Raw genomic sequence first — 144,179 nt, forward strand, 5'->3', positions numbered from 1 at the left:
TAGTAATGCTACACATGTGCAATTGACGACAGAAAGGGCACAATGCAAACCAAAGTATGAACTGACAAAAGAAAGTGAGGCCCCAAAAAGACCTCATGGTAGACCCGCTGGAGGAAAGAACCACCAGAAAACAGATGTGACACTTATGAATGGGACTGTATAGAAAGGATTTCGGAATAAAGATCGTGCGGATGTATTAAGAACGTAAAAAAAGTGGTACAACGTCAAAATATCAAATACAAGTGGAAACCAGAGTGGAGTATCGTGCATCTTTGTATAAGAAACAACTACCTTAATAAATCAAGAAAGTTACAAAAGTTCAACAAGATGAATCATATTGATCTACGATGCCAGAACCTTATATAGTGAGAGGATAGTTCATAAAAAACTAAGAAGCTATATGGGATATACAACGAACACCACCAGTCATGTTACCGAGGAACGAAAGGAAGAGAAGATTAAATAGAGTAAAAAATAGTCTTGACGCCACTGATACTCAAACGGAAAGAATACTTATATTAAAGCGGAATCTTAATGACATCGGATTATGAAGTGGTATTTAAAGGGGAAGTAAAATACTTGATGAAACAGACAAATGAGCAGGACCCGGTTTCGAAAAACAGATGACGCCCCGACGAATGGAACAATGAATATGAAATGTAAATAAAATATTTAAAAAAATCTTGTTGTGTAATAAAACTATACTAAAGATAGACCTCCTTACAAAACAGGGTAGCTCAAAACCGATAACACCTATTACAACCGTTAGCAACAGCATAACAATCATATTTACTATCAGAGCCTCATAACACGGGTCAAAATTTGAGTGTAAGTAACCTGTTATTGCAATGAAAAGTTCAATCTGATATAAAAAAAAACATCATACAACACTTAAACAAAAAAGGGGGCGAAGAAAACAAACCACGAATGAAATTATGGAGAGAAAAATAAAATTCTGAAGTTCAATGGTTTACCCCCATAGCAGGTCAAATCTAGTACACGCGACATGTAAACATTGAAAGTATGAAAAGCAAATCGGTTTACCTGATAGAGCCTCATAACACGTTCTAAGCAAGTTTGGGTGTATGCGACATGCAAATATCGAAAATACTATAGCAGTAAAGAGTTCAATCTCCTTATAATGACAAAAGAAAAACATTAAACGAGCACACAAGTCTCAAACTTAAACAAAAAGGGCGTATGAAACAAACAACGAATGAATATATGGAGAGAAACAAAAATCAACGAAACCAATAGAACCCCATAACGGGTCAAATCCAGTACACGCGACATGTAAACATTTAAAAATATTTTGAAAAAAAATTGGTTTACCCGATAGAGCCATCTATTCAAATTACACAATCCATTGAACAAAAAGAAATTCAAATAAAAATTTAAAATCTGTTCAAAGTGCCCATTTAATGTGACATAATGACACAAAAACAATGAAATTACAAACAAATAATTTACCAAAAATAATTAAAAAAAACAATTAACGTTAATTAAAATGTAGAATGAAATTTGTTCCTATGGGAATGTTTGTTGAAAAACGCGTCCACCACACTGGACAAATATGTTGATTAAAAATTCCAGCATTTTGTAAACATCTTCTTTTGTATATTTGGAAAATGATTTGGAATTATTTCTTACAAAGTATGAGGAACCTCTACCAAGAACTATATATTTGTATCTAGGTATACCATCTTTGTTTGGAAAAATAACGATGTATGTTTTTTTAGTCGGAATTTTAACTTAGAATGTGGAATAGAAGTATACAGTGTTGAAAAATGATAGGTTGTAATGCTATTATATTCTGATAATAGTCTTGAACTGATTGTCTCCAAAAGATCTTTCGAATTTTTCAGGATCCACATTGAATTGATACCACTACGGGAGTAACAAGTGTTGTGGTAGGAATGCAACAAAATACATTGTACTAAATAAAAATATGTTTCAAAAACTTTTCTTATCACAGAGATCAGTAAGATATTTCTAAGTTTTAAACTGATTTCAGATGAACACAAATTTCAAATGCTTTTATCAATGATAACTGAAGCGAGCTTATTTTACTAAATAAATTACTGATATGGTATATAACAATATGACACTGTAAGACTGCGTCTTGATTCACGGTATTTAATTTTAACTTTATAATGTGTATTTTACTACCCCCTCCTTTCCTCTTTGTTTATTCTTGTAGCCACTTCTTTAATTATCTTGTAAATGTCGGTAACAAAAATACAGAAGCGTCAACGATGGGATAGTTTAAATACATCAAAATCTAAGTTCATGCCCTGAACGTGAAAAATACACATAATGTGGCAAACCGACCAATTGATTGATTGATTGATTGTAGGGGTTTTACGCCCGAGCAGCAATGTTTCAGCTATATTCAGGGAATGAACATGAAGTGGATGATAAAATGAACGTGACATGATTAAATGAAAAATGGGATGGAACATAAGGACAATTTGGTCGACAAATTTGTATTGCCACTAGAAATAGGGAGAGGTTGGTAGGATCGGGCAATTCAGCCTCCTGTGGCGAAGCCAAATGGTTCCTACATAGGCGGCTAAGTAACAGACCGACTGAAATAGAAATAAAAACTGAAGATACAATATAAGGAAGACTAGACGTAACACCAAAAAAATCAAAAGCACTTGTAATATGAACTCCCAATAAAAAAAAACCAGAGTTACATCAGATGCTCAAGAAGGGTAGGCATTTCCTGCTCCACCAGCGGCAACCGTCACATATTACAAGATAGTCAGAGAATTCTCTGACGTCTAACGGCTGAGTGGGACGTAAGAGCTTGTCTATATCAAACACATGAAATTTCACTTGATAGTCGAAATCCTGTAAATATAAAGAAAGACATTTTAATAAAGGACAACATTCTATCTACATAAAGCAATTGACTCCGTGATCTTAAACTTCAAAAAGTACAAAATCACAATATTTTGTTAATTTCTTTAAAACATTTGCAAAATATTGATCGTAGTTACATGCATAGTTTTCAAGGGGCCAATAAATTAATAAATTTTAGTCTCGAACCGGGCGCCAAAATATGTGCGCAAAATATCGCGTTCTCATAAGGGACAAGCTCTGACGTCCCACAGCCCAAGCGTATCTTGCAAATTAGCCGTTGGACGTTAGAGCAATCAATGATTAATTTCAAGATACGGCACGAGTCTGCACGTACTGAGGAGGCAATCACAAGCACTTCACACTTCAGCAAAATTTTGGAAATTTATTGGAAATAGACAAATCATTCAGATAAAGAAAAATCACCATCAAAAATGTATAAGTATTTGAATATTTGATTGTGAACTTGATATAACATAGCAAAGAATCATGCAGAGAAACTGACACTGTTTCAAGCATTTACAATGTACTTGAAGACTTTACAGAAAATTGAATATATATCTGTAATTTCAAATTGCTCGCATGATTGGTTAAAAACTGTTAATGAGAAAAAACAGTTGTGGTCCGTTGTGAATGAGAGGAAGACCAAATATGTGATCTACTGATTTTGTATGTCTAGTACATTGAGGGATCAACCATTTGATTCCTCTAGTGGGAGGCTTAATTGAAATTATCTATACTACCTCTTTCCGTTATGCAAAAATATGTCCTGCGAATATTTTTGTTTTGTTTTGTTTTGTTTTTCTGTCATTTTTTTTTCTTCAAATTTCATCCCCACACAAAAATCAAATATTAGTTTCTCTAACGTCTTTGTGTTTTAACACAAACGTATTTAATATTCCATATCAATAGAAGGATTGTGAAATGTTTTTGATAAAAGAACTAAGAATCAACGCTTCGAATGAGGATCGCCCCGTGCAGGTCCGGGTGTCAAAATAATGGGCCTGCAGCAGCGCTTAGCCAGTCGTAAAAGGCGACTAAATAGTGCTCAGAAACCTAGACGGGGGCTAGGCGCTTTGCCCACAGGGCAACTGGGATGTGTGCTCCGGGTGGTGGAATGGGGGTACTCCTGGCGTGTTACATGCTGGGGTTGTCAGGCTATAATACGGAAAACCTGACCGCAAACCATGATGGTGCACCGTTATGGGAATGATGCCACGTTCCTTGCACGTTAAAGAACCCTGCTGTGGTATTCAATAGGAGTAGGAACCTTTGCACTCCGCCACAGGAGGCCAAATTGCCCGACCTTACCCATCTTTCCCCTTTTTCTAGTGGCAATCAAAATTTGTCGACCCTATTATCCTTGTGACCCATCCCATTTTTCATCTCATCATCATTTCATGTTCATTTTATCATCCATTTCATGTTCATTGTCTGAATATAGCTGAAATATTGCTGTTCGGACGTTAAACCCCAAAAATCAATCAATCAATCGAAGGAGGATCCTGCACCTAGCGCGGGCTTTTCCGTTTTAGGGAAAATCGGTTAAATTGAAATTCAATCCCTGAAGCCTGTCGGTGCATCCATTTCTTTGGACAGCCACCCATTTTTCAAACCATATATCCTCTCCTGGACCTACATGTAGATTCAATCAAAAACAAATATAATTTAATCTTTGTTGTCCTCAGGAATTTAACAAAGCTTCTCTTTTACAAAATGTTCAGGATCGTTAACTTTGTAAATAACTCATCAAAGCATACGTGCATATGGAATGATTCGATTTTAAGATCTTAAAACCGGGCTGTTGGTGGTCTCGGTTTAGCGTCCTTGCCTTAAGTGCGATGGGTCGTGGGTTTGAGCCACGGCTGAATCAAAACCATAGACTTTAAACTTCTCCAAGCATGCATATTAAGGAAATAGTGTGACGACCGAGTTGGGCGGCATACTTACCTGTGGGAAATTTCTTCATAAAGATAAGAATTTGCGTGTCGGACGTATAAAAAATCCGTGTTAGTTCGATTGGTCAATCGTTTTTGTACTGAATGCACGAAATATCTACAATAGGACATTAATCATTTCCGGTACGAGAACGAAAAATTTAAGACTACTGTTTCATTTTATATCAGCAAGCTTCCACGATATTCTACTGTTTCGAAGTCGCCTCGGTAAATATCAACAGTAACTTCTGCCTATCTGAAGTCAGAGCTTTGATAAAAAACGTCTGTATTGACACACTGAGGCCATACGTGAACTGACAAAATTATAAAAGAAATAACACTTATCCATTCAAATTTCGTAAATTGTAATAGAGTGTTTAAATATAAAATATAACGAGAATGGATATGATGAATATGTCAAAGAGATCACAACCTCACCGGGATAACAAAAATGTCAACACAGAGTCACCAATGGGTCTTCAATGAAAGACGAGGAAACCATTACACCACAGTACAGGCTGTTGTTGGCCAAAATACAAAATACTACATGGGTAAAGCGAAATAGTCGCCACATAGCTGTAAATGATAAAAGTGAAATCAAAAGAAAAAAATACGAAACTAAAAAATTCGGAAAAAACAGTAACGCCCCTGAGTAACACATGAAATATTAAAGAATTGTACAAAACATTCAAAACAAAAGTGACAAAATAACTTTTCTTTCAAATGTCATGACTGACGTAACGTTAGTGGATGGGTATCGTCATCTTTATAATAAATATAACGCATTACTACACAGACAGTTGAAAATTTAATCTTCTTATTTAAAAAAAAAAATAATCATGAAGATTTAGAAATCAAATAAAGCTTTAAAAATATGTTAACATATTTATAACATGAAAGAAATGAAAAACTCACGGTGTTAAACCATTAAATCAGATTTAATATGACATGATGAATTACACAAGGTAAATTTGACATTTTAACCCCTCAAACGGCTACATCATTTTACACGTCAAGAAAAACGTTAAAAAGTGACTTCAGATTTTGTTATTGTAAACATAACGAGTGAATCATTCAGGAGATATCCACTGGTCAATATACATATATCCGAGAAATGTCCACAATATTCATCAGAGAGTGACTTTGTATGACCTTGGCAGTTTTATGTTGTAATAAACATTGAAAGAAGAATTACTACTTAAAATGTATAGATTTGTGTTAATTGGTTTGTTAAGTTTAACTTCTCTCCAGTGTGGTAAGTTCATTTATATTTTCTTCATCTTTAATAATTTGATTTAAATAAACTTAAGTCCTGGTTTAAAGTCATTAATAGTTAATTATACAAGAAAATAAAACAAAACAGGATATAAACGAAGAAACCAGTGGCGGATACCCCTCCTCAAATATTTGGCGAGAAAGCAAAGGACAGTACAGCCTGGACCCCTTTTTCAGGAACCATTATTGGACCCCCAACCCCACTTTTTTCAAAACCTCAGAATCTGCCCCTAGCATATCCTATCCCCGTCAACTCAAAAATACTTAAGTTTGAGGTTAGTGCATCCTCTGTACAATACATGATCTTTACTGTGAACCAGGGGGAGGGGGATGTCATGCAAGAAGCAGAAAAAATCTCCATCCTTCGGGAGCACCTAATATTCTACTGGTTAATGTTTTTGTTTTGTTTTGTTTCGTTTTGCTTTGTTTTGTTTTGTTTTTGTTTTGTTTTTGTTTTTGGTTTTGTTTTTTGTTTTTTGGGGTTTTCTTTGCTACTCGTACATTTGTCTATTTCAAATTTGTGTCTTGTTGTTGTTTTCAATCATTATATGTCTTTTCTAGCTTGTTTTTGCCATGAATTTACATTGTACCCTTTTTTCTGGCACTTCAGTATTTTCGCTTTTCGTTTTGTTACATGTATGTCATAAAATTCCCGAACTTTGATTGGTATTTCTACGGAAATTCAAACTATTATCTCACTCTAGGTATATTTTAAGCAAACGATATTTTTGATCCTTGTTTTTATTGCTTTTTAAAAGAAACATGATACAGTAGAACAATGTTATAAAAGATGCACAATTTGTCAAATCACATATAGTGTCCGAAAGTACATGTACAACATAAAGAGAATTAATACTGCCTCTAACCATATCATATTCTATAGAAATTATAAGTATGCCATTGTAAATAACCTACAATTGATGGTAGACTTATTTCTTTATCTAGATAGCCACTTTTTCAAACATCCAGTAAACCATGGTAGCATATTGGTAATATAAACGCTGTTTTGTACAAACAAATAAACAATATTATTATTTATTAAAAAGCTACTTTTCCGGTAAAAACATTGTTATTATGTAAAGCTATATATTAGACAATGCATTATCCTCTCTTTATCATCAGTGAACAGCGCAGCTTTGTGTACAGACGCCGGACTCTGGGTAGATGGCCACATCAGCTGTAAATATTTACTAGAGCCATCTGGATTCAACATACACAAGGACACTAAAGGGTTTTGTAAGAAGTTCTTTGATAAGTGCTGTGTCACCTGTACAAGACTAGAACAGGTAACTGATATTTATCAAATTACAAAATAAAGTTAATGTCACAAGAGAAAAATATTTTGTCAGCATAAAATGACTGTATGAAAATTCTCCTCTTAAAAATATTGCTCAGAGTCAATTAAAGTTGATATATTTGTTTCTTAGGTTGTCCCACACAAAATGACTGTTGGGATTTTTGTTTCGTTAAAAACACGACAGCCGTTACTAAAAATAGAATATAGGGGTCAAAGGTAGTTTTTTTGCAAAATTATGGCACAAAGGTAATATTTAGCATCATAGGACGGACCTATGCTGACATTTTCAAAAAGATTCGTCAACTGATGTAGAAGTTACGGCCCCTAAAACAGTTTTAGGAACATTTTTCGCATGTGCAACTATGAAAATCTGCACATAATTCAATGAAAGTTAGCATGTATGTTCATGAGGGTTTTTTGTTTTTGTTTTTGTTTTTGTTTTTTGTTTTGGTTTTTGTTTTTTTGTTTTTTTTGTTTGATTGTTTGTCCTTTGTTGTTGTTGTTGTTGTTGTTGTTGTTGTTTTCTTTTTTTTTTGTTGTTTTCGTTTGCTTTTTTTTATGACAGTCCAAATATTCATTTCACATGTAAATTCACGACATTTATTACACACTTTGTTACTTCACTGCTATTTATATGCTTTGAAATTATTCAGGAAGGCCACCCAACAACAACAACAAGGTTTGTTCCAAGTATAGTGACTGCTGTACACAAAGGTCAAAGTTCAGGTAATTTATGCAATGAATCAGTAGTTGAACCAAGTAGTAAATTATAAATCGAAATGTGCATGTATTACAATAATAAATGTTATTTTAAAGGCGTTTATTGATTTGTAAATGCGACCAAATAAATACAGTCCCAACGTAAGCAACGAAAACTACGGTTTTTCCTTCTAAGTCGTCAATTTTGATTGCACCATTTTGTCTCTAAAGGCATTGATACACCGCATATGCTTATACAAAAATAAGCGTTTTGATTGTCATGACACTGACCAATCAAATTAAACTTCACATAAACAAATGGAAATCGATACTTTTCAAGTTTATATCAATTATTTGACAAATGCAGAAAATTAAAGACCTGAAAATTCCATACTCTGATAGAAAAACAAAATTTGTTTAGTGCTACCTGATTTTTCGTAACATTAAAACGTGTACATATTTTCAGCCTTTTCAATAAGCTTATGATACACTGTTTTATGCAATGTTTTAATATTTCTTTAAATGTCAAGTTGATTCTTCTTTAGCAATGCATTAGACTACAATGTAAAAGAACACTTTGTTACAGGAGTCTTGTGACAAGTCTTTCTATAATATATGTGTGGTTTTGAATTCAAATTCTCATTCACTAACCAGCTGCAGTAAAGTAGACTTGTACAAGTCTCTCTGTATTAAGTATCACTCCACTACGTATTATGCAAAATGAGATACATGGATAAAAAGCCTGCACATTTTAATTTTTGATATTGTGTTTAAGGTAACGGAAAATATCATTTGGCTTTTCATAGAACCTTTGTTCATAAAAGATAAAAATCTTATAGAATACACAGTACAATTCAAAAATAATGGAGATAGCTATGTAAATGACACTTAAACAATACAAACTGTTGAATTTTCCATGTGAATTATCTCCCAAGAGCAGACTGATTGGAATAAATAATTATAATTTCATCATATAGACATATAAAGCAACTTAATAACTAAAAAAAAGTGTAGCCTTTTATTTTTTTTTTTTTTTTTGTTGGGGGGAGGGGGTTAACAGACTTTACAGATTTTTTATTATTCTTACAAAGATTGCTAACCAATATTTTATAAGTTGTATTTATCTACATTGTTAACTATCCACTACTATCATGTATCTATTTGCTGTACTGCAGATGGATAGTGAATGCATAGTTGGTACATTGTAGTAATGGAAAACATGACGCACGTTTAGTGCGTGACTGAAGTATTAAATACACTTAGGCATATTCGGTTTTTTATATTTGCTACGTCATAAATTTCGGAAACTAAAAAAATTAGTAAGATTAAAGAAAAGAAAAAAACAAATGTTGCTAGCATTTAGATTTATTTTCGTGTCTGACTGATAAGAATAATCGGAAATAGGACCAGCAATGTCAGAAATGGGCATTTTGTCATAGTCGACGATGCAATGACGGACCTTTACACAGTTACACGTATACCGTCATTCATTTTGTCTTACAAAAATCTTAACAAAGTCATATCCAAACAGTTTCAGTTATATTTCTTTCCCATAATTTTATATTGACACAAAAAGAGGAGGAGTACCGTATCTTAACTATATTTCATTTCAGCAGAACTTATGACACGGTCTCAACAGTAGTATGGTTTCAAACACAATTGATGATAGACTTTTCTTGTTTTAAATCTTAGAGACCTGTTACCATTTTTTTAAACATCCAGTAAACCTTAATATTTTGGTGATGTTAATCAGACTATTGTCCAAACACAAAAAACAATATCTTTCATACGTATTTGTCAATTAAAATTCAGGTATTAATATTGTAATTGCCTTAACTTACATATAAGTCAATGCATTTTCTCTCTCTCTCACTCTCTCTCATCAGTGACCAATGCTGCCTCGTGTACAGACGCCGGACTCTGGGTTGATGGCCACATCAGCTGTAAATACCTGTTAGAGCCATCCGGATTCAACATACACAAAGACACTGTAGGATTTTGTAAAAAGTACTTTAACAAGTGCTGTATCACCTGTACAAAACTAGAAAAGGTACAATGTTGCCGGTATTTATCACTTATTTAATATTTTCAGATGTTTTGATACATGTACCAGAATTAAATGATAAGGAATGACTGTTATATTTTTTTAAATAATCTCAAAACCAGTGAAAATACGTGGTTTACACTTGGAAACACCTGTTCGCAGGTTATATAACGAGATTGAGGTTATTTCTGTATAGATAGGGAAGTATAACAGTCATTCCTTTAATATATATAAACTCCAACTATTTGATTTCGAATTTAAAAATAACATTATCGTCACGGGAGAATAGTGACGTTTGTATTCACCGCGGCGGTTGATTAAATCTCTACGTGTGTCAACTATTGCTAGAGCTTTATCCTAAATAAAACTTCCTAAGCTGTTACATGGTATTCATGTATATACACTCTGGTTGTCGTCATTCTACTTGAAGTTATAATTACAATTGTAATATAGTCAGGCTGGTTACGTTCATCCTAGTCTTTTTTCAGTAACATTGTACACTGATTACATTAAAACTGGTAACGACGCCCTGGTCATACTCAGCCTAATAAGGTTCGTTATAGTTACCTTCGTTGTTCTAAAACCCTAGTTGGTTATAGGCTCCATTATTATCTAGGCTGATTAAGGCAAGCCTTGTAAAAACGAAGTTCACTAGGTTCTTCCAGGGACGGCTTCAGGCGGGGCGTGGCGGGCGTGCGCCCCCCTAACATTTGCAATGTAAGGGTTGTCAGGGATAGATTTAGGCGGTTTTAGGTTGAAACCTTAATTTCTCGCTAATTTTACCACAGAAGATATTTACATTGCACCCACTCTAGAAGAATATTTTAAAATTTTAACCTTATTTTTTTCTAACTGAGAGCCCCCTAATCTAAAATCCTGGACCCGCCCTGTCTTCTGCCAGGCTGGTAATAAACTTCATGGTTAAAGTCCATCTGGTTACAACCAGGCTGTTTTTTTTTACGTTACTAGTATAGTTCTGGTTCAGCTACTTTGATTAAAGTCAAGTTATAACAAACATCAGATTCATAGGCAACATGTCACATCCAAACTGATTGATTATAGCCCCTTTAATCATTCAAGAACGGTGGTAGTAAAATAATGTTTAGACACCTTCATTGTACAGAGCCATCCTGGTACATGTAATATAGTCAGGCTAGTTTAGACACCCTGATTAGAGCCAATCTCCCTGTTGATAGTCAAGCTATATTTAGACACCTTTGTTACAGCCAGTCTTCCTGGTAATAGTCAGGCTAATTTATGACAACCAGATTATAGCAATTCCCCCCTATTAGAAGTAAGACTAGGTTGGCCCTGTAACAGTCATCAAGGTTATTATCATTCTGGTTATAACCAAACGTAAAATAATCATGTGTTTTTGCTTACTTAGTATTCTTTCTTCTTTTCAAGATCAATTTTGGAAGACCGATGACAACAACGACAACAGTGCCGACGACTTCAACAACTGAAGTAACGACACCATCGACGTCAAGTAAACCAGCGAATTACAAGGGTTTTACTAGTCTGATTTTTGGAAGAATAAAAAATCTCCTTGTCAAGCTTGAAAAATCTGCCAAGAATGGAGGTGATAATTTGTAGCGAACTGTGTTGCAGTATTTCCATCAAATCATAGCGTCAATGTACGATTTGACATTGACGCTTGGTGTCTTACAATGTCATAAATTCATTATTAGAACATTATTAAACTTTAATTTTATTGTGCATATGTAATGTAGATAAAACAAAATCATGTTAAATATTTTGAAAAAAAAATATAAATGATGTTTTAATATTAATCCTGGATTTCCATAGTAACCATATTGAATGGGATATTGTTTCGTAGTAAAGGTCTCAAAGTCATTTTGATGTCATCCCTTATCTTATCAATATATAGAAACTATCAATAGCATGTTTGTATATGCCCTATCGTTTTAACTTATTTATTTTGAATTTTGCCTATGAGAAACTTTACATCATATCAATGGTTTCATGAATAATGGAAATTTGCGACTCTTCATGGAAAACCCGTTCTGCGACTGCATGAAAGCTTAAAACAAACTCTTCCAAATAATTGACGTTTAGTTTAAACATATTTATTTGTCGAATAACGAACAAACGGGCTTAGAAATAAGTACATCTTACTTATGAAGTCTTTTTCCGGTTATAGTAATATACAATAATCCAATGAGCATGCGCATACATACAGAAATATTAATTTTTAAAAATCAGCCATATAAAACAGAAGTTTAAGCAAGTGTCGGGTGGGAGATATGAACAATGTTCTCTACTTAGAGAATGTTATTTGATCGATGACCCCTACTTTTTAAAGAGTTTATTCCATCAGCTAATTGATTCCCTTTCATACTGCAAGTTTGGAAAAAAAACTAACGTGAGAAGCATTTCAGATTACTATGAATATGGTTCGAAAGTTAGAAACTAAGAAAATGACAACAACTCCTGTTTTCACGAATTTTTAACTGCTATATCTTCATCAAAAGCACGGTGACCTATATTTCTTAGAAGCTTATTTCAATAGATGAAAACATTTCTATGTCTTTATAGATGAAAACATTTCAATAAAATTTCACGAAATTCCTAACGTCAGAACTGGTTAGTGGGATTTATCTTTAAGCAACAAGGAGATTTTTTATGTATTCAAAAACAGACTTCAATAATAACACGTTTTGTTCGTTGATTAGATCCTCGTGTCCATATAAAAATAGTTCTAGATAAGATTAGTTTCTCTCGGTAACCTGGCAAGATCATTCTTTAATGTATGCCTTAATGTATAAATTATGCCTTATAATGTATAAACGACATTTAAAAAATAGTAGTATTGAGAATCCACAGCTACAAGTTGAATTACCTACAAAGTTTACTTTATGAAAGACATATAAATTAAGAAATGATGCTCCGCCTATTATTTTGTTAGAACAATAATAAGTCATCTGGATCCAAAAGGTTAGTGTTTGGGGATATTGGTTTTTACTGTACGTTTTAGTTCGCTTTTAAAATTTGATAACAAATCCAAATCTTTTGTGGATTGATCTAGTTTATTCTAAAGTCTTATTGTAGAGGGAACAAATGATTATGTCGATATGGAAGGTCTACAGAAGCGTAATATCATATCTGAACCACTTCTAAGGGGATAGTTAGTAGTACATTGAATTGTTTGTGAGGAGGTAAATTACACAAAAATGGAGGTGCAATTATACATCATTTGGAGTTTTCTTCTCTTGCATCTAGATTTTAATGCTTCCTATCCAGTGTCGCGATAGATCAGATTTATCTTTGTAACAATAGGTAATTTTATTACAATTCTAGTAGCTTCAAGTTGTACATTTTCTAACTTATCCGAATGAACTACACTACAGTTGTCCCACACTTCACATGCATATTCTAAAATAAGTTGTACGTAAACTAGATTATGTTTTTCTAAAATATTCTACACATTTAATATTAAGCTTTCGCATCACGTTGATATGTTTCATAGGACGTTTTATGATGTTGTCAATGTGTGTATTTCCATTTGCTATTTTGACTAATTGTTACGCCTAAGTATAAGTGTCTATGAGAGTCGACAAATGGAATTTCTTGATATTTGAAGTAAATGATTTTAAGTACACTCATGTCCCAAGTAACAAACAACGAAACAGCTTGTTTGCTTCTTTCTAATTCATCAAGAACAGAGTTATATAGCTCTAAAAATTAGTGTACTGTTAAATATCTAAGGAGAAACTCACTTTGGTATTCGTAAGTTTTTTTTTTTTTTGTTTTTTTTAAATAAGTAGTTGTACACATGTTTATGAATAATTCTTTCCATCACTTTGACCACACAGCTAGCCAAAGAAATATGTCTGTAGTTCGACATTTAAGTGGTGTTTTAAATCTGGATTACGTTTGCGGTCTTCCAGCCGGAGTGAAATTAGCAATATTTTAAGTATCTTTTGGTTTCTCATATCAGGACTGGATGCCTAATTTTGGTTTAGAATTGTGATGAAATCTATAATTTCGGAACGTTCTTTATTTACAGAAAATATTTCATTATTTGATTTTCTCTCCATGTTTGGTAAAGGATTATTTTTTTTCAGATTTTAAAAACATCTTTATAATTTTCAAATAAACTTTTGGATTAGACGTATTTTCTAGAAAAAAATTATCTAAATTTTCTTCAATTTTTCCTTTTCTGTTCTTTTCATGTTATTATACTTATTTCTTTGTTTCTTATATTTTTCTTTATCAGCGGGTCGCTTATATTTTTTGAACTTTTAGTATTCCTTATTTCACTACTTAACCAAGGTTTATCTTTACCTATTATGTTTACTAGTTTTTATGGAACAAATTCCTTAACTATTGAATGAAAAGTGTCTGTGAAAATGTTACATATTTCATCAATCTTCAGATCGTTTAACAATAAGTGCCAACCCACAGAGTACATTTGGTCATTAAACTTGTCTTCATCTAAATAGTTATATAACCATATTTTTCTATGGGTTCAGAACGATCCATACTTGGCGTCGGTATATCAATGATATTTTGCAGATTAAAACGGTAAATAATATCAGGTAATTTAATGTTTTGTTTTGCGAATAAGTCGGAGTTTAAATCAGCCGTAATTAGGATATTATCATTCATCTTAAAAGAGTTTCGATCGCATGAGAAAGTCGTGTCCATTATCCGCCGTCAGACCAGCCAGACCTACATGTACAACGAAGAAGAAAACAAGTACCATCAGTACTTCAACACGAATTGTTACATCTAAGTTTGTTTCAAGCTCAAGTTTTAGATTAACTTGTACAATGTGTTTAAGCAACCTCCAGAATTATTTCTATCTTTACGTATTATATGTCGGAATGTATCGAGGGACATATCCTCTACATCAACACTGTGATCAAGATGTGTTTCAGTGATCGTTACAGTACTTGTATGGGAACAACTTTCCATTCTGTGGTATACGAGGGATGGGGAATGGGAATGGAAATGGTGGATGGGGTTTTGAATGGGAAGGATGGAGGCATTTGTTTTTAAGAGTATTAATGTACATTAAAAATACACTAAATTAAATTCAAAATATTAGTTTAAATGTTGAAGAATTCATTAATATAAACTTTAATTTGATAATATAAATATTTTATAAGAAAAATGCATTGGGGATTCAATGGGGTTGGGATTTCTCGATGGGGAATGGCCTGGAAGTTCTCAATGAGGAATGCGACAATGGGGAATGTGGGGTGGTATATGATGTAAGTTGAAAGTTTATACTATCAAAGAGCTGTACCGTATTAAATTCGTTACGCTGTATCCATCTGCGCCATGAAAATTGATTTGTTCAACGTGCCATAGTTTTCCTTTCCTCTTTCGTATGCACCGGAAAAAGTTAGCATCCTCTGCTTTTCTAAAAATACCCACCGAGTTGCTTATAAAAAGTCAAGTCCGGGGTAGACTAATGAGGAAAGGATGACTATGACACATTGGTGCAGATTTTTACAACGTAACGATCGACAAGTTCGTGATGATGATGACCATAAAACTTCTATAGTGATGGCTTCAATCTTGAAGCAACATATGCCTGTTCAAGAAGCCTGTTTGTAATAAGTCTAGTGGCATATACAAACAGTCTGAGTAGTTACGGCTCTGGCATAGCGTATGAGTTGTGATATGAAAACCCCATACGCAGGTGCTGAAGGGATGTTGCCACAGATGAAGAGAAAGTTGACAATTCTGACTGAAAAGTCATCACGTTCGTCGTAGAGTTTGGTCAATAGCTTTTCTTTATCATCGATCTTTAAGTGTAGGTCAAGATATGAGGCCGACTTCACAGTGTCTGTAGTATCCTTTATGTAAAGTTCTATCAACGATGTTTTTTTTCTTTTGGACCAGATCAGCTAAACAGTGAGCCTCATAAGAGTGAAGGAATAGGTCAGCAAGTGGAGCAGCACACTTTGTTTGCATTGGAATGTAGACCGTTTGTTGAAAAACGCTCCATCACCCTGAACAAATACGTTACACGTTGTTTGTATGACTACAGTTTAGTTTGCTTTCCTAAATTTAAATGGTTCAAATTTATTGACATAGTTGATTTTAATATTACATTCTGCATAACAATGATATTATGTTATTTTGACCACATTCTAAACTTATGCAAAATAGTGGAGGAGATTCAAGGTGCAGAAATACCTACCGCAGAATGATAATATTTTGCGTTACTGTGGTCCGCATACAAATTTTCATTTAAAAAGCATACGTTTATTTACCTGTAACATTGTTAAAAACGAACAATTACGCTTGCAAACTTTTCATCGTAATTATATTAATATACATATACTTAGACTATTGATGCGTATAATTTCAAATTCAACAATGCCACACGTTCCCCCTTAAAAGAGTATCAATATCAAGCAATTTACCATTTAAGTTCATTATTTTTAACTCAACCTAAATGTAAAAGTACCTTTAAGCGTTAAGTTATCGTTAATTCTACAGTTGAAATATAACTAATATAAATATATATGTAGATTTTGACATTTTTTTTAAATTATGGTAATCATAACGTAGTCAAAGTACAGTGAAACTAATTTAAAGTGTAAGTAAGAATCAGTTATCCCCACTTGAAAGGTTAATTTTCACTGCATTTCAATGAAATTGAACTCAATTTACCAATGTGATATGGAAAATTTGTGTTTTTTCTTGCAAATAGTCATATCAATTTTTCAAAATGGTTGTTTTTTTTCTACCCACTACCTGATTCTTACGGAGACTGAAACTTAAAACGAGTCTTACAGGACAATGATATGATGTTTTTGTGTTTACATTTCAAATGATTCGTTACTTCTCTTCATCCCCATCGAAAGAAACAGCAATGTTCTATTGCAAATGTAAAACTTTTAAGTAGGAAGACCAAGGAAGGGGGCATAACTCTAACAAATCAATTGTACATTTGTATAAACCATTTCACATAAATATTATTTAAGCATTTTAGTAACTTGAAATGATTTCAATCTGTTTCAATTGAACGTTTATCTACCAGTCTAGATAAGAATCATGCAAAATTTGATTCATGGTTAGAAAGCCTTTTTTATATTAGATGTCTTATTAAAAATGGTTAAGTAAGCAGAAAATATTAAGTGGAGAATTCAAAATTAAAGGGGATAACTCTGTATATGAAACTAAAATGCAATAGAAACTGTTTTTCAATGTGGGTTATTTCCTAAGAGTCGAAAGATTGGAATAAATGGTTTTACATTACATCATATTGACGTATAAAGCAACTTAGTTGCAAAAATACAAATGTGTAGCCTTTTCTGGGGTATATCACCTATTACAGAATTTGAATGATTCTTACAAAAACTGATACTTATGATGTTGCGAAAAATTAATTAGTACTGCTGTGATTCATTTACACAACGTGTAAATGTGACAGATGTGGTCCACTGGAAATTATTACGTCAGAAATTTAAAACAGGTTAATTGATACCATGAAATACTGACCAAACTTCGGTGTCATTATTAAATAATAGAAAAGACTATGCCACATTACGGGTAGAAAGACTGTTGGATGAACAGGTGAATAGATTTATATTAAGTAGTTTGTTGTCGACATAAAATCGTTTGGTTTTAGAAATTTTTATAACATAGGTTTGTATGCATTCAGTTGACTCCAATAATTGTGTCAAACAAGACGTTTATGTGCAACTACAAAATGCCACTGAACTGTGTCAATCAATACAAATGTATTTACGGAATTTACTTTTAAACTTCTGCTAGTCAAGCGATTGCGCAACGAAGTATACCCATTAATGCGTTTAACACTATTGTCTGAAATATTATCTCCCTTGATAAAGAATACCAATATCATACGGTAATATTGTCAACATAATTGAAGGGTAAATAAGGACGTCTAATTGACGCAAAGTATATTGTAAGTAGATGTTTATTAATTTAAAGATCTTCTTTATTAATTACTGATAATCATAACAAACTACGTGTAATTGATGTTAATTCCAAATGTTGATATTGATTTTTACTGTTAACTTTCTGTTTACTGACTTAAACTAAATCTACATGTAGCAGGTTATAAGGAAACAAATATTTGATTTACTGCAGGGGATTATGAATTCGTTCTGGGCGTTAAACAATGTTATGTTTTACTGTAAGCCTTTAATAGCTTAACCATTTTTATGAAGATAAAAAGATTTCCCCGAAACAAAAAAAAACAGACCCCCCCCCCCACGAAATGCAAGTGGTTGCTGCCTAATTTGTGTATGCAGTCTTTAATTTTTAGACTAGACATTGTACCAGTACATATAGTATGTATAATAAGTTTTAATTTACACAAAATCAAAAAGGGGTTGCAATCATGCTTGAAGGGGGGAGGGGCTTCATTCATTTCCAACTTTTTTATGTCTTATAAACAAAACTTTTAGAGTTAAAGGGAGCATGCCCGTGGCCTGCCTTCTCCACCTATGAATTATAGACGATAGGTCCAGAAAAGGTGAGGTGTATGTCACTCAGAATTTATACTGCAAATGTTTTAGCTGTTTGTGTGATATCTTCTAGTCAACATTAATATATATTCATCTTTCGTTCCGTAATAAAGCTTCAATATATACATAGATCCTTTTTTCACATTTTTGTAATGTATTTTGATTTCGATTTCACTGCTATGTCTTTTTATTTTTTCCGAGTTACGGGACAAAAGGCGGAAACTGAACCACAAAAATAAAGGAAATACATTATGAACAACAACATCGCTATAAAACTCTGCATCTTTCGTGTACCCCGGACTTGACTTTTTATGAGCAACTCGGCGGGTGTTCTTGAAAAGCAGAGGACGCTTACCCTACCATATCATCTGTTCCATGCTCCCAGTTTTTAGCGGAGTCCGAGTTGCTCATTTACTATCATTACTTTGTATTAATCATTTTGGTTATTCTATTTTCTGTTTTCTTGTGTGTGTCTGTTTTCCATGTCTAGTCTTTTCCCTGAATTACATTCTTTTTTATTTCCGCGACAATCTTGATAACAGTACCTGAACCGATCCGTGCAACAAAAATTGCGATTGGTCATCGATCATCGATCAGTTTCCTGTCAGTCATCGATCCATCAAACCGATCCATTATATCGGTGATCGCACCAGGTGACCACAGAGCGGTCATTGTATTTTACGGTTTGTGTTGCTTTCTCTGTCAATTGTGCACATATTTACATAATGTAATACATTTAAACATTAATTTATACTTTCATTTTATAATTCGTCTATTTCAAATAGATCTTACGTCATTTTACATAACAAAACTGCGATCAGATCGGTCATCGGTCATCGACCCGTCAGCGATCAATTAGTCAACGGTTATCGATTCGTCAAATCGTTTTGCGGATCGGTTCAAGGACTGTACTCTTTGAGTATGGATTTAATATACTGGTAAGGTAAGCGTCCTCTGTTGTTCTAGAAACACTCACATACCTTTTTTCTAGTGATTGATTGATTGATTGTTGGGGTTTAACGCCCAAACAGCAATATTTATGCTATAATCAGGCGATGAATATGAAATGGGTGATAAAATGAACATAAAGTAATGATGAAAAAAGGGATGGGACACAATGATATCAGTGTGGACAAATTTTGATTGTCACTGGAAAAGGGGAGGAATGGGTAAAGTTGGGGAATTTAGCCTCCTGCTCCTATCCAATACCACAGCTGGGTTCTTTAACGTGCTAGAAACGTGACATCTTTCCCAACACGGTGCACCACTATGGTTTGCGGTCAGGTTTTCTGTATTATAGCCTGACACCCCATCATGTTACACGCCAGGGGTACCCCATTCCTCCGCCTCGGGCACACGTCCCATTTGCTGTGTGGACAAAGCGCCCTAGTAACCGGTTAGAGTTCGGAGCACTATTTAGTCGCCTTTTTCGACAAACTTTGCGCTGACACCCGGACCTGCTAGGGGCCTCTTCCACTGTGATAACTGGTTAAATAAGGGTCGATTATTATGGCAAACTAAATAAAACAGATATGAATGATATTTATAAACAGACGTAAAATATTTACTTCAGAAGTCATACTTTACAAGAAATAACGTGTCCTATCAGCCATCAAAAAAGCAAAACAACTTAAATTTGCTACATCGTTTAAAAAGTAAGTACATCGATAAAGTGTTCGCGACTAAGACATTGTTATATTCAGGGACTACTCGCTGTCGTTACACTGTGAGTAATCTCATAAAAATAAATCTTTACATCTTATAAATGAAGTGTAGCTATCTAAATTTATTGCTGTCTTGTTATCTGATTGATCTTTTATCAGGTCCAAAATGTATATTTCAGAATTATGACATCTACAAATTTTTGTTCAGTTTGTGAAAGGCTTAAAAATTCAATCCTGTCCGTCGTTCACTGCGATAAATGTAACGAACAATATTGCAAGGAGTGTGCCGATCGACACGAAGTTATGAATGCGACCAAGAACCATATAACAACATCAATCATTACAGATGCAGGTAATATTTACAATGTGAACAATGTCTGTCTTGGTCATCGTTTCAATCTGGACTATTTTTGTAAAGATCATGACGAAATTGTATGTGTAGAGTGTGTGCGACGGAATCATCAGCAGTGTGGTTCATTATGTAATTTAGATGTCGCTACAGGAAAATTTTACTTGCTAGTTTTGCATAGTTTTGAGAATGCATTGGACGCGATGAGTGAAGCAACAAAGGTTCTCGAAGTTGAATGCTTTAACAACGAACAAAGTTTAGAGATAAACTACCAAAAGCAAAAGAAAATAATTCTTGAGGAACTTAAGGAAATTGAAAAGGTGTCGTTGCAGAATTTGGAAACAAAACTCATTGAAGCTAAGTCAAAAATAAAGAAGAATCGACAATTATTACAACAAAAGAACCAGGAGGTAGTGAAACTTAAAGAAAATATCAACATAATTAAATCTCAGCATCGTTGTAGTTCTACGTTCAGAGTGATAGAGGGCTTACGGCGGCAATTTGAAAGCAGTATCCATAAAATAATATTAGAGACAAATTTTACGTATAATCTGGAATTTATACTTAATTCTAATTTCGTATCCATGATGGAAACAGAGTATTCTCTTGGAGAAAGTAAAATTGACAATACTCCAAGTGAGAACGTTATCAAAATCTTAAGTCAAATCAAACAAATAAAAGTTTCCGACATTACCCTTACTCATCGGGAGACGGTGAATATAAAAACAGAAAGCACTGTGCCTTCCGAAATTGAAAATTGCAAAGTTCTTGATGAAAGGGGAATTTTGATTATGGATAGTGGCACAAATCCACGAGTGTACATTGACACACGTATTCCCAATGAAAGTCCTAAAGAGTTCGATATATCTAAGGGTAACAGTCATCCGTGTGATATCGAAATAATTGGTGATGATCGATTCATTGTATCATATTTTGGTGTGAAATCTTGTCATTTTTTTCCATTGAAAATGGCAATCACATTAATGACAAAACAATGCCCGATTGCTGTTACGGTCTGTCATTCTACAACGGTGAACTGTTCGTCATGTGTGAAGATAAATATATTCACGTTCTATCTACAAAATCATTTGCAATCGTACGAAAAATCCCTTTAGGTCTTGGAGACCATAACGTCTACCGATTTGTAGTTACAAAGCGAAATATTATTTGCCGCCTTGCGTCAGAAAAATCAGTCTATTGCTCTAATAGCAAAAATGATCGTATTTGGACATTCACAGACCCATCCTCTGAAAGCATCAAAGGACTAGCAGTTGATAAACGAAACTTTGTATATGTTGCAGATGCCTCGAAAGGGTTATACGTAATTGAACCCAGTGGCAAGAACTCGAAGTTGCTTCTTAGCGAAAAAGATAGGGCTACCAAACCAGTGGCTGTGTACTATAATAGAAACACGAATCAACTTCTTGTTTGTTTAGATGGGAAGAAAACATTAGCCTTGTACGACATTAAAATCGATTAAAAAATGGAAACGAACACCGTTAAATAATATCTTAAATGTAGTGGTTACATGTAACAACATTACAGGAAAACCCATCTATGGGTGAAACATAAATAGCATTTTTATTCAGCTTGGGCTTTTGTGAAAATCATTCTCACAGCAATACAATTCTATGTATATATTGAACAAAGCAAAATACATTACAAATTAAAGCATGTTTCTCATAAAAGTTTTAATCGTGTTTTGCAGTGTGCTCCAAATTTCATTTCTCGGGCGGTAACTGTTATTTCGGTTTTGCCGAAGTTGAAGGTCACAATGACAATTCGTTTCTCCTCGGACGGATTCGGAATATCTACAACAACTTCTCCAAATTTAGTGCACCCTTCGTCATCTATATACATAGGATTTTCCTTGCTACTGACATACAGAGTTATTGGCATGGCCGTTTGAAATGGGTATAGGGTGAAATATGACCTTTGAACTTCAGATCCGATGACAGCATGTGTATTTTGCTGGATAATAAAATCAAAAACTTCACATTTATTTTCGCCTTGTAGAACTTCTTTTCTGGCGTCGTCATGAATTTGTGGATCAAAGTCAACGTAAATATTTGTTCCGTAAGTGTACTTAAGAACACGACTTGCGACAAATCCTGGGTTATGGCCATACAGAACAGCTCCTTTTAAAACAGAAATTCCGGCTTCTTCTGGGACTATAACTCGTTTTGTGGGAAATGCGTCTTTTAATGCTGCTTGGATAATCTTACATTCAGAAAATCCTCCAACCATTAAGATTACGGTAATTTCTACTGATCCTAGTTTTTCAATAACGTCTTTCATCAATGAAACTATTCTATCACACGTCTTGGTAAATAAAGATTTTATTAATTCTGCATCTAGCCTGATTTTGTCTCCTCTCAAAGTTACTTGTTTCTTAAGAGAGGAAATTTGGACTACTGATTCGAGCAACTTTCCTTTTTGTTTTTTGCAAATATTATTCATTGTTGAGTATGGAATACATAAATTTACTTTTTCGGCACTTGAAATGTCGATTTTCCGTTTCAATGCTTCGAATTCCCTTAGCAAATCTAAATAGGATGACGGATCTTCTTTTTTGAGTTTATTAATGAGCGGAAATCCAAATATTTTATCTATTAAATTGATGAATTCATTATCAACAGATGTTCCTCCGCAGCTGTCACCATGGACACGACACAGTTCATTTATTCGCTCATCATCTCCCTTTTCATGCACTGCAAGGTCTGCAGTTCCACCTACATTTGTATAAAAAAAACACAATGTCAATCATTTATATATAGGTATTTAGTGTCCTTTTTTAAAATGTTTACATTGACGTGGAGGAGATTTATCAGGGCACCTGACTATGAAGTGTAATTCTATTTGAAAGAACTTTGTGCGAGTTTTATGTCATCTTTTAAAAGAAAATCAAGTATTTAGATTAAACTATATAATTAATTGTTATGTCATTATTATATACTGAAACTTTGTAAGTTCTTAAAAAAAGATATTGAGAAACACACTCATCAGCTACTACATTTTTAAGGGAAGTCAATAAAACCAGGAATCAAAGAGATCAAACGGTAATAAAGAACAAGTTAAAATGACTAGACATAGCAATAGACACACACAACAAGTAATGACGATTAGACATACAATAGATACACACAACAAGTAATGACGATTAGACATAGCAATAGACACACACAACAAGTAATGACGATTAGACATAGCAATAGACACACGCAACAAGTAATAACGACAATACATAGAAATAGACACACAACAAAGAAAATGAAATAAGTAATATAAAACGAACACAGAAACAAAAGTTAATGCGCCACCTTGAATCCACTAAAAACTGGGAGTATGGACCAAGGTAAGCGGTCTAATTGTTCTCACTGTTCAGTCCAGTCTAAGCTATTCAACTGTCAAGTATAATTAATAACTAATCGTGACCTTATTGATTTTTGGCGGGGGGTATTTATATTTTGTATCATTCCCTGTTTCTCGGCGTTGTTTTGTGCTTTGTTTTGTTTTTATGCTAAATGCTCTGAAGAGCCTGAATCGCTTACCTGGTTTCGTAAGCAAATTCTTTTTTTTTAAAGCGGCCATGTCTTTCTTGCATAAAAATTCCTTATGCTCATACTTAAGGAACAATCATATCAAATTTCATTGAATTATGTCAAGTAGTTGCTGAAGATAACATTAAAAGGGGGACAAACACGATGTAAAATGACAATAACTCCAACACGGCTAATGCCAATTCACACATGATTGTAACCACTCAAATATCTAATCATGCTGACCCCTTCTACCTGTTTCAGAATTTGGCTAAACCTTTCGGTTTAAGAAATATATAAGAAAAAAATGCGATCTTTTTTTTTCACAGTTCAAATATACCAACAGTTCCCCGTTCAGAATATATGAGAAAAACAGCGATCATTGGTTTTTTTTCACAGTTCAAATATACCAATAGCCCCCACCCCCAAGTCAGAATATGGCTAAATCTAACAGTTTTTTATGAAATATGCTAAAAGAGTAATCAAGGGAACCAAGGTTATAGCGGTAATCAAAAGAATGTAATCCAGGGACAAAGACCAGACATAGAAAACAGACATACACAACAAAGATCAAAAAGTAACTAAAATCATACATACAAAGTAACAAAAGTAAATGAGCAACTCGGACTCCACTAAAAACTGGGAGCATGGACCAGGTGCACCGGTAGGGTAAGCGTCCTCTGCTTTTCTAGAAACACCCGCCGAGTTGCTCATAAAAAGTCAAGTCCGAGGTAGACAAACGAGGGAAGGAAAACTATGACCCGTTGAATAAATCAGTTTTCATGGTGCTGATGGATACACCATAACGATCCACCAGTTCATGATAACGACCATAAACCTTCTGTAGTGATGACTTCAATCTTGTAGCAACATAACCCTGTTCCAGAAGCCTATTTGTTAGAGTTCTAGCGTGATACAAAAAGTCTGCGTAGTTTCGGTAAGCTCTGGCATAACGTATGAGTTGTGATATGAACACTCCATACGCAGGAGCCGAAGGGATGTTGCCACAGATGAAAGGAAAGTTGACAATTCTGAATGAAAAGTCATCACGTTTGTCGTAAAGTTTGGTCAACAGTTTTCCTTTACCATCGATTTCTAAGTGTAGGTCGAGATATGAGGCCGACTTTACAGTGTCTGTAGTATCCTTTATCTCAAGTTCTTTTAGGTAGATGCGATGTATCAAATCCCCAAAATTAGGATTGTTTAAAGATAATACGTCATCTATATAGCGGAAACTGAGATTGCAGGATCTAGCCAAACGATATTCTTTCTTTCTGATCAGATCAGCTATAAAGTCAGCCTAAAACAAAACTACTTGCTAACCCCTAATTTCTATTTCTAACAACGGCGGCTATGTTTTTTGACGGATCAAAAATCCCCACATCAGTTCTGGGCAGAATACCCGAAGGAACGGTCATATTCATATGGTTCGATATCAGAGCAGAAGAGTTTTCAAACTGTTAAGGACGACGATGGACGCCAAGTGATGGCAATGGAGTTCAAGGCAAAAATTTGCTCATTTTATTTTGCAACAAAAAGAGTATTCCAACCCAAGAAACACTCTCCTAGATCCGCCAATGTGTGGTGTATTATCAATAAAAGTACCTCCAAGGTCCACGACTATGTATTTAACTCCAGGTATTGTAATATCTGTCGATGCATCGGAGCCCAGTAGTCTGTCAGTTGGGAGATATTGACAGTAGATTGAGGCCGCTTCCGGTTCTAAGGCAATCACTAGGTTTTTGGGTGGTATGTCTGCCTAGGTGGTGCGAAAGAGAATACATATATGTAGTATTTGGAGTGTGTTGCGTTTTTTTTTTTTTTTTTTTTTTTTTTGTTTTGTTTTTTTTTTTTTTTTCAGGAAGATACTTGATCATAAATTTTTGACTTACGCTCCTGGGTAGAGCTATAATTGTTTGCTGAATTTCCTTAAAACTTTTAAATACTGAAATATTGCTAACTATAAAAACCTGATTAAGTTTGTTTATATCAATTGAAGATGTCATTTTCTGTCATTTTCGATGGCTCAGTTACCAACAGAAGAGCTCTTTGGCTATAGTAAACAGAAATTAATATTCGGTTTTTCATATAAATCATGCTCTTGGGAGATAAAAATTATATAGAATGCAATGTAGATTTCAAAATTAAGGGAGATAACTCTGTAAAAGACACTCAAATACAATGGAATCAATCAGATTTTCTATGTTGATTATCTCCTAAGAGCAGGCAGACTTACATGAATAATTACACATTTCATAATATAGACCCATAAATCAACTTCATATCGAAAATAAAAATATGTAGCCTTTTTTAACAAAGACTACTCCTTAAATAAACCTTTTCAGCACAAGTCCTCATAAACTGCTTAGCTTTATCATCCCATATGGCAGGAACAGTCAAAACCCATCGTATGTCCGTCCACTTCACGTCCGTACCGTCCGCTTTAAGCAGATCCATAAAATGTCCAGTTAGTGCTTTGATGGACATACCAAAAACTTCTGTTGCTGGCAAAACTTTACCAACAATGTCGGAAAGTTTAAGATCCTCTGTTAAGTCCTACAAAAATACCATGAAGTGATGTGTTTTCTGATTGAAAAAAAAAATCATCTCATAGACCCTACAGTTTATGTGACAGTATCTTGGTCATTTGGAAAATAACTCTATATTATAAAAATTGGCAGTGATATTTTTTCTCGATCAGACAGTCAAATAACCTACGAGGATAGGTTGCTAAGGTTTGTATTAAAACATCAAATAACACATAATTACATGATACTTTACACGTTCTTCAGTTAACATAAAAAAACGGGGGGATTTGCAAGTTAACATAGGAAGACAAAAACACATGAGCTTTTCAAAGAATTGAAACTACCATAACATATCCCTTTTTAACGTTTGATGTTTATTTCAGAAGTGTATAAGTGTTATTCCTGGTGTGTTTGGAATGTATGTCTGTAATAAACAAGGTGTTGCACTCTTCGTAGTGTTCAGAATATATCAACTCATCCATTTATGATAAAAAGGAAGTAGATAATCAAGGAACTTTTAAAGAGAGACATGGTACAAGTCGTCATGCAAAAAACAACAGATACCAAATATCTAACATTTCCTCAAATAGAAGCTGAGAAATTTGTACAGATGAGTATAACGAACGGGCTTGCGGGTGGACAAGGTGATCGTAATGTAAGCTCAACTCGAGTCGTGGTGTGAAATTCGGATTCGTGTATGGTTTTGTACTTTAAAACTAAATCTTATCCAGTTTAATCCAGTTTAAAATACCTTACTGTCATACAGCTTCATCTTGAACCTTTCAAAGTAATAATAATTCTTATTTTTATTATCAAGTACGAGTTCTGCATAAGCGTCCTCTGCCTCGTAACCAAAGGCAACCAGTTCTTTTGATTTGTTCAGTAACAGACAGGTCGGCGTCTTTAACGAAAGCAATTGTTTCTTCCCAGAATTCCATGCTTGGTTTGCGTGTATTTTTAGTGGTTCTCGGAGATACTCTGCTCTTGTAGAAAAACCATAACCAGCGTATGTCGTTCCGAAGTCAATTGCAACCACCATTAAATAGTCGGTCATATTTTGTTCCGATGCATGTGAATAACCTGAAACACATGCGTTAGAAATATTTACATTAATAATGAAATACTAAACAGCATAAAAACAAAAGAAAACACTTCTATTTTGTTATCATCGTGTTTAAACACAGTTACATGGAACCATTTATAAATGGAAAGCTCTTTGGTGAATTGTAAGGATGGTAAATGTGCATTGTATGCAGGCGCGGATCCAAGGACTGGCGTACCGTTTTTTACCACAAGTTTCACCCTAAAATATGTTTTGCCTTACTTTGCATTACATTTAATTCAATTAACGCCCCCACCCCTAAACTCAAATCCTGGATCCGCCCCTGGTATGTGTTCATGGTCCTGTTATTAAAATATCTGCGATTATATCATATTTCTTTACAACTTTTTTTAAAAACTTGAGAATGCATTTTTTTAATGAACTCTTTGTCTATGTTCCAGTTTTTATCAAGTTAATTGTGATTTGCTCATGTTTAATTGGTTTTGGTATTATCATTTGATTGATCGCTACATTAATTCCACACGTTGTTAGTACGTATCATACGTGTCTCAACTTAGTTACGTATTGTAACAATAATAAGTATTTGCATTCTTTTGCATGAAAAACAACTTTCTTTTAATTATCTTGTTCATGTATTAATCAACTTAGATGTTTATATAAAACCAAAAAAAAGTGTACAATAATAAGTATATAAAATTGCATTCTTACCGTACTAACATGCTCGTTATAATAATCATGCGATATATGCTTAGTAACTTGTGTGTCTTTGAAACAAAGGTATACCTATCGAATTCCCCTTTTAAATGGAAAAAAATTAGACAGAAATGGTTTTCAAAAGATTTAAATTTTACTGTCTTTTGTAGTTTATATAGATTAAATATTGTTTAAGGAGCGACAACTACAGGTGTGACGGCTGGAATGGTAGGTACGACTAGAGCCGTACCTATCATTTTCCATGGCACGGAATGCCGTATCTGAAATTCTTGTAAAGAAGATACTAAAAAAAGATGATATTTTACGACTACCCCCTGGCAAGGCGTCATTTTCTCGCCGTGTCAATCAATATTCTAAACTATACTTGACGATCCAATGATATTTATGTGTGTGTATGTGTGTGTGTGTGTTCGTCACGAAGTGCTTTAAATCTATTTATGTTTCTCACTATAAAATTATGAAACACTTTGTCCTGATCAAGCGTGTATTTTCGATGTTCGCTTCTGTACGCAACATGCACAGGAAACATAATCCCAAACCATATGAAAAACAAAAGGTATACCTAGATAAAAATGTCATCAATCCAAAAAAAATTATAGCTTCAGATTATTATGAGCAGTTAGATAAATATCTGAAAAATTTAAAATCCGAGGTAGGCTTTCTCGGAGAACATGAAAATTCTTAAAACTGGTCTTATGCGGTAACAATTACTCATGCAGTTACTTTATATTTTTACTTTGAATTTATATAGTTTCCAGGTTTAGTTCATTTGTTCGGTTGGTTTTGTTTTCCTCTTACCAGTATTGTGTATTGTTTTGTTTGTTTATTATTTCATTTATTTCTTCATTCGGTTTTCTTTCTTTCTTATGTTTTTTGTCACAGTCATTTTGTTTTAGTCTTGTTTTGAATTTTGTCTGAATATCTGTTTTTGCTTCTAGTTCCAAATTAAGACTTATTTTTCAAACTTTGAAATGAAAAAAAAAGAAAAGAAACACCAGCCTCGCTCCCAAAAACATTAAAACAACTTATTGTTTCACATAAGTATAAGTTACACGACGTGAACATGTCCAGCGGCGAAATAAAATTGCTGTCATATCAAAATGATTGATAGACTTTGTCAACAGTCAGGCATTAGTTATCTCCCTTACAGATAGATGGCGTGTTATATCTACTTCCGTTAAGTGGAAAGCAGCTGTCAAAAAATGGTTGGAAGAATTTGCTTGTTGTTATTTTGTGTTTATGCCGCTACCGCTGCAAATTTAAAGCCCAGATTTGAGTACAAGTACAGTTTCAAAGGACCACACTTGGTGCAGAGTGATAACAGCATTCCTTTTTGGGAATACGGCGGTGGTAGGTTTGATAAACCCGGCGTGTTTTGGTTGGCAGATAAGTACACGTGTAACAAGCCGGTAAACATATGGTCGATGTTTACATTTTATACTTCATTCTTTAGACAGCAATTTTGAAACCTATATTTAATTAATACCATTTTAAGTACTGCTATCGTCAAATATAAATATTTTGCAATATCTGCACCTTTTTTCTACTTCAAAGTACTTGTTGACAAACATTTATTTTATTGTCCAAAATGACATATAGTTGGCTCTCACCTGGTCTTTGAAGTTTACTAATAGCGTTAACCTCTCTGATAATACATTCATCTTCACATTGTGCATACATGTAGTTTTGGATGACTTTCATGGTTTTGAACTTTTACATAGTTCCTGTAAATGAGGAAGTTTTATGAAGGTGTCTGTGATATGTATCACATTTTAGTTCTTTTCTTTAAATTTTAGATGATTTTCTTACAGCATGTTTAGAAAAATGTAGAGAGCCTGTAATGAAGGAGAAGTTAATGTAGTAGGGCAGTGATATTTTTTATGTCAGATTAAATGATTTAATCATTCTAGTCATGTCAATAACTTCTTTCTCAGAAGTACATGTACATATAGATAGAATGATCATTTTCACAAGCTTCTTTTAAGTTTTACAATTACATGTTTAGCCTCAGGAGCAACTTCTTCATTTTGGTTTAATCAATGATTTAGATTCTTATTGTAATTTTTTATACATTGTGTAGATCATTTTTAAAGATTTCTTATTATTCTTTAAGTAAATGTGCTTGCAGCTGTGATATCACAGATGTTCATGTTTACAAATAAAACTCTAATTTTATGACAGGATGCATGATTGGGCTACATTTTTTACACAAGTTCACACCTTACACTAGTAATATAATATTTTGTCCCAAATTGACCAAAAACTTCAGGTTTTAGGGGTTCAAGTTTTTGTCGACTTTTGCATTGTATTTATGATTTATTCATGATGAGACATAAAATCATGGAATAAGCCTTGTTCAGTGTAAATTGATACTTTTTTCTGAAGCCTTCTTATGTACAACATGTATTTTCAGGGTATGTTTTTTTTTCCATTTCCAAATTCATCCCTTATCAAATGATTTCAACATACATGTACACTTAATTATTTTAATGTTTAAGTTCTGACATCGTATTCCAAACATTATACCATGATTTATACAACTATATGATGGATAATATTAAATTTGGTTTTGCATTTATTTTCAGATGCCATTGCCAGTGCCGAGAACATAAGAATTACTCCTTCACTGAGGAGCAAGAAAGGTTCGTTTAATTCTTGCAATGTCCTTCATATGACAGCATTTAATTATAGTATGAATTATGTTTTCTGATAAAATGTAGTCAACATTAAATATGTAATTTATATGTAAAATGGAAAAGATCATTTGTTTTACATGTAAGTTTGAAAATGAACTTATAATGTTAATTCAGAAAGATTAACCTTTTTACGGTTTAAAATTTTTTTGTTCTAATCTTTTTTTTTCATTGACAAATAAAGATATTGTCACGTTTACAAAATTTAGGACTACTAATCTCAAGATTCTGATTACCTACACATGGAAGAATACGTCCCCAATGCAATTACTCTATTGGAGATGAATATCGTTCATTACACTATGGAATGTTCCCTCTTGAATAAAATGACTCAACAAAAGCAATTTAATCTTCAAAACTTGCAAATTTATTGGAATAATTAATGGGCAGTTGGATTTTCTCTGATGTGTTTACATATGTAGATCCTCTGTCAAAAAATGAGTGACTCAAAATCTTTCTGTGGGAAGTGATGTATGTAGTGAGGATGCAATTTTTAAGAGAGATGCACATCATGTCTTAAAGGATGCCCTGCATGTTCCATTTGATCGATATAACATGATTGTTGGGGTTTAACGCACGAGCAGCAATATTTTAGCTATATTCAGGCGATGAACCTGAAGTGGATGATAAAATGAACATGAAATGATGATGAAATGAAAAAAGAGGGATGGGACACAAGAACAAAAGAGTCGATTAATTTTGATTGCCACTAGAAAAAGGGAGGGATGGGTAAGGTTGGGCATTTAGACTCCTGTGGCAGAGAGCAAAGGTTCCTACTATTGAATACCATAGCAGGGTTTTTAACGTGCGAGGAACGTGGCATCTTTCCCAACACAGTGCACCAGCAGTGCTTAGCCCTGCTGCAGGCCTATTCTTTTGACACCCGGACCTGCACGGGAAGATTGATATAACATAATGGTGCATTATCAATTAACTAAAATATAATTCTATTATAAATTGCTCTGTCTCTCATAGGCAAAGCCTAAAAATCATATTAAGACAGATTAATAGATAATCAAAAAATGGATTTCTTTTATTGGTTACCTCCCATTATTTTCAGGTTGGGTTTGGACAAAGAATCAAGTCACCTTTCCACAGTGGTCTGTGGAGTGTGTGTTTAAGGTCACTGGTAGAGGTCGTATTGGTGCTGATGGATTGGTAGGTTTTCACAAAATATGCAAGTTCAAAGGTCAATCACAAGAAAAGCCTTCCTGTACTTGTGTAATTGGCATTTAACCTGCAGCAAAATTCAGTAGCTACAAAAAGTTAACCAAATTCTTTAACATATAAATTTAATGATATTCACAATATAACTATACTCAGACATGGTGGCATGTGTTTTATGCAGGTGAATAACCTTTCAGGTAGTGAATGTGAATTAAAATAGTCATTTATTGATTCATTTAGTAGAAATATTCAGTGATATTGTTTTCCTGAATTTATCTTCAAAAATTAATCTGTTTCCCCAAATGAAAGTTTTCTGATTGGTTAAAATTATCCTTAGTAACTCATCATAAATCATGAAATTAAGGAGGTAGACCTTTGGTAAGGGAAATAACTCTTGAGATCAATTATATTGGTTATTATTTCCTAATTTGTGTTGGAAATGACATTCCAGTTAAACTAATAAATTCAGCATGCCAACTAGTCCTTAATTTTTTTTCTCGTATAATTGCAGGCCATTTGGTATACTACTCAGAAAAGTATGGAAGGAGCAGTGTTTGGTAGTACCGACATGTGGAATGGTCTAGGTGTCTTCATGGACTCTTTTGACAATGATGGACAGGTATAAATCTACGGAATAAATTTAACTCTGGCTTTAGGCTGATTCAAGTTAATTTTTAGATTCTTAACTCCTAAATTTAGATTTTTACATTTTCGTTTTTTAAAGGTCTTTTAGATTTTTCCTATCTAACTTGCACCAATTGAACATTCTTTTTAAGTTAATTTACAATTAACAGAAAATTATCTATGTTTCTGAATATTCCCCTGAATGCTATTTTAAAAATAAATAGACTGTAACATCCTGTACTGCACTTTATAATTTCTGGGAATTGATTGTAAATCTAACAGTTAACTTGAGTTTGTTGTGTGGTCTTAATTTTAAAAAAAATGAAATATAGACCAAAAAAAAGAAAGATGATTTAAATTGAGTACAAATAAAACTTTTAGAAAAGTAAAAGCTCAGGACAAAACAAACAACGAATATAATTGTATATTATTTTATTGTTTTGCATTGAAAGATTTAGTTGCCTGGCAGTGTGTTGAGATGTTTTATTCAATGTGTAGCATTCAGACTTGATTTTTTCTCATTTAAATCTGTACCAATAATATACCTTTACAATTCTCTTCTTTTAAATTTTTTTATCATGGATTCCATCAAGTTTGATTTTTTGTAAGCACTGTAAAAAAATCCAGTCTGAGCTTTGTTACTAGGAATATGTTCATGTGTGTGTGTCTGTAGGTGTATATTATCTTGTTTCCTCAAAACTTGAAAAATTACCCACTGTGAAAGTACTTTATTACTTTGTGGATACCAATTTTTGTGTATTAGGGAAGAAACACATGTTTGTGGATTCTTGAATTCGTGGTTTCGAGGTTTTCAGTATACACATGGATGGGAATCTCCTTTTCGTTGGGAACCTTATTTCGTGGTTTGACCTATTCATGAAAACCACAAAAATTGGAACCCCACAAACAATAGTATTTTCACAATGTTCTGAGTATATTCCCAACTTTATTCCATGTTTTAGCAGTAAGCAGGCCTGTAAACCGGAAATTTAAGAAGTTATGAAGACCCTTCCCAACTATTAAAAAACTGTTTAAAACTGTAAAAAAAAAGAACACGCTTAAAATGGGTTAAGAATTATTTAAACAAAAATTGATCAAATAATTACTGGCTACAGACAGATTATCACATTTCTGGTCTTTTGTATTTTTATTCAAGTTTTGAGGTACTTAACTAGAAAGTCTGAAAATAAAATCAATATGTAATTTATTTTTACACCTATGTTTGTGCAGAAGGTATGTAGATGTTAGATGTAGTAACTTTTTCTGTTTGTGTGCAATTTGTAAAAAAAAACTTGACACAATTGTTTAGGAAAGGCCTAAGGCCACATGTAGACAATTTTTCAGTTCCTTTAATTAGCCCTTTGTTGGTAATAAATGTTATTTCATTCTAGGGACATGAAAAAAAAATGTATAAAGGCTTTGGACCAAATACCTACAAAGTTTTATTAAATAAAAGCAACAGTCAAATGTATGTTGTGGCAACATTTTGAATTATATACTCATTATTGGTTCAAGGACAAAAAAAATAGTCTGCAGAAATGTCTTCCATTCACAGCTGTGGAACTGAAGATCGATCAAATATTTTTTTCAAGTATTACAATTCTACACAGGCAAATGTGCCACACATGAGAATCATATGGTTTGCATCATATGATTATCATATGAATCGAGCACCATATGATAATCATATGTTTCATATAACATGATAATTGCATGGTTATCATATGATAATCACACATTTTTCACAAACATATGATTATCATATGTTTTCAAGTCCATATTATCATATGAGAATCATATGATAATCATATGACTAACACATGTTCAATATCATAGGGTTGTCATATGATTACCATATGTTTATCATATGAATCGAGCACCATATGATTATCATATGTGGCACATTTTGGCTTTGTACTCTTATGCAACTAACAAAAATATGCAAATCTGTTATATCTTCTTAAATTTGAATTAGGTCAGTTTTAGTGGCTACACTTTACATTCTATTACATTGAATTAATAGGCTGTATATGCTTTCTAACTAAATTGAATTCCAGTGCTACAAACAGAGTGCTATATTAACCTCTCTAAAGCAAAAAGCAGGTACAGATTCTAGACCTGGCGAAGTCATTTTTCAACCTGTCGGACATTTGGTCTGGCAACCTAATAAAATCTGCTGGATTGAACAATTATCTGCCGGACCGAAAAAAAACCCAATCTTGCATCTATTGATTTAACTTTTTTTCTCTCTAGTCCAAGGGTGTACATCTGCTCTCTATCATGGTAATCAGTATTTGGCCATAAAAATTTTTTTTAAGTATCAAAAGTTGCATAAGATTTTTTTGTTGTCAATGTAGACTTAGTTCTCATGTTTTTATTATTTCATATCAATAAGCCTTAGTCATATATTAGTTATAAATAAAAAACAGTAAAATACTTGATAGATTAAAATATGGTTCCATTTAAGAATTATGTTACAGGCGACAATAAGTTATTGCGCTATGTATCTCCTACACACAAAAAAAAATGTGAAAACTACATAAATTGCACTAGGTACTTAATTAAGTAGCAGTCTTAGTAAGAATCATGCAAATTCTGTAATATGTGATACGCCTCACAGAAGGCTACATATTTTTATTTTTGTTGGTAAGTTGATTTATAGGACTATATGATGACATGTATAATTATTAATTCCAATATGTCTTTGCTTAGGAGATAATCCACATTGAAAATCCAACAGTTTCTATTGTATTTTAGTGTCATATTTAGAGTTAACTCCCATAATTTCGAATTCTACAGTGCCTTCTATACAATTTTTATCTCCTAAAAGCACAGGTAATATGAAAAACTGAAAGTTAATTTCTGTTTACTATGGTAATTCAAACAAAATATCAAAAATGAAAAATGTGTTGGCTTTTTACCCATGAATCACATTTTGCATGATTCTTAGCTGGAGCACTACTTAAATATTGGCTTTCTAATATGTTAGAAATTGCTTGGATTTAATAATGCATTGGATGAGCCATTGCTTTTAACATAGGTAATTATGGTTGTTTTGTTTTCTTTTTTTGTTAATCACACAGTAATTGATGTTTCCAAAGACAAAATCACTACATGTACTATGTACAAATGTATTTATATTGCACACATCACCTTGTGGTTGGCTCACTCTATCGTGTTTTTGTGTGTAACAAGAACATGTATATTACATGTGTTATTATATAGGGCAGTGTTCTAGGATTTTTCAGAAAATGAGGTTTCCTTGGGAAAAATCCATATAAAATCAACTTTCCCACAGTCAATGACTGCTTTTCTAACAAAACAAATCCTTACAGCATATGAAGTTCAACTTGCCATGGGAAAGTTTAACTAAGTACCTAACTTTCCCTGACCCAAATTTCACTTGCCCCAGGTAACGGGAAATAGGAATCCTAGCACAATGTAAGGAAACTTTTTATCTGCAAATTCTATGTATTATACTTATCTTCAAAAACATTTCAAATTTATGCATGAAGCCAAGTTATATCCTTCCTTTATTTACAAAAATGGGAGTTGGGATATAGAACACAGACAGTAAGACATCAGACATGACCTATGTATTATTAAATAAGGGAATACCTAATTTTGTGAGCTGATAACTTGACATTAAGTCCCCAATTAAATGATTCAAAATTGTTGTATCAACAAGTATCACATTGTCAAAAAAATATATTTGTTAGTTGAATGTGACAAGGACACAAAAAACAACAGTTGCAAAAATTGAGGAGATTTTTGTCAATTTATTATATTTCTGTTAACTGCTATTTCTGCTATTTTCTATGTTAATATTTTTTATGAGTTCTACTAATAAGGTGATTAGTTAAACTTTTCAAGAACTACAGTTATTATTTGCCGAATATGAAGAATATACCCATATTTGATTTTTTTTTAAGCATAACAACCCATATGTGATGGCCATGGTGAATGATGGTACCAAACAGTATGATCATCAAAGGTAAGCATTTCACAAGAATCAGACCCTCGTAATAGACCCATTGCCCGTTTTTTATGCCCTACCACATGAAGTGGCAAGGTATTATTGTAATATTGAATACTCTTCAAAATGTTGCATGTCTATCAACATAAGACATATCTATGATTTGTAGTCATTTTGCTCAGTTGTTTTAAAAGTACCTTAAAAGGCAGGTTACATTATATTATCATGTAAGTTGAATTTTCAGCAAAATCCGAAATGTTTTCAAGTGAGGCCATTTAGAACATTTTGCAATCTACCATTTCACAATTACCTGGTAAAATTCCTATAATGCCCTATTTTCATAGTCCTGTGTTGGCTGAAACAATGTTTTTGGTATAATTGTTTTGGTCTGTCTGTAGATTGTGCTGATGTGTCAGAAAACTACTGTTTTTTTGGGGGTTTTTTTTGTTTTTAAGTTTTTCATGCTGCAGCAGGAGATACTAGTCTCTTAATAAGGAACATTGTATAAAGTTTTACCAGTCAATATCATAATGTGATATCACATCATGGTAATGCCCGGTTACGAATTTAGAGTTACATCCCCTTATTAAAACGCATTCATGATCAAGCAGTTATCATTGTAAATATGCAGAAACACGATTTGCATGGCTTTCTGAAAAAAATCGAGAATGTGGTTCCTCAATGAAATAAACATAATCGTTGTTGATAAACTGGTCAATATCTTTATATTTAGACTGCCCGTAGGACAGTGGTATTGACTGCTACAGCAAAAATGACCTCGCCTACGGCTCGGTCATTATCACAGTCTTAGTCAATACTGCTGTTCCGTGGGCAGTCTGAATATCACAATACTGACCAATTTATTGACAACTATTATATAACTAACATAGTTCATGTCCATAATTTTTTTGCTTAATCAGTTGTTGTTTTTTAATAAGAGTTATCTCTCTTTGTTCACAATTAGAACAATCTACATGACAGTTTTTACTGTCTCATTTTCAATGCTGAAGTAACAGTACACACTGATTAAAATGGAATCTTAATCAAAATTAATTATCAAATAAGGTATTCTCTATACTTTTGTATCAATCTCTTCCAGTGATGGTTCCCAGCAACAGATGGGTGGATGTATGAGGGACTTTAGAAACAAACCATACCCTGTCAGAGTTAAAGTGGAATACTACAATAAAATCCTCACTGTAAGTATAAAAACAGAGGCCGGAAAATAAATCAGGACTATAAACATTTTTCTCACAGAAAAAATGGATATCAGATCAGGCCTGGGCACCACAAAACTTTAAAATACTTAAGTCTGAGAATGTTCTTAATTTCCATGGTAACTCCAATCAGAGTCTTTGAAATTGATGACATCACAGACAAGTAAGAATTTTATTATTTAAAAGAAGAACTATTTCAAGTTTTCTGGTGCTGAAACTGGAATTTCACTTTTTCTAATTTGAATTGTGCCATTATTTTTAATGCATGTTTACCAGTACTTTTGATATGCTTTGTTTGTTGACCTGCAGAATAAGGTCTAGTGAAATTTTCGTTTGATGTATGAAAGTTTAGTATAAGCAACTCTTAGCTTCTTGAAATGTTTTAACAATTACATTGTTTTTCTACTGTATAAATTACTATTTCACCAATGAACACTTTTTTTGGTTGAATAAGTCTGATCTTAGCAGAATTCATTGAATTAATTCCCTTGTCTATACTTAGCTATGAGAAATGCTTCCATGTTTTACAACTGCTTACGACAGTCGATTATGATTTTTATTTCTTTTGTGTATTGTATATATTTTCATTGATCTAATAAATAAAATTTAAATAGAGGTTTAAATACTAATGCAAGTTTTGACTTCTCTACGTCTTTGACAAGATTTTGTTTCGCTTTTTCAAATCCAGATTTTACCATTTCGGTTCTTCTTTTACAGTATGTTTGCTTCCAATTTCAGCAATTTCTGTATTTTGGGCTGACTAGGTAAAATGGTGTCTCTTGATTTTCGGCAACAAATAATGAAGAATACTATGTGATAATTCATGATAATTTCTTATTTTTATTTGATTGGAAATGTTCATACCTAATTTAACTACTGTAACAGTATTAATTTTCACAGTGTTCTAATTTTTGCAGTGGTCAGAAAGGCATGAAAAATTAGTACCTGCAAAATTGAATTTTAATACTATAGAACGCTTATCATTTTTTGATACCATAAAAATTGTTACCTGCAAATTTGACAGATTCCAGGAAAATTAGCAACCACGAAAATTAATGTGTTTACAGTATATTTACAACTTTTTGTTTCCAGGTTTTTATCAACACTGGTTTGACAAACAATAAGGATGATTTTGAGCTGTGTTTACGACAGGAGAATGTAGATTTACCAGCCAATGGTTACTTTGGTATTTCAGCCGCTACTGGTGGGCTTGCTGGTATGTTTAATTTATGCTGGACCACAAGGGATGTACATATGATTCCTTTTAGGGAATTGTAAATTATTTGTTCCCTTAATATCTTCATGGAAAATGTGTAGAATTCAATTGAAATAAGGCTAACAATTTTTTTTCTTGGCCTGCCATCATATCTTTTGTTATGCCTCATTTCAAATTTCTATTACTAAATTAGGACCTCCTTTGTAATTTTATCCCCCATCACTATGTGAAAAGGGACATAGAATTACGGGTGTCTGTCCATGCGTCCACCCAGTCGCACTTGTGAACACAACTCCTTGTAAACCGCTGGACAGATTTTGTTAAAATTTTGTAGGATTGTTATTTACCATTTGAAGTTGATATATTGGGCCGCAATTTTGAATCTACAGATTTTACAGGAGTAATAGGTCTTTTACACATCAACTTTTTTGCAGCGACTGGAGGCATACATGTATGGATATAAGTTGATCATTCTCCATGAACAATGTAAAGAGAATCCTAGTCTTTTTTTATGGATAAAAAATGCAAAAATATATGCCTCCCTCTCTCATTTCTCGTGAAAAATGAGAACCAGCTATTTACTTTGAATGGCCTAACATTGATTTCTCACTACATTTCTATCCTTAAATAAATTAGCATATTATAAAATAAAATTTGTTATTCATTCTACAGAAAAGAGTATTAAAAAATTTTAAGTTTCCTAGTAATGTTTTTTTCCTTTTCAGTTTAAAAAAATTGTTTGAAAAATTAAGGATGCCCTTTCTGACACTTTTAACCTTAGAAACAGACTTTAATTTGTTTTAATTGTTTAGATGTTGTTTGCCTCTGGGTCTCTTTTCTATATGCTCTGATGTAATATAAGTTTATTTCATACAGTTATATTTTTCTTTTGACAGATGACCACGATGTTTTGGCTTTCCTTACACATTCATTACATGACGGTGAACAATTGGTAAGGAATATTAAAACAGGCATCAAATCAGCTTTGACTCACTCATTCTTTAAAAATCAGCTGTGACCTCAATAGTCCATTCTGATGTTTTGCAGTTACATCAAATGTCTTTTGGGTTTTTTGCTGTAACTTAAAAATCATTTGAATGAATTTGACAAGATCTCAATGAATACATTAGTAAGATTAAAGAAACAGGAGTTACCTCCCTTTAAGAAAATATTTCTGAGTGGGGTTTTTGTTATGTTTTTATGTACAAACAATATTATTTTACAGGCACAAGCTCAGAAAGTTTCAGAAACAGAAAGACAAAAATATGAAAAAGAATTTGATGATTATTACAAAGAACTGGAGAAAGCAAAGCAAGAGTATGTAATATATACTGTAATGTATAGGTTCTGTTGATTTAGGAGAGGTGGGGACCTGTGAGTTAGGGGGAAAGGAGGATGGAGTGGAGGCTAAAATACCTGGTGTAAAGTGAGGAGAATTTTCCTTTGAGAAATGTCTATGCCTGTCCACCAGAACCTATAGTGTATATTGTGTTGTGTCTGCTTAGAAGTTAGACTACAATCTACAGTCACTTCTATTGTGCAAGAAAAAATTGAATAATGACAGGTTTGATTTATAGATCGTTTAATGTTCATTATCTTTAAAGCAGAATTGGTTTGAATTCTCTCTTTAAGATGGTGTTTTTTAGATTATCAACATTTAACCTTTAGAATAATTTTTTAATACAACATGGCCAAAGAAAATAAAGTTTCTCCCTTGAAATTTGAAAAAAAAACGTGAAAAATACAGTAAAATTGCCAGAAACCTGTGAACTATACATGTAGATTACACAACAAATATTGTCTGCTTATTCTTAGCTGTAAGGACTAAAGGACTATTTCAATTGTTCATAAATTTTGTACTTTTGGTTTCTGACTGACAATTAAAAATTTAACTGATTTTTTTTTTTTAATTTTTCATTTATTCTTAAAGCTTCCAGCAACAACATCCAGATAAGGTTAGACAAGACTATGAAGGAGAGGTATGTACCAAGTTACTGAGGCAAAAAAAATAATATGTCTGTTTCCTGCTATCCTACCGTACCCTAGTTTTTGTGCCTACCCTAAACATTATATGTCCATTTTGGCTCAAGCACTGTTGAAGTCTAGTTTGTTTTCTCAATAACTTGATGTAAAAAAGTTTTAAAAAAATAAAATAATTTCCCTACCAACCCTATTTTTTTCTTGCTGGTAGCATGAAAGAAGACTATTATTTTTTTTTTTTCTTTATTTATTCTCATGTGTGAATAGAAAGCTTTATTTAGATTTAAGTTTACTGAATTTCAAGGTTCAAGATTGTAAAAGACAGATATAAAGTATTATAGTCAAACTTATTGAGTGTTAAGAGGTTTTGGTAAACAGGTCCTTTACTTTTTAAATTTTGTTGTTGGTCTTAAGTTGAATTGTTTAACTAATATTTAAAGTTAATTTAATTTGATTTTTTTTCCATTTCAGTCTCTGTCATTTGATAAGTTTGGAAATTCATTGCAAAAAAATTGTTAACTTGTGTGAACCAAACCTTGTTTGTTATGAACTGCAAGATCTGGTGAAATTTGATATTAATGTAACAAATAATATCCTCTTACTGTAAGATTTTAATATTTTTTATTGTTTACTTCCAGGATCTGATCTGAAAAATTTCCAATACAATGCAAAATCTTTTACTTATTGTATCATGTAGAAATATATATTTGTAATTTTTATTGGTAGTTTCACACCGAAAGATGTTTTTCTTTAATTACTAAACTCAACTCTCTGTAAAGGACAAAGTTTAAAGGCATTTAACATATTCTCTTAAAACCACCAAGTCACATGACATGACTTGCATACCCTATCACCAGTGTGAAACTTCCAATAATGAAACACTGATATGTTATAGTTTGTTATTAAGACTCCTTTACGCTTCTTCTATCAACAATAATCATTGGTCGTGAAATGTTCTCATGATCTAATTTCAGTTCATGGCCCAGGGAGAAAGGGAGCTTAGAATGATTTTTGAGGGACAGAATTCCATCCATCACGCTGTGAAAGATTTGAGAAAAGTTTTAGACGAGTTGCTCGGCAGACAGGAAATGGTCCTTAGTCGTGTCAGTCAAATCTCAAGTGGTGGTGCTGTACAACCTCCACAAGGTGGTGCTCAACAGGTAAATTCTTGTTTATTTTTCTTAATATGGTATTGCGTTGGAAGATACGGAGACGACAATTATTCCAATGATGCTTAAGCATGGCCAGCAATTTGATATGTCTATTTGTATCAATCAAAACAACAATTTATAAGTCGCTGATATTGTTAAAGACTTCTTGCACTCGTAATTTCAGTACCTTACAGTTGCATATGATTTGCATAATTATATATTACTACACCAAATTATGCTGTTTATCAGTGCCCTGTTTACCATCAGTTCTAGCTCCATACAAGATCAAAATGTACCTCTTAAATATCATACACATGTCTGCTTGCATGAGAACAGGAAGTTTACATTAAAAGCTGAAATGATCGGTTACCATTGAGAATGACCCAGTTTCCGATTCAGACACAGGGGCTTGTTACAATTAACTATATAGATCATAAATATTATAAGGGCTACGATATATATATATATCTGATAATATATATGACTTATATAGTCACCTGTGACTGAATCGGTTACTGAGTAATATTACATTAAGTTCAATGCTAACTTATCATTTTATCTTTTAATGTCAACTTCCCATTCTCTTACAAGAAACGCATGTAGATATTGGGGTCATGATAATGTTTATGGCCAATATATAGTAATTTTTAGTTGTTTAATCTGGTTCGTAATCTGGTTCCCTGGTCAGTATCATAAGCGACCCAAAGATTGCTAAAATTTGAGAGAAACCTGTGGAATGAAAATAGTACCTCAGCTTCCAGTTGATTTGATTGAGAAACATATGGGTAACCACAGTTACGATAGATTAATGATATCAGTGGAACCAAGGTTCTAGCCGAAGTCCATCGTTTTTTAGGTATATTGCATTCATGCCTTTTTGGATGTTGATAGCAAGCCAATATCAGTGGCAAAGAATAATTGACAATTTGCAATTTTGAAGACTTCAGTCTTTGATTTATATTGAATACAGTTAGTTTGCAACTGACAAATTTATCTGTGAAAATAACGCTTCAATTTTTTTTTTTTAAATGTCTGTACATGCAAAAATATTTGAGGCTGTCAATCATGAAATTTAAGCTCTGCAATTTCCTTTTATCCTATGATATTGCACCTTTTAAAGAATGTTGCATTTAAATGTTTATTTATGCTTACCAGAGCCATGTTGTTGAGATGTCATTTTTTGGTCTATACTGGTAGTTAAATATCTTGAGAACTGCTTGTGAAAAGTCGTTTAAAATTCTGTGTGTTTATATTTTGAATGGAGTTTAGATTCAAAAGTTAAATGTCATCGTTAACATTTGTATTGTTATTAAGGGTCATCAATTTTTATGTTTGTTGAGGTTTATTCAGGCATTTAATTTAAATTCTCAAAAAAATGTTATATTTCAATTGAAAACTTTAAAGGTCTAATATTGAAAGAAACCACAAACTAACAAACTTTTTTCATACCATGGATTACCTAACTTTAAAAGGGCCTAATCAAACTTATCTTAAGTGACCTTATAAGAGAGACCAAAAAGCATAAGACAGGTGGTCTTTATATAGAGGTTAATTTTACATTTTACATAGTGGTATTACTGTTATAGTCTTTTAAGACAGGTTATTGAATACTGGTAGTTGCTAAGACAAGTTTGTATACAAAAAATGACTTTCTATAACCATATAATAGCTTGGTATTTCAGCCGCTACTGGAAGGCTTGCTTTCATACATTGAAAGAAAATTTCACTAGACCTTATTCTGCAGGTCAACAAACAAAGCATATCAAAAGTACTGGTAAACATGCATTAAAAATAATGGCAGAATTCAAAATCTCATAATTCACCCCTGTAGATTTATTATTATATGGTCAAAATGTGTTTGTTTCAAATGAAACATGATTTTCCTATATGAAACTTACATATCTTTATTTCTTGTTATACTTTCATTTTGCATTTAAACATGTCCTGACAATCTACTTTCGTTTTCAGGGAGGTGGAGGGATGCCAATGATTGACACCATCAAACGGCATGAAGTTGACAGAGTTATGAATAATCAAAATGAATTATTACAAAATGCTAGAGAATTAAGGTATGGTGTAAATACTTACCCCAATTAAGTCCATGTTACAAGAGTTGTCTTTCTTTAGTTGAATAACTGAACAAATAAAAACAGTGTTTTTATATTATCTACAAATTTGGTTACAGCCTGTAATAAATAGAGCAACCATCCAAATTATGGACATTACTATCTACATTTTAGACAGAATCACTCACTTCAGTGTCATCATCATTATTGACATCAGGAGTAGAGTTCATTTAAGGCCAAAGTAAAAAAAATATATCATAGATTTTCATTCTCTCTCAACCCTGTTCTTTTAGCACTCCTCTTACAAGAGTTGTCTTTCTTTAGTTGAATAACTTAACAAATAAAAACAGTGTTTTATACTACAGTCAAACCTTGGTAGCTCGAACTCCAAGGGACCATTGAAATGTGTTTGAGTCATCGGGAGTTCAAGAAATTGAAGTTCGTGTATTTCCGGATTTTTTTCGGTGCCAGTCCGAGTTCAACTTTATCTTTAGAAGTTGCCAACTTCCTACAAAGTTGTGTTCATTCATGGATCTTTTTCGTTCGCTTTCGGAAGATTATGTTGATTTGTGTTCACTTTTAAAAATGTTCAGAGTTTGAGTTCCTTGGTCAATAATTTGTTTCCATCTGATTTTCTTTCATGCTTTTATCATACCGACTTCGGAACATCCTCGCACTTCAATCAGTGTTATGATAAAGATCAAAACTACGTAATTAATGATGACTTAAATTTTACCTGTAATTAACTAAAATGACACTAATTAATGATAGGGCTTTTATTACTCAAGCTGACGACTTCAAGTTAGTGAGAGTTATTCTCTAAGATTTATTACTGAATGGACCGTCCAGTCTGTTCGAGTTCAAGTTCCAGAAATACAAGGTTATTTATATTGATTATATGGGAGAAAATTTTGGTACTTTGAATTGTGTTTGAGAAATCCCGGGTGTTCAAGCCATCCAAGTTCGAGCATGTGAAGTTCGACTGTATTTACAAATTTGGTTAGATTCAGCCAGTAATAAATAGAGCAAACATCCAAATTATGGACATTACTATTTACATTTTAGACAGAATCACTCATCATAACTATTGTCATCAGAAGTAGAGTTCATTTAAGGCCAAATTAAAAAAAAAATAAATTTTCAATTAGATTCTCTCCCAACCCAATTTTTTAGCCCTCCTCTAAAAAAATGTATTTTTATTTTTGTTGACAGCATTTTCACAGAAATTGATAAAATAAAGTAGTTAATGAAATTAGCCCAACCACCCTAAATTTTAATTAATGTTGATTGATAATTTGTGATTTTTTTATTGTGGCCTAAAACTTAATGTGTAACAATAGATGTAAAAGCTGTGGTTATCAAAGATATCTTCATTTTCTTCTTACTAGCAGGAGTTGTCTTTCTTCAATGATATGTTGTCATACTTTAAACAAATTGATCCTAGTATGAAAATAACTATTCAGTAAGTTTAAACACTAAACTTAAGGAGGTAGACCTAAAGTAAGAGACACAACTCATACAAATCACTGGAACGTTTGTATTCAGGCTCTTTATATCAATCTCATGTTAGCATCAAAATATCTTGGATTGAATTCGTTCTATTTCTAATGAAAGATTGAATTCTTTGGTGAAATTGTATATGATATAAAAATATCACTGATTTCAATAGTTATGTACCTTACCCTAGGTCTACCTCCTTAAAGATGTACATACTGTTTGAAAAATAGGAATATGAATGATTGTCTTTTACATTTCCTCATGGAAAATTTTTAAATATTGAATTTGTAAATTTTTTACATTGTCTTTGTCAGGACGCTATTAAATGATGTACAGAACCGAGCCAATGTTATCCAACAGAACATGGGTACTATGGGAGGCGGAGGAGGTGGAGGTAGTGGTGTGCCTCAACATACCCTCAATTCTATAGCTGATATCCATGAAAATATGAAATATGTTAGACAAGATGTTGTCAACTTAGTCAATAGACCGCAGGTTTGTATCATTTTAGTAAAAACTTTTAACTTTACTTTACACTGCTAATGAAGGGGTTTGACCTGAAAGTTTTTTTTTTTTTTTTTTCTGTTTTTCTATCTTCATTTTAAACTGGAAATTCTACTAGACCATTTAGTAAATTTAGAAGACTTTCATTTAATATGAAGAAGGGCATTTTATAGAGATGTGAATGAAGCAAGATATTTACCAATGTTTTTACTGTAAGAAAAATAATCCAACCGAAAGATATTTTCATTATTAAAATGTCTACTCCCAGTTCCACTGAATAATTAGATTTATACAGGAAAAAAGCATTGTTTTCAGGTACATTTTTGGATGGAACACATTTATCTCAATAACTAGCACATGAGTCACAAGAGAATTTTCTGATACAATCTTCAGAAAAAATGAACATCATGATCTATGTCCGGTAAATTTCAAGCCATAATTTTGATGACATTATTGTCAACATAAAAAATAGGTAGCATTTGGTCAATTTTTTTTCACTGATCTTACCCTCTTTTATTTTGACATTATATATTTCAGGCCACTGATGCTATTTTTCTCTGATTTTACTGTGGTATATTATGACATTTTATATTTTCAGGCCGCTGGCGGCTCAGCACCTTGCCCACCATCTGCCACAGTTAATTGTATAACACCTATGTTATTTTTTGTTTCAATTTGTGGACAATTTATACTGTTAATAGCTTATATGGTTTATAGGTGAGTAAAGACATTTATGGTAAATTTTAATCTGTTTTTTTTTTTTTTTTTCTGAATTATTTTTCCATATTTTTAAAGTTGAAAATTATGCAGATAATAAGATTACTTGTCATATTTTAATCATCAAATAAGCCTCAGGAAAAGTTGTGATAATTAATACAAACATCTAAAATCTTCAGGTACAGAAGAGTAGACCATTGGTTATAAAAAAAAATCATGCAAAGGGGAATAACTTGCACACCAGACAAACTGGTTGCCAAAATAAAAAATAAGCTAGAAATTATTTCTAGCACATATTTTTATTAAAGTAGTAAGTAGTTTTGTCATGACTGTGAAGGAAGGGTCATTTGTTATTGAACTAAGCTTGTGCCTAAGTTATGACAAAATGACTTATCTTCATATTGAAGTTTAGTTCTATCATCAGTCTGGTCATTGGCTATCAATCCGTCAAATAGTTTGAGGAATTGTATCAGGGACTGTTACTATTAAGGAAGGAGTAGTTGACTTCTTACCTTTTGTTATCAAACAAACCTTCGCCCAGAACACAGAAAAAAAGTTTCTTACATAAGTGAATATTAAAGATCATGTTATCTTTCACAAGGTCCTAGAGAGTGCGGCCATTTCTGAAGACATAGTATATAGTGATGTTAAATTTTCTCTTTTCTGTATTTTGAATATGTCTATGACGCTGCGACTTTTAAGACATTTCTTTCATAAACAGAATTAAGATGTGCATGTAACCTTGACTTACACAGGTTGTCTTAACTTGCAAAGGGCCTTTTTCGGAAAAATAATTAATCTTAATATTGAGGTAGAGTTCTATCATTTCCCCAATTCCAGTTTCATTTTATACTTTAGTATTCTAAATTTCTTGCATATTTTTTAACTATGAACATTGATGTATTTTCAGGTCAAATAAAGAGGCTCAAGCAAAGAAGTTTTACTAGAAAAAATATTTTTATGAGAGTTATTATTTGTTGTATGAGAGAGTATTTTATTGTGTGTGAGTTTGTGTCTAGTAATTTTAAGAAGTTTAAGATCATTTCATGCTCAGGGGTTTTAAATGTCAGCAGATACAAAAAGCAAATTTTAATTACATGTATCTACTTATTTTGGTGATATATCTGTCGTTTTAAGAATCATACAGGTGTAGAATTTTGTAATTCTTTCAAACAATTATCACACATTTTTATTGCTGATGCTATTTAGCTTTAGACAATATTTAAAAAAACCTATATGTGTCCCTCAAAGCAATGAAAATTTCTACACTAATGTTGCATTTAGCCTATCAATAAAATGATCTTAACCATGGTGCATGTCATTATGAAAAATAAGCATTAATGATAGTATTTTACAAGTTCATGTAAAAGTGGTGTCACAAAAGATTCTTGCAGCCATATTATTGTTTTTCTACTTTAAGATATGTATGTTGTTATAATATGTTATACTTTGTCGTCTGGAGTCGCAATACAAAGTGCAATGTTGTACTGTGAAGATACTAACAATTGTGAGTTTGTATTTTTGTGGTTTGTCAAAGTTTTTTTACATTTAGTTAATTGAATTTTTAATTTGTGGATTTCAGTAAAACCTCATAAGTTTTCAATAAAAATTTTATATTTACATGAGAATTTGAATTTGTAGCTTCACGAAAATAATTAAAACCACAAAATTTGTACCTAACTAACAATTATTCTTCCACAGCAAGTATTTCAGAATAAATGAAAAATGGCATGTAATTTTATGGTAAATATTCATGTAAGATTTGATTTTAAATCAGAATTATGTAACCTTACAAGCTTTATTGCTAAGCAAACCATAAATATGTTAATTTTTAAGTTATAAATTAAGAAGGTAGACCTAAGGTAAGGGACGTAACTCTTGAAATCAGTGATATGTTTGTATTATATTCAATTTCACCAAAGCCTTTCAAGCTTTCCTTTGAAAAAGAAAGAAATGAATCCAAGTTACTTCGATGCTTACATGAGGTTGATATAAAATGCTGAATACAAACGTTTCAGTGATTTGTAAGAGTTATGTCCCTTATCTCAGGTCTATCCCCTTAGGTAAGTTAGCTATATCTTTTGTTAATTAGAAAATATCCCACCATCAAGTTGTTGTAGGATTTTTCTTAGAAAAAACTATATATATATATATCATTTATAATACGACATTTTTTATTGAATCACTGGTGCTAATACTATGAAAGATAAAGGGTTATATATAACTAATTTGTTGGTTGTAGCACTCTTTCACAGGGAACTTTGGGAGAAAAAGTTATATTAGTAGGTACAATAAGTATTTTAGATGGCACACTTACTTTTTTCACCCAAATTTTCTTTTGATGTGAGAAGAATAAACACTGTCCAGTATGCAAGGGTAGAAAATCTTCCAGATTGCAACATTTTTTAATTCACCACATCTTGATGAACTTCAACCAATGAATTAGATATATTTTGCCTAACTGTAGAATTGATACTTTTTTATTGAGAACTTAAAGTAGAATGAATTGATATTATCAAAAATGGATGGCTAGGCTACACAAATATTACTGAATGCTTTTCTTTATAAATTAAAATCTTATTCTTATGCATTTGAAGCATTCCAGGCTGTGTTTCATAAAATATTCTCCTGCATCAAAAGCATTCCAGGTCCAGTTTTCTTTGGAAAAATCTCAAATTGTGGTTTTCTTTAATATTTCATCAACTGAAATTTCAACCAATCAGATTGCTCTGTATTGGTTAATTAAGGAAAAACTCAAGAATTTAAGAAAAAATATCAAATTAGTTTTTTGTATGAAGCGGGGCCAGTACTTGAGCATGTAAGTTTCAAAACTATAAAGGGCTTACTATTGTAAACTGTTATTTTTGCCATTTTAACAGTTTCACAAATAAGTGGGGAAAAATACCCACAAAATTTATTTTTTAGTCGTTATTTTCCATAGACCTGATTTCCAAATTTTTAAGATCTGTATTTCACTGTATATTCCTATCTGATTCGCCAATTTCTGCTGTTTGTGCTTTTATAATAAGTTCTGTTTCCAAACTCAAAAACTAATATCTGCAAATACATGTACATGTAAATTCAAGCTAGAAGATCTAGCCCTGGTTTTATAAAAAAAAAAATCTCAAATTGAGATTTTCCTTAATTCCTTCAACTCAAATTTTGACCAGTGAGGTCGTTTGAGGAAATTAAAAAATCAGATATTTTTTTTTATGAAACCCAGACCTGTAAACATTAATTCTTCTCCTTGTAGATAGGTTTCTTGATATTCCTGCTCTGTCACAATTATTTTTGCTTCACATTCAGCACATCGTTGATTGCTGTAATACCTTTACATAGGGTAAATTATTGTTTAGATAATTTTATTTTTAGTTGCACTTTGTTTTTTTGTTTATAAATTTGGAGTTGGATATTAGATCATGGATTAACTTCATTTTTGTACACAGCATTTTGTACAAGTGTGTTCCATATACTGTGCTAGATATTATATGTAAAAAAAACAGTGATATGTGTGCATTTTGGTGCTGATAGAAGTTGTGGAGGTATGAAAAGTCTTCCATTATTGACATCAAAGTTATCTGTCAAAATCTCATCATTGAATATGATTCTAAAATTGAATTTCATCAATTTCTTGGTTGAAGTCCTGTTTTACTCTCAATAGAAATCTCAGTTAAGTATTCATTTTGTATTAGTTAAAAATCTCATTAAAAATTTTCAGTTGAAATCTCATTTTAATAAGCTCAGCCAATTTGATCAGTTTAAGTCTGGGAGAAATCTCATATAAGTTTTTCAGTTCAAATCTCATGATGCATTAAATGGTCAAAACCATGTTTCACAGCATTGTTTTAAAACATTGTCAGGTATATCATAATTTGAAATATTCCAATACACAACATTCCATTTTTATCATATTTTATGTCCTAGCCAGTTGTATAGAAATTGACCTGTTATATATAAGTTCTGCTTTTCTGCTTAGGTCTACCTATGACATGAGATTTTATGAGCAACTGAGCTGTTGTTTCTACAAAAGTCGTGGACCCAGACCCTACCAGTGCACATGGTCCGTGCTCTCAGTTTTTAGTGAGGTCCTGGTTACTTATTTGCCTTTGTTTTCTTGTGTGTTTTGTTTTGTTTTTTTTTCATGTTTTTTGTTTGTGTACCTATTTTCTTCGTCTGGTCATTATCCATTGATTGTGCATTTTTTTTATTAACACTCTTATCATGGTTTATGGTTCCCTTAATTTCCCTTAGACAAAAAGCAATCATGTCAAATTAATAATAATTTTGCTTGCAATTAACTGATTAATGGTTCAATCTGGTTGACTGAACCTAACTTTTGCCCTTTCAGTTTCATAATATATCTAAAATTGGCAGTATTTATGTTATAGTTAAAGATATCTGAAAAAGCTCAATTTGACATAGTTTATTAAATGGAAACTAAAAATGAAGACTTTGGGTGCAAATAGCATGCATGGGAGATTTTTGTTACCAAAATCATTAAGAATAGGCTGTGTACATGTAACTATCTACTTTTCGTGTAAGGTCAATTTCTATATAACAGTGTCTTTTTGTTATGAATGAGTTCCTATTGCAGAAAGAGTGTATGTGATTGTTACAAATATTTTTATACCAATTAATCTGTTATGGAAAGGTGAAATATTTTTCTCTGTTTTTGTGTTGTATTGTCAAGAATGGCTGTGTATGGATGCCATTTATTTACCTGTTTTGTCTGAGTAACTACTTCGGTTTCTGAGGTATTAAAATCTCCTAATTTAATGATTTGAAAATAGAACCCTTTTTTTTCTCTCTTTTTTGTCATTCCGGAACCAAAAAAAGCCATATTTTTTGTGATTAAATAAATTAAAACTATATGTCTTTATAAATTTACATTTTTGTTCTATTGATATAATGTTGTTTGGCCATGAATCTGTTTTGTGTATTTATCAGAGTAAACTTTGATGGGATCATTTGTAATGATGGATTGCTTGATGTAGTGCATTTGTTTTGTCTCAGTTTTAAGTGCTTTATTTTTATTATTGTGAATTCATAAATGTCTTTAGAAATTGGTATGAAGGGAATTTTGATTGAAAGTAACAACATTTATCAATATTCTTTCATGAATCTGCAAGACTATGTTTTCCATTTGTGAAAGAAACGTTTTGGTTACTGATATAAACTTTTAATTAAAAAGATGTCTTGGTTTTGGGATGTTTCCATCTTTATCCAATGGTGAATGTGAAATTTTGACACCCCTCAGCTTTGACTGAGACAAACACAACCTAAAGTATCAGTATGACTGGCTACCTTTTAGTCTTTCACTTTTGACAAAAGTCAACTTAATTTGTATAAATAGTTGTTGACAGATATCTTGTAAACGAATTCCTGTTCAAATTTTAATGTATGATTAAGTTAAAAATCCTTCGAGCATATAATTCCTACATCAAAATGATCCTCATGATTGCATGATAGAGATAGGTTAATATCTTTTACATTAATTACTATGAGAGAAAAGTTTTTTATATGAATATGAAACAAGATTTTTGTATATATTGTTGATTTTTGGATATGCAAGTATGAAATGGTATTCATCTTCGACAACATTTCTACCATGACTTTCTGTGTTCTGTCTAGTCATGATGATATCTGGTGTCTGGTATAATAAAAATCATTTATCAGGAGGTTATCATTCTTTTCTATATGAGACAGTTTATATTTTGTCTATAAATCTTTGTCCCCCTCTAAATGTAGCTGCTATGAATATTTTGAAAAGTACTGTGAGAGTTATCCTCCTTGGAAATTGACATTTCGGGTGGCAGATCTATGTCTGGCTTAAGCAGTAATTTCCAGAATCAAAATCATTGGATGACTGGACCTAGGCAAGGATTGAATTAAAGACCTTCCACACCAAAGAGTTACCTGAAAAAACACATTCTGGATATCAGGGTTATCACCATTGTTCATTTAGACTAAAATATATATATTACGTGAATAGGTATGGTGAATATGTCAAAGAGACAACAACCCCATCGGGATGAAAATGTCAGACCAAGGCTGCCCATTGCATGGTTTTCAATGACCAACTAGGAAACCCTCACACCACAGGGCAGGCTATATATTATATATACTTAATATAATTTCTGCATAGACACAAACCACCCCCTTTATGAGGGAAGGCAAGGAATTTTTGTTAAAGGCGATAAAAAAAAATTCAGGAGCAGCCACAGTGATAATTTTTAGAATGGGGTAAATTTGGAAACATATTTTATTATATTTATTTTTTCTACTTATAATTTTTTATTTTTTTTCTTCAAAAAGATTCAGACTCAACCACCGCTCACAAGAAAGATGGTTGGTGACTTATAGTCTTATGGATATTTTAATCATCTGATAATTGATATGAAATAGGAATTCCTTTAAGTAGCACTCCAGGTAAGAGTCATGCAAAATGTGATTAATGGTTGAAAAGCCTACATATTATAGTTTTTGATATTTTGTTAAAAAATGTTATAGTAAACAAATTAACATGTGACTTTTCTTATTTCCCATGCTCTTAAGAGAAAATATTTAGAATGGACTGTAGAATTCAAAAACAAGGTAGATAACTCTGTAAATGACACTAAAACACCATAGAAACTGTTGGATTTTTCAATGTGGATTATCTCCTAAGAGCAGAATAATTAGGAAGCAACTAAATGACAAAAATGAAATGTAGAGTCTTTTTAGGTGAATCCCATTTTACATATAATTTGCATGATTCTTACTAAGACTGCTTCTTAACTACTTATTTTTGAATAATCCCAATATATAAACAGACCAATTGCTGAATACTGTCTTGTACATTGGCCGACACTTCTGAACATATATATATTTTTTTTAATTTCTAGACAATTAAATAATTGTTCAGTTATTAGTTCTTTCACCTTCTCTTTGAATTGATTAATTGATTGATTCATTCATTTTTGGACGAGACATTTGATCAATCCTGTTGACCATGCTTTGTACTTGCCGAACACTCGGAGTCGGATTATATACATGTACGCGATTGTATTCGGTAGCGGCAATCCACAAGAAGGAATGTAACCCTGCTCGGACATATTATTTTTTTTGTTTGTTTGTTTGTTTGTTTTTTTTTTATTTTGTTTTTGTTGTTTTTTTTTTTGTTTTTTTTTGGGGGGGAGTCATTTCCAATACATATATGATGGTGGTGAGCTGCTGGAATATGTCACCTTTTCATGCTTCAAATTTCAAAGTATGTATGTGGGACCGATGGGATATTGTAATATAACATGTATTTGGTAAGGCTCATGTATTTTATGCGGTATATAGATCTGTATGGTTTTTTTTGTATAACAATATATATGGTAAGGTGTGCAGTTTAATTATCCTAAAAATGACAAAGGTGGTGTACTTTTGGCGATCACCCTTATCTGAAGCTCCAAGCCAACTAGTCGTCACCCTATATAACTCCTAAGTACTGAGAGCCTAGCGAAACTTAAATGAAAGAACTGTTTACTTCCTTGACACGTCAAAATAAGAGGCAAGCTAGCTTGTTCACTCATTCGAATCTTTTTCAACCACAACATATCTAAATGTACATTTTTGTATATCTAATATCTGTTTTAATATTTTTATTTAAAGCCCCGAATTAAGAGGTTGAATTAAGAGAAAATGGAGAAACTCAATATATCTCCGATAAGTAACTAACTTGTGGGGTCCCTTTAGGAATTGTTAAACCACCGTTGGTTATCAAAATACAGATTAATTCAAGAATCATGCAAACGATGAGAAAACAATTATATTTTTTTTTCTAATTTTTTGAACAGGTTATTGAGTATAACCTATTCAAAAATTTTAAACATTCTCTATAATTTAATTTCTAATGAATGACAGTACAAATATTAATATTTGATTTGTGACCATTACGTTATTTTGTTTGGATTTATCAGATTGCGGAGTGCGGATAAATCGACGTTAATGACGTCATAACTCCAAGCCAGGTTATACAAAATCTGCAGCTGGTTTGCTTGAAAAGTACCAACCAATCAGAATGCTTGTTACAAGTCACAAATAAGTTATTCAACTATGTTAGCCCCTAATCTTTCGGAATGTAATAATTAAGTCCCCGAACACGAAGTGTCGGGGATTCATTGTTCTTGTACAGTTTTTTTTATTAATGAACTTATCCGCACGTTTTCTCGGAAACTACTGGAGGGAAAAATACGAAACTTTCTCAGAAGTTAAGCCTTGCCCCACAGACGTGCAAGCCACAAAAAAATGAAAGGAGGGGGGCTTTGGCAAAAAAGGGGGATAGGTCATAATTCAGGACATTGCGATATCTCGGAAACCTAGGTGACCAGGAACTTGAAAATTGGTGCGGTGGTGGAGTTGGATATGCTCGATAATATATTCAATAAAAAAGTGAATCTATATATTTTGTGTTGCCAAGGTAACAAAGACACGATAAATGTGGCCGTTTTTGTGATCTTTTAGATTTTTTTATGATGGAAGAATGACTTGAGATATCTTTACCAAACGTCAAGGCTATATAAAACAATCTTAATGTGATTGAATGCATATTTCGGATTATTTCAGATAGCTAGCATTTCAAAATGGCCGCCATCCAAAATAAGGTGCCCCTTGGAAAATTGTGTAAATGGCATTAGAATTTTATGAAACTTGATATTTAGGCTTAAAATTGTATGCTTAATTCAACATTTTGGGAATGTTAACCTATAGATCATCACTTCACACAAAAAAATAAAATAAAAGGAGGGGTGCTTCGGTCGAAAAGGGGTATAGGTCATAATATAGAACATAGTGATATCTCTTAAATCTAAGTAGCTATCGACTTTAAAATTGGCGTTGTGGTAGTGTTTGATGATGTCTATAACATTATCCCAAAGAAGCGAAGTGAGATTCCATGTGTTGCCATGGTAACGAACAAATAGAAAAATTTGGTTGATTTTTGTGATTTTTTAAATGCTTTTCCTTTATGTAGGAAAAATTACTTGAGATATCTTCACCAAACTTAAAGGATATGTGAAACCATCTACGTGTGAATAAGTATCATATTTTGGATTATTTATAGATGACTGCCATTCAAAATGGCCGCCACCTAAAATAATTTGCTCCACATGAAAACAGTGTAAATTTCAAAGATGTGTGGCAGAGAATCTTTGTATTGTATTTTATTTATTAATCTCAAATCATATATCATATAATAAATAAAATACAATACAAAAATATATAGAAAGAGTAACATTAAATGAATACTATATCCACAGTCAATTCCTGGTTAAATTCCACTCTGCCACAGATGTTAGAACTGTCAGATTTGCGAAGCAAATTTTAGTCGTTCCCTCCGCGGGACTCGAACTCGTACTGCTGTGACATCTATGGCAAGACCGCCTGCACAAAGTCTAGCGCCCTAGACCACTCGACCAGCTAGGCTATATAAAAATATAGCTTTCGCTGGCCAGGTGATTCCTCCTCATAGGATTAATCTAGGGCTGTAACTTAGTACACGATGTATGGTAGTACGGGACAGTTCATCTAGGTGTTATTATGTAGGATAGAGAATCAAATTAATGATGCATGTCACAACAAATCAATATTATATATATATACATTTTTTTGTAGGTGTGTATGTTAAGATACATTTTTTTCTTGATATGGTCTTATAACGATATTGATACCAGCGTTATATTGGTGACCTTATTTGCTAAAATCGCATTTGTATCATAGGTCATCATATTGCAAAAAAAATGAAAAGGGCACATCAATACTTACGTTCCACACCAAAATTACAAGTGACCTAGTGACGGCAAAAAAAGAGAGGATAATTTTCAATGCTTTTATTTATAACCAAGTGTTTCTCAACAGTTCTAAATTGACTACCATATTAATTTGCGTGCTTGATTCCGCTTCTTCTTTGAAATTCCTTTTAACTAATAAGTCAATCAAAAGTTCTGATTTTAATGAGTAGTTTTCAACGTTCTTTATCTACTACTAGGATTAAATGATAAAGACGCGATTTAAGTAGAAACAACTTTATCTCAAAAACCTAAATACAGAATTAAATCTCCCAGTGCACACAAACCACTCCAAAATTGTTGGTGCATTATTCGATATTAAAGAGATAAATACCTTTATTATGTTTTGTTATAATCAAACACCGCCTTACTATAACGTGTTTATTTCCTGATAAAAATCGATTTGTCGTGTTCAATAACTCTAGGACAATACTGATTCTATAGAAACACAACCATCAGCCCCTCTGGTGCCCCATTTCAATTTACTGCCTCGGAATTTTAAATTAAAGTTATTTTGTGTATTGTAGGAAGCTATACCTGAGGACTTACGTTATCCATAAGACATTGTCATTACTAGACAATTCTACACTTTGTGTTATATTTTGTAACATTTTCTACTGTCAATGGACATTGCTTAGTAACATGTTTGCTAATCGATTTTAGCAGTGTAGACCTACATTGGAAAAAACCTACCTACCTTTGGAAAGGTGAGTTTCTGATATTTTATATTGATGAGGTTGTTTGTGTACAATCGCCTTTATTTACATGTATTTATTTACTATCAGATATGCATTTCCAATATAATACATGTACCTGTTGGCATTTTTAGTTATCGATAAAAACAGACACTGGAATCATGAGCATTCCGCCGAAGGATGATACACATTTATTGTTGTAATACATGAATTTATTAAGGATTTTGTAAAAGTCAGAACAAGATATATTTGTGGATTTTATTCATATTTTTGTTCCTTTGCTTGCTTGCTTTTGTTTCTTTTATCAAATACACAAGCATTTCATGCATTTGTCTCTGCTTTCAACTTCTCCAAGTACCAAGTGCAGTGGTCATGCAAGGATTAGCTCCACATTCATGGCCGTTCATGCAATGCCTTCTTGCAGCAAGTGGACCAACGCAACACAATAGCTTAATTGGTAAACAAGAGTTTCTATGGTTTGAGCGAGGAGTAATACTGTCAATAAAAGGGAAAAAATATTTGAGTGTTCGTTTATGGAGGTTTAATTAAGTACACATTTTAAAATACTGAGTCGAGTTCTTCAGGAAACGGAAGTTAAGATAGGTTCTTAAGTTCATGGTTTGGTTTAAGACAGTTCTTTGATAAATGTAGTCCATAATTTGGTAATTAATGTTCGATTTACACATTTTTTGGACATTTCATTATTTTCTGTATCTGTTTATAAGCTCAATGAGCAATTCAAGAATTGAAATGTATACCTCGATTTCGCATTCAAAAGGTGAGCTCGTATCCAAAAGTTTTGAAATAATTTTAGAGCTTTAGACACTTATTTTGGCAATTCTTGTTAATTTGATGCCCGAAATTAATGTTTTTTCAACAAATTGGGGGTTTTCGACCCCTTTCTTATTGGAACTGGTACTGGTAAGTAATTGAAGGAAAACTTTGTAGATTTGAGTTTGGGACAAGATATATGCACAATTTATGTTACATGTATATGGTAGTGATTTATTAAACACTTTCCTTGTAACTCAAACATGAAAATATTAATCATTCACATATATTTTAATGAGATACTGACGGCATACTAAATAAACGTTAATGAACAAGGAAAAAAACTGATTTTATCATAATGTATGTAAATAAAGGACAGGATAACTTGGTTTTTGACATGAGTCATGGCATTTTGCCTTAATCGATTCTATTAAATGTATACGTACCGAATTTTTCTTCAAACGTTGAATAAAGCCCCGTTTGTAGGACCAAATTCGCTCATCTACATGTATACGTAAATTCTCGTTATTATATATTAGATTTGCAATGATCACTGACAGAAACACCACATCAATAACATAAACAGTACGACTCTCTGTAAAAAAATGATGGTAATTTTTCGAAAAACGTTTTGCACTGAAATCTTGTTTTTTTTTTATTATTATTATTATATAAATTATACAAGTTCATGTACTTGCCCAATTAATTACTAGGGTTAATTTATATTAACTGTGTTATCCCCTACAACTTGGATGTAAAGTATACTTATAGTACGTAAATATTCATATATGTTGGGTTTTTTTTATTCCAAGTTTTAACAGTCAATTTTCTGGGCTAAGGGTACATGTATCTCCCGACTAAGAGTGTAACAAACGCCGTGTCGATACATGTACATGTACAGATGTGCCCATTCTTTTATTATTTTAACTGTTCAATAATTATAAATATCCAAACGATATCGAACACACCACCCACCAACAGTTTCGAAGGAAAGGGAACATTTTATGTACATGTATCTCGTAAAGGTTTCTCTTTAAATTTTCAGTAGCCTGTAAAGTTTATAAGTATATAACGACCATTTACCGATCCCATTCACACAAACGTGTCACCTTTTAATCCAATACAATGAAAGCCCATTTCATCTAAATTGATACATAAAATAAATATTTTGTAGATAAATATACGCCGAGCCAGGACGAAAAGATTTACAAATTTTAAATTAATCCATTTACCTGGTCGTACCTGTAATTATCGAACACTTCAAACAAATAAGATGTTATAACCCTTTTTGCAATATTTATGTGTCGTATCAGCGATAAACGGTGAGTTTACGATCAATTCTATTACAATGAGAACGGTTAGTATCGCTACGCCTAAGAGATAGACTGGGATTTTTTCTAAATGACGAAAACATTCGATCAGTCTTGGTTTTTTTATTCATACGCGTACTGTACGCAAGCGAAATGCCAGAAATACAAACAAGTATTTTCTATGACATTGTTTTGCCAATCTTTTCCCTGCGCCTACAGAATTCTAAGTACATGTGATCGCGCGGCAATATGAAATTTCCTTTGATAGGAAATCGATAAGTACGACTAGATGGTAGATTTGTCTTCAGCGGAAACAAATAATACGAGGTACAGTGTGTAGCTATCTTGATTTCCCTTGGAGTCGAGCTGTAACGAGTGCTTTAGTATGACTTCACGGAGAACCAATGGTATATATGTAATAGAATATGGTGATAATAAGACGTAAACAGACTAGGATTTTTATAATTATCTTTAGATTTATTTGTTCCTCATATTTTTTTTCAACTCAGTGCTTCAACCCAATTTCGACCTATCGGATTGCTTGAAATTAATTCAAGGATTCGATGAATAATCCTCTGTTTAAGTTTTTGTTAATGTAATCATTACCAGATATTTAAGCAGAGCACTATTGGCACATCGTGTAGTAAATGACCTCTAAGGAATCACTCATTATTTTCAATTTTACTGTCACCGCCAATAGGTTGACATCGAATTTGTATTGGTCTTAATTTAGTTTCTTCAAAGAGCACATAAACCCATTGTGGTTACTGACGTCAGATCATTAGAAATTGAATTATGTATTTTCAATTTCAGGTGAATGAAAAGCTCTACTCGTAAATTTCGATACAGTTTTGATTTAACGTTATATGAGAAATCATTGAAAAAGTTATGAAAGGCTTTAATACGTATTATATAGTTTGCACGCTGGGAGAGGTCTTTTACGTGCAGTTGTAAAATATTTGTTGTTTAAAGGTTATAGTCGTAGCGATAAAATTATATTTCGTACAGAATGTAAGCTTAAAGGTACACTTCATGGGTTACTATGTCTTAGTTCGAAAGGAAGGCCCGCTTCGGATTGGTATTTTGTATAGGTTAGCAAGACCTTGTACTTTCAAAGTCCTAACAATAAGGTGAAGGCAGTTTAACTGCTACTTGTTTCCAGACATTACTTTAAGTGAAAGAATAGTACCAATGCTTGATTCAGAAGTTTGTGAATGGGGGCTCCAATCCTAAATACGTTCAGATGGCACCAAGTCTGAAAAAGGCTTGCCAGACAACCTCTATCATTGCTGGCGTACTAATCCTTCATACCATCCCGGATCTGCAACCAATACCTGTGGTTGTCTAATACGTCCTAAATCTTAGATACTAAAATTATAGCTGATATCGTTTCATGTCATATTTGGTTTTATGCAGTTCTCTGATTTCTTGAATTAAAGCGAATTAATTCAGGGGCGGATTTAGACATTTTGAAAAGGAGGAGTGCCAGCCGGGGTTTCTCGAAAAAGGGGGTACTAGGACATTATTTACCATCTTATGTCAATATTACACATGGAACCGACAATTTTCCCAATAAAAAGGAGAGTGCCAACCACCTACAACTCCTGGATCCGCCAATGCAATTTGCATTGACATTTATTTTGTATTAGACCCAGATTAACTTCCGTCGATCTACTGTTCATTGCCATTTTCTTTGTGAAAAATAATCCGACCTTAAAATATTTTGAAAAGTCTGAAAATCATAGTGAATATGGGTTACGCCTAACTTTTCCCGTGGTAATGGTACGAATTCATTAGCAGTGAGAGTACATCTGCACAAACCAAATATAACCACAGATATGTTTACATTCAAGTATCGGCGGCATATCCAGAAAATCATGAAAAAATGTTTCCGATCAAGAAAATTTTTTAAATGTGATGGTGATTTGCTCATTTCAACCAAACTTTGCTCAAAATCAATATTTTTTTCAGGAAAATGGGGCTCAAACTCCGAACCTTCCCCTGGAACAGCCACTGTGTTCGGATTTCAAATGACACGCAAAACTCTTTGTCCGAATATATACATTTGAAATATTTTCCAAGGAAAAAAGGTTAATATTTGGACATGTACATTTTTTTCAAATGAAATTTTCGTATCGGCAACTGATAATATAGTCTCTCTTTCCGTTCAGTTTGTCAAATATAAGTATTTATTTTGTGGTTTTTTTTTTTTTTGCAATTTTGTATTCTGTGTGTGTGTGTTTTGTTTTGGTTTCCCCCCTTTTTTTTTGGTCAAACAAGTAGACTAAATGAACTCGCTAATAAGAACGATTCCTGCATCTACCCCTTATGATATTCGTTTTGTTACATTCCGTCATTTACTTTAATGTCTTGTGGTCAGTTTCTTTTCGTCCGTCGATATATCGGTCACGCCTGATAACGGATTTATATTTCCGTTAACTGTAGATTAAATTCCCGTTGTAATCTCCGACTGATGAGAACACGCTGTTGACCTAAGATCAAGAGTCTCATCCCGTAAAAAGCCCGGTATACAAAGGCTTGGTTTAGGAATATTATACCACAATACAAACAGATTCAAGTAGATATTCGGATCAAACGGCTTATAGAGATGTCTTACAACGCGAGGGTCCAAATGGTATTGAAGACGGGTACAATATGGTCTTTAAATTGAATGTATGGATAAAATCGAATCATTATGAATCCACGATAGTATTATATAGTTGCATAATGACATTCACATGGTACTGTTTGCTCTTACTTTCATATTTGTCTTCATCGTATTTATTTATTATGTTTGTTTTGTTTTGTTTTGCTTGGTTTTGTTTTCAATCTTTAATTTGATATTCTGATCCCCGATTCGGTTTTGGATAATCGAATTGCTGTTTAATTGCGTTTTAGTTTCCGGTATTTTTTCGTCCGGTTAATTCAGTATTATTTTGTTGTACTTGTTGTTTCAATATTAGTTGTTGTATTTGTTGTTTCAATGTTAGCTGTTGTATTTGTTGTTTCAATGAGTTGTTTTGAGGTGTCATCGTCATTTATCAAGTTTTCCTAGGATTCATTTTCGTTCATTTTTGTTCTAGATGCAGCAAGCAGTTTTCTTTAGGAATTGAAGATAATACTACTAGTATGCCCCCACCCATTAAATACATTTTCATGATCGTCTACACAGATAAAAATATTTAAATTGTCCCATTCAGACCCTCATTATTATTGATACATATATGTCATGTGATATGTCATGTGGTCGACAAAGGGATTATTTAAGTTGTTGATAACGGCAAGATTTGACAGTTGGACTACTTGTTGTTATCTGGTACAAATATTTGACCAAAACTTCACTTTGAGGTGGCGGCTTTATACTACGAAATACAAAACTATTCTATCCCTTTAATCCCCAGTGTACATGGGGTGGAAATAGTTTGATTTATAAATATACATGTATATTGATGGTTTTGATTTTATTATATTTTACGGCATTTTTACACAGAGAATAATTCGGTTCTGATTGTTGTGATGTCTCCGTGTGTTTATTATTTCAAAGCAGGTACAATTAAGTCTAGCAATTATTATAGTAATAAATTTTCTTATATAAATAAGTACATGTATGTTGCATTGAACTTGTGGCTATCATAATATAGTTTGGGTAGTTGCGACCAATGAAATCATTAACTCTGTATAATTAAAAAAGAGTTGAGTTTAATAGCGTCTCGTCAAACTATAGTACCCGTACAAATCTCATTGACCGGAAAGTTATCCTTCTGCGATTCGTGACCCGTGTGAATTATAAAAAAGTTTATGTTCTTTTTTGACAGGCATAATTAAATAGACAATTTAACACGAAGGACGACCAAGCCTTAAGCTTGTCGCTATATACATTTCCAAATAATTTGTTTTAAAATGATTTCCAGGTCGAAATAATTCGTTCGGTGTTGGACATTTAATTTTTTCGTCAATTTATGCGTCAGGGACACCGAATAATTCATTAGTATTTAAAGTATTAAATGATTAAACTTCGTTGCCTTACACGAAATTTTGATAGAAATGAGAAATTGGATACGATGTATGCAAAATATCTTTCCTCGTAGATCAATCATAACCTCATTAACATTATAACACGGTGTCACCGAGGAAACGGACACGTAGCAGTTCCGAAAATATTGACAGGCGTGAAAAATGTACCGTCGTCAAACTCACTCCGTTTTGTGTATCAAATTTTTGTGAAGGATTTTATATTTGAAAGAAAAATGATGGTTTTACTTACGGCATTACCTGGATTATTTAAAGGGTGACCAGGTGAAAAGTTAACACTGAAAGCGATAGGTCTGACTTCAGTTCCTTTTAGATTGTAATTTTGATGTCAGGAATTTGCAATATCGCTGATCTTCAACAACTTATTTTATACATGTCTTGTTGAAGAGTGACAACAGAGCAGTTGGATTTCTAATGACTGAAGATAGTTTAATTGGCTTAAAATAACAAAAATGAGTGGATTTTTAAAATATATTTGTTTATTCAACAAGGAGGAAAGGTATTCTCCATTTTGGAGTGTGGAGAATTTTCATTTCAAGCGAGATGGGAAATTTACTACAGAAATGTGGTAGGTTAATTCTTGTTTAATGTTAGAACTGTATATGCATGCATTTTTTACGTTATAACGTTTTATTATGGGTTGGTTTGGTTTATCTATGCAAAATGAGAGAGCTATCAGCAATAAGAAGTTTGCTAAATGTCTAACTTCTCAAATGGAAAAAACAATGGTATGAATATGAGGAGCAGATATATTGATTTTTCTTCTTTGGTGGGCGTGCAATCACTATACATGGAAAACAGTGTACAATGTATTCCAATTTTATTGCAATTTTACTAACACGACTTAAAATACGGGTAAAATCATACTGCACACATCAAATGAAGAGTTTCTGTAACCTCACAAATGTAATACTATGACTCGAAAAAAATACTATTTTTCTTTCTCTTTACACACTACTTTGAACACAAATGGCCTTGTTGTATGCCACATTACATGTTTTCTTCCAAATAAAGATGTCAAAATACAATAATTTTCTCATAAAACGTATTTTTCTCCAGGTGTAAAATTTGTGTCACACAGGTAAACAAAACTACAAGGTATTTGGAACAAAATTAACTTTTTGTCATCAAATTATGTTTCAGTACAGGAAAAGTATTTATGAAAATTACTGTTACTCGTCCGATTAAGAATCAGGCACCGCTCCCATCTCTTCAGATATTTTCAGTTTTCTATGGACATACCATTAGTAGCTCACAAAAATGCAGAAAAAACAATATGCTTAGTACTGCAAACAATAGTACTTGGTTTTTAGTGGCGTCCGAGTTCCTCATTTACTATTACTCTGTATTTATTATTTTGGTAATTTTAATGTTCTTTGTTGTGTTTGTCTGTTTTCCATGTCTGGTATTTGGCCTGGATTACATTTTGATGATTTCCGCTAGAATACTGGTTCCCTTGATTACCCTAAATAAGAGCAATCGTTAAACTTCGACAGTTCGCATAGTTTGAGGTTTGTTGCCTGATGAGTATTGGTGTCTGTAGACAAAGCATCGTAACAATTCATTGAGCATAAAAATCTGATTAACCAAGTGTTTGGTTTTTTTGTAACTTGAGGGAAAATTTGGTTTTTAAACAAGTAAATGCTTCTGTTAATTGTTACAAAGTGACGCATTAAATTCATTTAAGATCTTTAAAAAAACACATTTATAAATGAAATGTATTTAATCTTGCTACATAACTACGATGAAGTTGGTGGTTAAGAAATGATTAAACAACTCGACTTTATTGCTCAAATAAGATATACATTCTTGCATTGGTTCTCCTAGCTAAGCATCAATCCCTTTTGTCTGTTTCCTTATCTTTTTATGTACATATTATGTGCACGCTTCTTATATTGGCGTGTGTGTGTCCGTCTGTCTGTGTCTGTTTATGTTCTTTATATGAACTGATTTATGAGAATTGAGATCTATATATAAAAATCAAGAAAAAAAAAACAATTATCGAATTATCAACACTCTTATCTCCAAGAAAAATAGTTCTCTTTTTATCTAGTATCTAGATCGTTGAAACATACAGAAATCTTGTCGTTTGAAAAATTTGATATCAAAATGTCAAATTTATTTCTATATAGTTAATTAAAAAAAATATGTTCGTTCCATAAACTTTCTAACACCCTATTATTGATGGTAAGGATTAGTTTACATATCTCTAATTACGTGGATCAAAACCACAGTAGTAAGACCATGGGGTTTTAGTATGACTTTCGATCTGAAAAATTTGTATATCGGGTTGATAGTACACTCATGTACATGTATTTCTGGTTTGAAAACATAACTTTCCATCCCGAAAGGCACATGCCTTCAAGAATGTGGTGCTGATAAGTTAAAACTTTTCATGACAATAATTTAGGTCAGGTGTTACTTGGTGACGACCTTTGTATATCAACTACTTTCACAATTATACAGTGACAAACGTACAATGTATAATTTTCCATTGTAACCAAACGACAAAATTTTTCTGTGGATCGGGCTCTTCGTACGATCAATATTGGCACTCGACTAAACGATTTGCCCACCTTCTAATTGACACATTTCTATAGTCCAACGCCTACATTTTATGTGACGTCATTTTGCAAAGTTATGAAGCTTGATAGACCAGTTGATAGTAAAATTTCTGCTCAAGGTCCATTTATGATGCAACTATAAGCCGGTTCCTTCTAATAAATGCTGCCATTAGAACTTACCAATGGTTCTCGTCCATTTAGACAGGATGAAGACCAAAGCTAGTTAGGCCTATGAACATTGTAATTTTTGACAACATCTAATTTTGGTGTCATTGTGGTTCAGTCAGTAGTTGTGACTGCTCATGTTAAGGAACTCCGAAATCGGGAAAATATTCAGTTAAAATTAAAAAAAAAACTTTTCCTTTAACATACAAGAATTTTTGGGAAAGCGAATCAGTCTCTTATATAAGCACCGTGTTCAAAGTTTTCATTGTATTGATAACAATACTGATTGATTGATTGATTGATTGTTGGGGTTTAACGCCCGGGCAGCAACATTTCTGCTATATTTAGGCGATGAACATGAAAGAGATAATAAAATGGACACGAGATGATGATGATGAAATGAAAAAAGGGATGGGACACAAGGATAGTAGGGTTGATAAATTTGATTGCCACTAGAAAAAGGGATGTATGGGTAGGGTCGAGCAATTTAGCCTCCTGTGGCGGAACGCAATTAAGGTTCCTATTTCCATAGAATACCACAGTAGGGTTCTTTAACGTGCGTGGAACGTGGCATCTTTCCCAACACGGTGCACCTCTATAGTTTTCGGTCAGGTTTTCCGTATTGTATGACAACCCCAGCATGTAACACGCCAGGGGTACCCCATTCCACCACCTGGGGCACACATCCCCGTTGCTCTGTGGTCAGAGCCCCCGGCTAGGTTTCTGAGCACTATTTAGTCGCCTTTCACGACAAGCTTAGCGCTGCTGCAGGCCTATTCTTTTGACACCGGACCTGCACGGGACAGGATAACAATAAAAGACATATAAACAGTTTTGTATTTAATTTAATATTAAAACTATCTTTTTTTTGTAGTACCCTTCATAATTCTGAGTCATCGCTGAGTAACATTGGCAGCATGGAAACATTGCTGGACGTCGCTTCCGACGACAGATTTAGGATAGCCGAAGATAATCCGGAAGTCATGTTTGGTAAGAAAACCTTTAAGTAATGACCTCATTGTATCCGTTAAGTTAACTTGGTAAGTAACGCTTGATGATGGGTTCAATATACCACAAATTCAAGATGACAGAATCTTGATGCCATGTTTATCAGTAAAGGCTGACCATGGGCAGAACAGATTACAAACACCGGTGATAACCGCAATTTATCTTTAGTTTCAAAGCTTTATGGCACTGCCACGCAGTTAAGAAGAGCAATTATGGGAATCAAGATTCTAGTGGAAATCAAACGAATTTAATCCAGGGGCAAAGACCAGAAATGGAAAACAGACAGATAAACAACAAATAACATAAAATAACCAAAATAATGCATACAAAGTAACAAAAGTAAATGAACACTAAAACTGAGAGCATCCTCTGCTTTTCTGGAAACATCTAAAAAATCAAGTCCGGGATCGACAAAAGGGGAAAGGAACTGACACATTTAACAAATCGGTTCTCATAGTGCAGATGGATACACAGTAACGATCTATGAGTTCATGATGACGTCCATAAAAACTTCACTCTTGTAGCAATGAAGAATGGGGTAATAAAACCTTTTCAGTATTGTCTGTGTGTCTGCTAAACAACGCATAAAATATGGAAGTAAATGTATTGGCAGAGTAATGAGAATTAGTTTTTGCAATAAACTCTACATTAAGTGCCTAGGACTAAAGCCAATCTTTTAGGGACAACTTGGTAATATAGTCTGAAAGGTCAGGCGAGGATGCAGAAATACTGAAAAGGAAGTTCCAGATATATATTTGTTTATTTGTACCTATATTTGCATATTGTTTATCAGAAGAGGGAATCCGATCCCCGGAGCGCAACATCCGCCCCTGTTGCACCACTTTCAGTTAAAAATCGCACTTCTATTTATAACAATTTAAATGTTTATTTTTAGACGTACTCACTATGCAAAGTCTGAGGGATAAATACACAGAGAAGGACATATTTGAAGTCCAGCTAACAGCCCCTTACGTCAATGAGCAGGAATTTGACAATTACGTCAGAGAGTTTGCTATTGACGACACAATTTCTGAGTGCTTTGCCACATCGGAAGAATCGGGACCAATATTCTCACTTCCGGTAAGCAATCTCATGTACTCGGTAAAATGATGATATTATTCAAAATCTTAATTAATTGAATGAATATATTATCTTCAAACTTTGATACCAAACAGGCGCGTAGCTGAGGCCAAATTGAAGTGTAGGCAAAATTACGGCCGGGGGTCTGGCCCCCTCCCCCCCCCAACGAAGCTCCGCGGAGATAGCGTTTTAGAGCATCATTTATGCCTCTCCTGGATGTATTTTATCTCCCCCCCCCCCAAAAAAAAAAAAAAAAAAAATTGGCAAAATAAAGTGCAGGCAAACGCTTTTTTGCATAACGGCAGCTACGGGCCTGCCAAATGACGCGTTTTTTCATCCAAGTCAAGAAAAAACTATTTGTAAATAGAAATTACATAATTATAGTGAATATTGCAATTGTAGAACCTGTATTAATGAATTGAATATGATACAGTTGTATCCTAGTCGTCTACTTCTATTGTACATGTAAAACTATCGTTTTCAGTTCCAAAAACAAAATTCATCCCCACTGAAACAAAACCGACTCAAGAAAAAACTAAATCAGAAATCGCCAGCCGAGGAATTGATCTTGAGCGACGAAGAATCTAGGTCGAGCGATTCTAAAAGGTCAAAGTTGATTGGTAACATATTCAACAGGAACCGGAAAGGAAAAGAAAACATAAAACCAACGAAAGAAGTCGACACGAAGGACAACAACGACATAACAGGACAGATCATTGATGCATGCGAACATATAACGAAAACGTACAAGCAGGTGTCTAAACAGGAAACTCAAAACACAGAAAAATCACCAAAGCGGGATTCGAACAAAAACGTTATTTCACCCAATGGCAGCATTAATAGTGAACCCTGTCATGCAAGCCGCCGAACAAGTCTTGGGACTCGGTCACGTGACAGTAGCTCATCCAGGCGTCTACCTCCGGTACCTACCGATTCAAGCCGATCGGAAAGTTCCGTCACTCGACGAAAACATTCGACTTCTTCGTCTACTGGTGTGTCACGGAGAACACCAAAGAGAACAGAAGGATTAATTGATGAATTGATGTCTAAAAGTGATAACGATCTGGTATGTTATTTTTATTGCCCATATTCGAGGGTAGTTTTGTTGCATTGTGCAGGGGCGGATCCTAGGTATCAAGCAAGGGGCATAAATAGAATTAAAAGCCAAGCAATTGGGGGTAAGACTTTTTAAGGGTAGAATTTGTGAAAAATCAAAATTTCATGGAATTTTTTTTTTATAATTTTAGTGGATGCGTACGCCGTGTCCGTCCCTATTGATTTTGATGTGACATTGTCTACTTATAATATTTACAACCATAGTTATCAAACTTCTACTTTTTGCATAATTTCACAATAGGTAAAAAACGACTTCAGATCTACTAAAATTTCATCATTATCTGCAAGTAAGAACTTGATTAATCCAGCACATGCGTACTAACGAATCATATTAGGATAATTAATTGGAAAGAGGGAATAACCAAAATATGATCATGAGACTCGGTGCCGATGTTCGAAAACCTAGATTTAACAAGTGTGCGGAACTTGTTCCGCGCACGAGTTCAATCTTAATGCGTTCTTGACACAAGTGATCATATTTTGGTTATTCACAATAACGAATTAATTATCCTATATATTGTATAGATATTCGTGATATTCGTGTTGTGACGTTTTGGCGGAAGAAATTGTGCAGAGTGAAATTACCGAATTTATTTAGGGTTCCGAATTATCGAAATTTTTTTACAATGGGAACATTCGCTAAATCACCGATATTTATAAAGTAATGATATATAATATGACCAATGTCTTCATAAAATTAAGACTGACATTGGTTTTCAGCCTGGACAGAATCTGGGTATTTTCAAAGGGGACCATAAGGATTCCAGAAAAAGGGTCTTCTGGGCAATAACTTGCTCATTTCTACCCACATTTTGCGCCTACTTAGCACAATTTTCCAACAAAAGGGATAGCTGTCTTAACAAACCTGTCTTAACCAGTTATCTAATTACTAGGCTGTATCAATTATACCATCAGTACATGTTTACAAAGAAAAATGATTTCTTTATTGCGTACGTAATTGAAGAAGAAAAAAACTTATTTTTTAGGCTTCTGCGTTACACACGATCTCCTACGATTCCATCCGTAAAACGCGGGACAAGTACGGTAATACAGTTCTTCACAGATGTGTTGATGAGGATAAACCTACCTCAACAAAGATTCTATCAACAAAATATCCTCAGATGTGTTCGGAGCTTAACAACGACAGGTTGTCTCCTTTAGAATACTCTGTCAAGGTATGTTATTCAGTTTGGATGCTTGGATTAGTCATTTTGTTTCTGCAGACAAGGCACAAAATAACGGTTGAATGTTTTCTCCTAACACCTCAAGGGTGGATTACTAGTAGAATTTTAACATCACTGCATGTAAATGCTGAAATGACGAAGATTTTATTTTTTCAAGCAATCAAGCAGGGATTGAACATAATATGTTATTTAACCAAGGATTTACCATGAGATATCATCAACACAATTTCGGTTTGACATAGAACGCACAGTTGATGGATATTCATGCATATTAGGGTTAAGCGTGGATTATATTATAGATTCACGTTATGACTAGAAATTTTATTATTGGTAAACATAATGAAAGTAAATTCACGAATGGTATAAGCATTATGTTTCTTTTTTATGACCTGTAGATGGTTGTTAAGGTCATAAATGGTTTATAGGCTTTGAAAGTACACGCTACATTGCATGTTTGTGTTTACATCAAATCAGAAAAAAGAACCTGTATTATATCACAACTTCACAAGAATTACTAGCGTACTGCAAGTAATATTTTGCTTCATCTGTTTTCAGTTAGGGAAGTGTGAATGCATGCTTATCTTACTTGAGAAATCTCGTTCCGACGGAGTATTGGAATCTCTCACTGTGCCCCGCCTACTTAACATGGCTGCTCTCTACGATCAGGTTTGTACAACTAGATTTAAAAAAAGAAGATTCTTTTAGCTATGTAAATAGTGTAATATCCGACAATGTGGAGGTAATGATACATTCATGTTGGCCTATATATAAACCCGATGCGAAAGCGAAGTCCAAAGATTCAAAAATCAAAGTCACTTGGTGCACGGAGGGTTTCCACCACACTTTTTTTCCCGGGAATCAATATTTCCGACCGATTTGTTGTTCGATTGAAATTTGTATCTTTGTCAATTTCTGGGCATTCATTGTAAATATAACACGAAATCTCTTATACCATCATCCAGTGTTCTAGGATTTTTCAGAAATTGAGGTTTCCTCGGGAAAAATCCATATAAAATCAACTTTCCCACAGTCAATGACTGCTTTCCTAACAAAACAAATCCTTACAGCATATGAAGTTTTAAACTTGCCACAGGAAAGTGCAACTAAGCACCTAACTTTCCCTGACCCAAATTTCACTTGCACCGAGTAACGGGAAATAGGAATCCTAGAACACTGCCATCTAATACAAATATCGAATCGGGTAGTAGTGGATGGTTACCACTACCCGATTGTTTTTCTTAACTAGGTGTAGATATAAGGCATTACATTGAATGGGCCCAGAAACTGACAAAAATACGAATTTTAATCAAATAAACGAATCGGACGGAAAAATTGGCTCTCGGGGAAAAAGGGGGTACATGTAGGTCGAAACCATCCGTGCCCCAAGTGCCTGTGTCTAGAATGAGATCAATTCTAAACCACTTATCAATTTTTAAAATTGCATATTAAGTTCTTAGTTTCAACAGAGAGAAGCGGACAAATGAACATTAATGATTGGAAGATAATAAAAAGAGTGTATATGATATGGAATTTTTCTAAGAAATATATATTATGGATTAGTTCTAACTTTAACTTAATTTTTTCATAAGTATAAAGATTTGATGATGAAAGCTAGATTTTATTTTGGACAATTAAAGGGGAAACACAAACTAGCGAAATTTACACAGAGCTTGAGAATTAGAAAATAAAATATGTCGGCGTTTGTATACATGTAGCTACCATTTTATTTTTAGCCAATGTGTTTGGAATCACTGTTAAATCTTCTACCTAAAAGTGAAGGCAGTTCTCTAGATTTACCTCCCGATAGTATGGGTAATACGGCAGCTCATGAGGCAGCAAGCAAAGGTCATCTCAGGTGCCTGAAGGTAAATACATGTATTAAGGATGGGTCATAGGTCATCTCAGGTGCCTGAAGGTAAATACATGTATTAAGGATGGGTCATAGGTCATCTCAGGTGCCTGAAGTTAAATACATGTATTCAGGATGGGTCATAGGTCATCTCATATACCTGAAGGTAAGTTCATGTATTTATCAAGTCATATCAGGTTCCTAAATACAATTACTTATATTTCATAAAGGTCCACTCAGTTACCTGAAGATAAGTTCATGTATCTAGTAAAGGTGATCTCATGTGCCTAAATGTACATTGTTTGTAGGTACATATATTTAGCAAAAGTTATCTCATTTGCCTAAAACAAGATTCATGTAAGGTAAACATGTATGAATCTCAGGTGTTTAAAGTGCTATAATTAATATTAAAGATATTGCAGCTTGTGTATACATGTACATGTGTATGTGTAGATTAGATTCTGCAGTGTTCCAAAATCTTTTTTTACATGGGCGAGAAGGCATAATGTTAAATGCTTTACCTGTTTACTGTCTGTTGTATTAATTTTTTACTGCATGAGGGCCCAGAAGAGAAGCCAGTATCTGGATCTTGAATGCATTTATAAAATACAAAATTGGATGACTTGACTAGTGACTTGTTGGGAGTTGATAAAACACGGTTGGTTGCCCAGTATAGGTATGGAAGCCTAATCAGACACATTTTCCTTTCGGCCTAATGATATGATAGAAAATACATGTAACACTATATATTGTTAGTATCAGTATGTTGATATGCATAGAAAAGAAACCTAGAATATTGGGGTTATTACATGTACAAGTAGTCATCTGTCCTTTCATAGAGTAACGTCCCGAGACTTGGAGGTCAAAGTTTACTTAAAACTGTTTCTATTTACAGATTTTACTAGACAATGGGTATGATGTCTGGTCGAAAAATTCGGACAATTTATGTCCGATACAGCTTGCCATACATAATCATCACGAGGAATGTTACGGGTTCATGCTGCTATTTGAAAGTTCTCGGTGTTTGGCGCGGGAGGCCTCGGGCTTCTACAACAAGTCTGTTAGGTACAATAGATTTAGTGTAACATATAAGCTTTAATATATTTGAAAACGTGATAAGAAGTCCCACTACATTAATGACTTCTGATGTCAAACTGGTCCAACACAAGTGCATTTACGTGGCTGAGGCATCATAAGCCTATTTTTTTGTGTATCACTATACAGAGGATTTCAAATATTGGACCAGGTCGATTCCAAGAGTATTTAAATGAAAATGAATTCCGAAGTAATTTAAAGAACTTGGACTCTTACTGAGTGCCATACAAAACAATAATCATACACAATAAGGGTAACAACAAAGTTACGGACACTAATCCAATCAATAATCAAGTCAAGTCCAAAATAAATCTGGTAAAAAATAGATATTACACCACCGTAGCAGCTGGTGCGGCAATTGTCCTGATTTTGTACAGGCATTTCAAACGAAACGGTGGGTTAAATCTACATTTAGGTTTTACAGCACACTTAACTGCCCTCGTCCATTGCGGTGTGACTATACCAGTGGTGATTAAATAGCATTTGTAGCTATTGCACCATAATCTCTAAATCAGCGGTCACTTCAGCACAAAAAAACAACTTAAAAACAATTATTACTCATTATTTTAGAAGAAACTGAGTATTTTTCAACCAAGAGTTGTATATAAAAAGAATTTGGTCAATTACCTTTTGAGAGGCATTTCCTCATACCCCTTGTTTGTTTGTTTGTTTGTTGGGGTTTAAAGTCCGAGCAGCAATATTTCAGCTCTATTCAGACGATCCTCATACCCCTGATTCTGGAGTCTATTACGCAGATATTTTTGGCCCAAAGTAGTTACAGTGTAGTACTTGCTCTAGCCTAGTCAATCAATTGTGAAATATAAACACCATATACAGGAGATGGAGGTATATTGCTGCACAAGTACATGTAAGGACAATTTATGATAAAGTAATTTCGCCTGTTTTATCAAATCTTAGTGCTGAGATGTCCACTGTTGTCAAATTCGAGATGTAGGTCTAAAACAGATGCAGAACAAGCTGTTTCTGTAGTCTCCTTTATCTCGATCTCTGATGGATATATTTAATGTAACCATTTACCAAAAGAAGGGTTGTTGATGGACAATGCATGTACATCCTCAATATACATGTATCTGTATGTAAAATGAAAGGATTTAGCATCTTTTATTCTTTACGAGAACCTGAAAAAAATCAGTCTCGTATGAATATAAAAACAAATCGGCTAGGAGAGGAGCGAAGTAAGTGCCTATTGGAATGCCAACTTCTTGTTGAAAAATAGCTCCTCTAAATTTGACAAATACATTTTGTATGTTATCAGTGAGGAAATCAAGCACATTGTAAACCTGTTTTTCTTAGTAGCAATTAGCCTATTTGCGATATTTAAGAAGTCCTTAAGAATAAGTCCTTTCAAACGAGAATCTAATTTATCATGTGGCAACATAGTGTAAAGAGTTGAGAAGTCAAAAGTTGGGAGAAGACTAGTTTCTGTAAAAAAATCGGGTTTTTATGTTTTGAAGTAAATCTTTAGTAGAATTTTTAAGTATTCATATAACTCCGATTAATGTCACTGCGAGATTAGCTTGAATTGCAACTAGCTTGCTGTCAATCTTTCACTGCGGACAATACTTTTGTAAGGTGAATTGACATCTCTTTTGTAGAGCCAAATGAAGATTTAGCTATAAGTCAGATATATTGATTATAAAGGAAACATGCAAGTCCATTTATGCTTGACTAAGTCATCATTTTGGGTACAGACGTACATGCAGTAACATTGACCATTACTGGTCATCATTTATAACTTACAGCATTTACACACAAAATTATATATATACAAACTTGACTGAACACTGAGAAAAATGAATGAATACTGTTCGAAGGACACAAGTCTGGTGCACGTTTCAATAGTCATTATTTGATAGAACCAGTGATTTCCTTTTTAAATTGCGCTTTAGTAATTATTAGAGCTTAAAAATTCAAAATTTTCTACAAACATGACTGGCCTTGTTGGGCCTTATTACGTTATATGTACAAAATAATATCGGCAACATTTCAATTCGCATGTTCTATTTTAGGTTAAAACATACGAAGATGGCGAATTATGATGCCTTTCTGCAGGTAAAATATTGAATTTAGTAGATATAGATTATATTAGATGGCGCTACTATCATTTCAATCTTAAAAGAAAGTAAAAAAGAATATATTGACTTTCGGTACTAATATTTGTTGCATGTACGATACAAGGATAGTAGCCCATTAAAAGTTGCGGAACCGCTTAATAGTCACGTTTTACAAGGTTTTTGAAATTTCACGAACGGAGCTTGCATTTAAAATCCAGGTCTAAAGTAAACAACTTGTAAACTAAAGTTAGTGAAATTCACGCATGGCTTTCTTTGTTACAGATAGAGTCTCAACTATCACGGTACCAAGACCAGTTGAATGACGCTATTAGATCCACACTAGAAAGCCAGGAAAATATTCTTGTAACCTTAGATTGTATCTATGATCAGTTAGCGGCGGTGCTCCGGAGACTGGAAGGAAATACTGAAATCAGGTACTGTAACCTTAGATTGTATCTGGTATGATCAGTTAACGGCGGTGCTCCGGAGACCTGACGGAAATACTGAAATCAGGTACGGTAACCTTATATTGTATCTAGTATGATCAGTTAGCGGCGGTGCTCCGGAGACTGGAAGGAAATACTGAAATCAGGTACGGTAACCTTAGATTGTATCTAATATGGTCAGTTAGCGGCGGTGCTTCGGAGACTGGACGGAAATAATGAAATCAAGTACGGTAACCTTAAATTGTATCTAGTATGATCAATTAGCGGCGGTGCTCCGGAGTCTGGACGGAAGTACTGAAATCAAGTACTGTAACTAAACGTATTAATTTTCGCGTTAATTGCTATTTTTTTATAATTCTCTCAAGTGAACATATTCGGGGGTATTAATTTTCGCGGTTTTAAAAAATGATTAGCGTTAAATACAAAAAGTGTTAGAAAAATCAATTTCTTAGGTACTACTTTAGAAAGTTTTTCTGTCCATCGCAAAATTGCGAAAATAAGTAAGTTTGACAGATTTTGAAAGTTCCTGTATTATATTATTGTAAAATGGACATATTTTTTCTATCGGTTAATAAGCTAGCTTGTCTTGTATTAATTTTCAAAGGTGATTTTAACCAAGATAATATACTCGAAATGTGATGAAATCTTTAATGTTGAGGGTACTGTTTCAGTTCCTACCTCGAGAACATAAAGGGCGAAGCCGAGCATCTCCAAGACTTGTTCGATTTTTCAATGATCGCCAATGCCAACAGTTTGTTGTCAAGGTTACTGACAGAGTTCAGAGAGATCTTAAAGGATGCCGATGGCAAAGAGACGAAAGATGGTGCTGTTGACCAAAAGCCTTTTACTGGATTCAGGTTTGTGGTGTATTTATACTAAATGCTAAATATGTGCTATAGTATCATTATTTTAAGTATGAACATTCTCTTATAAATTCACTCAGTTACGCAGCAGTTATTTAATTACTTCTGTTTATATTTAGTGAAAAGGGGCTATTTTATGATTTGTCAAATACTCTAGCATGTCTTATAGCTAAAGTTTTTGGAGGTAGACAAGTTGTCAATGAATTTCCTAAAGCATGAAAGTATGTTTTAAATTTTAGGTCTGCATACAAAGAAATGTTAGATAAACTAGTTGGGAACAGCGGAGAAACTTTCCAGCAAGATATACAACAACAGATTCTATCTTTCATCGAATCGCATAAATTACCGGAAGCCCATTTTTCGGACAGAGAAAGCATGACCAATTCTAGCAGCACGAATAGTAATCGAACGTTCACTATCACTAAAAAGTCGATTAAGCTTCATGGTTTGTCGGCAAAAACTTCTAAGGAGGAATCAAACGCACCAAGTCCTCAATTTCAAAAGGATTCAAAAGATGAAACGCCAACAAAACATAGAAAAGACAGTAAAGTAAAAAGCAGTCTCAAAAGAAAATCTTCGTCAAAAATGGAAAAACTTGTTGTGGATAAAGTAACGGTTAATAAGGGCGATTCTCATCAAACGACAAACCTCGAAGACAATGTGTTTGTAGACACTGATTGTTCAAATATGGCTGCTGAAGTTGTTTCATCACATAATGTGTTCTTGCTAGAAAGCCCATCTGAGTCGATGTACACGTCAACGTTGACGTCCGAGAGCACTGCCGTTGACAAATATTCAGATTGGACTTCAAGGAGTGATACGTTGAAAAGAGAGTCGTGTGAATCAGGTTCCGAATGGTGGCATGAAAACCATGGTTATTATGACGACGAGGAAGATGGTATTGACGGTGATGATGACGATGATGGTAGAGTCCGTCTAAATGTCGATAACGAGGACTTGCCTGACGATATGTTACGTCAACACAGACTTACACAACATCTTAAATCTGTTGAAAAAATTACCTCCCAACATAATGACGTCATTGAAACGGTAGTTACTGCTTCCGGTAGACAACTGGGACGACAAAATCCCTCAAAAATACCGAAAGCCGCTCCCCGTCCTTCACTTGTGAAGGAACCTGTAAAACAGAAAGAAACAAAACGTGTCTCGAATTTATTTAGCAGAATACGAAATAAAAATAAAGTAAAACTCTTCAACCCAGCCGATGTTCCGCCGTCACGTGAGATCACAGAATCGGAATTCAGGGAGAGTTACGATAGGTCATGTGATGCAGATAAGAATGATTTGAAATGGGATGAGGTCTCATTAACGGTTGGTATTTAGAATCATTTGTATATCAACAATCAAGTGTCCTCAACAAGCATGTACTATTCACTCATCAGTTAACAAACACTACGTAGAACTTGTCAATGAAAATAGAACAGTGGTATGTGGCTTCATATTCAAAAACACATAAAAAAGAACAAATCCCATTTTCCATGCACCTGGTCCATGCTCCCAGTTTTTAGTGGAGTCCGAGTTGCTCATTTGTTTGTGTTACTCTGTATGTATGATTTTAGTTACTTTATGTTCTTTGTTGTGTATGTCTGTTTTCCATGTCTGGTCTTTGTCCCTGGATTACATTCTTTTGATTACGGCTATAACCTTGGTTCCCTTGATTACTCTTTGATTACGACTATAACCTTGTTTCCCTTGATTACTCCTTGATTACGGCTATAACCTTGGTTCCATTGATTACTCTTTGATTACGGCTATAACCTTGTTTCCCTTGATTACTCTTTGATTACGGCTATAACCTTGATTCCCTTGATTACTCTTTGATTACCCCTATAACCTTGGTTCCTTTGATTACTCTTTGATTACGGCTATAACCTTGGTTCCCTTGATTACTCTTTGATTACGGCTATAACCTTGGTTCCCTTGATTACTCTTTGATTACGGCTATAACCTTGGTTCCCTTGATTACTCTTTGATTACTACTATAACCTTGATTCCCTTGATTACTCTTCCATGTGATTTTTATGCTACTCGTGGTTTTATGGTTTTCATCGTTTTCATTCAATGGAATGCAAAAAAAATATATTCACTTAATTTTTTAATTTACCTTTAATATCCATAACTCATATATACTGATGGTAAATGAGGCTTGTCTTCATTTGCTTTGATAAGTTGCAAAATAAACCAAGTCAAATACCTCACTTTGACAAGTGCAAGTAAAAGATGCTTTCAACTTTTCATGGACAGGACGCGTGTAGCTTTCCGTATATGCAAATTAGGGGGTCAAGTTTTATACATGCTAATTGTAAGGGAGGCAAACTTATCAACATTTCTTTTAAGAAATCTAGGAAAATGGAGTTCTTGAAATGACTAGTATAGTATTTACAAAAATGACTTGGAAGATTAAACAAGAACATGTTAAAAAGTTTGCTGTTACCTTTGGTACATACACATTTTAAATCACGTTCAAGCGCTGGTGGATCCATTCGGAAACGCCTTTCCTTTATGTTCGAAAATGGTGTTAAATTCGTGCATATTTTAGACAAAAATGAGTAAATGATAACGTAGAACTTCACTTTTTCTAGAACCCTTTATGCCCCTTTCAAAATGTTTTGTTCCGCATTCCGTTTAAGTATGTAATATAATACATTCTAACGATATATTGTAGGACGGAGAGGAGTTTAAAAGTAGCGAGAAACCATGGTATGTATCGTAAAATCGAATAAGACGCAGCAGATTCGTTAAATTTCGGTTCGCTAGAAGCAAACGAAAGATTCTAATTTCACATATAAAAGACACTACTCATTCCTTACATGTAATACAAAATTGTCCTCAGTCTAAAATATTTTGTTTTAAGTCCAATCAATGAATTAAATTTTAATACTTAGCTTAAAGTGTCATCATTATTGTGAAACAAAAAATGGGAAAATAATCTATCTGACGTGTACTTTCTTTTCATGGTGATAAATGATGTAATTCTGAACACCTGGACAAATAACGAACTGGCTTTTGACCATGCAGGTTCATTTTAAAGCCTTTCTGTTTTTGCTAGGTATGAAATGTCAGAGGATGAGGAAAGCCTGCTACAGGGTTGGAACACAGATGACGACGACAAACAGTCACGTGACTTAGGGCATTTATAGGGATGCATACGTGCACCTCACTGTCATGTAATTTCGTGGCTCTGGGCATTTATGGTCACGCATTACACCGTAGGCACGTGGTCTAGCTACGTGACATACTCAGGACTTGTCACATTTCACATGGTACCAGTCATTCCAAAAGGCAAATGACATAAGTTTTGGTTATTAGTTCATTATTATCAACTCATCAAACATAAAATAATTAAGAATTGAATGACTGTACATGTAACATATGACAGTTTACACATACAAACTTTCTAGATTAAAATGATGGGCAACTTATAAGACATTTGAAGCTACGCAATAAATATATGATACAATGCAATTTTGAAAATACACAGGACAAGATCGAAGAAAAGACCACCTCTGATCAGTATGCAGCTTGAACAATTAACCAGAATTAAATATGAAGGGATATGTTTTACCACGAGTTGGAACTGTATAAGTTAATGGATGTTAGGAAGTTTAATACGTGAGAATTTCAGACATACATGTAAAGACTGACAATTTTGGAACATTAGTTATTACCCCTTTTACTTTCAAATTAAGGTGTTAACAGCACATGCGTTACACTATTTGTTTATGCATATCATGTGTTACTTGCATTTTTTTATTGTTTTGTTGTTGAAAAGATAAAAGTTTTTATAAACATGTTTATTGCATTTCTTGGTTGTCTCCATATTTTAGTATTAATTAAGGAGGTAGACCTAGGGTAAGGGACACAATTCTTAAAAATCATTGGAACGTTTGTATTCAGCATTTTACATCAATCTTATGTAAGCATCTAATTAACTAGGATTCATTTCATTCTGCTTCAAACGAAAGCTTGAGAGGCTTTGGTGAAATTGAGTATGATACAAACATATCACTGATTTCATGGGTTATGTCCCTTACCCTAAGTCTACCTCCTTAAGTACCAGTCCATATGAAATCAGGTGCTGCCTATGGTAGGGATGATTCATGGTACAGAAAACCCCATATTACAACAAGGTCATGAGTCTACATTTGCGATATTTTGATGTAACGGTAGTCCGTTCTGTATACGGAACTTTATTTTATTAAGAAAATGTTAAAAGTCAATTCTCACCATAAGCAACCAAATCTAGAACAACTCTTTCAAAGTACCAATTTCATGAACAATATTATTAATATCAAAAGTGCAGTATATAATCGAATTATAAAGTAAGAAAAGTTATGTGTTCTGTAAGTATTTCTAAATAAGAAATCAAGTAAATTTGGTGGGTTTTTGACTTGAATGAATAAACTCCTGCCGGATTTTTATAAAGACTGCTACTTAATCAAATACTGTATTTAACGATAAAGAAAGTAATACGAACGTAGTCAAGAGGGTACCGCAGAACAAACACAAACCTGGAGAGTTTAGGGTATTTTTGGGGAACTTACTTTGTTACTTTGGTGATTTGTTCTATTCTTCTTACAGTGGCGATGAACTCCGTCTCTTTCTTTAAATAAAAATATTGACAGGGCGCAGCAACAGTATAGAGAAAGTAAGCCAGTCCCACGAATTTACAACTCTCTAATGTATGCTCTAGACCTACGTTTCGATAATTTGTAGCTGTGACCTTTTCAATTCTTTCAGTCCAAAGAGATTATCGAAAGGAGATTTGAACATACTTGCATATTGAAACACCAAAAACAGAATACTGTGAAAATTACACCAAAGAGAGGTATTTCAAAATTATAAAAAGATCAGAAATGCAAATCAAATAAACTCCCTCTCGCAGAAAGATTCTCATCTCTATCCGCATTCGCTGCTTGAACATTGAATTTCTAGACTGCATTAAATTACATGTACATCTAGTTCGTGTTAACTGCGGGGTGTTCTGTGAGCATGTGACTTATGAAGGAGCAACTCGTTGGGCTGTAAACCAAAAATTTTAAGGAAATTTAAAAATGTATCTTTTAGACCAACAATTATCTTGAAATAACTAAAACTATAAAATAACCCCCTCCGAACCCATTTAAAATTTCCAGCTACGAGCATGAGTGTTACACACAGGAAGGAAGCACTTGTCTTAAACATCCTACATGTACTTCTATAAATAAAACTCCCGCAATCTGAACCTCAGCTTTGTAATATCCGTATACATGTATACGTACAAAATGTATAATTAGATACACGCAATTTAGAATTGTTCATCTCCAAATGTTACCACAAAAGTCTGACAGTCACCCTTTTCCGTGCCGAGGCCTTTCCTTTTTTACCAAGGTATAGATTTTAAAATTTCAAATATAACGTCTATACATAGTGTTCTATACTGTTTAATAATCAGAAGGGGCACAGCAACGAGACGGTCGAATTAACAAAAGCCTGCTACACGCATTGGCGTAAAACCAATTCCTATCCTTCCAATCGCTCCAAACAAGCCTTCCGAAACTTTTGGATATAATAATAATTATTTACATCAAACGTCGTTTTAAATCGTATGAATTTACTTTTTCATGCCTTTGAAAGAGTAATCAAGAGAACCAAGGTTATAGCGGTAATCAAAAGAATGCAATCCATCGACAAAGACCAGATATGGAAAACAGACATACACAACAAAGAACATAAATTAACTAAAATCATACATACAAAGTAACAAAAGTAAATGAGCAACTCGGACTCCACTAACAACTGGGAGCATGGAACAGGTGCACCGGTGGGGTAAGCGTCCTCTGCTTTTCTAGAAACACCCACCGAGTTGCTCATAAAAAGTCAAGTCCGGGGTAGACAAACGAGGGAAGGAAAACTATGAGCCGTTGAATAAATCAGTTTTCATGGCGCAGATGGATACACCATAACGATCCACGAGTTCATGATGACGACCATAAAAGTTCTGTTTTGATGAGTTCAATCTTTTTGCAACATAACCTTGTTCCAGAAGCCTATTAGAGTTCTAGCGCGATACAAAAAGTCTGCGTAGTTTCGGCAAGCTCTGGTTCGCCGAATCTCGCATTTCTTTGTCTAATTAAATTCTTGCATTTTCTGAGATGCTGTCTGCAGCGTCCTGAGTGAATTTTGAAAACCAGTCACCGTTCAGAGATACAAAATGTAAAAAAGCAGAAATACTGGACGTAGACAAGACATCATTTGTATTGTCCGGATTGTTCTACGGATGGAGTTTATCATTTAAAACAAACTTTTTGAGATATTTTTTTTAAAGTTTGGCTTGAATTCCTCTTTGACTCGAGTCGCGGAGCTGTAGTGCTGTTGCTAGTACATTATCGGATTACACTCAATTGCAATAGTATAGGTGTCACTTATTACAGCATACTAATCTGTTTTGGTCGGTCATAGAGTCGTACGGTTACATGACAATTAGCTTTTGAACAGTACTGTACTGTGGAATAAACTTGTTTTTAAGTTAAAACATATTTTATTGCTCAAAGCAAAATTGCTCAGACTCTGATTAGGAGCTCAATGGACAAAAGACACATTTCGGGCAGCCAGTTCAATTAATATATATAAGTACACGTCTTCAGTCTGCGTAAAAGAGCAACCCATAAGGAAATGACGCACATCTTCAATTAACGCCACACACCGACAAAATGAATCGGATAATGCATCTGAAAAGATCGTAGTTTAAAAAGGATGCTGAACACCTTAATTGACAAAGAATAAGATTTAGATTTCTTTGTCCAAACGAAAAATGTGATGGAATTTTTTGTTTTTCTCTTATCCAGCTGTTTTAAATTTTGCCTTTGTGTCAGAATTACGTAGATTTTTGTCAAGTTTATTCCAATGACGAATTGTTGAAGGCATAAATGACTCGGATGTCAGAGTAAGTCTGCAGAAGGGAACAATTATATCTTGCCCATTACGTAATGGATAATTTTACGTGCTTTGGATATTTGGCGGGACAATATTACATAGATAATCTGGTGCATTGTTATACACCGTGTTATAGAACATTTGTAATTTTCTTGGTTGGAAATTCCTTCTTTCTCCAGGCTCCAAGTGATTGCTACCCAAATTTCCTATATAATCATTCGGTTCTTGTGAATGTAGGTAAATCAGTCACTATTCTTGCTGCATCATATTGCAATTGTTCTAATTGATTAGCGTAACCCGATCCACATTTATCCCAAACTTCACTGACATATTCGAAAATGGGTCTGATAAAAAATAGACATAGTTTTTTCTTGATTTTGTCTGGATAGTTAGTAATTCAATTTCATCATCAGCAAAATGTATGCACGATGATATAAGATTACAAGCGATATCATTAATGTATTCAATAAAAAGCTGAGGACCAAGGACCGATCCTTGAGGGACGCCCGCTGACACTTTGTGCGGCAACGATAAAGCTTTATTCAATACAACTATTTGTTTTCTTTCATATAGATAATTTTCAAACCAATGTATAAGTCTTCCTTTAATACGATAAGTTTCCATTTTATGTATCATTCCCTTATGCAAAAGTTTGTCAAATGCTTTAGAAAAATCGCAAAACACGGAACAGTTTAAAAATTCTTTTCCCTCAAGAGAACAGAATAATCATAGGTTTCTAAAATTTGATGAACTGCTGAATACGTGGGCAAAACCCAGGACTGATATTTAAATATGAGATTATTAGATTTCAGGTTATTATAAACATGCTTAAAAACAACCCTTCCCATAACTTTACCTTCACCACTTATTAATATATTGGCCTATAATCAGAGAAAAAAATAGATATCATATTTGTAATTTTCCAGCTACATGTTGTAGGATAACGGTCCGTAATTTGATTTATTAAAGAATATTTGTAGTTGGACTGCCATTTTCGCTGGATATACATGTAGTTTTAACGTTTTATGACTTCATCAAATCTGGACCTGATGCTTTCTTGGGGCCTGCTTGGGGACTAGAACTTTTATAACGTCAATGATTTCATACATGTCAATATTATTTATATCCAGTATTTGTGAATTAGTCTGCTTTGGAAATTTTGTTAATTAACCGTTTTTTTCATCGACGTTAGAAATCTGAATCAAACTATTTAAGAGATTACATTTCTTCTCGTCCTCATACGCTACCTTGAGCTCCACGATCTGAACATCATTTATTACATTTTTTTATGTTATTTAATGGTGGAATATTCCCAGATCCTTTGTTGGAGTTTATCAACATTTTCATAATTTTCCAATACGCATTTTCTAAAAGAACGTTATCTAAATTTGATCTAAATTTCTCTTTCGCTAGTTTCTTTATTAACCTTGTTTTTTTTTTAATTACCGAGTTTTAACTCTAAATATAACAGTAATATTTTTGGTTGGAATGCATTTCCAAACAAAAATGTCCGACGACGCTTATTAAGCCATGCTTTTTTTTAAGTTTCAAATCTAAACTGACGTCGTATATTTTTATATTATTAATAACAGTAACACCATCGTTTTATTGCCTATATGTCGTGTGATTGAGGTAAATTGATGATAAATGAACTAAATTACATGTATTCTTTTTATGCATATCCAATCAATACAAATGTAACTGACTCACACCGTTCTTCAATATTTTCCTGTTCGCGTTAATGTGGCGAAGAAAATTAGCTGTCTTTGTAAGAATCATGCAAAATCTGAAAAATGTGATACACCCTAAAAAAGGCTACATATTTTTTATTTTTGTAATTAAGTCGTTTTGTGGGTCTATACTATGAAATTTACAATTATTCATTCAATCTGCCTGCTCATAGAAGATAATCAACATGGAAAATCCAGTAGATTCTATTGTATTTGAGCGCCATTTACAGAGTTATCTCCCTTAATTTTGAAATTTACAGTGCATACGATATAATTTTTATCTCCTAAGAGCAGGGGTTATATGAAAAACCACATGTTTGTTTCTGTTTACTATGACATTTCAAACAAAATATCAAAAATAAAAATATGTAGGCTATTTACCCATGAATCACATTTTACATGATCCTTTTAAATGATGACGTTGTCTAAATTATCAAAAATGTGAAGTAGGAGCTCAAGTCCTTAAATAGACCCTTTTGTGCTAACGTTGGGGTAGTGGATGAGCATGCATAGAGCATGCTCAATATACACTTCCGCGAGGAAAATTCTTTTGTTCTACCCAAGCTCTACCTCGCGGAAGTGTATATTGAGCATGCTCACCAACTTACCACAAAAAGGTCTATTGTCTTTTATTTTTTTTTAGATTTGTAAAGTGGGTTACCCACGACGATGGATCAACAGCAGCACTTCGTTTCATCGCATGTTTTATCTCTCTAGACTGAGACCATTAACTAAATGTCAATTATTGGATTACTGTCATAAATTCAGGATTGATTGTACAAGTGTCTACATGTAGATTTCAGCTTTTGCGAAATTGCGTGTTCAAAATTAAATGAATTAGTTGTTAACTGATTGGGTTGAATAATTTAATGGAAAAGGCTAAAAAAAAGCGTATTTATAAGATACATGTATTTGCTACCAAAGTACATAGTACAAATTATATCCGTTCAAAGTGCAAGACTATGAAAATTATATTATTTTATCGCATGTAGCATAGTTTTACACCTGAACTTTATGAGTTTTGTCCTGTATTGTAACTGGTTGTAATCCTATTATTTGGATAATATACCAATAAATACATTGTAATTTGCATTTGAATTTGAAATTTATAAAAATCGTATTAAAAAGAAAAATAGGAAGGAAATAAAAATAATATATCAGTGTGAACTTATTGACCAAGACTAAAATTCTAAATATTTTTTCTCTACCCAAGTGTGTCAGTTTTGTCTACATTGTCAAACTAATCTGTTCTTTTGTGTCACTGTGACGTAGTAGATCGATCGATTACGCTAGAATGAAAGTTGGAACTCTGTGTTGATTACTTTGGATCGATAATAAAACTTGTTACAACCATTATTTGAAATAACAGGTGAATATCCTTCCCCATATGTGGACCTCAAGATAAAATAGTGACCTGTGAACGGAAATCCCTGATATGGTTTTTGTTGAAGACATAACGGTAAGTTGTTTATTTACAATTTATTCAATTGCTTTGTGACATTTTGTGGTGCCATGTTAGATATATTCATCTACACAAAATACTAATTATAAGAAACATGGAGATATCTATATCAAGAAAATGTGTTTTCCTGCTAAAAGAGATATGCAGTATATGCACATTACTTGTATATATGAATTAACTTTGGAACAATAACTTGATCACTTTAAACTATTATAAACCCATTTAAACAGAGCTTTAAATATCTTTCGACAGTTTAATATATGATCAGGGGAATTAAGATAGTCCATGTCCTCGTCATGGTTTACAATACATTAAGCTCCTATTAGAGTCGTGAATGTTATTAGTCGGTGGTGGGCTCTCTTTGACGTCCGCGCTTGCCGCAGTACAGTTGCACGTGCACACATCGTCAACGGATTTTTTTTCTGATACGATCTTTTTTTTTTCTTCTTTTGTGAAAAACATTTTTTTTTCGTAATTAAATAGAAGGAAGCATTTTTCCCCTCAAATATACTGTTAAAACTAGTACATTTACAAGCTCGGCTGAGAGTAAAACAAAAAGTCAGAATAATTGTTTTTACTAGTGCACAACATATAATATGAATATGAATTTGGAAAACTCTTTGTTTACAATTATTTGAAACATTCCTTCAGGTGAAATATTTCCACAGCGATAGATAATATCTTCTTGTAATATGGATCATCTGTCTGAGTTGAAAAAAAGTGTCTAAACTCTGACTCTAAATAATGTATAGTTATGGGAAATTTATAAGAAATAAAACCGACAAATATCGTGGAACGACATGCCATCGGCATTAAAAGGCCTTGGGTGGTTGGTTGATTCAGAAATTCCGAGAAAGGGGGATACTCCTGTGATTTTCATTTTTTTTCTATATGAGAAAACTATATACATAGTAGGTTGCATGCTACATATTTATCGACCATTTAAAAAGCCAAGGGAAAAAGGGGGGGGTTGGAATTTTGAAAAAAAAAAAGAAACATTTTGTTCATAGTCACTCGTTCCAAGCAGTTAAAAATTAGCTCCATGCCCATTCTTTGAAAAAAAATTCCTCATTATTTAACAAGGCAGATTTCAAACAAAAATATTGATTTCGCTTGCTGTTGAAATTTAAATATAATTTTGCACTTTCGAAACAAAAATTGTCACCCAAACCCTACCCATCTTGTAAGGTTTTTATTAGTTTGACGAATCTCGCACAGACAGTACACGTAAAGTAAAGCTTTTGCTGCTTGCTGATTTAGGCAATGCCAATTCCATATTATCAGTAAGGTTTAATCAAAGATAGACAAACATTGCTGAAAAATGATAATACGATTTTTGTACGAATGTCGATTTCTGGGTAGGTAGAAAAATGGCATATGTCCGATCATACGGGGAATCTAAGGAAATAATAGGGGTCAATACACTGACGGTTGTTCTTGTAACAACTCAACAAAACACGTAGGAAAAATAGTGTAAAAAAAATCATATCCGACATATGTATATAAAACGCAAGAGTCTATATCGAACATGGCTCATTTTTAATTTTGTTTAACAAATGAGATTATTCAGACAGGTCACATACATATTGAATTCACAAGTTTTCTTTTCACATAATAGAACAAATATAAAATGAATGGAAATTGCTTCCACAAGCTGGCGAAATATATAGAAATTATCAACACACGTGTTCAGGGTCATGAATTGGAACCGGCCTTCTAGTCTTGTGACGTTAGTTTTTTTTATGTTAGTATAAGGTTATCAGATGATATGATATTTGAAAAAGATGTCGTCATCTTGTCAAAAACTGTCATGATCAAGAGTCAGACGGCATGATTTTTTTAAATAAAGTACTGCACAATTTTCGACAAAGCCATTGAATGAGGTGAGATGTATAATTCTGTTTTCGGTCTTTATTGATATGAATTCATTGCTCACACTAAGCACCGTATGTCTAATGCCACAAACATCCATTATACAGGGAAAATTGGTATTTCAAAGCTTTTAAAGCACTGTGTCATTTTTTTTTGCGCCTTCAGTCCAATAGGTCTCGTTCTAGTTTCATTTTCCTTACTGAAGTCCGAAGACCGATCTGCATTTTATCGCTTACTTACAGAATTTTGAAACGCTGCATTGCAATGGCTTATGCAAAACAATGATTGAAAATCTTCATTTTTTTTCTTTTCTTATTATTAGTTGAGTCAAAAATATCTTTTTACGTAAAAATACAGATAAAATCACATTTATCATATGAGAAATAAATATTTTTTTTCTATATTTTCTGTGTTTTTAGGCAAAAAGATGTTTTTTACTGAACTAGAATTAAGAAAATACCTTTTTCTAAGTGTGTTCATTTTTTTTTATCAATTAATAATAAATATTTTTCTTTTTTTATCAGCATTTTTACGCAAAAAGATGTTTTTTAGCTGAACACAACGTTCCGTAAATGACAAATGTCCATGCATTTGAACTGTCGATTACAATCCATTCTATTGGTTTCACGTATATGTAGTTACATGTATGTCACGAGATTTCCTGATGCGAACCATAGCCTTTTCAATTGGTCGACCAAGGGGGACAATCTTGTAATCTGCAAATCACTGAATGAAATTTGCTGAAACTTTCGCATATTCTTTATTACATGATGCCATAGTAAATGTCCTATTTCCATCTGAATAACTTTTGGGGTCCCCTGTCATTGTCATTGGTCGACCTAGGGGAACCATCTTCTTCTAATCCGCGACCCTGAAACCGCAGAATGGAATTTGCTGAACCTTTCACAAATTCTTTACCACATGATGCCATTGTGCACCTCCTATTATTTTGCTCACGTCTGAATGCCTTTAACCACTTATGGGGGTTTCCTATATGGTTTCTGAGAGGGGAGTGGAGTTATTACTTAGTGAGCTTGCTTACAGTTTTTCTAGTTATTTTTTTTTCATCTTGAACTTGATATGTCTTCCCACAAAATTCAAGACTGTTTATAAGTTGGCGCCTTCTAAGATTTACTTAATTTGTAATTAGTTCCTTTATTTTTTCAAATAAAAAGTTGTTCGTCTCTTTTGTTCTGTTTTTGGCTACTATTTTACCAATTTTGATTGGTGGCACTTTGATGCTGCCCATTTATGTTGAAATATACTGGAAATAATTAACGTTAACCGTAATGGAAACTTGAGGTTGAGCGCACTATAAAACCTGGTTTAACGTACCATTTCTGTCGGAAATGCCTGTACCAAGTCGGGACCAATGCGATAGATTCCAACTTTCCGGTTTTTAACCTGATTTCAATTTGTTATACAGTTTTTCCTTTTGTCTATTGCTTAGAGTGTATCACTTCGGTAATTTTGTTATTACCCTTCGTCTATTACGTTTAAGTCTTAATATTTAACGCTTTAATAATAGTTAATAAACATCTTAGTTTAGCATGAAACCGTTCAAATCTAGGATAGCCGGAACTACATGTATTTTACCAAGCTGAGTAATACGTGCTAACACAAGGAAAACTAAATGCCGTTGTCGTTAAACAACTTTGACAAATTACTTGATATATTTTACTTTTTCTACAAATATTTGGTAACATGAATGAGTTTGTTTGGGAAATCTAAAGTAAACTATTGAAGTACACTTAAGGGTGACATTCAAGGATATCTAACCATGAAAAAAATCAGGAAGATGGAGATACACCGAACGTCTTCATTGCTGAACTGAATTCAGTACATATAAATACTGTATGAAGACGCTCTTCATACAAGGATACGGCTGAGATAACATGTTTAGTTAGCGTGTGTTTTTCTTTAAAAAAAGAATGGCGTGAAACCGCTAGAGTGCTTCTACATCTCTTTATACATGTATGTAATTGAATCTTTCTTCATCGTCCTTGATCTGCACAACAAAGGGCGATGGGTTGGCTGTCAACATCCTTGGTACTATAGAGGGCTGATCTTCACCATCCTGGATTCTGAACTTTAAAGGGTAAATGGATAATCTCCACCGTCCTTAATCTGCACTATAAAGGGTAAAGGGGTGATCTTCATCATCCTGAATTCTGAAGTGTAAAGGGCTAATCTTCACCGTCCTTAATCTGCACTATAAAGGGTAAAGGGGTGACCTCCACCATCCTGGATTTTGAACTTAAAAGGTAAATGGCTAATCTTTACTGTCCTTAATCTGCACTATAAAGGGTAGAGAACTGATCTTCAACATCCCGGATCTGTATAGATATTAATATAGTGCAGATGCAGGAGGTGAAATTCAACCTTATACCGCAATTATGTGTTTCATTCTCCCTGTAGGATTTACTAATATCTTCTAGCGTATATCAAGGGATCGCGGGGGGGGGGGGGGTCCAGTAAAAAAGGGGAATCCAGGTTATTATTGGTCAATTGTTGCCCTCAAAACTCACAAAATTTAGCAGACTTCCAAATTGAAATAATATGGGACTCCAGCCGCCGAAACAAACGGTTCTGCCTGTGGTCTTCTGGAACCGGAAGTATAGAAGTAGATCTTGTATCTAAAATTTGACATGCAATTTATCAATGAGTAGCACTTGTCACAGGCATATACTAAAGAGTCTAAGACGTTAAAAATTGAATCCCCCTACAGGGAAACATCACATACATGTATTCACTAATGAGGCTTAGACGTAAAAAATTAGATCCCCCTACTGGAAATAACCTGCATAATTTCTTCCTACTTTCGAAAAAGGGCAATGCTTTTGGAAATTTTTACTCTTCTTTTAAAAAGTAAGGAACCAAATAAATGACCCAGCAAAGTTTTAATTATATTTCGAACGATATGTGCACACTGTTTAAATTTCCTTAAGGCGCTGGCCTTTCTTTTCTAAGATTATGACCAATGAAAAACCAATAGAGTTTTTTAAAGTTGAATTTAGATAGTTTTTTTTTTCAAACAAAGATTACTTGATTAGCACCACAATAAGCAAACTTCATATAAATAGACTACCTGCCTGACGTGTTTATTATGACTTATAGTTTTAAAAAAAAGAGTTCCGTGTTTACCTTTAAGTTCCAGTAACATTAACTTGAACATACAATGCCTTGTTTTCCTTTTCAGGTTGGAATTTGCACGATATAGAAAAAATGCAGGAATTAAGACAATCATGGAAACTCATCGAGTATCATGTAGTATTTCTCACTGTACGAAAACCTTTGTAGTATTTGTGATATTAGGAATGTCTGTATTTATGGTGGAATATTTTCTTACATCTACAAACAAATCTGTTCAAATCATACCAAAAGTTTTTCATCAAGTGATTTCTAAGACTAGTAAGGCACTCAGACCGCAAACGGCTAAAGTGATACAACCTGCACCTGTCAATACAGCACCAACAAAACGCTCATTTACTTTAGCTACATCTTCTTCAAGCCAAATAATCAATGGAATAACGAATAATTTTCGCCAAACCCATCTCATGACGGTATCTGGTAAAGGTCGTCTTGGTAACCAAATGTTCGAATTTGCTACACTTATTGGAACAGCATGTCGTCATAACTACACACCATTTATATCTAGTCGAAACATTCTACACCGTATTTTCAATTTGAACGTGCCAAAAGACATTCATGTGATGAACTCGGCTGCTATTGGTGAAGGCAAATCAAACGCGTATGACAAAAGACTTGAGAACTTGGATCATACTAAAAATTGGACTTTAAACGGGTATTTTCAATCATGGCGCTATTTTGACCATTGTAAAAAGGAAGTTCTAGCGTCATTCAAGTTCAAGCCAAATATAAAGCGGAAAGCAACTGAAGTATTAAAAACAATTAACGCAAAAGGCCGGCCCTTGGTATTTGTCCACATCAGGCGCGGTGATATGGCAATTCCAAATGAAATAAAACGGGGCTATAATGTTGCAACACCAGAGTATATAACAAAGGCTTTATCATACTTCCGGCAATTATTAAAATCTCCTATGTTTCTAGTCATATCGGATGATCCCAAGTGGAGTAAAGCGCATATGCAAGGGAAGGATGTTGTGTATACCGGAACCGGAAATGTCGAAGTTGATATGTCACTTATGTCACTTTGTAACCATGCTATTATTACTTCAGGCACATTCGGTTGGTGGGGTGCTTATCTTGCCGGGGGAAAGACAGTTTACTTTAGCAATTTTCCTAAGAGGGGGAGTTGGCTTTCAAAACAGTTTAACATCACTGATTATTATCCCCCGCAATGGGTTGGAATGGAATGATTTCAGGTGAAATTTTGTAACAACGATTTTGCAATAAAAAAGATCTGCATTTGATGTGGAGTTTCGTTCATTTGCTATAAACACCAGTGACTAGTCTGTGTCTGACTGATATACAAGCGAGGATCCAGATGTTTTAAAGGGGCAGAAAAAGGGGGTTCCAGGCTATATTGTTTTCTCATTATTTGCATAATATTTTCCAGGCAAAAGGGACTTCCGACTTCCAGAACCACATTACTGCTATAGGCCAGTGTATAAAACATATTTTAGTAAATTACAAAAATGGCAAAAAGCAATTTCTTAAATAGATAAATGGAAATGTAACGGGTGCTTGCAGACATGATCCATTGTAGGCAAGAATTCATACGGGAACCCAAATGTTCATCAAAAAAGGATTTTTTGCCTTAAAATATAGATATTTTTCAAATTGATATACCCAAAAATTTTCTTGAATCGCTTGAATCAGCTTTAATTCTATTTACGTCCCCTAATGGCCTAACCGGAAATCCAGGAAACACCCCTGTCTATAACACAATCGGGACTACTCAGCCTTTCTCGTCACACAGAAAGTCAGAAGGAAAAGCCTTGTTTGCAATAACCAGTAGATTCTGTACGATTCTAAAATTATAACTGAATTTTACCATGATTTATTGTTTTAGCCCCTGTGACCCCCACATTTTTTTTTATAATAATCATTAAAAACACTTCAAAATGTTATTATTTTGGAAGTTATTTTTTTAATCGTTGCAATTTCTTTAGGGTTTTAAGTAGATAAAATACCACTAGTTACATGAAGCCTATCCGGCAATGGAAAAATCAAGAGAAATCCTTTGCACCCCTTTGAAATCCTTTTTTACTTAGACTAGTGAACATCCTTAAGAAACATTTAGTAATTTACAAATCTACTATAATGTGTAGCTAAAGTGTTGGTAGAATGAAATTGAAATAGACGCTGCCACAATCTCAAAATCGGAGTTTTGTGAAAAATTTCCTGTTTCCACTCGGTGATTTTTTGAAAATCATGACATAATTCTTATTTTGGGGAAATATCTCTTGCCTTTGTTAGTTTGCGATTGACCTGCTTATCTTCAGTGTAAGAAACTATGCTGTACATGTAGAATAATTGAGGAAGTCTTAACATTACCACACCTTGGTCTAGACCATTCATTTGAGAACACAAAAAGCGAAAGTCTTTAAAACAGTATTGTTCCTTGTTTCCGTTTTAATTTTTGTTAAATTTCCGTGCGAATATTCAAAGCTACAGAGTTGTCATTGTCTTCAATACTCAAGTATTTAGTTTGTATGTGTGTGTGCACCTTGATATTTCCTTCTTTAGTCAATTAAGTCATTTAATTATCTTCAAATGAGAATTTTTGGAAATAAAATGAATTTCATAGGTTTTACTTTTGGGAATTACAATGAGGATTAAACTTTTTCATAATATGGATACAGGTATTTTCGTATTATGAGAGATTGTTCCACAATACCCACGTATACAAGAAACCGGTGCAGTTAAGGTTATTTTTGCCCCCTCTTCGATATCCTTTTTATAAAACGCACAACGTTACCAGGTATCTAAGGAGATACTATGCAAAACAAGTATTATTCATGTAGAACAGTCGCCTTGTTTCTGTTCTGAATTTTAAAATGCTCTCACTTTTTACAGTTCTCTTCAAGTGTTTTAATAAAATCAGTTCAAATTGTTTGAAAGACAATTTATTGCGGTTACTCTTTGAAGATGGGCCAATTTTAATGATCTTCAGAATTTAAATGGGACACTTTTTAACATTCTTTGTGCAACATTTGATTTTTTACGGGGGCATTTTCAGCTGGAATGTGATAAATGGAGCATGGTCCTTTCTAATCCAAATCTCTCGGTTTTTTTTTCAAATGAGTTGCTTACAGTGTTGATATTGATAAGAGTAATCAAGGGAAACAAGGTTATAGCGGTAATCAAAGAGTAATCAAGGGAACCAAGGTTATAGTGGTAATCAAAGAGTAATCAAGGGAAACAAGGTTATAGTGGTAATCAAAGAGTAATCAAGGGAACCAAGGTTATAGTGGTAATCAAAAGAATGTAATCCTGGAACAAAGACCAGACATGGAAGAGTAATCAAGGGAAACAAGGTTATAGCAGTAATCAAAGAGTAATCAAGGGAAACAAGGTTATAGCGGTAATCAAAGAGTAATCAAGGGAACCAAGGTTATAGTGGAAATCAAAGAGTAATCAAGGGAAACAAGATTATAGCGGTAATCAAAGAGTAATCAAGGGAACCAAGGTTATAGTGGTAATCAAAGAGTAATCAAGGGAACCAAGATTATAGTGGTAATCAAAAGAATGTAATCCAGGGACAAAGACCAGACATGGAAAAGTAATCAAGGGAACCAAGGTTATAGCGGTAATCAAAAGAATGTAATCCAGGGAGAAAGACCCGACATGGAAAACAGACATACACAACAAAGAACATACAGTAACTAAAATCATACATACAAAGTAACAAAAGCAAATGAGCAACTCAGACTCCACTTAAAACTGGGAGCATGGATCAGGTGCACCTGTAGTGTAAGATCACACTTTAATTGGTTCTCATGATTATACCCGAATACCACGCAGCTCAGTTGGCGTTTAAAATATTTCCATGTATTAGTAAAAATAGATGAACATTCTTTTGCAGCAGAGAAATGAATTGATATGAATATATTTCTGCATTCAGATTATCTACCAGGGGTTTTGTCATTTTAAAGATCTAAAAGGGCTAGTAAGTCTCGTTTTCTGTTTGAGCTTTACCCCGAAATTCTGTTGAAAGAATTCAAAACCGAAGGAAAATTTGAATTTCGTTTGCTACTTTAAGGTAAAACCATATGATGTATTATACATGTACATGTAAATGTCAAAGTTTTCTTTTTGTGAATAACATTAACTAGACGCATTCATGTATTGAAGAACAGTTAACGTCATATTGTTATATTATTCAACCCTAGTTCGTTGAAAGGATTAATTTTACTCTATGGCTATAGTTGGGTTGGGTGGTCAATTCGACGACGGACGCCTTAGTCAGATGAGCTAATGAGTAATGTATACAAACCAATTTTTAATTTGGAATGAGTAAGTTCGTTTGATTTTCCTTATATAACCGAGAACTAAAATCTAGACAAAGAAAGACAACTCTGATTTGAAAAAGCAATAAGCTATCAAGAACATGTGAAAACTAAACAATCACAAATACACCATAGCAACATTAAAATTTTATCTTTGTTTGTTCAACTGCTTTATGTCAAAGTACAAACATTGTGTTCCAACATTTAATTTAAACAAAAAACGTTAGACAGTATGCAAAGAATATGTAAGCACTTATTGATATCTCTATATCAAACCGGATATATGCCAGACTTTCGCACATTCTAAATATTTATATGCAGTACCAAGCTCTCCAAATCTTATTGGATCATTTTGGTCATTGCTCACTTTGAAAAGATGCAAGCAGATATGTTTGGATTTTTAGCTTGATGTGGGAGTTTTGTAAGTTACAATTAACCTTATTGTTAATGCATCTAATTTCCTCCGCCGACCTGTAGCCGTTTCTTGATTGACTACGTATCACATCGCTAGCCTATAGACTGTTATACCGGATGTGAAAAAAAAAATAACAAGGCATGCGTATTGAGTGAGCATTGCTCTTTACAAATCCGAAAAGTTGTTTGTACGATACATTAGTAATTTGTCCATCCAATTTCGTCGCAATTATCGGCTGTCAATAGATGGATTGATTTTGAACTTTGGACCTCCGCCATTTTCCCCAGTAGTTCATACATAATGTAATTAGTATAAAGGTTTTTGCCATACTCTGGACATTCTATTTTTTTTTGTCTTCGGTTGAAATGTTTTTTTATCATAACAGAGGCGAATTCATTTTTAAAAGGAAAGGTGCAAGCAATGGTTACTTAGAAAAATGGGGTGCTCGGACACTTTTTGCTATATTTTGTCAATTTCACACACGATAACGCCAAATTTTCCAATAAAAAGGAGGGTTTTCAACATCCTGCATCTCCCCCTGGATCCGCCGATGTCGTAATTTAATTTCATATCGATACGTCTCAATTTGTTAAAGGACAGTTCGTATATTATACCGTTTTTTCCACCGAAAAAAAAATCAAATTAAACCGGGGATATTTTGTAATACTTAAATGTTTTCCATGGTAACCGTTGTTAAATTGGTTTCATATACACAATTTTATCATGATTAAACATTCATGTATCAAAGGATTTCCTTTTGGGTTACTTCTACTATGTAAAAATGGGGCTTTGTTTTGTGGGGAAAAAAGAGTTCACAAGTTAGGTATGGGGTTTATCATTCGGATAGTTTTTGATCTGACATGTTATCCACGATATTTTTAGTTACTAATTAATATCCCAGCCTACTAGTAATCAGGATATTATTTTATGGGATGTTTTATTCAGGATATTATTCAATGGTTAAATGGTAAAGAAAAAATATACCTACATGAACATTTATATTGAAAAGAAGCGAATAAATGCCAAGATATCATGAAACAATTAAGTTTCCACTTGGGTTAGCATAACAATAAACATATTTGTTAAACCAATTTATCCTTGTTTATGTTTAACTTGTGCCTGAATTCCAACCAAATTGACAGGATATTTTTTTTATCATTTTGTGACAATAATACACGAGCAAATCCAACCGAATTTATATATAGTATCAATTAAAACTGCTATTTTTGATTTTATTCATTTCCCTTTGAGAGTTACTTCCGTAAAGTACTGATACATGGGTTTTTATTAAGGAGGTAGACCTAGGGTAAGAGTCATAACTCTTGAAATCAGTGATATGTTTGTACCATAATCAATTTCACCAAAGTCCTGCAAGCTTTCATTTGAAACAGAATGAAAACAATCCAAGTTACTTTGATGCTTATATGAGATTGATATAAAGAGCCTGAATACAAACGTTCCAATGATTTGTAAGGGTTGTGTCCCTTACCTTAGGTTCACCTCCTTAAATAATGCCAGGTTTATGACTGAATACCGTATTTAAGTATATTCATCTTAAGAGTTTTTCGTTACATTACTTGTGATAACCACATGAATGTCAATGATTAACAGAATGTGGATATTCATACTAATGTCATATCTAATATGACGAAAATGGATACGGTGAATATATCAAAGAGACAACAACCCTACCGGGATGAGACATGTCAGCTCATGGTCACCCATAGATCTATGACAAAGAAAATCCGACACCACAGGGAACAGAACTGATCACCTCAATTTGAAGGTTGTTTATATATTACAAAAAGCAATTTGTATTAATGATGTTCGCTACTCTATATAAAGAAGCAGAGGACGCTTACCCTACCGGTGCATCTGGTTCATGCTCCCAATTTTTAGTGGAGTCCGTCATTTGCTTTTGTTACTTTGTATATATGATTTTAGTTACTCTATGTTCTTTGTTGTGTATGTCGCTTTTCCATGTCTGGTCTTTGTCACTGGATTACATTCTTTTGATTACCACTATAACCTTGGTTCCCTTGATTACTCTTTCAAAGGGTTGTGAAATCGTTCAAGATATTTCATGATAGAACAAGATACAAAGAAAAAAATAGAAGGGGCATTGCGTATCGAGATACAACCATTTAAAAAAGTGGCGGGAAAAGGATTTTCCTAGATTTTCCATTGGTTTTACTGTTAAAATAATGAAAAATAACAAGTATTTCATAAAAGCTTCCAAAATAACAAATTAAGGGGTGGTCTGTAATTATTTTTGTATCGGAAATAAAAGTGTTTTTGTAGTGGGTTTTTGACCTGCATGAATCGTCACCCGTCTGATTTTTGCAAAGACTGCTACTTAATTAGAATAATAGTTTTGAGAAGGTTGACAATGTTGTTAAGGTTGTTATGGAAAGACTACCTTCTTGTATACGTGACGATAGCCACAACAAAACGTAGGTCTATACGTGACATTATCAACGATGTTCACCCAACTTAACTTGCATCACAGTAATTAAGAAGCGAACATTTTGTATTGAAATTCATCTGAAATTGGTTTTACTGAATGTGCCGTTGTTATCGGGGATGAATGTGTTATTTGCACTCCATTTCTCTCTTTCACTATTTTTACATCATTATCTATAACCCTTTGAACCCCATTACTTAGTCAAACATAGTGTATTGCAATTTGCGAATAAGAAGCATCCTAGATAATGATATAGCAAAGAACATTGTTTGTATTAACAGCAATCAAGCATTGAAGTAAAAACTCGTCATCTGCATAAACAAAGAATTAAAGGATCTTTACAAAACGATGTGTGAAAGAAAATCAACAGTATGATTTTTATTTTATATTGAAACACCTAACTACATGTACTTTTACACGTGGACAAACAACCACAAGCAGTATAAATAAACCTTATTGTTAACATTTCTAATTCGGTTAGGCTGTCAAGTTAGGTTCATCAGAAAGTTAGGAGTTTATTTCTCATTGAGGATCTTTTTTCATTCAGTGCTTAGGTAAGGTCTTCTATACTTAACCATGAACATTAACTTGATTAAAGTTCTCATAATTTAAATTTGTGATGTTGATCGACAGGAATTAAACCGTAATTAAATCTATGATTAAAAAAAAGGAAGTGAAAACACGATATAGCAGTAATACAAATGTATAAGTGTCAAGTAACATTGATTAACTGATCACATAGAAATTTGGAAATTATGGAGCTCAGAGAATGGTTGTGTTTCATAGACAATGTCTTTTTTTTTAAAAATAATAAAAATGATGATAAAAATGAAAATATAATAGTAACAATAATAATAAATTGGTTTACCTTGTGTTCTATTGTTCTATTTAGAGATGATGCTGAAAAAAAATGGAATTATGCACACACCCTTATGAGCGATCAATGTTTATTGTAATACTGTGGATATACTTTTATTCGTAGATATCAGTATTCATGATTATGGGAAACGCCATTTCGTGGATTCTTTAATTCGTGGATTTGGCAACTTTATCAAACAAAACAATAAGAAATTTCCGTTTCTTTGGGAACCAAAATTTGTGGTTTACCAAACCCACGAAAACCACGAAAATTGGTACCCAACGGACAATAATACTCTCACAGTATTGTGATTATTGTATCGTAATTTAAAAATTTAAAAACAAACATGAAATAAATCTGAGAATATAATGACCATGGTTTGCTAGAAAGAGATAAAATCGGCGTCGATTTTAGGTGACATAGAGGCTGAAGGGTCAATCGGTGTGAGCACCGAAAACCGTACGGACAATCGTATTTTAGACATCTTAATAGACATCAAAAGAAAATTATTTTTGAAAAATACTGGCGCACTCTATTAGGCCATTTTGCAAACGATGAGCTGTTATTAAAGCCTACGTAGAAAGTTTATCGAAATTTGAAGCAAAACATAATTGCATTATCTGTAAATTTATTTATAAAATAGAACTTAAAATAACCTTTTCTTTGAAATAGTAATAATTTTAGCAGACGTTCTTCATTGAGTTGTAAAAGTTACATTTCTGCTTAAATTTTTGGGAAAAAATACAAAATTTATATTTTTGTTTAAAAAAAAGGCAAAAAAGTTGGTATATGGTCACAAGAGAAGAAATCCAGTTTTAATCCCTTAATGTTAATATAGTTGCACAAACTCATCCAATAATCATGGAATTCATTTGAATGTTCAAAGATAGAATTCTTTTTCCATTTTTAGCAAACAAAGTGGTAGTGTGAAATTCTGCGAATGGCTTGCAGAAGGTCACATTACTGAGTTGATTTTACCATGAACGTCCGAACCGACATAATTAATTCATATGAACTTTTATTGAATTTTAGGCAATGTCTGCCGTCAAAACAATATGTACTACCTGTGAATATCAAAATAAAGTCACTAAAGCGGTTGCACTATGTCATGAATGTAACGAAGGGTTTTGTCAGAATTGTGGTCGTTATCACGCCAGTCTGAAAGCAACGAGACACCACCGAGTCAGTTCTATCGAAAGTATTAATGCCATTTTAGATAACGAGGAACCATTTTGCAACAGTCATTGTAAGAACATAACTTTCTTTTGTTCAATCCATGATGAAGAAATTTGTGCTGAATGCGTCGAATCCAAGCACGAGCAATGTGAAGGTGTATTATCGATTCAGGAGGCCACTCTACGATTTCACTCGTCTCCACGATTTCTTAAATTTGAAGACGACCTGAAGGCAATGATAACAAATACAGACAAATGTCTCGAAGGTGCTCAAACAATCGGCAACACTCTTGATTCAGATAGACTTCGAATACTTCTAAAAATTAAAGAGATAAAGCGGAAGAATTTAGTTTACTTAGATCGCATGGAGTCTGCATGCACAAGAGATCTCGATTCGAAATATAAAGAGGCAAAATCCGAATTCGAAAGTATGAAAGCAGAAATGGAAGATAAAAAGAAAAATCTAAATGAGATAAATGATTGTTTAACGTTAATAAAGTCGTCCTCGAGCAGTCACATGTTTAGAGCAATGACACAAATTCAGAAGAAATTGGATAAAGAGAAAACAAGGAAAACCACCGATTTTGCGAAAGAAATCACAATCAAAATGCAAGGTTTTGACACCATATCGACCGAGCATCAACTTTGTTCTTTCGGCAACATTTCTATAGAGAAGAACAAGTTCAAGGAATCCGAAACAACTGGTACACCAAAAGAGTCACATGACTCCATTAAGGAGGGGACGCTAAAGGTCAACCTCAAGCAGCGTAAAACATTTGATCTTGTTAACTCTGGCAGTAAAAAACCCAAAGTAGGAACTTGTAAGATTTTAACGGATGGAAAATATGTCGTTCTTGACCACAATAACCGGCGTATTATTTTTCAAACCGACAAAGAAAAAATCAACGAGATGAAATTTGAAGGTTTTCCTTGTGACATTGAAATATTAGATAAAACTCGATTTGCCATCAGTTATTTTGACGGCAATATCAACATTTACGACATCCAATCATTCAAACTATTACACAGCATAACAACAGGCGCTTGGGGAAGCAATGGGCTTGCCTATAATAACGACTACTTATATGCTGCATTTGGCGATGAACTTATTCGCAGAACACATGTAGACATTACTTACTCTAAAACGGTGGAGAAAATTCATATTGAAAGTGAGAATCCTGTTTACCGACTAGCAGTGGATACTAATAAAATATACTACCATGACTTAACCTTATTATACTGCAGTGACATCAGTGGACAATTATTGTGGGTGCATCGACACGACGACTTCACAGAATTAAATGAAATCCTATATGATGGGATGGACAAGGTATACGTCTGTGATGCTTTAGCCGGGGTCTACGTCATGTCCACTGACGGGAAAAGTTATAAATGTTTGATTGAAAAGGACGAGGAAATGAGTCCAAAGCACATTAACTACAACCAGGAAACCAAACAACTTCTGGTCAATCTAAGTTGCAGTAAAGAATTCAGGTTATACTATGTTTCATGACTTAAAAATCAAGACGCCTTTTCTAAATTTCATATGTAATTGGAGATTGTAAGAATTTTTAGATTACCTGCTGGTATAGCCATTAAATTTTGAAGCTTGGTGGTTTGTAAAGTGGTGTATGTGTTTGCAATTTTAAAGAAGAGTATACCTTTTCTTGCGTCTTTCTTTCATATTCTGTACCTTCAATTCTTCGTTATTTTAATCTTTATAATCTTTAAGTCGTATATCTTTTCACATTAGTTCTATATCTCGTTCGTTGATCTCTTGTTTTGAAATAGTCGAAACAATAAGTATTCTGATGTTTTAAAATTGTCCTTTTATAATAATCGCCTCGGTGGTCCTAGGGTAGCGTGCGCCTCGAGAACGGAGGGTGGCGGGTACGAATCCCCGCCGAGACACTTCAAAGACTTCAAAAGTGGTAGTCACTGCTTCTCTGTCAAGTACGCGGTACTAAAGGGGTTATAGTGACGACTGGTTGACTGGGAGGAAAATGTGTCCAATTGTGTATACCTGCAGGCTGTTGTTTCTGTGACCGTGTATAATAATGACACGACTCAGTGTGTCGGTCTAGTACAAATGAGGGTCTACTCGATTGTTTAAACGTTCTCTTCTGAAATGCATGACATATCTTCCACAGGAAGTTCAAGAATAACCAATCAATGCCTCAATAGTAGAAATCTCGATCTGATGAAGATGAAATACAAATATACCATAATTATAGCTAGATAGGAATAATTCGATGGATTAAGCTTTTTTATGTAAGTCTCTGCTAAGCAACCTTTTGATTCTAAGATTTGGTGTGGGGTATAATACAAAATTTACGCACCTTTCATGTTTATTTACCTGTACTTAAACATTCAAAAATATAGTTGGAGCTTAGTTTGTTTGATTTTTCCCTTCATCTTTGAGAGTTATTAATCAATCTTTTGACTGCATTGGTTCATATGTAATTACTTAGATATGACTTTTTGTAGAACATAGCCCAAGCGTATGAATGGGTGGATGTTGATCATTTGACTTGTATTTACGATCTGTATATTATTGATGTCATGACGTTGGATATAAAAGGTAAAATCAAGGTCTATCGCATAAGTATATGGCTTGTGGTCATTAACCCCTTTCCTTTTCTTTGTATAGTAAACCTCTCTAAACCGAATCCTATTCGTACAATGGGACTTGTCTGGCTTAGGTAGATTTTCGTTCAATTCTGGGTTCGGTTCAGACCGGTTTCACTGTATAATATATTTTTCCTCATAAATTTGAGAGTTATTTCCCCTGGATCATTATGTAACAGCTCGTACGTCACATAAGGGCTAAACAATCAAAAACATTAAGGTTCAGAGGCTTTATTTGTAAAACGACAATGACAGGATAATTTACAATATTAATATTTTCAGGGAAAAAGGCCCTATAAAATAAGTACAATCATTAGATGTCTTATAGCCATGTATCTAATATCTACATTACAATGATAAAAGGTTATACTTATTGTATTAGAGAATCAACCATACATAGCTCAAATAAAACAATATTTAATTGGTATTGTTAGCATTTGTGACCAATGTCTGGCGTATTTATTATTGAGATAAAAATACACAATTCTGCTATTTCAATTACTTACATAAATTCTATTTGCCATGCTAGGAATAAATCAATATTATAACAAAACTAATGACAGAAATATTTAAAAAAAAAAAAAAAAAAAACATAGCAACTTAGCTTACCTTGCAAAACACTGTTAGGCTACAAAGCTGGCTTATCATAAACGATCGACAACATATTTGTCCAGTGTGATAGACGCGTTTTTCAACAAACGGTCTGCATTCAAAAGGGACAATTGTGCTCCTCCACATGCTGACCTATTCCTTCACTCTTATGAGGCTGACTTCATAGCTTATTTGATCCAAAAGAAAAAAATATCCTTTAGCTAGATCCTTTTATCTCAGTTTCCGCTATAAAAGTGACTCATTATCTTTGACATTCCTAGTTTCAGAGATTTGTTACATTGCATCTACCCGAAAGGAACTTGAGATATAGGATTCTACAGACGCTATATTCAACCTCATATATTGACACCTACACTTAAAGATCGATGGTAAATGAAAACTATTGACCAAGTTTTACGATAAGCGTGATGACTTTTTCAATCAGAATTTTCCTTTCATCTTTGGCAACATTCCTTCAGCAACTGCTTATGGAGCTCTCATATCACAACTCATACGTTATTCCAGAGCTTGTCGTAACTAAGCAGACTTTTTGTATTGCACTATTACAATCAGGCTTTTAGAACTGGGTTATGTTGATTGAAGTCATCACTACAGAAGTTTAATGTCGTCATCATGAGCTCGTGGTTCGTTACGGTGTATCAATTTGCACTACGAACACTGATTTATTCAACGTGTCATCCTTTACTCTTTCGTCTACCCGGACTTGGCTTGACACTCAGTGGATGTGTTTTGAAATGCGTTAACCTACCGGTCCATGCTCCCAGTTTTTAGTGAAGTCAGAGTTGCTCATTTGCTTTTGAGTTTTTGCATGTCTGGTCACTGGATTACATTGTTTTGATTTCCAGCCCTGTGCAGGTCCGGGTGTCAAAAAGAATAGGCCTGCAGCAGCGCTAAGCCTTTCGTAAAAGGCGACAAAATAGTGCTCAAAAACCTAGCCGGGGGCTAGACGCTCTGCCCACAAAGCACTGGAATGTATGCTCCAGTTGGTGGAATGTGGTACCCCTGGCGTGTTATATGCTGGGGTTGTCAGGCTATAATACAGAAAAACCTGACCGCAAACCATAGTGATGCGCCGTGTTGGGAAAGATGCCACGTTTCTCGCACGTTAAAGAACCCTGCTGTGGTATTCGATAGTAGAAACCTTTGCGCTCCGCCACAGAAGGCTAAATTGCCCGATCCTACCCATCCCTCCCTTTTTCTAGTGGCAATCAAAATTTGTCGACCATATTATCCTTGTGTACCATCCGTCTTTTCATTTCATCATCATCTTCATTTCATGTTCATCGCCTGAATATAGCTGAAATATTGCTGCTCGGGTGTTAAACCCCAACAATCAATCAATCAATCAATCATTTTGATTTCCAATAGAATCTTTGTTCCCTTGATTTCTCCTAACAACATCTTTATAAATGTGTGTCATATATCGTTGACTTTCAGTTCAGATTTGTGAGGCAACTCTCTGCTTACTGATTACATTTTGACCATAAACTAAGGGCGACGGTATGGTATATCTAATTGGATATTGGTTTGTTTTGACTGCGAAAAATATGAGCATGTTAATTTTAGAGTTCAGTTGGACATGTTGTATTAAAGTCCTTTTTTCAGTGATGGTTCATTCACTACTCCTTTTGGTTAGTCAATAATTTGCTATAGTATATGTGGCTATAAGTAATGCAAATTTTTTCTGTTGTTGGATTAAAGGTACATAACTATAATAAGTACCTGAAGGAAAGCATCACTGTTTTCCAGTTGTACTACATGTATTGTATTTGGTGAATACTTTGAATGCCAATTAGCACCTGCTTGATATTAATACGTAGATATTGAACGTAATTGCGCTTCTGTTGTAGCAGTAGGGGATTGTTTTAAAAAGAAGTAAAAAATCATCTATGAATTAAGTTACTTTAATAAGTTTCAATTATATTTGAGAGGGTGTCATTGGAAAAGCACATTCAAAATTTCGTTTTAAAAAAACCTTTCATCCATTAAATAAGTCATACATTCTTAGAAATGAGTGTTTAATTTGTTTGTTACTGAAACTGTAAGATTTATTTTAAACAAAAAATACAGAGAACGCACTGGTCTCTTTCATATTAAGGGAAATAATTGTTTAATCTTTTATATTTTTCTTTAATTGTTATGGCACTTAGAACCTTTAGTCTAAGTCAGCCACTATGAATACAGAAAATCCCAGTTCTTTCATTCATCATAATGAGTTTAAGAGTACATCTGAACAAATATTCGGGGGAAAAACTACCATGTGTTAACCATATAAATGGATCCAAGTTTCATCATGGAAATTCTTTTATAAACCACAATTTAAAACAAAATAGATGCCTTGACAAACTACAATATACAAATAAATAAGAAATAATCCGGAAAGCTGTTTTGAGTATATAGCACTTTTCTACAAAATACAAAAATACCAATCTTATTTATTGCAAAGTTTGATATTCTGTACCTTTCATCAGCAGCACTAGAATAAATATATAGTGAGGTCAAAATTGAATTGTAAACAAGAAGCACTCAAAGCCATAGCTATCGAAATAGGAAGCAAAATCCATCACCGAGAGGTTCTACAGTGTGCATTACAATGAATGAAGCCTCAATGTTTCAGGTATTTTAAAATTTGTGATACTGCAAATTTTGATAAATTTTGATAAATACGATAAATAAAATCTGAGTATGTAAAGAAAAAAGGCGAACAGAACAATACTTATTTAACCTTGCATACAACTAATTTTACATAACAGTTGTTTATTAGTTAAATGTTGATAATTATATTATCAGTTCAGCTTCTGGTATGGCGGACATTTTACAGTTAAGGTTAAAAAATAAAACATAAATTTGTGTGAAGAGAGAGACTTGAAGCCACAAGAAACTCTAAGAAAAACGGTGAAACAACATGTTCTAGTAGAAGTTTAAAGGAAGAAAATAAAACACAACCATGACATAGGTAAGAATACACGATGTTCTGTATTATTAAATAGTGGCACGTATACGTGTAGTATTATATATCAACAGTTTAACCTTTGTAAGATTTATCACTATTATACCACAGTATAAGCACGTATATTTGTATTTAAGTGTTATCATAACATTAATTTTTGGCGATCTTTGAAACCATTTACCCTCTTAAATTTCCCTATTCGGTGGTAATGTTTTTATATCACACTACATAATTGTAATTTACTAGTCCACAACCGTTTTAAATAAGTGTCAGTCCCTGTAAGAATCAGGTAGTAGTAAAACATGGTATAAAAAAAAACAACATAATTTTGATCATATAATTTGACTATTTTTTAACAGACAAAATTTTCCATAATACCATCCTGGACCTTTGTGTTACAGTTTCAAAAATCTCATTTTCTATGATTCTATTGAAACATTCCTGCGCAAAGCCAGTGATGCAGAGATCAAATATGGTCTTTTCAAATAGAGAAAGTATCATTGAGTGATATTACATTGTCATATCGCATGGGTTTTGACATGCACGTTTCTGATTTTTCCCATTTTGCTGGATTCTTACAAACATACCAGTAGGTATCCATTCCTTGTCATGGATTGATTTACTGCTCAAGATTTGTAAGTTAATATTCGCTTGGTAGTCAAAACAGCGTTCCATCATTCTCTAGTGTAAGCGAGCAACTAAACAAGCAGAATTATAAGCGAATCTTATTTTTTAGAGTAAGTGCTTTTTAACTGTTAAGTAAGTCTAAGCTATTTTTAGAATAGAACCGACCATTTATGGTACACATGAGATGGTCTAACCTCCAATTTTGCGGTAATACGAACTATCGATTTGATCCGACATACAATACCAGAAATAGTGCCCCTACCAGATTTCGCCATATGGGTGTGTATATAAGGTAGACGGAAATTATTGATTTTTGTAGTTTTACAGGAACTGTTTGCCATTGAAAGATTAGTGAGCGATACGAACACCATAATATTTCACTTAGCAGTTTTTAGTGCCTCCTTGTACAAATTGTGTCACACTATTTCAGATTTAGACTGGCTGATAGTTCAAGGAAATTTTAAATACACATGTGCGTTTACAATAAAAATCAAGAAAAAATTATTATCGCAATAAGAACGTCATGTAATAAAAACATTATTTTGTCACTAATGATTGTTTTCATTTACGTGTATTTTCTTTGTTGCATACATGTCAAGATAAAAGCCGGAAAACCAAGAGATTAATCAAGGAAACCGAGATTCTAGTGAAAATCAAACAAATGCAATCCACGGACAAAGACCAGACACCAAACAAGGAAAAAGACATACACAACAACAATGTTAATGCTTTATATATTGATAAATTAAATTAGTATTTATAACATGTATATTAAGCCAAATTGTTTACAAACATGTATGTACAATGTACATAAAGCCCTTTTTAATCTAGTAAAAAGAACAAAAATATTCTTTGCATAAACATTTACATGCATTTTTATACTGCCAAAATCTTCCATAATGTTTTATCAAAACGAAAAAGTATTTTACATAAATAGTATTTTAACGCTGTTATTGAAGTCTCTCATAACTCATAAAGACATAAAGAGTGGCTAAGGTATTTTATAAAAGCAATTTTTAGACTGTATATACATGTACATTGGGTGAGTATTTAATAAAGTAGTTGTCTTGGCTTATCTTGTATATAATGTACACAGTATAATCATGTTAATTTCATATATATTTTGCATGACACCTGTAGTGACAGTACAAAATTTGTACACGTAGACAACAAATGCACATGTAAAAAGAGGCAAGTAGACACATACTGTACGTATTTTTACATCAGATTACCCACTTCATGCAAGTTCTGGATGTACTAAACAGAAACCAAAAGCATTGTTATCATCTTACACCTGCTCACCGAAAATTGCAATTCTCTGACACCTGCTTACCGAAAATTGCTATTCTCTGACACCTGCTCATCGAAAATTACAATCAAGTTGTGGTAATGAAAATATCAGAATATGCAGGTATATTTACCCCAATTATTAGACTAACCAACAGTTGTGGTGTTTGGTTTTTTAAGTCTATGAATTTATTTATGACATAGAAAGTAGTGTTTTATACAATGTTTGCAGTGTATTATATTTCAATAATTTACACTGAAATAAATTCGACAATTGTAGTCTCGAACTTTTTCCCACCAGAACGTCACAACATTGATATCAATCAATTACTGAATTTAATATAAATTCATGTTGAAAATATCGATAAATTATGACGAAAATATATACAATAAATAGGATAATAAATTGGTTATCGTAAATAACCAAAATATGATAACTCGTGCCAAGAACTCTTGGGGATTTAACTCGTAGGCAGAACAAATTCCGCACCCTCGTTAAATCTAGGCGTTCTTCGGCACCCGTTCTCATGTTAACTACAGAACGTCCTTACCTATGTCATGGTTGTGTTTTATTTTGTTCCTTTCAATTTTTACTTGAACGTGTTGTTTCACCGTTCTTCACATGGATTCTTTTGGCTCCAATTCTCTGTCTTCACACACATTTATGTTCTATTTGTTTATTGAACAAAAGAAACGTAACATAAATGTGCAAGAAACTTTGCATGTACTTTTCCAATGACACACTCTTAAATATAATTGAAATTTATCAAAGTGACTGAATTCATAATTGATTTTCGACTTCTTTTTAGACAAACCCCTATTGCTACAACAGAAGCGCAAATGCATTCAATATCTAAGTATAAATATCAAGCACGTGCTAACTAGCATTCAAAGTATTCACCAAATGAAATACATGTAGTTCGACTGGGAAACAGTGATGCCTTTCGTAATGTGTTTATTTAAGTTATGTATAACCAAGACATTATTTACAGCGACAGACTAACAACTTATTGACTTACAAAAGGAGCAGTGTATAAACCATCACTGCAAACGGACTTAACTACAACGTCCGACTCGACTCTAAAATTAACATGCTCATATATTTCAAAAGACGACAATGCAGTTAAAACAAACCCCATCCAATTAGAGATACCATACGGCCGCCCTTAGAATATGATCAAAATATAATCAGTAAGCAGGAAGTTGTCTCACAAATCTGAACTGAAAGTCAACGATATGACACACCTTTATAAAGTTGTTGCTAAGAGAAATCAAGGGAACCACGATTCTAGTAAAAATAAAAAGAACGTAATCCAGTGACAAAGACCAGACATAGAAAAAAAAACAAAAACAAAAGTAAATGAGCAACTCGGACTTCACTAAATGCTCGGAGCATGGATGAAGTGCATCGGAAGGTTAAGCGTCTCAGATTGTCTAAACAGACATGCCGAAATGCTAAAAAAATCAAACCCGGGGTAGACGAAAGAGTAAAGGAAAACTATGAAACGTTGAGCAAAGTAGTGTCCATGGTGCAGATGGATACATTGTAACGATCCACGAGCTCATGATGACGAGCATAAAACTTCTGTAGTGATGACTTCAATCTTGTAGCAACCAACCCTGTTCCAGAAGCCTGATTGAGAGAGAAGTCTAGCGCAATACAAAATTTAGTTACGGCAATCTCTGGCATAACGTATAAGTTCTGATATGAAAACTCTATACGCAGGTACTGAAGGGATGTTGCCACATATGAAAGGAAAAGGAAAGCTGGACAATTTTGATTGAAATGGCATCACGCTTGTCGTAAAGTTTGGTCAGTAGTTTTCCTTTACCTCGATCTCTACGTGTAGGTCAGTCAAGATATGAAGCTGACGTTACAGTGTCTTTAGTCTCCTTTATCTCAAGTTCCTTGTGGGTAGATGCGATGTACCAAATCCCCAAAACTAGGATTGTCCAAAGATAATACGTCATTTATATAGCGGAAACTGAGATTAAAAAATCTGGCTAAACGATATTCTTCCTTTCGGATCAGATCAGCTATAAAGTCAACCTCATAGGAGTGAAGGAATAAGTCAATATTTGGAGGAGCACAATTTGTTTCCATTGGAATGCCGACCGTTTGTTGAAAAACGCGTTCACCACAAAGGACAAATATGTTGTGGATGAAAAAATACCTGGATTTTGGAAACAACTATTTCTGTTTATTTGGAAGATGATTTGAAATTATTTTTTACAAAGTTTGAGGAATCTCCACCAAGAACTATATATTTTTATCTTTTTGGGAGCAAGACGCTTAATAATTTTTTTTAAATCGTGATTTTAAATGAGTATGGGGAATAGAGTATACAGTGTTGAAAAAATCATAGGTTTTAATGCTATTATATTCTGATAATAATCTTGAATTAAGGGTCTCCAGAAGATCTTACGTATTTTTCAGGATCCACCTTGAATTAATGCCACTACGGAAATAACAAGTGTTGCGGTATGACTGTAGACCCTCCTTGACAGCTGTGAGTATAGAAGTCAAAATTTGAAAGATTGCTTGTTGGTATATTTGGAGATACAGCAATGTAACTTTGTTTGTATGGATTCTTTTGGAGTTTAGGAATCCACTACACAGACGGTAAGTCACAATCATCAAGGATAGCACAGATTGATGGTTTTCCACTATCTCTTCTTTGGAGACTGTAGTGGCAGTATATGTTTTATCACTGCTGTTATATCTACGTCTACTTACGTAAAAAATAATAGCAGTGATATTAAATTTCTTCACGACCTTTACCCACTCTGACAGAGAATCAATGTCTTCTTGTTCTCGTTTTATCTATTTTCTTGCGTAGTCCTCCCGTAACGTCTTGATCGGAGGGACCATATTTGAATAAAGAGTTTTGCAAGAACTGTCAGGGGTTTAACCTTGAAGTCCACAATCTCGAGATTCTGCAATAGCCTTTTATAATTAAAACTTTTGTATGCAATAGGTGAAGTATATGAATATGAAATACTCGGTATTGATTTGTCCCTGAAATATTGGGGAATTTCGTTGGTTACGTTTTTCTGATGTAGGATGTTAGCCAAATTAATTGCATCTATGCCTTTGGTGGCAAACGGTAGTGGAAGAAATGATTTTTTTCTTCATCATGATCATTTACACAAGCTGGTTTAAAGTGTCTGTGGAAACCAATATCCAAAATTATGGCAATAGGTCTGTATAATAATGAGGTAGGTTCAGACACAAGAGTGTAAAGACATATTTTGTAAAGGGAGTGTAGTAGAGTGAGCGGTATGGAATAGAGTTTGTTCGAATATGATTAAGTTCAAGAGGTTTTTGTATGAAAGATAGAAAACCATCTGAGGAGACATCATGTATCGTAGGTGACGTATAGTGGCGATGGCCATGACTCCTTTTCCGTCTTCGATTTTTGTCAAATAAATTCATCACATTTATGCTATTGTTATATTGGCTTGAAAGTTTAAAATATGTAGTTATTATAAATAGTGGTTGCATAGAAAGCTTGTACCTAGACAATATGGCCGTTAATATAAAATCAGCAACAAAATATAGTATACAGAAAAAAAAAGAAATTCGATAAAAAAATCCGCATAATTTAATAACAAAAAATCTGACATGTTTAGCAATCAAAATCTAACAAAAACATAACATAAAACTACTCAAATTTGATAAATATTAATCAATGAAATAAAAACATATATATATATATTTATTCTACTCCACCACATATACCTGTTTGTAAATTTGATGGTACTCCGACGAATGCGTAATGTTTATTTTAAATTGATGCTGTGAATTTTTTTTCATACTTTACGATTTAGTTTTACACATGGATCTATTGTTAGACGTTCCGAATTCTGACTGACTGGAAGTGCATGGTGAAAGTGTTTATCAAAATCCCAAGATTTTTAATTACACAGCAATTTATGCACCTTAACGAGACATTCCGTTACGTAATATTCTCTTTCCAAGCATTATTTAATGTATTTTAGTATTTTTGTTTCATTTATTTCAAAAAGGAAATGTTTAAGCAGAGTACATTGACCTGGTTACTTAAGGGAAATAACTCTTGTTGAAAAAAATAATTTGTTTTTAAAATAACATAATTTGATCGGACTAAAGACGTAAACCATCTTATCACAGCTTGACACCGTTTTAACAAACTTTTCGGCGCAAGTCTGAAATAGTCTGAACGCTACTGAACCAGTGCTGGATACGAAAGACTGAACCGACTCAAATAGATTGAACAAAACTTAAATGCTTACGGTCGATAACAGTCTTAACAGCTACTGAACGTCTGAATTAGTCTTAACTTTCAATTGTTCAGACAAGTCAGACTTGTTCAGACCGAGATCGCGGTTTAAGACTTACCCTACCGGTGCACCTGGTCCATGCTCCCAGTTTTAAGTGGAATCCTAGTTGCTCATTTGCTTTTGTTACTTTATATGTATGATTTTAGTTACTCTATGTTCTTTGTTGTGTATGTCTGTTTTCCATGTCTTGTCTTTGTCCCTGGATTACATTCTTTTGATTACCGCTATAATCTTGGTTCCCTTGATCACTCTTTTACAAAAGTACTAGTGATATATAATTATCATCTATAAACAGCAATTTAAGACATATCAAAGCTTTAAACATTTTAATGAAGAAGATTTTGTTAATGATATGGTACAAGCAAACCTTACAAAGAAAATTAAATAGGCAGACAACATAAACAAAGCATTTGATGATTTCTACGCATAGGTACAAACATTACAGACAAATATATCCCTATGGAAAAAACCGAAAAATGTTGAGAAAAAAAAGCCATTTATGAAAATGCAATTCTTCATAACAAATCAAAAAATGGAAACGAAGAAAAACTGGGAACCTTATTGAGTGCAAAGGAAATTGTGTCAAACAAATTAAAAAGGAAATCAATGCGACACTATTTTATTGAACGTTGTGTCTGAGATAAAAAATAATTTTGGCCATAAAACCCTTTTTGATAAATAAAGGTAGCAATTTTGAAAACAACATTGAACTGAGTAATGATAATAAAATAGCAAATGATCAGTCTAGTGTAGCAAATATGTTTAACAAGTCTTTCTTGTTAATGTAGCTAAAGACAGATGTAGTGTTGATAATAACCACTCAAGTGTGACGTCTATTGTAGAAAGTTGTAATGTAGTAGGTAATCTGATTTTTAAAAATATCAAAAGTGATTGTTTATAATAAAAACAGATTAATTTAATCAATCAATTAGCAAAAAGATATGTTAAGGTAACCATATTCCATCATTAAATCTTAATATGGAGAAAGAAACCATCGATTGATACAATTATATAGTCAATATTCTAATATGACGTCCTCCAAAGCTCTTTCGACTACTATCATGGTCAAAAGTGATTAATACATGACCGACATATCAAGCAAATACATAGACTACGTCTATTCAAAATATGAAGAAACTAGTCCTACTAAAATCGCAATAAATCACGGAAACTCCAATTTACCATTGTTTTACCACTGGCTGGTAATTTATGTCGTTATTTAACCCCTTGATATCGCTAACTTACATGACTAGGTATCCTACAGAACTGATAATTAGCCTGTTCCCCGACCTACTAACCACCAACAATGTTATTCTACCAGGCACACTAAACATCATCCGTGTTATCAATCAGATACACTACCCACCACCTGTTGTAACCACAATGCTAGAGTAACCGCCACCATATTTAATAACCTGATCTAACCTAACTTAGTATTATTTTATTCGACACACAAACCATCACCGTTGTTAACTAGTCTGACCTACTAACCTAGTGTTATCTTATCTAACCCACTAATCATTTTGGTTTCAACATAGCTTGTTTTTTTGGTTGTATCTTAAATTGAGTTCGCTGCTCCAAGTTACACATTCCCTGCATTCGCAATCAGAGCCTAAGACACACAACAAAATATGTGCTTCGATATAATTCTTTTCAACAAAGAGGGGCCAGTGTGAAGTTCAGATGATATAATTGGACTGTCTGTAAAAATGGTGGATCTTCAGGATCAACTCAATCAGTGCTTAACATAAACATTGCAAAATTTTCTTTATAAAATGCTGACAAAATGTTTTGTTTGCAAAACAAGTATGATCTCTCAGTTTAAAATTTTCATCTGGCTGAATAATCATTGAAATCAATATTTCATAGATAGAAAAGTGTGTATAATACTTCTGAATCACCCCAAAAGTGGATTTCTGAGATTATGTTTACTTAGTTCCAAAAAGGCAGATTATCACCAAGAAATACAATTATAGCATAAATTTTTTATCCTTTGAAGTTAAAAGTCACTCGCATTATGGTAATTAGATGCAATTCGTCCAAAAAGGCCATACAACTATAAATCAAGTAAAAATTCAAATTTCTTCAGTTTTTGTTTGTTTTTGTTTGTTTTTGTTTTTGTTTTTGTTTTCGTTTTTTGTTTTTGTTTGTTTTTGTTTTTTTCTGTTGTCTCCTTATATGCATTTTTATATATTCAGGTATTTAACTCTGCTGTTACTTTTGTCTTTGTTGATCATCTCTACTTCCTGTATTTATGTCTTGGTCGTGTATGCATATTTTGTTTCTCTGAATTATCATTTTGTTTTGATGCTTCGGTATTTTGCTTTAACTACATTTACACAAAATATGATAAACTCCTTGAGACGTTAGGTTTCCCACACGCACGGTACCTAAACGCACGTTAAACACTCACCAAACGCGCAATGAACGTGCGGTTAAACGATCGCTCACAGCTTGAATCAAGGAAATAATCAAAGTACAAACATAAACGAACGCTTCTGTCGTGCGTTTAAATGAATGCAAAACGATGTGTAAACGCACGATAAACGATGCACGAACGCGAAAATAGGAAACGTGAACGTTTCAAGGAGTGTATAATGGTGTGTATCATAGACATGCTGATGTTTGATACAATGTACTCAATACCAGTATTTCAGTGCACTATCATCATTGAAATATTTAGAAAGAGGCTTGACATACACCTTTTTTTTAAATAATAATTATAAGAGGGTAAATAAAGCCTTCAAAGCAGTTGCTAGTACAGTTGTTAAACAATATGTTTATAAAAACTTTATTGTATACAATCTAAAAAAACAAAATTGCAACATGTTGCTATATCCCCCTACTCCCGAAACAAAAGTTTGAAAACCCAACAGTAACAAACAAAAATAGCATTAAATCGCTATGTTAATGTGGAGGTGTACTTCTTGGGAAACATAAATGTTTTAACAAAGCTACGAGTTCTGTATGAACAAAGAGGACAAATGTCCACAAAGGCAACACAAATATGAACAAAATCCATTCATCAGTTTCAGAGGATTCATGTCCACAAAAGAGCAAACAAAGGAACCAAGATTCTATCGGGCAACCAAGTGCAACCAAGGGATAATGACTAGACAAGAAAACAGACACGCACAACAAAGAACATAAAATAACCATAATAACAAGTATAAAGAAACAACAGTAAACGGGGGCATTGGCCATGTGCACCAGTAAGGTAAGCGTCCTCTACCTTCCTAGGAACAACCGTCGAGTTGCGGAAAAAAGTCAGGTCAGGGGTAGACGAAAAAGGAAAGACAAACCATGACACGGTGACCAAATCATTCTATTGGTGCAGATGAATATACGTAAGGATTTATGAATTCATGAACTCGTGGATCGTTACGATGTATCCATCTGCGCGATGAAAACTGATTTGTTCAACGCATCATAGTTTTCCTTTCCTCTTTCGTCTACCACGGACTTGACTTTTTTATGAACAACTCGGTGTTTCTTGAAAAGCAAAGGTCCACCTGGTCCATGCTCTCAGTTTTTAGTGGAGTCCGAGTAGCTCATTTGCTTTGTTGCTTTGTGTGTATGATTTTAGTTGCCTTATGTTCTTTGTTGTGTATGTCTGTTTTCCATGTCTGGTCTTTGTCCCTGGATTACATTTTTCTGATTACTGCTAAAACCTCGGTTCCCTTGATTACTCTTTCATGCATGGCGACGACCATAAACATTAATAACTACAATCTTGTCAATATTTAAGCAACACAACACTATTCTTAACGTCTAATTGTTAGAAGTATAGCGCTGTACATAAAGTTTGTGTAGTTACAGCAACCTCTTGAATAACGTATGAATTGACATATGAATGCTCCATACGCAGGTGATGAAGGAATGTTGCCACAGTTGAAAGTAAAGTTGACAATACGGAATGAAAAGACATCGCGTTTAAAATATTAACAGAATTCCATAACCCTCGTCGAATTTGTCGGATCAAAATGGGAAGCAGTATAATTAGCTACATATTGTTCCTAAAAATCCTCCGAAAATTGACCAAACCATTCAGTAGTTTCTGAAAAGTTGCAACCATAAATGTCACTAATGGCTCAATGGAGAAAAGACAAAGTCAAATAGCTTTTGTAGAATTCATCCAATCATTTTTGTAGTACCTTATGACAAAAAAACATATTGTGCGTAACGACCTTAAGAAATTTGAACAAAAGCCATTAGAGTGGTTGCGTCCAAAAAGAGTCACTATAGAGTTTGATAAGAAAAAAAAAATATCTGAGTGGCAAACTCCCGCAAAATCAAAATGATGCTGTAGTATGATTAATAACGTATAGATATCAATCCTCCAAATTCGTCGTACAGGACCTGCGTCCACAAGATAAGTGCGACGAACAGATGAACGCACAATATTCCCATGTCCCCCTGTAGCGAAGCGGCGAAGGACAAAGGTCATGAAAAATAACACTCAAAAGGCTTGTTGGCAAAAATTGCATGTCATAATAATGCTAATACAAACACCTGTACATGCTGTGATAATTATATTACATATATTTACATATCTTTGTGCTTCGTGTGTGTGGGATTGGGAACGTTACACGTTTCAGGAGGTGTATTATACAAATTAATACCACAAATCCAAACAATAAAGAAGGTGACTTACATGGTATCATTTCAGTTTTTAAGATTCTAATACTAACATAACTCTATAAAAATACATAACAGTAAAGATTACAATTTTTCATAGATCATGCGTTTTGTTTATGTGTCCTTTGAATAACAACTTCTATTAACGTATAGTTAATAGCTCTGTAGTTGACACGTATACAGGTTTCCTTGAAACATTTAACAAATGCATTCAATATTTCTTTTTTACTGCATCCATTATTTGAGAGTCCGGTGATTATGTGCTTGATTACCCAGCGTATAATAGACATGTCAATGTCGTCTAAAACTGCATGGAAACAATTATAAATACACATGTCACGACAAAATGAAATATGGGATAGAATACGCATATTTTCATATTTGCATGACAGGCCAAAACTGGAACGGTTTTCAACTAATTTTATGCACCAGGAATTTTTCCTCAACAGGAAATTGTAATCAAGGGAACCAAGATTCTAGAAAAAATCAATAGAATGTATTTCAAGGACAGACGAGACAGGTAAAACAAACCCACAAAATAAAACAAAATAATAAAATAAACAATATGATACGTACAAAGCAACAAAAATAAATGAGCAACTCGGACTGCAATAAAAATTTGAAGCATTTACCAGATGCACCGGTATGAAAAGTGACCTTTGCTTTTCTAGAAATACCGGTCGATTTGCTCATAAAAAAAGTCGTCCAAAGGAAGACAAATGAGGAAGGGAAAACTATGACATAAAATCAGATCTCACGATGCGGATGGATACACCGGAAAAAAAAATAAAATCAGCACAGAAATAAATAAATAAGAATTGCCAAATACCGAATGTTGTCAAAAGAAGAGTAACCGATGGATTCAAACAAAATCAGAAGAATGTATTCCAAGGATAAAGATTGGACAGGGAAGATAGGTACACAAAACAAATATCATGAAATAACAAAATAGCACGTACATAGAAACAAAAATGAATGAGCAACTCGGAGCATTGACCTGGTGCACCGCAGAATTAATAAAGGATATATTTTTAAACTTGCAATTTATAAAATCTCAGTCTGAGGTGATTTGTGTGGAACACAATTTGTCAAATGTTTAGACAAAACCTATAACAGAGGTGATTCATGGTGAAAAACAAAACCACCAACCAAATGATGTTACATATGTAAAATTGTCCATTCTGTGTTCAGATTTGTACTTTTGAGAAAATCTTCGATTCATATCCCACTACAATCAACCAAATCAAACCAAATAAATAATTCATGCAACAGGCCAATTACGTAGATAATCTTTACAATTAATATCTCAAAGGTGCACAAAATAAATTTTTAAAATATATGACTGTTTATGTGGTCAGTAACTGCTTTTGAATAAGAAATTAAAGGAAATTCGATGGGTTTTTAGCATGAACGAATCATCACCGTCTGATTGTTTTAAAACAAAGACTGCTACTTAAACTGTTATTTATAAAATGTAAATGTATGACTTCTGTAACTATTTTTGAATGAGAAATTGAAGTAAATTGTTTGACATGCATGAACCATCTCCTGCCTGATTTATTTTTAAAGAAACACTACTACTTACAGTGTTATTTATAAATTGTAAATTCGAACATTATTTTTAAAATATCCTAATAGACAATTCATATTTTTTTCGATTCTGAGACAAATCTAGCAAAGTTACGTAAAGAGAGTTTTAAACAATGCAAACTTCAGTGATTTGGCATTTTACGCCATGACGAAAGTGTAGCAATGATTTATTGAAGGTAAGAATATTCGGCCCCGGAGAACACAAATGTATAGTAAATGCCTTCTATTGTGGTCAATGAATCAAATAAAGGTACACATGGTACAATAGAATGATGAATGTCAACTAATTCCAGTTCTAATGTTGGTTCTTGTAATGGCTGACTTATTTCATAGTCAGTTCGCTGATAAAAGTGATGACCGAAGTTGATTTTCATGCACTCATCCTCAAGAAAAGTAGTGATACGTAAAGATAGTTTAATATACAAGTACTAATAACACAAAATAAAATTGGTGGTTAAGTGTCAGTCTCTGTGAGAATAGGCAGTGGGTGAAACATGGTTTGAAAAAAAAAATCATTTTGAAAATTTAATTTGCACCATCAAACATAAGAAAAAAAAGACAAGATTTTCCATATCAATTTGTTAATTTAAGTTATGATTTCACTGAAATGCATGGAAAATGAACATTTCAAGGGCAGATAACTCTCCTCATTTTTATAACATTATATTGACAATTTTTTGAGCAAGTCCAGTGATGCAGAGATCAAATAACGGTCGTTCCAAATAGAGAAAACATCCTAGACAGAAATCATATTGTCAGATCTTTGGGTTTATGACATGTATGTTTCTGATTTTCCACATTTTGCCTTGTTCTTACAAAATATTACACTTAATATAGGGATCAAACAAAGACATAATTTGTTTTTTTTATATCCCTTAATTGTTGTATTGTAATTTTCCAACATTTTTCAGAATATAGCGGGAACTTATTGTATAGTCGGTATGCCTGGAATTAATATTTGTTTGTCGACAGTCTCCAATAATAGCCCTGTTTTCTTTGTTGATTGAATCACGGTCTGATTGATTACATAAATCATAATCTTTCTGGACACCTTAAAACCGATAAAACTTAACATTTAACTGATAAAATTTGAATTATGATCGATTAAGTCTATCTATACTATTTTAAAAATCATAAAATGTAGAAACAAGAGGCTCCCAGGGGCCTGGATCGCTGACCTTCTTGTATTTTGCCTTTCAAAGGCAATAAATTAAACAAGAAGTTGTCCAACAATTTTGACTAAAGACGTTTTTGGTAGGACTATCACAAGATCTTTTCAGCAATTGGAAGTTTCTTTTAATCTATCATAGTTTTTAAGATATTGACTGAAAACTATTAAAAAAGTCATTTTTCCGCTTCCAATAACTCTTACAAGGAGTCTGACGACTTTTGTAGTCCTAATAATATGGATCATTTCAGCTATTGAAAGAATTTGGATAAACCTAACGGTTTAGGAAATATATGTAAAAAACTACTGTCCGACCTCTATGTTCTAGTTTAGTAATGGCGGCCATGTTTTTCGACAAATCAAAAATCCCCCCACCATTTCTATGCAGTTAACACCAAGGATCATTCATACCAAGTTTGGTTTCAATTGGTATAAGTAGTGTCAGAGAAGATTTTGGAAAGAAATAGCATTAAAATAGCAAAAATCGTTGAAAAAGGGCAATAACTCCAACATTGCTTAACGGATTAAAACCAAAATTTGACCAGGGATAGATTTCATCATGCTTAACACTTTTACGCAGTCAGAATTCATATATGCGTAAAACTACTGTCTGACCACTATGTTCTATTTTTAGTAACGGCGGCCATGTTTTTTACGAATCAAAAATCCCCACATCACTTCTATGCAGGGTACTCCAAGACGCATTCATACCAAGTTTGGTTTCATTTGATCTAGTAGTTTCAGAGGAGAAAAGTTTTGTATAATTGTTAACGACGACGACGGACAACGACGACGGACGACGACGACGACGGGCGCCAAGTGATGGCAATAGCTCACATGGCCTTTGGTCAGGTGAGCTAAAAATGAAATCATATACTCGTCGTCAATAATGAATAACTTGATAATGACATAACCATCATAGTTAGACGCACACGAAATATTACACACTCAATACCAAGTAAAGTGCCAAAAAAGAATTTAGGTATGGTACAGTCCTTGAAAGATATGTTCCCATTTTCACCATATGCTAACCCCTGTTTCTAATAAACCATATGAAAATGCTAATTTCTCATAGATTCTACATTGTGTTTTTAAAAGTTTTTTAACCAAAGTTTTTCGTCATTCAAAGTAATGTTTATAATGAAATCAAAAATCATCACGAAATAAAAAAATATTTTAAACTAATTTCCCCGTTCTCCCATTAACACTTAAAAAATCCCTATTCCCTTTACACCTTCTTCATCTCAGATTATATAGCCCTTGACATCACCAATAGATATAATAACTTATAGTACATGGGATGAGATAAATATAGGCCTATACAGAAAAAGAATCCGAGACTATTCTTTGGCGACAAATTGATTCGGAGGTATCACCATTAAGTTAATGATTGGGGGGGGTGCACGGTGGACCCTCCCTGCCCATGGACTATTAGCAAAATCCTTAAAACTCATACAAATCTCAGTTATTAACTTTTGTCTGTATATCTTTAACAGCGTTGTTATCAAAAATCAAACAAGGTCCATACGAACAATAACGAATCCTCCTGTAAAAATTTCAACGTCTTGAAATGTGAAAAAAAAATTACAATGTCATAGAATCCAGTTGTTTTCGACAAATAAGCTTCATAGCTAAAAGACAAATGGATTGTAGAAATCGAACTGAAGACATCAGTAATGACCAAGACTAATCTGCCTGTGAAAATGATTTCAAAATTTACAACAATTACCTTCGTTACTTGAAAAATAATGAAAAATACATGCACCAGTGTTTCAAACGATGGGAAAGGGTGGTGGGGATTCAGTTGTATAATTTGTTGCATTGAATTTAAATGTTATCCGATTATTTAATATTCGAAATGATGTTGTACAGTACTTGAACCGATCCGTGCAACAAAAATTGCGATTCGTCACCGATCATTTTCCAGTACGTCATCAATCCGTTAAACTGATCCATTAAACCGGTGATCGCATCACGTGACCACAGAGCGGTCAATGTATTTTACGGTTTTTATTGTTTTCTTTGAACATGTTACACATATTTATATCATGTAATAGATTTAAACATCAATTTATGCTTTTATGTGACATTTATTTTATTTCAAACAGATCTTGCGCCATTTTACATAAAAAAAATGTGATCAGATCGGTCACCGGTCTTCGGTCATTCATCCATCAGCGATCAATCAGTCAACGGTCATCCATCCGTCACATCGTTGCGCGGAGAGGTTCAAGGATTGTAGTTATTACATTTGAGTGCTTAGAGCGGGAAACGTATTGATGATATATATATTTTACTGTACCTCTATCATGTAATGAATCTACATCTTACTCGGTAAAAAAGATAATATGTCAAACAAGTTAATCATTGTTATAACAATAATTACCTGGCTTTAACTCCACTTGCTTGTGACGTAAAAAAATCAAGCCAATCATTTGCTGCAATATTTCTAGCAACACCATTACATACGTCAGTGCAGTTAGGTACACTTTCTGTCAAATTGCTACACAAATGATTTCTGTCTGGACTACACTCAACTTTGTCAGTTTGTACTGGTCTGTGTTAAGAATGGACATTTTTTGTAGTCACAATTAAATGTAAAGAAGATCGACAAACAGAAGGAAAATATTGAAAACTTTTATTTCAGATGACATAGAATCATCAATACATTTCTATAAAAGATTCTAAAAATTGAAAGCACCAACAAAAATAATAATGTCTAACGAGGGAGTCCTTGGGCATTTCTATGTAATCAGACAACTACATATGTGAACTGCATCTTAATAGAAGGCTTTGTAAGTCATAATCAGGATAAGCTAACGTACATCGACAAATGTGTACTACATCCAAACAAAACGCTATGTCAATAACATTGTTAGTAAGCATGCCAACTACATCCAAACAAAAGGCTATGTCAATAATATTGTTGGTAAGCCTGTCAAATACATCCAAACAAAAAGCTCAGTCAGTGACATTGTTGGTAAGTATGTCAACTACATCTAAACAAAACGCTATGTCAATAACATTGTTGGTAAGTATGTCAACTACATCCAAACAAAACGCTATTGCAATAAGATTGTTGGTAAGCATGTCAACTACGTCTGAACAGAAAACTCTGTCAAATATATTTCCCATGTAGGTAAACTTAATTACATCGACAGATATGTAAGACATCAAAACAAAAGGGTTGGCTAATCACAGTGTTGCTAAGCTGAAATACGTCAACATATCAACTCTTTTATTGGTAACTTAAATCGAAATATGTGAACTGTGTTTTAACATATGGCTTTGTCAAACATATTACGGTAGCTAACTTACATCGACAGCATGTTCAATGCACATTTACTGAAGAGCATGCCAATCGTATCTCTGTTTAGCCAAATTACTTCGCCAAAAAGATCTTCATCCGGTAAAATCGTCAATAAATTGATTCACGTGACAGCATGTGAATTCTATACTACATGTATTATTAAACTTACCTACCTCGACAATATGTTTAATTCTGTTGTACACAAGCCAATGTTTATTGATCTGTTAGGTAAACACTGGGCAAACTTTTCAGATGAATTCATCAATGTATAGATTCTTCCACCTTTGTTTGTCACACCTACAATTATACCATGACTTTGTATCATAAACGTATCTGGCGTTCATATGGATTGTCATATGATACATCAAATTTATTATTATATCCTTAAAAAGTTAGTCTGAGTTTTTAACGTGCTTATTTCAAATGAGTGCGACGGACAACAATGCATATTAGCCTATGAACATTAGCTGTGGTAGGGTTTGATTCATTCATTGGTGTTTATTACCCAAGCAGCAGTATTTTAACTATATACAGACGACGGACATGAAATAGATGAAAAAATGAACATGAAATGATGTAGAAATGAAAAATTCGATGTGACACAAGGATAATAGAGTCGACGAGTTTCGATTGCTATTGGATATTCGGAGAGTTCGCCTTTACCTAACTGGAATCACCGGTAACTATTTCACTTTGTAATCTTTTCATCAAATTTAGCATGGTAAGAAATTGACTTACTTTGACTTTCATATTGAAGTCAAATTGTCATTGAACTATTCCCTTCAACATTGAAAATATAAGAAACATTTCAAAATACTACAACTATTTCCAATTTTAAGAAAACGCTCAATCAACGAAATAATTTCCACTTTTAATCATCATAGCAACCACGAGTTTTCATATACGGCATTTTTCATCCCCAGCCGAAAATGCGAAACTATAAACTAAACTGTGAAGTGCTTGCAAAATTGTCAGCTCAAGACAACCCATTGGTCTTTGATGAAAGACGAGAAAACGCGCATATGACCGAGAAGGCTGCAGCTGTCCTCAAAACAATAATTTATACATGTACAGCGAACAATTTGCTCATGTAGACTAACAAAAGATAAGAGCAAACTGAAAATGCAAAGCCATACAGAGGCCACAATTTCTTGACTTTGGACAGGCGCAAAAATGCGGGGTTAAAATACTTTAGCGTAATCACAACCCTCGCGTTCAAAATATGGCCACTGTAGAAAATATATTACACAATTTTACATACCTAAAGGTCTTAATACCTTTTTAAAAAAGAAATAAAGAAACTGATTATAACCTAAACAGAAGGCTTTGTCAATGGATTTCTAGTTAGCCAAATTACTTTCCAATAAAACAAAACCTATTTCAATCATATGCATGATATGTTTGTTAGAGCGTTATCAAGAGAACCAAGGTTATAGCGGTAATCAAAAGAATGTAATCCAGGGACAAAGACCAGACATGGAAAACAGACATACACAACAAAGAATATAAAGTAACTAAAATCATGCATACAAAGCAACAAGAGCAAATAAGCAACCCAGACTCCACAGAAAACTGGAAATGGGCAACTCGGCCTCACTAAATCGAGCAAAAGAGATATTTACCTTTATGAGTATTCCCATCATGAAAACAAACGAAAGGTCATTTATCTGTACAAAGACTTCTTTGCATGGCAATGTTTGAACAGTTAAATATTCCATTTTTGTATATCCTAGGTGTATGACGATAGGTTTAAAATCGTTCAACAAAGATAAATCCTAACACATTGTTGAATGTAATTGGAGAAAGTCGCTGAAAATTTCACAACTGATTGCCGCAAGTTTCTGAAGCCAGCACAAACGTTTGTTTTTGATTGCATTTTGATGTAATAGTTGCACAATGCTACAGATAACTGTTTTTTTTTTTATTTGAATGCTTGTCGTCGTCAGTCTTGCTCAGTTTACTTAGAAATGGGTCAACATGGGCAATACAGTTGGGTACACAAGATAATAGTCAACATATGAAGAAAAAATACCAATAACGAAGCAAAAAACTTGTAAAATATCCCCACTGTTACGTGAACCAAAATCAGCTATCACAAAATTTTCTATCTCGTTTGTCAATTTTTTTGCTACAAATATAAACATTTTGGATTAGGATTAGGACAAAAATATATGCCTTGTAACATACAATCAGTTTGATTCAACTTGTTCAGCAGAAATCAAAAACGAAGGGAAAAGGCTAAAAAAAATCTGAAGACATTGAATCATACAAGTACCTAAAAAACCAAGTGCTCCGGTTAGGTTTGATCTTATAAAAATGTCTGCCAATCTGAAAATACTTTGAAAACAATATGAAAACCGTATGTTGGAAACAAACTTCATGTAAAACTCTTTTTCAGAAATTTGTATTGTCCGACTTTTTTGTAGGAAGACGGCGAATATAAAAGCGATTAAATAATAGTCCGAAAAGCTATACTTATATAATAAATCATTCATAATATAGAAATTGTTAGCGACTTGATAGTTTTGAGTACGATTGTCTTCTTACGTCCCAGTTATAAGCGGTGGCCCTCAGTCAGGTTATATACTCCGATCTGATCTCTATTAGTCCATGAAGGGCAGACAATGAGGCATTTGTTTTGCGTTTCACAATATATGTTCCTTTGTATACTTTTAAAGACCGTATGATCTTATTTAAACTCGACTAGTGTTAAATTACGTATGAAATACATATATTCAAATGTATCGGTGTTTTTGTTTTACATATCAGACTCGTAAAATAAGCACAAACACAAATTTGATCACGAAAAATGTTTAAAAATTTGATCGAGAAAAAATAAAAGTTTTAAAAATATTCATAAGATAAGAATAGATCTTCATACGGTAAAATCGTCAATAAATTGATTCACATCACATCATATGAATTCGATAAGAAGTGACAAGCACTTAACCTTTAATGTATAAATGACGCTTTCAAACTACTTTTTAATGGTATTTATTTAATTCTTACCATATTAAATGCCTATTTATTTTACACCTGATAATTTACCTACTATCTTACGCGAAAATAAGCACAAACATAAATTTGATAACGGGAAATGTTCAAAAATCTAATCGAAAATAAATAAAAGTTTTTAAAAAAAAATATATTTATTGGATAAGTATAGATCTTTATTCGGTAAAATCGCAAATAAATTGATTCACGTGACATCATATGAATTCGATAAAAAGTGACAAGCACTTAACCTTTAATGTTCATATGGCGCTTTCAAACTACTTTTTAATTTTATTCTTTAATTCTTACCAGAATCATCACATTAGAACCAAACTTTATTCTATACCTCTCACTCTACTACACCCCCTTTACAAAACAAGTCTTGACACTCTGGCCCCACCTTATCATTATACAGACTTGTTGCCACCATTTTGGATATTGGTTTCCACAGACTCTTTAAACCAGTTTTTGTGAAAAGTCAAGGTAAAGAAAAACGATCATTTCTTCCATTACCGTTGGTCAAAAAAGGTATAGATGCAATTAATTTGGCTAACATCCTCCATCACAAAAACGTTACCAACGAAATTCACCCATATTTCAAAGACAAATCCATACCAATTATTTTATATTCCTATACTTCACCCACTGCATCCAAAATTTTCAGTTATAAAAGGCTATTGCAGAACCTCGAGATTGAGGACTTCAAGGCTAAACCGCCTGACTGTTCATGCAAAAGCCCACTCTTCAAATATGGTCACGTCGTTACAGTAGATTTAACCATCATCGAAAACGAATCTCTGCGTAGTATTCATTCTAAAAGACCCAAGCACCGTGAACCACGCTCCATAAATTGTAATTATAACTTAAAAGTTTTTTTTATGGATGCCGTCGAGGACTACACAAGAAAGTGGATAAAACGCGAACAAGAAGATATTGACTCTCTGTCAGAGTGGTTAAAGGCCGTGAGGTCTTTAATTTTGAAACGAATGAACGTTTAAGTAGGTCAATGAGTGCCAAGGCTACATCAGTTTTCAAAGACCTCGTTGTAGCAAAAGACATTGTCTACTATACATGACAAGTATGTTGTCGTACCAGCAGACAAACCCCAAAACAAAATAGTTTTTGTCGGCAAAACGTTTTACATCCAAAGTATATCAGAGGTAGATGTAGCAAATAATAGCAGTGATAAGACCTATACTGCTACCACACTCTCCAAAGAAGAGATTGTGGAAAACCATAAATCTGTGCTATCTTCTTTTGGTCTCTCTACCAAGGACGATGATTATGATTTACCGTCTATGTACTGTATTCCTAAACTCAACAAGAATCCATACAAACAACGTTCCATAGCTGGATCTGCAAAATGAACCACCAAACCTCTTTCAAAACTCTTCACTTCAACACTCACAACTGTCAAAGAGGGTCTGCAGTCCTACCACAACATATGTTACTACCGTAGTGGTATTTATTCAATGTGGATCCTGAAAAAATCGAAAGATCTTTTGGAGACAATCAGTTCAAGACTATTATCAGAATATAATAGCAGTGAAACCTATGATTTTTCAATACTATATACTTCTATTCCCCATACTCAGGTAAATCCCGACTTAAAACATTGTAAATCGTTGTTTTTCCAAAAAAGATGGTACACCTAGGTACAAATATATCGTTCTTGGTAGAGATTCCTCATACTTTGTTAGAAACAATTCAAAATCATCTTCCAAATATATAGAGGAAGATGTTTACAAACTGTTGGATTTTTTAATCGACAACATATTTGTCCAGTGTGGTGGACGTGTTTTTCAACAAACGGTCGGCATTCCAACTGGAACAAATTGTGCAAATTTACTTGCTAACCTATTCCTTCACTCTTATGAGGCTGACTTAATGGCTGATCTGATCCGAAAGAAAAAAATATCGTTTGGCTAGATCCTTCAATCTCAGTTTCCGCTATATAGGTGACGTATTATCTTTAAACAGTCGTAATGTCGGCGATTTGACACATGGCATCTACCCCAGAGAAGTTGAGATAAAGGATACTACACTGTGAAGTCAGCCTCATATCTTGACCTACACTTAGAAATCGATGGTAAAGGAAAACTATTGACCAAACTTTACGACAAACGTTATGACTTTTCATTTAGAATTGTCAACTTCCCTTTCATCTGTGGCAACATCCCTTCACCACTGGCATATGAAGTATTCATATTACAACCCATACGTTACGCAAGAGCTTGCCGAAACTACGCAGACTTTTTGTATCGCGCTAGAACGCTAACAAATAAGCTTCTGGAACAGGGTTATGTTGCTACAAGATTGAAGTCATCACTACAGAAGTTTTATGGTCGTCATCATGAACTCGTGGATCGTTATGGTGTGTCTATCTGCTCCAAGAAAACTGATTTATTCAACGGTTCATAGTTTTCCTTTCCTCGTTTGTCTACCCCGGACTTGACTTTTTGAGCAACTCGGCGGGTGTTTCTAGAAAAGCAGAGGACGCTTACCTTACCGGTGCACCTGGTCCATACTCTAAGTTTTTAGTGAAGTCCGAGTTGTCATTTGCTTTTGTTACTTTGTATGTATGATATTAGTTATTTTATGTTCATTGTTGTCTATGTCTGCTTTCTACGTCTGGTCTTTCTCCCTGGATTACATTCTTTTGATTACCGCTATAACCTTGGTTCCCTTGATTACTCTTCTAATTCTTACTAGATTAAGTGCCTATATGTTTAACACCTGATAATTTACCTACTAATCTAATTACTTACAAACTCATCTCTTCAATTAGGTTGAAGAAAAAAGTCGTTCTTCAAGACGAGGTTATTCCAAATTGAGAAGTCCGGAATTGTTGATTAACCCCAATTTTCTTTGTAGATAGTAAGAGCATTGTTTTGGTTTAGAAGTACGTTAAATCCTCCTTCAATAATCAATTATCCGTATGAAAATCTCCATTGCCCTTCACTGTGAGACCTGCAATTTTACCCCAAATTATATTTACCGGAATTGGTCTAAATCAATTAGGTTTTTTCCGAATTTAAAAATTCGACTATATCCGTCATGTTTCAACTCTGTTTCTGCGCTTTTATGCTAAAGTAATCTCTTGTCTTTTTTCATTTAAATTTGGGGATTATAACAGAATTACTATTGTTTCTGAGAAAAACACTTAACCATTAAGTAAAAAAGATGACATTAATATTCTCATAGTTTGGAAAACAACTGTCAACCTCTTATGTTTATGGTAATAAGACTATGGTTAAGTAAGACTAAACTATACCTAGAATGCACTGTCTGTTCAACCTGTTTTGTGCTTTTTGTTTTGTTGCGGATTTTTTGGTGCATTTTATTTTTCGAATCACATTCATAGATGAAACAGGGCGTTTGAGATCGCAACTTAGTGACAAATGTTATGATTTTGACTTTCCAATTGTGAACTCCCCATTCCTAATGGACATACCAAAATCTCCATTGTACAATTGATCAGTTACTGTCGTGTATGTGATTTGTACGCTTACATACGTTTCAACGCTTATTGATACCGTCCCTTCCGAAGTTTTATTGCCGTCATAACAGTTTGATTTCATGCTTGATGTGAAGTTTCCATTTCTTGGATATGGTTATGTATGTTTACTAGGATTTATGTCTTACCGAATTAAGATCAATTAACTAGGGAATATTACTCACTTGCAATTTGACGGGTGCCTCTTGCGGAGAAGGACATGCTTACCATTCCGGAGCACTGGCGTCACTCTTGCTTTTTGTGGGAGTTAATATTTAAAGTTTTGTTTTATTATTTGTGTGTGTGTGTGTGTGTGTGTGTGTGTGTGTGTGTGTGTGTGTGTGTGTGTGTGTGTGTGTGTGTGTGCTGTCAAGTTTCTCTTTACTAGTTTTTTCACATGTAATTTAATTTTACTCAGTTCTTTTCTTCGTCTCTTTAGATCATATGTGTCCTATTTTTCGCGTTTAAGCAATGGACTTTGATTCAGGTGTAACTAAATTGTCGGTATTTTTGCCTACATTTACCCGGCTTAAAATTATTGATGTAGAGAAATGGGGGTGGGTGTGACAATGTTACTTAAGTAACTAACGTAAGACATACAAAAAGCATTAGTTAGAACCGTTTATTTGAATAAAGGTACCAGAACAGGAATTAGAAAGAAAGCATTTAAGAAATAAATCACGACTACTACATTTTATCACTGTTTTTCCACGGGCCGGCAAAACAATGATAAAAATAAGTTTCCGGGATTATTTTCGATTCTAATAGGACTAGTTTCTTCAGATTTTTTGCATAGACGCAGCCTGTGTGTTGCTCGAAATGTTGGTCATGTCTTTACCACATTTTTACCTGGCTGTGGTCTAAACAGCTTAGAAGCACCTGATATTAGAATATTAAATCATACATGTCGTGTCTAGGTAAAACAATTAGAAGGTTTAATTTGCTTAAAGTGCTTTTGATTCTAGTTATTAGGCACAGTTTTTACCATATATCTATTTTATTATAAACTATCTACAAAGAAAATTGGTGTCAAAAAATATTCCGGATTTCTCAATTTGTATAAAAATCTATTTGAAGAAGCTATGAAAGTACGACTAAATAGAAATTCTAAGAACGACTTTTTTCTGCAGCCGAATTGAAGACATAGGTTTGGAAGTAAGTAGGTTAGTGAATAAATGACTAAAATCAGATGTATGCTAAACAGGCACTTAATCTGGACATAAAGTTAAAAAATAACATTAAAAGTAGTTCTAAAGCGGAATATACACACAAATGGCAGATACACCGATTAATGGCAGCTGCTGGTACGCGAATGCGTCTTTATCATGGCCAAGAAATCCTGGCCAAACGAAGCATATGTTCTTTTGGTTGTCAATAATCACCTGTAAAATGCAATTTAAAATTAATGTCATGGTATTAAAATTATCTTTTCATTATTTCCTGAATGAATAACATACTTAAAGTCCCAACAAATATTACATGTATTGTAAAAACCAATGTCGAGCATATTTCTGACACGCTTGATATGAATTGAGGTAGCATTTTCATTGCATTTAGAATAAATATTGGTTTAACTTTTAGGATAAATCATTTTTTTAGATACTCTAAGACAAAAGGGGTTATAAAGACATCGTTAGCTTTGCTATGCCAGAATTGTACACAAAAGTTTCCAGCAAAAGGAGTCACGATGTTGCTCGTGTATTTGTTTGTGTCATACACATGTTGATTTGTTTAATGCTCTTCAAGTTTAAATATTACAGCACAACTGTCACCCGTCTACCCTATTTTCTATAACCACCGCATTGGAAACAACGGATTTTACCGGGTGATTATTGCTTCGTTACTCAAATAGAATGTAGTTAAATGGGCTTGTTGCCATTGTGTTTTGGGGGGAGGGGGAAGAGGGTGTAAATTGTTTTTAAAATATGAAATGGAATAGATGCATTATATCACTATTCAATAACAATTGATTAAATTGCTCGTACTCTTGTGCTAACGATACTGAAACATATATTCACTGAACGGAAGATGGGCACGTCATTGAAAACTGGTTTCTATGAATGTCAGAACTTTTAAACATGAAAGATATATTAACTCATCGATATTGACGAATGGCGAAATATGCTACAAAGACAAAAACAAAACTTAAAAAGTAATTATAATATAAATATTATTTTTATGTACCCATTGTACTTGTACATGTACATGAAAACTTCTAGTTTTTATCAGTTTATGATACCTGATACTGTACCTGAGTATGAATGCAGTGGAACTTTCTATGGCCACTGTAGAACTCCTCTTGTGGCTCTGTTGATGGTACAAGAATTTCGTGAGATGTTCCGTCTATACATCCAACATTCCGCATTTCTGGCAAGGTTCCTGATCTTTGCTGCCATGTGTTGACATCCGGCCACGCTATAAATCCAGCATTTTCTTCCCAAATAAGTACCCATATCCTGCTTAGTACTGCACTTACTGTGACAATACTAACAACAAAGTAAATTGAAAGTACTGTGTAAGTTGGATATTGACGTAGCACATTAAAGTCATTAAAGTCTATTCTATTGTGTCATACATCTTCCTCCAAGTCTGAATTTGGCTGTTCGCGATATATGGAAACGCTTGTCACCTGATAGCGATTATGTTTCTCAATTGGCCAAATACTGATAACTTAGTGGCGTTCATACAAATCGCATAGATAATTTGAAATTTCGTTCGAAAAAACTGTATCGAAAATTTGAAATTTCTTGCCATGTGTTATTTTCCTGAAAGAATTCAAGGATTTATAGATATTTTCTATAACTCCTTGAAGAAATGTGGAAACTTAGAAGTAAAATTTTAATGCGTCGACTATCTTTTTTTTAAAGATAGTACTTGTTTTGTTTTGTTTGTGTTAAACTAGTTCTCGAGGTATGCCTACAAAAATATTGGACATGCTAAAACCCGAATTTTAAACATTACAAAAAAACCACATATAAGTTATGACATGTTAACAATTTTGAAAAATTAAAAACAAAATCATCTTCAAATTGGTATATTATGCATATATGTTTACAATCATAACTGACATATTAGAAAAATAAATTACACTGTCTACAAGAAAAAGACTAAGAAAGAAAAATCAAGGGAACCAAGATTTTTGCTAAGCAACAATTAAGTAGCAAGTACTAAAGTAAAATGCCATCTATGAATATGCAACAAAACGTTGCACAGGTCCTATTCGTCTTTGGCAGAAATAGTGTGTATTCACTATATATGTGTGTAATGTAAACGTCAACGTGCATTCGTGTTGACCTTATTATAGGATTAAACAGCTATTTTCGGTCGTTCATGCATGTATGAACGGATCTCGGAGCTCCCAAACTCAATGAACGGAGCTTTTCACATGGACGGATCAAGGAGTTGAGTTTAGGAGGCGTTAATTGAATGAAATGCTATGCAAAGCAAGACAAAAAATGTATTATTGGGTGAAACTGGTGGGAATTTTTTTCTTATCGATTTGGAGGGGGCGTACGCCCGGCACACTAGTCCTTGAATCCGCGCCTGGTTCAATTCTTATAGTTCTATCCGACAATCAAAGTTACTCTCTGAGAGCATCAGTCGTTTATATTTACATACTGTGTGTTTGTTTATGCTTTAATACAAACACATTTCTTTGCAACAGGTATGGGAGCGCGGACGAATATTTACACATATTCGGCTGCAAAAAACAGTGAAGGCGGTATGGACCAAATGCTATTTGGCATTGAAAATAAGAGATGAAAACAATTCAACAGGAATAAGATTTTTAAGGAATTACAACAACGAAGGAGGAAAATTACAATAAGGTGTTTGCAAGGGTTCAGTCAAGACTCAGTCGTAAGTTTCTTTCACCGAGTTGAATTTTACTCTGTGTAAAAAAAAACTTGACCGGTAAAATAAATGTGCATGTAATTAACTATACTTGCGGCTATATTATGCCGTCCAGTTTGTTGCCACACTCTTTCGAACTACACGGCCGCCATATTGGTTTCACGTTGACTGCCGTTCATGCATGTATCAACGATCTGGCGAAGTTCATGCATCTATGAACTTTCTGGCAACGACGTTCTCGACCAATCAAAAACAGCTATAAGCAAGACGAATCTCATGATTAGAATTATTATGCAGTAATAGCTTTCTTCATACTTTGGGCTTAAGGCGGATTCGTTTTCACCATCTGCATCAGATTGATTTAGGAAAACATTTTTAGACGACGACGGACGTAAACAGGATCGTAGGCAGGAGTTTGTAGAGGGAGTTATGTGAATTTGCGAAGCAGGTCCTGCGCCTCGCACCCCGAAGTGCTATCGACTTTAATAGTCAGTAATCAAACAAAACAAACTTCGACTTAAACAGTGCTTATTTGTTTTAAAGGGAGGGGAATCTTAACAAACGTCTGAACACCCCTGGCTACGGGTGTTGTAAAGATATGCATTTCGCTTAAATTACTAATTTTGGTCCTATTGACAATGTGTGGCAACATCTACTGTTTTGAGATTGTTCAGTGTTCTGAAAAGGAAGAAGACCTATCTGTGGACGACAATGCACCAATAACACCTCTCAGCTTTGGCCTTATGCATATCCACAAAAAGAACTATATATAGATGTTTATGACCTATATAGTCAATTGTAACGTGTCCGTGTGTCTGAATCGGAGACTGAATAATATTACATTATGTTCAATGATAACCTATCATTTTATCTTTTAATGTAAACTACCCTTTCTCAGAAGTAGAAAATGTCTATGTTATAAAATTTGCAAAACAAAAAAAACAATTTTGCATACATATGTCAAAGATTCGTCTTAACCTGTGCTACACGTAACTTAAAAATTAGTATATATTTTTAAGACGTATATATACAGATGTTTATGACCTATATAGTCAATCGCACATTTCGTCAAATAAGCTAAGACTAAAGCATTTGAAAATAAAGTTTAAACCCATTATTTTCATGGCCATCAATAGATCATGCTTATAACAAGAATAATAATCCAAAAAAGTTAAAAAATACTTGAAATCACACAAAATGTTATATAACTCATACTTATATATTATTTCTACAGAATCTTGGATAGCAGTTTTGGGTATGTCTTTCATAAGCCCTGACGATATTTGAATGCTAAAGACTTTATCTTCCAAAAGTACTTTTTGTTGTGCGATTTGTTCTTTGTCTGTCGCCCTCATTTGGAGTTTCAAGTCTGTTTTTACTATATGGACTTCACTTCGTTTGAATCCTTGGTAATTCTTCATTTTGTTTAGAGTTTTTTTTTGGAAAGTATTGCTAAGATAAACATTTTTTTTCATAACAAAGGGTACAAAGTGGGAGTTTAAGATAATCTTAAATCAGATCAGCATGTTGTGATTTCAAAATTAAGTCTTTTGGGTGATTTCAAAATTTTCGTAAATAACTGCTCATAACAGAGTGTCATATTCTTTTATTTGTTACAACCTGAAATAAAGAGCTTTACAGAGTGCAGCATTATACGTTAGCAACATGTCGAACACAGTTGAAGTGGGACAAGTTTGGACAAAATACTTTTTTTTTGACACAATTAAGCATATGGACTTTCAGTTTATAATGGATACAATAACTGGTTTAGGCACAATATAGCACAAATGTTAAAATTCAATAATTGTTTTAAGAAGTCGATTATTTTGGGATACGCCCCTTTGACCTCGTAAATTTGAAAATCTCATAACATCTTTGAAAACGCAGGCAAGTGTTTTCATTAGAAATCGAATAAAACAAATCTATCCAAAAATTTAAAGAATTTTTTTTTGGTGTGGCCATTTTGACTTTTTATAACTGGAAAACTGTAAGAGATATGTCTGAAACCTGCTTGAAAAATACAAGCAGGGATTTTCATTAAGATTCAAATGAAGAAAATGAATAATAAATCCGGCATAAATTTAATAAACAATAGATTTTTTTGTAGCTTGTCCGAAGTTTACACCCCCTAAACTCTATTGCGGTTAACAATAATCCTAGCCTGTAATATTTTCAAAAGATACAAGTCACAAAGAACAAATTGACAACTGAATCATAAAAATCGAATCAACAAATGTAATGATAGCACCCATTTTCCTCCTTTTATTCCCTTATTTCCAAAAGAGGTTAAAAACCTAAAACAAAAATAAAACAAAAACTATATGTCCTTCTGTCATGTCCCTAGGAATAGTATTTTAAAATTTCAAAAAGAAAGTTTTACTCAAGTTATCGTAAATAAACTAAAGTTTACGGACCCCATATCACGACGAAGACAAAAGGGTGATATCATTAAACGACCAAAAATAATTTGTATTCGTATAAGAAAGTTTAAGAATTCATGTGATGTCCTGTATTCATTTTATTGAAGATTTCACTTGATGCACATCAATGGTTATATAGCGGATAATCTTTAAAGAAATAAAATTATTTATATCTCAAAGTTAAATTGCTCATTTAAGATGAAGGCAGACAGAAAAAAAAATGCTATAAAAATGGAAGATACGGATATGTTTGCCTAGAATTTGTAGCTTATAACTGATTAAACAACAGTCGATTTCCTCTCTGCTACAGAGCTATTGATATTAGGACTAGATAATGGCAACAGTTTATATCAGAGACGTAGAAGGGAGACATTACTCGGCATATGCATCTTACTCAAAACGGACCCACGACAAAATATTCCAGGACAGGAAAGGATTTTATATTAATAATGTCCTATGTAGGTATAATTTCTTTATAAAATGAAGATGCTGTCAAATTGTTTAAATCTTTGTGAAAAACTATACAGAATGACTGTGTATGTAGCAGATATTTGCATAAAATTTTCGATAGTGGATTTTTCCCCTTATCAAATAATCGGTAAAACGATAGTATAATTGGTAGTCACTGCTTCTCTGCCAATCATTTGTGTATTTAAGGGTATAGAGTAACGTTTTGTTGGGTTGGAATGTCCGAGCTGGATGATATGTCTGCCTGCATGCTGTTAGTGATGTAAGTTTTTCATCTTTTTTCACGCCTCAGCGTTTCGAGCTAAAACCGGACACGAGATGTTCGATAGGTCTTGATTTATAGCTTTATCGCCTTTACAGAAAAAAGACTGACTTTTGACTTTGTTACATAATGTATAATATATGTTCCTTCATGTCATATTATTTAATGTTTGAAGCTAGAAAATATCCTGAAAAGGGGGACAATTTCATGATAGCTGATTTTGGATCATGTGATGGTGGGAATATGCAACCTGTATTTCACCTTTTCATTGGTAATTCTTTTATATAATTGCATTCATTACCTGAAAAATGTTTTATCTTTATTTACCGACTAAACGGTTAGTTCTGAAGATAAAACCAAATGTGACGACAAGACTTAAGCAACAAATACTGTTATCTCTAATAAATGCAACTGTATTATAAATTTATCATAAATTTAAAATAAAAGTCTGCGGCAAATGATACTCTGACATTTATGACGTAATTAGTTTAAACTACGCAGTTTTGGCTTTTTTGTCATCTTCCAACTGTAGAATTATACCCGAAAAGTGGTGAATTATATGTCTGTTTAAAAACGATAAAAGCTTATGCTGAGATAATTTTATGTATATTGCCATAATTAATTACTGAGGAAATTCAGAAAATTTGTTCCATTTATACGATAGTCTTCTTGAGAAATGATTCGTTGCACTCGTATTTGTTTCCCAAAGATCAACTGAAGATGCGCGGATTTGACGGTCAAATCATTTGTTTTGATTTGCAGACCAACAAGTTCGATATCATTTTATCATATTGTATTCTTACTATTAAATAGAGCTGTAACTGGGTAAAAGGACAAAAAATATTTCGGAAACAGCCTTCATGTAAAATTCATGTGCATCATATTTCATATACTGACAAATTTCATACATATCCATGTGTACATTTTAAAAACAAAACAAAACAGTATGATGAATGTCCACTAATAGTAAGCCTATTTGTGCTGCTCATATTTGAGAAAAGAATACATTCTACAAGACATTAAACAAATCAGCATCAGTGATTGAAATCTGACAAGGATTGGATTTTGATGTATCTGAATTGTCCCATCATTGAAGCATCGGTCTTTTGCTTAACCAGCCATTGATTTTCTGTCAAAGTGATTAAAGTCAGTGAGGTAATTAATTTTGAAACGAATGAAATTTTTTAGTAGGTTATTGAGTGCCAACGCTACATCAGTTTTCAAATACACTAATGTAGCAAAAACTTTATCTATTATACATGGTTTTTTTTTCTGCAAAACGTTTTACATCCAATGTTTATTATCAGAGGTAGAAGTAGAAAATAATAGCAGTGATAAGACATACACTGCTACCACACTCTCCGAAGAAGAGATTGTGAACAATCATAACTCTGTGCTATCCTCTTTTGGTCTCACTATTCCTAAACTGCACAAGAGTCCATACAAACAACGTTACATAGATGGATATGCAAAATTACCACCAAACCTCTTTCAAAACTTTTAACTTCTATACTCACAGCTTCCAAAGAGGGTCTGCAGTCCTACCACAACACTTTTTACTCCCGTAGTGGTATTAATTCAATGTGGATCCTGAAAAATACGAAAGATCTTTTGGAGACAATCAGTTCAAGACTATTATCTGAATATAATAGCATTAAAACCTATGATTTTTCAATGCTGTATACTTCTATTCCCTATATTCAGTAAAACCCCGACTTAAAACATTATATATCGTTGTTTTTTTTCCAAAAAAAAAAGATGGTACACCTAGATACAAATATATAGTTCTTGGTAGAGATTCCTCATACTTTGTGAGAAATAATTCCAAATCATTTTCCAAATATACAGAAGAAGGTTTTTACCAAATGCTGAAATTTTTAAACGACAACATATTTCTCCAGTGTTGTGGACGCGTTTTTTCAACAAATGGTCCAAATTCCAATGGGAACAAATTTTGCTCCTCTACTTTCTGCCTATTCCTTCACCCTTATTAGGCTGACTTTATAGCTGATCTCATCCGATAGAAAAAAATATCGTTTGGCTAGATCCTTTAATCTAAGTTTCCGCCATATAGATGACGCATTATCTTTAAGCAATCCTAATTTTATGGATTCGATACATCGCATCTACCCCATAGAAATTGAGATAAAGGATACTATAGACACTGTAAAGTCAGCCTCATATCTTGACCTACACTTAGAAATCAATGGTCAAGGAAAACTACTGACCAAACTTTACGACAAACGTGATGACTTTTCATTCAGAATTGTCGACTTTCCTTTCATCTGTGGCAACATCCCTTCAGCACCTGTGTATGGAGTGTTCGTATCACAACTCATACGTTATGCCAGAGCCTACCGAAACCACGCAGACTTTTTGTATCGCGCTAGAATTCTAACAAATAGGCTTCTGCAACAGGGTTATGGTGCTACAAGATTGAAGTCATCACTACAAAAGTTTTATGGTCGACTTCATGAACTCGTGGATCGTTACGGTGTGTCCATCTGTGCAATGAAAACTGATTTGTTCAACGTGTCATAGTTTTCCTTTCCTCTTTTATCCACCCTGGACTTGACTTTTTATGAGCAACTCGGCGGGTGTTTCTAGAAAAGCAGAGGACGCTTACATAACCGGTGCACCTGGTCTATTCTCCCAAGTTTTAATGGAGTCCGTGTTGCTCATTTACTTTTGTTACTTTGTATGTATGATTTTAGTTACTTTATGTTATCTGTTGTGTATGTCTATTTTTGAAGTCTGGTCTTTGCCCCTGGATTACATTCTTTTGACTTCCGCTATAACCTTGGTTCCCTTGATTACTCTTTCATACAGGACAAATCTTTCAAACATCAAGTATGATATATCTTCAAATTCGTCGTACAATTTTAGGTGTGGAAAACATAGGTGAAAGAAACTATACATTGATGAATTCATCCAGTATGTTTGACCAATGTTTACCTAGCAACTCGATAGACATTGCCTTTTGTTCAATTGCATTACATATCTTATCAAAGTAAGTAAGTTTACCAACAATACAAGAAACCAAACGTTTCAATATATATTGCCCTCTACACAACAACAAAGCAATCAACCTTTTGCTTCTATTAATTATTAAGTTTTATACAAATTGTCGAAGTGATTTAGCTTGTCAAAAACACGTTTGCAAAGCATTCTGCGTAATTACACAACAAGGCACACACTAATAAGTTACTAAATATGATCATTAAACTTTTCGGCGTCAGAACTAAATACATCTTTTTTTCTTTTCTGTCTACCCTTGAGGTGACATTTTATAAGCACATCGAAAAGCAGAATACGCTTGCCGTACAGGTTGACAATTTCCGTTTGTTTCTTTGTACGTATTATTTTTGCTAAATTTCCTTTAATGTTCACCAATGTAGTAACGAAAAAAGTCATGTCCCACAGGTAACAAAATTTGACTGTCATTAAGGAGAAAATTTATCGCTTCTTTAAACCAAACAATTAAAAATCCATAGGTAAAGATCATGTTTCTGTAAAAATTAAATTCATCTTTTCTGATAGTTTTCGAGTCTTTTTCTTTTTTTTTAACTAATTAAAATAAGTGAAAAATATGATGTTTTCAAAAAGTTCGGGAAACACGTCGATCTTCGCTGTCCCTGTCGTGGTTGTCAAGAACCTTATCCGCCTTGAAAAAAATATAACTCCGATTATATTATCCAAATAGCTTTTCTAAGATAGGAAAGACAATCATACTCTTGTTTGGAATTTGCAGCTATCGTCTGAATATTTTGTTTGCGTCACATGATATGTGTTAGCACAGATAAGTATCAGCCCGCAGGTAACCAAGTCACCCAACTGTTATATTCTACTCAGACGTCATATTACCTCTTATATGCAGCGTGGATAAAGTTTTGGGAATGAATCAGCCAGGAATTGAAAACAAAATCCCCGCCACTTGAAGAGAGCACGCGACCGACGCGGCTGCTGGTTAAAATTTGTATTATTTGTTATTAACTGCTTTCGTGGTTGTCTAATCATATTCCAATATCATAATCATATATCAAATTTGACAATTACCCTTCTTACGTCATGTTGGGTTTCTCCTTTTGTTGTTTGTTGTTTGTTTTGATTTGTTTTGTTTGTATATTTTATTTCATACTTATTGAAATCAATTTTCAATTTAATAACAGACCTATAGATACATATCATGACATGGCGGCCTGTAATCCAGACCGTAAGGACCACGGTTTCCATAAGCCAGAAGAAAATCTTCCCGAATGTAATAACATGTGTAATGATGTTCCAGGAATCAAGCTGTCTTTCTATGTCACAGATACGCAGAATTAAAATCAGGTAGTATGATAATGGAAGAATTGTTTGATATTTAAAATAAATAAATTTTATTTTTAAAATATTGTACAAATTTAGTGGACCCCCGGGTTTTAGAGATATATTGCATTTTTTTTTTGTTTTTTTTTTCATTCATTACAAGAAGTTTGTACATTTACAGGAAGATTCATAATTGTTCGCTTTGCGAGCTCGTCTGCACCATTGCGAATTCTTATGCCAATATTGTTACAAGTATACAGACAAAATTTGATAAATAACGTTTGTTTGACTTTTCACAGAAAATTATCTGTATTGCATTGGTAATAAATATCGAAGTACAAATAACAAGTGGGAATATCAGAGAATTGAAACCAATGAGCAAAAGCATGTTTAATACATAAACTGACGATTACAAGAAAAAAAAGACAAAATTATAAAATGCAAATAGACACGAGCCTCAAATCATGACTAAACTCAAGTGCTTCAGAACGGTGAATGGTAAATTTGCTTTTGCATTGTAATAATTAGTTAGTATTCATATAATGGAAATATTAGGCAACAACATAGCGACGCACAGTCAAAATTTGATTTATTTCAATACACATGATTTATAATAAGTTTGCTTGAAATTGTCAGTAATTTTCAAAAGTTCACAACACACTTATCTGATATGAAAGTATTTCGAAAAGAGTCCGGTTTAGACAGGGTTTTCTTACTTTTAAAGCAAGGTTCGATTTAAAAAGCTTCCACTGTATAACTAACAGTACGTAAAATAATTAAGGATGAGTACATGAAAATCAACTTTGCACATCACTTTAAAGAACGAACTGACGAAGAAATAGGACTGGAATTGGTGAATATCCATCATTCCATTTTACCATTTGAAACCTGTATAAAAAACTTTAAGACAATGTCTTAGCATGCGTTAAAAGTTTGCGGCAAATGATACTCTGACATTTATGACGTCATTAGTTTAAAAAAAAACACTATTTTGGCTTTTTTGTCATCTTCCGACTGTAGAATTATACCCGAAAAAAGTGGTGAATTATGTATCTGTTTAAACTGTGCCACGATAAAAGCTTCTGCTGACATATTTTTCTGTATATTGCCATATTTAATTACTGAGAAAATTTAGATAGTCTTCTTGAAAAATGATTCGTTGTACTCGTATTCCCAAAGATCAACTGAAGATGCGCGGATTTGACGGCGACATCACCTGTTTATGTAATGATTTGGAAACCAACGAGTTCGATATATTGAAGAGAGAAATGAAAGGTAACTATCATTTTATCATATTATACTCTTACTATTAAATAAAGCTGTAACTGGGTAGAAGGAAACAAAATATTTCGCAAACAACCTTCATGTGAAGTTCATGTGCATCATATTTCATATACTGACAAATTTCATACATATCTATGTGTACAATTTAAAAACAAAACAAAACAGCATGATAAAAGTCCAGTGATAGTAATCCTATTTGTGCCGCTCATACTTGTAAAAAAGAATACACTCTACCAGATTTTAAACAAATTAGCATCAGTGATTGAAATCTGAAGGTATTTGACAA

The 144,179-nt window shown here is 33.6% G+C and overlaps 7 protein-coding genes and 1 long non-coding RNA gene across 16 annotated transcripts; 6 read left to right on the top strand and 2 right to left on the bottom strand.

Moving 5' to 3' along the window:
• The first annotated feature begins 5,819 nt into the window (after positions 1–5,819).
• LOC148597520 (uncharacterized) lies at positions 5,820–12,018 on the top strand. Its single transcript, XM_088563385.1, has 5 exons — positions 5,820–6,057; positions 7,200–7,363; positions 8,028–8,100; positions 9,960–10,123; positions 11,525–12,018. Exons 1-5 carry the CDS (start codon positions 6,006–6,008, stop codon positions 11,711–11,713), a joined length of 642 nt encoding a protein of 213 aa, XP_088419511.1. The 5' UTR covers positions 5,820–6,005; the 3' UTR covers positions 11,714–12,018.
• Positions 12,019–17,552: 5,534 nt separating this feature from the next.
• On the top strand, positions 17,553–23,545 carry LOC148597521 (uncharacterized). 4 transcript variants are annotated; one of them, XM_088563668.1, is made up of 4 exons: positions 17,962–18,032; positions 18,538–18,605; positions 19,140–19,280; positions 20,441–23,545. In XM_088563668.1, exon 4 carries the CDS (start codon positions 20,445–20,447, stop codon positions 21,723–21,725), a length of 1,281 nt encoding a protein of 426 aa, XP_088419794.1. In that variant the 5' UTR covers positions 17,962–18,032; positions 18,538–18,605; positions 19,140–19,280; positions 20,441–20,444; the 3' UTR covers positions 21,726–23,545. The 4 variants fall into 4 exon arrangements, with proteins under 4 accessions (XP_088419792.1, XP_088419795.1, XP_088419793.1 ...); XM_088563669.1 differs by lacking the exon at positions 18,538–18,605 and having other exon boundaries at positions 17,911–18,032; XM_088563666.1 differs by lacking the exons at positions 17,962–18,032; positions 18,538–18,605; positions 19,140–19,280 and adding an exon at positions 17,553–17,677.
• LOC148597522 (heat shock 70 kDa protein 12A-like) lies at positions 22,291–28,567 on the bottom strand. 2 transcript variants are annotated; one of them, XM_088563664.1, is made up of 5 exons: positions 28,449–28,567; positions 27,429–27,757; positions 26,487–26,705; positions 25,755–25,908; positions 22,291–23,342 (listed from the first exon to the last, which is right to left on the bottom strand). In XM_088563664.1, the coding sequence occupies exons 2-5, from the start codon at positions 27,729–27,731 to the stop codon at positions 22,291–22,293; spliced, it is 1,728 nt and encodes a 575-aa protein (XP_088419790.1). In that variant the 5' UTR covers positions 27,732–27,757; positions 28,449–28,567. The 2 variants fall into 2 exon arrangements, with proteins under 2 accessions (XP_088419790.1, XP_088419791.1); XM_088563665.1 differs by lacking the exon at positions 28,449–28,567 and having other exon boundaries at positions 27,434–27,565.
• Positions 28,568–29,606: 1,039 nt separating this feature from the next.
• LOC148597523 (protein ERGIC-53-like) lies at positions 29,607–52,940 on the top strand. Of its 2 annotated transcripts, none has more exons than XM_088564501.1 (15): positions 29,607–29,804; positions 31,040–31,096; positions 32,208–32,305; positions 32,826–32,933; positions 36,868–36,932; positions 38,014–38,113; positions 39,224–39,347; positions 40,244–40,299; positions 40,573–40,664; positions 41,278–41,326; positions 42,302–42,487; positions 44,447–44,547; positions 46,356–46,536; positions 47,144–47,262; positions 48,173–52,940. In XM_088564501.1, the coding sequence occupies exons 1-15, from the start codon at positions 29,657–29,659 to the stop codon at positions 48,207–48,209; spliced, it is 1,521 nt and encodes a 506-aa protein (XP_088420627.1). In that variant the 5' UTR covers positions 29,607–29,656; the 3' UTR covers positions 48,210–52,940. The 2 variants fall into 2 exon arrangements, with proteins under 2 accessions (XP_088420627.1, XP_088420628.1); XM_088564502.1 differs by having other exon boundaries at positions 36,871–36,932.
• A 4,481-nt stretch (positions 52,941–57,421) lies between these two features.
• Positions 57,422–81,150, top strand: LOC148597524 (uncharacterized). Of its 2 annotated transcripts, none has more exons than XM_088564504.1 (14): positions 57,422–57,781; positions 67,486–67,601; positions 68,515–68,699; positions 69,184–69,765; positions 70,802–70,990; positions 71,555–71,665; positions 72,733–72,864; positions 73,744–73,913; positions 75,974–76,016; positions 76,301–76,452; positions 77,136–77,321; positions 77,567–78,659; positions 80,014–80,048; positions 80,398–81,150. In XM_088564504.1, the coding sequence occupies exons 2-14, from the start codon at positions 67,529–67,531 to the stop codon at positions 80,486–80,488; spliced, it is 3,042 nt and encodes a 1,013-aa protein (XP_088420630.1). In that variant the 5' UTR covers positions 57,422–57,781; positions 67,486–67,528; the 3' UTR covers positions 80,489–81,150. The 2 variants fall into 2 exon arrangements, with proteins under 2 accessions (XP_088420630.1, XP_088420629.1); XM_088564503.1 differs by lacking the exon at positions 57,422–57,781 and adding an exon at positions 63,823–64,450.
• Positions 57,947–59,880, bottom strand: LOC148597525 (uncharacterized). Of its 2 annotated transcripts, none has more exons than XR_015919240.1 (3): positions 59,783–59,880; positions 58,987–59,135; positions 57,947–58,264 (listed from the first exon to the last, which is right to left on the bottom strand). It is a non-coding gene; the product is annotated as an uncharacterized LOC148597525 (long non-coding RNA). The 2 variants fall into 2 exon arrangements; XR_015919239.1 differs by having other exon boundaries at positions 59,773–59,823.
• Positions 81,151–87,271: 6,121 nt separating the features above from the next.
• Positions 87,272–93,721, top strand: LOC148597526 (galactoside alpha-(1,2)-fucosyltransferase 2-like). The gene is made up of 2 exons (XM_088563796.1): positions 87,272–87,452; positions 92,527–93,721. Exon 2 carries the CDS (start codon positions 92,573–92,575, stop codon positions 93,665–93,667), a length of 1,095 nt encoding a protein of 364 aa, XP_088419922.1. The 5' UTR covers positions 87,272–87,452; positions 92,527–92,572; the 3' UTR covers positions 93,668–93,721.
• Positions 93,722–96,982: 3,261 nt separating this feature from the next.
• On the top strand, positions 96,983–103,342 carry LOC148597527 (uncharacterized). Of its 2 annotated transcripts, none has more exons than XM_088563572.1 (2): positions 96,983–97,184; positions 101,534–103,342. In XM_088563572.1, exon 2 carries the CDS (start codon positions 101,537–101,539, stop codon positions 103,187–103,189), a length of 1,653 nt encoding a protein of 550 aa, XP_088419698.1. In that variant the 5' UTR covers positions 96,983–97,184; positions 101,534–101,536; the 3' UTR covers positions 103,190–103,342. The 2 variants fall into 2 exon arrangements, with proteins under 2 accessions (XP_088419698.1, XP_088419697.1); XM_088563571.1 differs by lacking the exon at positions 96,983–97,184 and adding an exon at positions 100,038–100,196.
• The last annotated feature ends 40,837 nt before the right edge of the window (positions 103,343–144,179 follow it).

This window comes from Perna viridis, chromosome 15 (genome assembly GCF_037379345.1).
Source record: "Perna viridis isolate PV_CMFRI_1.1 ecotype Kerala chromosome 15, ASM3737934v1, whole genome shotgun sequence".
NCBI lineage: Eukaryota > Metazoa > Mollusca > Bivalvia > Mytilida > Mytilidae > Perna > Perna viridis.

Coding starts and splice junctions, on each gene's coding strand:
- LOC148597522 (XM_088563664.1), bottom strand. CDS start 27,731: ATGACCGACTATTTAATGGTGGTTGCAATTGACTTCGGAACGACATAC. Junction 25,909..26,486: donor TGAGGACTTGTGCTGAAAAG/GTTTATTTAAGG, acceptor CGCACCACCTAG/GCAGACATACCACCCAAAAA. Junction 23,343..25,754: donor CATAGTCGTGGACCTTGGAG/GTACTTTTATTG, acceptor ATACAAATGTAG/GTGGAACTGCAGACCTTGCA.
- LOC148597520 (XM_088563385.1), top strand. CDS start 6,006: ATGTATAGATTTGTGTTAATTGGTTTGTTAAGTTTAACTTCTCTCCAG. Junction 6,058..7,199: donor TTTAACTTCTCTCCAGTGTG/GTAAGTTCATTT, acceptor CTTTATCATCAG/TGAACAGCGCAGCTTTGTGT. Junction 8,101..9,959: donor ACACAAAGGTCAAAGTTCAG/GTAATTTATGCA, acceptor CTCTCTCATCAG/TGACCAATGCTGCCTCGTGT.
- LOC148597527 (XM_088563572.1), top strand. CDS start 101,537: ATGTCTGCCGTCAAAACAATATGTACTACCTGTGAATATCAAAATAAA.
- LOC148597526 (XM_088563796.1), top strand. CDS start 92,573: ATGGAAACTCATCGAGTATCATGTAGTATTTCTCACTGTACGAAAACC.
- LOC148597524 (XM_088564503.1), top strand. CDS start 64,335: ATGAGTGGATTTTTAAAATATATTTGTTTATTCAACAAGGAGGAAAGG. Junction 69,766..70,801: donor CTAAAAGTGATAACGATCTG/GTATGTTATTTT, acceptor CTTATTTTTTAG/GCTTCTGCGTTACACACGAT. Junction 72,865..73,743: donor GTCATCTCAGGTGCCTGAAG/GTAAATACATGT, acceptor TTCTATTTACAG/ATTTTACTAGACAATGGGTA.
- LOC148597523 (XM_088564501.1), top strand. CDS start 29,657: ATGGTTGGAAGAATTTGCTTGTTGTTATTTTGTGTTTATGCCGCTACC. Junction 36,933..38,013: donor AAACAGTATGATCATCAAAG/GTAAGCATTTCA, acceptor AATCTCTTCCAG/TGATGGTTCCCAGCAACAGA. Junction 41,327..42,301: donor GACAAGACTATGAAGGAGAG/GTATGTACCAAG, acceptor ATCTAATTTCAG/TTCATGGCCCAGGGAGAAAG.